The sequence below is a fragment of the Argentina anserina genome, chromosome 2, assembly GCF_933775445.1.
Source record: "Argentina anserina chromosome 2, drPotAnse1.1, whole genome shotgun sequence".
NCBI classification, from domain to species: domain Eukaryota; kingdom Viridiplantae; phylum Streptophyta; class Magnoliopsida; order Rosales; family Rosaceae; genus Argentina; species Argentina anserina.
Window position 1 is genome coordinate 21,121,772 of NC_065873.1, and position 137,721 is coordinate 21,259,492.

A 137,721-nucleotide genomic window follows, 5' to 3' on the forward strand; every position below is an offset into this window, starting at 1 on the left:
TAAGTTGGCATGGGTAATATTCTTTTCTTAGAAAAAAAGAAAAAGTAGTTGACGGTAGAAGAGCGCTAATATGTTGACCTAAGAAAAACACTGAGAGTAAAAAATAAAAAAATTTAGAGACACACAACCTAATACAAATTTCTAGTTACAAGCGATGAAACAGAAGTAATTTTACCTCAAGATTAAAAGGCAGAAGCAGGAGTAGGAGCCTCTGAGATCAGCTCTAAGCCCTAGCAACATATAAACGACGATCTTGATGCATTGCTTTATATAGTGGTATGTCCAAGCGGACTTCTAGAGTTCTAGGTGCAATAGAATTCAAAATCAAGTAGGGTTTGAAACTTTAAAGTCCCAAAAGGAAAATCTTTCAGATATTAAACTCTGTTATCTTATTAAATTTTTATTTGATTTGGTTTCCATATCAAATAGGTTTCTTATACTATTTGATGGTAAGTGCGAAAATTTCTGATGCGTGCTTGAAATTTGCGAATTGATGTAAACCCGAAATTTAATCATCACACCCCTCAATCTTAGCAAGAGAATAAGTTTTGAAAAGGGCCGTTGGGTTAAAAATCCATTATTGTTACATTAGCATAACACAATGAGGAGAGACACTGAAAGATCATATATGAACAGGATCTATATGTGAGAGAGAGAGAGAGAGAGAGAGAGAGAGACTGAGAGACTGAGAGTAGTTTATTAAACAAAAAAAAATGCTCAATTTGGCAGCGATGTTCGGTAGAAAAAGGCGCCGAAGTCCCAAACCGCCGGAGACCAGTGAAGATAAGAATAAGCGAAGCAGCAAGGTCGGAGGTAGACCTGAACGAGATAGCAAGGGCAGAGGATCAAAGGATTCACATGGTGCTGCAAGTCTTGTTCAATTCTTCAAAGTTATCTGGGGTGATCCTAAAAAACGTGAGTACGAACCGGCTAACGTGGAAATAGAATCAACGGACAACACAGTTGATGAGCCTAGTTTATGTTCCAGTGATCTCGAGGTGGATAATGGTGGATCATCAGCTTATCAGGACCTGTGTGAAGTCTTGTGCGAAGTGTATCCCTTCGATCGTAGACCACCAGAAGAGAAGGCGTACCGTTCAAGCCCTAAGTGGATTCCGCTTGATGATAGATTTGAATTAACATCGAGCAATCCTCGTCGTATCCCCAACAGCATCTGCTAGACCCTTTTGCTAGGATTTCTCCGGCCTGGTTGTGTCCTTTAGTTATCATTGGCCTGACGGGAACTAGTGTTGGATTTTGATTTTGATTTTTTTGAAAACTGGATTTTGATTTTGTTGGGTGGATATATGACATGTGAACTTTTGCTTTAATGTAATAGAATTCCATTGTCTTGAGTCATGTTTAAGTTGTTAAAAAAATATCTCATAAAAAAATCTACCTTTTAAGAAATAAATTTTAAGAGGAGAATAGGAGCTCTCGTTCCCATCCCGCTAGGGTTTAGCCCTCCGTTCTTTGCAGCCTACGTCGTTGCCGCACGTAATCGTTGTCCAGCGAGTCTCCCAAGATCGAGAACCCTCCTTGTTCGACCGTACAGTTGTCGCATCCCCTTCTCTTATGTGCTCTCTCGTGTTGGTGAGGAGAGATGGGTCACAACGTTGGGTAAGGAACGATGTCTTGCGTGGCCAGGGGTTGTGAGTTTTGCATGGTGAAATAGCGGCAAGGTGCGGCCTGGGGAGGCGTCACGAGCTTGTCCAGATGACAGATCTGATTGGAGGTCTTGGATCCAAATTTAGGATCCAGGTCTTCGTTCTTTATGGATATGTGGTGTGGATCAGAGTTGGAGGCGGCCTCGGGTTGTACGCCCTGGTTGCTTGCTCCGATTGAGATGGGGTGCGCTGGTGTCCGGGTCCGTCAGTATGCCTGCCGGTGGGGAGCTAGATCTATGCGGCATCAGGAGGTCGTCATCAGTAGGTGCAGGTTGCCTTGCGCGGTTTTTCTTCAACCATTGGCGGCGGTCGTGGCTCTCGGTGGCGGGGAACGCTTTTGGGTGGCGGGGGCGCTATGCTGGGTGCCCAGATCAGTTTGGGCCTGTATTGTGGGTGGTCCAGTTGGGGTTTAGGTGTTGGGGCCCAAACACTGCTGGGCTCGGATCTGGGACCCTCGGGATTTGTTTTGCTTATTGGTTCACCTATCAGAGAGACTCTTCTTGGGAGTGGCTCCTCAAGATGCTTCGAAGGCGTTCACAATTCTTTGATTCTCTTTTGGATTCCAAGTTCAGGGTTTACAGCATTGAGATTGCTAGACTTTGTTTAGTTATTTCTTATGGTTCCATTAATTTGACGAAGTCCTAGTATGGGTGGACCATGTTTATGTTGTACTCCTACATTTCCTTTATCAATGACAATTCGTCGCTTATTTTTAAAAAAATGTTAACAAAAAAAATGAATATGTGCAGCCTAATGCGCAACGATTTTGAAAAGCAACTCGTAATCCTTTAGATGCATTTTATGACCATGCTAAAGCCTTGACCGGAACAAATCTAAGAGCTTTATAATTTTGGATATTTGACCCTAATGAGAGGGATTTGGGGAAAATCGGATAAAAGATATGAAAATCCCTGATAAAATGTCTTCAATTCCAAATCAGGTATATAGTGGGGACGATATTTTGAAATTTTGATCCCCATTTAACAAGAAATTAATTTTTTTAATGTATATGTAGCACACATTTTTTCTAAAATAGTGTGCGGGAATGTTATTGCAAACCTCCAATGAACTGGGACTTATTAAGTGATACTTGTTTAGCAAACAAACTCGGGCCTCTATTGTCAAAGCAAGCTACAAGCAATGAACGTGAACCTCCATTTATTTATAGGGCTTCTTATAAAAAAAAAAGTCTATTTTGACACATGAAATAAAAAAATAGTCACCTAAGTTTTGAAAATAAGAAAAAAATCAGTTTAAAAAATTTGTTATACCGTTGCCCTTAAAAATTTAAGAAATTACAATGTGTCATTACTCTCTCTCTCTCTCTCTCTCTCTCTCTCTCTCTCTCTCTCTCTCTCTCTCTCTCTCTCTCTGTCTCATGCGTCAACCTCGTCACATAATCGACGAGTCCGGCTCTCTCTCTCTCTCTCTCTTCAACCCAGATCTCCACATGCGTCACCAACTCTGACGACGTCTTCATCCAATTACCGCCGAGCTCTTCCACAGTAACAAGCTCTCCGCCCTCTATGAGATCGGCCCCAAGCCCGACCTCTGCCTTGTCACCATATCTCATCAACTTCATCTGTAGGTGCGGCGGTCTCGGCGAGGACGCATTATCGACCTCCACCGCCTCAAAGCAAGCTTCTTGCTTTAAAAGACGATCAAAGACCCATTAAAAATTGGTGATGCCGCGAGGATGACGTTATTGAGGGAGATGACATCGTCGAACATGCGAGTAGTAATGGTGAGACCGACCGGCGAGCAATCGCGATCTTAGTGTTGTTAAGGAGGGACTTGAGTGATCGGAGGTGGAAACCAGTGGGGAGGAGGTGGTCGTGTAGGCAAATCTAGTTGAGTTGACTGGAGAAGAGGAAGTCGTCGACGGTACTCCATCTCTGAGGGCGATGTTGAGAATTGTGAAAATGCTTGGGGTGCTCAGAGCACAACTCTGGGTGCCCAGAGTAGAATTCTATCTCCAAATCCAAATTAATTAGCCACCAGTCTTAAATCCCTCCCCGCCACCGAAGCTTTTCGAGACTGTTTACAATTTCTATCTTTTTTCGTTAAAAATTACACCACCTGTCACACTAACCGTCACAAAACAATGTTGGTGTGACTGTTAGTGTGACAGATAGTGTGGCTGGTAGTGTGACAATTAGTTTAACCGTCACACTAACTTTGTGTTGTGACAAATAGTGTGATAGGTAGTGTGACAAATACTGTGATATGCCGAGATAAATGATAAAATATGTGAAATTCAAGATCACATAACAGTAGACAAGGTTCGTTATTTCTAGTCATTCTTCTTCTTCTTCTTCTTCTTCTTCTTCTTGTCACAACATAGTCACATAAAACAGTGTGATAGTGGGTGTGACAGCGGGTGTGACATGTAGTGTGACAGCGGGTGTGACAGCGGGTGTGACATGTAGTGTAACAGCGGGTGTGACAGATCGTGTGATAGGTAGTGTAACATAGGGTGTGATAGGTAGTGTGACAACATGTGTAATAGGTAGTGTCACAGCGGGTGTAATAGGTAATGTGACAGCAGGTATGACATGTAGTGTGACCGTATGTGTGACAGATAGTGTGATAGGTAGTGTGATAAGTAGTGTGACGGGGGGTGTGACATGTAGTGTGATAGGTTGCGTGACAGCAGGTGTGAGGTGTGACAGCGGGTGTGATAGGTAGTGTGACAGCATATGTGACATGTCGAGAGGAAATGTCTAAATATGTGAAATTATATTCAAAATCAAAGGAGATTGGTATAAGGAACATTGAGCTCGGATTTCACCGAAATTGCTTAGAGCACCGTCATTGACCGTGGTAACCCCTTGCGAGGGTTGCTACGCCTTGTACGGTGGTCGATTCAGAGTGGGTATGGTATCAAATGAAAAAGGGGAGAGAGATCTTTCTAATTGTACCAACCATTTTCAAATCCATCGCCAGACGGAAAAGTTATGGCCGAAACTAGAAGAAGGAAAAAAAAAGATGAAGAAGAAAGGACAAAACAGTCTGAAAAATATTTTAAAATGACTATTTCTAATTTTGTTATAAACTTGTTGACTATTTTCTAATTCCTAGTTGATTGAGATGACTTTTTTTATAAATGGAAAATAAGTAGTGACTTTTTTATAATTTAAAGTGGAAAATGGTACTTCAGCTGATTAAGACAATTAAACGCTAACCAATTCAGATACTAATTCATAATTAGGAATGCTAACTATTACACCCTCGCTAATGCTATAGGCAGGGGGCGCAGGGCATGGTTTCCCCTTGCACCTTGTCCATGCGTGAGAAGCTTAAAGCAGGGAGTAGGAGCATAGGAACAAGACGGAGAACAAGTGCAGACCCGTGCGGAGCTATTAGCCTCGCTAGCAGTGAGGCTAGCCTCAGTGGCAGACATGCAGATTAGCCTCGCTAGCAGGCAGGCATATTAGCCTCACCAGCAACAACGCAGGCAGACTGAGACCCGAAGGCAACACCGACCCATGCAAGGATGACCCGAAGACAACGCAGATTCGTGCAGGGATATTAGCCTCGCCAACAGCAGCAGTGGCGGAGGGCAGTGCAGGCAGATTAGCCTCACCAGACAGTTGCAGACCGTGCAGGCAGTTAGCCTTGTCAGTAGGCGGTTGCAGGGATATTAGCCTCGTCAGCAAGGGCAGTTGCAGAGCAAGGATAATGACAATTACCTAGGCAGTTACAAGGGCTTTATGGGAGGTTACTTGGCTGCTTAGTGGGCGGTTATTCAGGGGCAGTTGGCGCATGTTAAGAGGGGGTTATGCAAGGGCAGTTGGTGCACGAATTCAGGGACAGTTAATTGGGCAGGCAAAACATGCAAGCATGCCATCTCGTTTTAGCAGTTAATAAACCTAGTAGTTGGGGCTGTCCACTACACCTATAGTTAAGACATGTATGACATGTGTCCTAGGGAAGTTAGGGATGTCAACTTCCTTGCTGGTTAGTAGGTTTAAATAACTTGTAGGTGAAAACATGAGACTTTGGGGGAAGAAACACTTGTAAAGATCCATGCTAGATTTGTAGGTTGTACTTTGAATTCCATAAATGAGAAAAGGAGCAATAGTTCCACAATTCTTAGTGTGTATGTTTACATGATCCTAACCCCCACACAATTGGGAAACACTTGTGTGTAGAGGGACTTGTGAGTTGGGAGTTAATCGCTCATAAGGGTAAACAAAACGTAGAGATTCCGCTGCGTAGAAGGAAGGCTGAGATTGATCACCCTAGCGCCATCATAAGTAGAAGGCAGGCGAGAAAAATTAGCTTGCTCACAGTTAGCATATATTGCACGTGATACATGTGACACTAACCATGGCCACTTGGCCTGGCATCTTCATTAGATAGAAGTTTAAAGGTACAAATGCTGGAAAGAGGACGTCCCTCCCAAAAAACTAAATCAGTTTAAACAACCAGGGAACGAACTCTGCATCCTATGAGATCATCAACACATTTTGATCATCATGAGGATTGTTCAATTTCTAAAGGGGATCAAACGACTAAAACAAGGGCATTCAACTCAACCTTAGAGGAGGCAATTTGAAAGTCTTGCTTGAATCCCATAACACTCTCATCAAGCCAATCTTTGTTTCAGCCTCCTCAAACGAACCACCTGTGGCCATAGAAGGGTATGGAAGCTTCATTGCTCTTCTGACTTTAAGCTCTTTGATATCTACAACGTATGCCCTCAACTCCTCCAAGTTCCTCCCAAACCATTGGCCACTAGCCTGAAACACTTTTCCAAGGCCAACCTCCTCTCCATTATTATATTTGAGCAGAACATGGTCACCTTGCTTGCACGGAACAAAGTCTGAAGGGCCACGGGGAATAGCTTCTGCTGCTTTAGTCCCCGAGATCTGGGCTACACTACTATTTGACTTCATTTGAGGATCACTCCTCACATTTACTTGCGCAGAAGCAATTCCAATAGAACTCTCGGCTGAATTGTTGGACCTCAGTCCTTGCACACCTTGCTTATCTGGTGGTGTAGCAAACTCTGGTGCTGCACGGACGTCCTTTGTACGGGCCAGCCTAGCTTTTCGATTGTTTAGCCTGTTGTCACACATTAACTGTCATTAAGAACACCCAAAGATAAAAATGCAGAATTTGTTTAATATGTCACTAGAAAGAATTTTACATGTAAGATGAGTAATGTGGTGCGACTGTATGCAAGAATAATTTAAACGATGATTTAGTTCATACGAACATGTGAGCACTAAGCAATAATTAATTTCAAAGAGCACATGTTTACTCATCTTGAAATTGAATTGCCCAAATGTAAAATGGCGAGTGCATGAAAGGATATGGATTCTGACCAATTTTTTAGCTGTGAAGATGTAACACTGGAACCCTGGAAAACACAGCAAAAGACTTCTCAGGAAGAAAAAAAATACTGCAACTTTTAGCATACAAACAACAAAAAGAGTTGGAAGATTCAACATACATGAAAACTCAATTTATCAGCCCATGATTGTAGTGACCCTGCATTGCGCTGCATATCTGGTTCATCTAATAGGGCTCTCTCCACAAGCGCCACCTGTTCATCGTTCATTATTGTACGTTTCCGTTTTCTTCTCTGTGTTTCTTCATATTGAAGAGGTTCACTCTTTTCATCCTCTTGAGTTCCTCCATACCCACTTTCTTCTATGGGTTCACTTGACTTGTTTCCCATTCGATCAACAACATTTTTTCCTCTCGTTTCACTTGTGTCAGAACCACTTGTTTCAACATTATGATCTCTGTCGATTGCTGTAAATCGTCCAGATGCACTTCTACCAGTACCTTTCTCTTCCTTCACTGCATCATCCATCTTATCCATACGCTCACTGTTCACATCTACTTGGTCCACATCTTGAAAAGCAGAATTCTCAGACATGATTTCCTCCAGGTTACCACTTCTGCTACCAAGACTAGGAGGTAGATGTCTTACTGAAGGTCTTGGGGAGCATCCTCCAGTACTCTGAGCTTCCTACAAGGAATTCCTCAGTTTGCCTTTAAAAAAAACTCACTTGGCTATATCACTATCAAACAACTCCAAAAAAAAAAACAAAAACAAAAACTTTAAACAACTCAATTTCAGTCAAATAAATTTGAAAACAGATAAATGCCATAATTCCTTATAATGCATTTCTTAATATTGATGGTTCTTTAGTCATCCATGCCTAAATGCTTAGAGTAAAATTTACAGCAGATAAGCCTTATAGCATGGCCTTTTTTGTCTTTTTTTTTTTGGAGAATTATCTAGTAGCGTGTCTAAACTGTGTAATGTGACACAAAATCACCAACCATCAGCATTTCAGGCCACACTGAAGATGGGTAAAAGTAGTGTAATTTACCTGATGATGTTCGCTGATGTTGAGTTTAGAGAATTTATCCCAATATTTTAACTCCTCGCAATTCTTTTCCTGCCAGAAACCATACAAATCCTTTCAGAAAAGGAAAACATACAAACATATGTAATGAGTGCGGTAAAAGGGACATTCTTCTTCAAAGCAGAAATTATTACATGTTTAGCTACTTGTACTTTTACCTCCAATGGAGTGAATAGTGATTCAAATTGCTTAGAGAAAACCCTGTAATGTAAAACATGATTAGAACAATAAGCAATACTATATGGTTTGTGTAATTACTTATGTAAATAAATATATAAATAAATCATATACCAACGTCCGACCATATGGACACAGTGACATAAAAGTTCACGAATGAGCATTGTTTTCTAGTTACTCTTGTAATCTTTGAAGCAACAGTGAAGTGTAGTTTCTACATTAAATGCAAAGACGAAACATGGATGAAGGTAAATCACCTCAGGAGCTGTACATCCTCCTCATTCAAAAAATTTGGAATTAGTGATTCTGCATGACTTAGCAATGAACCTGAAAAGACATTTACATGTAAGGACCGGACTAAATTCTGCAATTACATTACTAAAGTTCTTTGGAGAGTGATAATTACAAAGATTTCTGCTGATAGTTGTAGCTTTACGAGTATCAGAAGAAAAAGAAACTCCAGGCATTAAGTTGGACGGATCCATTTGCAAGCACTCCATAAACTTGTTAGCAAAAAGGTTCCTCTCCTGTTCTGTGAATTAAAACAAAGAATTGTATTCCCATGACAATAATAACAAGTACCAAAGGAAGCAGTTTTTCTAAAATTAAAAAATTAAAAACAAACCTTCACAGATAGTGGGAACAAAACAATGGAGGTTTGCAATTATTTTCACAAACAATGATGTTCTCTGATGTACATAAGAAGCTTGGGTCATACTATTGCGAGTTACACAAAATTCCAAACTTTGTGGGATATGCAGGTCGGTAGATGAAACTACATCCAGAACCCATCCAACCATTGCAAATGAATCATACTCAATAGTACCATCTTCTTCCTTTATAGGGAGTACAGAAGAACACCAACTGGATAAAAAATCTCCATGAGGGAGCGAAAATATTGCAGTCAGCACTTTAGTCTGGAGGAACATAGAAAAGACATAATCACAAACTTTTTCACATATTTTAGCTATGCATGTTAACATGACATGTGGATAATGCACTAGCTTCACAATTAAAGAAGCAACACAAGGGTGACAAAAGAATGAAAAGAAACAATGAAAAGATGACAATGCTAAATGAGGGCAACAAAATCAACCGGGATTGAGTAACGACTGTAGCTTACAAAGTGTATTGTAATGTAAGACCGAAAGTTTGAATCATCAGATAAGATATCAGCTAGGCGCATGGCATTGAGTTGGGCAAGCCCCATAGGGTAACTTCCATCAGAATGAGCAGCAAAAATTTTGGGATCTTTACCAAGAGAACACTTCAACAACTCAATAATCTGCATAACAAGAAGCAGCTTGACAGTTGGAGCGGGCTTTGTAGAAAGAAGGGAAAACAAAAACGAAAATGAGTCTTATCACAGCCCCAGCATTCATGAACTATGGAGAGAACACTAACCTCCAATGCTACAGACTTTGCCAAATCCAGGCTGCCTGGGGAGCTGGCAACTTCATCCAGGTAAGATATGCTTTCAGCTTCACAGAGATTCAACAGCTGCAACAAGTGGAGCATTGAGTTTTTGCACTGCAGTATATATAATCTACGAGAATAACCAAATTCTCTAGCAGCTTAAGGCCCCAAGTAACTTTTTAACATTTAGAAAGTATACTTTCATCTGTAGGACTCACAATTGAGAGTATTTTTGCTTTAAGCCTAGACACAGCAGCAACAAGTCTAGCAGATGCTACAAAATGAGGCGCAGTGTGTAGCTTCAAGATACCTTGGGCCAGAACCAGAACACCACCTTTGCCACATAGTTCCTGTACAGACCACAACAAGAAGATAACATTAGTATCACAACTGTGATATCCTGAATAGATGCTGGTCAAAAAGATAAAATAAATAGAATCCCTGTAATATTTCATTGATCTTAATACTGTTTCACAATTTCACTGACCCAGATCAAATTATCTCTCACATTTCAAACTTTAAACATCATCCCTAACACGTGTGCATATGAATGCAACTAAAGTTCAGTTTTCAGTTTGACTACTCTCGTTTCTTCACTTTACTTTCACCACAAACTACAATCTTACAGTCAATAAGAACAAGAAACCTCTAAAATAAGACTTGGCTCAAAAGTTGAAAATGAGAGATCCTATGAAACCTTATTCCTGAGTAGTCGTTCCCGATACAATTTTTGCTGGCATAGCAATAGGAGAAACTGTAAAGAGGCCTCACATTGCTGGCAGAGAGAGTGCACTATTTGCTCACTAGTCAAATTCGATTTTGTGTCGAAGTCGTTATATTGAGAGGAAAGCTTGAGGTTGAGAAACTTAATGGAAGTGTAAACTGCCCCAAAAGCTGCCTCCATAAATATGTCAACCTGACATGGAAAAGTTGCACATTCAGCATGTGCACAGACATGTCAGCGAGAAAATAAGTGGAAAATGTCGGAACAATTCCATGACGGGGAAACAGATAAACAATTACTAGTCTAATTCCAATTAAACACTGATTATAAATAGAGCTTGGAATGATTCTGAACATACCTTAGGATGTGCAAGCAATACTTGAACGATATCTTGCCACTGTGAAGATATGCATCCAGTAAGTAGATGTAAAGTGCAGGCCACTAGTGCAGAATGCATCAGCGGTGCCATACCAATATTATTATATTTTTGTTTCTGCATTATGAAAGGAAGTCTCAGTGAAAGGAGGGAGTGAGAAAGGACAATAATTAAGAGAGAACGATTAACCCAAGCCAAACCAGTTCATAACCACCAAAAACAATGAGGATATAGAACACTAGGTCAAGCAGCTGTTCTGACACTTTTACATCATCGAGCAAAATCTGTAACATAAATAAAAAAAGAAAAATTTAGTTCAGGAGAGAACAATGTCTCATTGTAATGTCCTAGTATTGACATAATAAGTTATGAACTGATAAAATTAATGGCATGATGGACTTCATTAAGAGTTTTATAAAAAGAGAACTGACCACTATCATAGATTAAAGATTAGGAAACTAGCCACATGAACTAGGGACATCGTTTTTATGTGCTTACATTAACGACTGCCATAAGAAGTGTTAAAAAAACAAAAACAAATTAACATGTAATTTATGATTAAAGCAACCAAAATCAGTTAAAACTCCATATTTTTGCACAGCTTTATTAATATTAAAGAAAGACCCTAGTACTTAAAATGTACAGAACAGAGGAGATAGAAAGACCATCTGTTTTTTTGCTTTTAACCAGACAGACCAAAGACCCTAGACAAGAAGTTAAAAAGAGTAAAGACATCTTATAGCATGTCTACCTAATGTAACAGGTCACATGCTAAGTCACTAAACGTGTACAAGAAAAAGAAAGAGAATATAGAGTGTTAAACAGAAAACAGCAGAAAATCTAAATTATAGATGGAACATACAACACCATACCTGTTCAAGTTTGGGATTTTTAGGAGCTAAATCACACAAGGACTGCAAGAGCCTAATGCCACATAACAAGTATCTGAATAGGGCTTCATCTTTGTCAGATGAAATAAGCACCGCAATAAGGTGCAGAGCTAGAGAACTGGCAAGCTTTTCAACGTCAATCTGGAACACAAGACAACTTAAGAAATGCCACGTCCATGACTGGGAGAGACTCAAAGGCAGAACAAGACAACAATAACAATATGATGGTGACCGACCTTTAAAAGTGATTCCTTTGCAGTAACATAGTGTATAGTAAAATTTTCCGAGTCCTTCAATAATTTACCCAATTCCTGAGAGTTTAGCCCATGCAACTCCTTCACTGCTGAAACCAAGTCAATGACCTGGTAGTGGGCAATAATATTTGCATTAATGCATGGTAACAAACTCAAGGCAAAACAAGAGTCTAATTGCCCATCTGATCAACAATTGACCGAAACAAGGAAAACATGAAACTATACATAGAGATAGCATATAGTTGTTGTGATTCTTACTTGTAAAGCATTGCATGATGACGGCTCTTCCTTACCAGCTTTCATTCTACCAAACCAAAATCACCAACTTACACTGACACAACAAGGATAGAGATAAGAACATTCTTTAAAGCATTCCTACATGCAAGCTCAAAGATACTGTTAAATTGTTAGAAACATAGTGTCCATATGTAAAAGGGTCCAAGAAAAAAAAAATACCAAGATGATGTTAAACAATAAGACTCAATTAGACGCAAAATCATGTCAACTAATACTCTTCGTAGCAACAACAGAAATAATATATAGTAACAGTTAACAACAACAGCAGCAATACAGTACTTGCTGATACGAAAATTATGAAACGAACAGTAAAATACCAATCTTTGACTTCGAAAACTGAAGCTCCAAGTAAAGCAACAGTAAAATTACGCGAGTAAAATCATGGAATTTAAGCATCCAAGTAAAATGATCCTATAATACTAATTTACAGCAGAAAAATCAAATCTTTCTCAACAACCCACATCAGACAACCCTAAGTTTTCATCGATCAAACTAAATTCGAAGCTTAAAAGCGAAAACGAAAACAGACGCACGAATTCAAAGAGCATGGAAGTGTAATTAGCCGGAGCTCTCAAATATAACTAACCAGAGCTGATCGCTGATCTTTAAGTACATATAAACCCAGAAAACTCACCGGAGAACTGTACCGGCCGACGAGATTGGACTGCGAATCTTCCAAGTTTGAAACATGAAAGATGAACGGGAGCAAAGAGGGGAGAAATTCGCGGGTCTTTTTTATATGTTTTGGGTGGGAGGCAAGGATTTGAGAATTGAAAGATATGATTTGAGAGGAATGGGAGTGAAGAGTCTACTCTTACTAGCAATGGCTTTGGTTTTTGGTTTTGATGTTTCTATCTGCCTTAATATATAACCTCTAATTTATTAGGAAGCTAGTGTGAGTTGGTGTGACCACTGTGACTCCAAATTTGGATAAAAATACGGCATGCAATCAAAAACAAAAATGGGCAGAGAAAACTCTTGAACGAGTGCAAGAGTCTAGTTCACCTTTTCAGACTGATGTTTATAGATCACTTGGATCAGTTGGATGAGAGATACAATGATAAAAGGCACTGAAATATATGTCATCAGGATATGCGAAAATCGATAAGGGAGCTTACCGGATGGAGCTGGCATGAAGAATCACCGGCATGCTTGAGTTGGTTCTTCTCGTTTTATTTTTAGGACCTGAATGAAGACTCTAAATAAAACTATTGATATTCTATCATATTGTCTACTATTTATATTGATATTGTTCATTTGTTCTTATCTACTCACTTTGATATGACGAGAGTGTGAAATCATATCTGAAACGGATTTTACTCTATTTTAAGAATGCAATCATATATTGTATCGAAGAATGTGGTCATGGAGCCTCCTTTGGTTTTTGGGTAAGAAAAACCATTGAGATTCAATGTTTTTGCTTGATATACATTGAGATTTTTCAATATCTTAAATTTCTATAGTTACGAGAATTGATAATCTGTTCAGAGTAACGTGTTTTTGAAATGAACCACACACTTCAACACATTCATCGAAATCTTTTTAGGTAACACTAATATAATCTTGGCCGAGGCAGAGCCGGGGGTTACAATATGCATAATTAACTCCAATTTGAGTTACGAAGTACCAAAGAATTATAAGCACCTCACATCGGGTACCATGGCATCCTTCTGCTCTTGGGCAGCTCCATCCCCGGTTTTTTACTATCATTTTGATATATCTCAACATGTAATCTTATTACTTTATCAAAAAAAAAAACATGTAATCTTACTACAATTATTTTTTGATGAAAAATGAATATAAGATTAGATAGTGGTGCCTCTAGGAGACTAACAATTTACATCATTGGATAAAAGGGCAATATAAGCCTCATATAGAACTCTATCTAATCATACGCATATTATGACTTAAATCGGTAATTGCGACCGCAAGATAATTTGCTTCTTTAAATACATTGTGCAAAGACACACAATCAAAGAAAAGAAACTTACAATCTAATGACTTCAATAAACTTCCTCAATCTCCAAGGGAGAGTAACTATTCCATTTACTGCATCAATCACAGGCACGTTACCACAAAGGCCCAAAAAGACTTTATTATAAGTTTATAACAAAATGTATATCGCAAATCACTACTACACATGAAAATTCAGAAAATGTCTTTGTTACATTTTCCAACAATATTAGGCCGTGCTTTTCCGACAAGAATCACTAAATTGAGGATTTTATGATTATTTGTGAATCACAAGTAGCATCTCAATCATCGAAAATCCAAGTCTGGAACTCACGCTGCCGAGTGTGGACTCATGTTCTTCCTATGGCAGTGTCTTCGACTTTTCCAGTTTAATAATAGTTCAGGGTTTAGCTGTGTTCCAGGTTTTCAGTTGTAATTGTTTTCATGCCGGATGTATCAATTTACCAATTTTCTTTTCAAAAGCTACCTATTTAAGATCTCATAGTTTCCTCACCAAACACACAAGCACTTCCATGTTCTTATGAATTCCCGCCTGCACTCTTTGTTCTATGCCCACACTTACAGACCTGAACTCCTCCACTCACTCTCACCATCCTCAGCCAATAAACCCATATGGAACTCCAAGACCAACGTCATCATCACCCACCCAACTCTACTTATCCTCGAGTCTTGCACCACCATGCTCCACTTGAAGCAAATCCAAGCCCACATGACCTCCACCGGCCTCATCACCCACACCTTCCCCGTCAGCAGACTCCTCGCCTTCTGTGCTCTCGCCGACGCCGGCGACATTCGCCACGCTGATCTCCTTTTCACTCGCATTGCCAAGCCCAACACTTATATGTGGAACACTATGATCAGAGGTTACTCTAAAGCCCAATCTCACGCAGCTGCATTCTCATTCTTCGGTCGAATGGTCCGCGAGCGCGTCGAAATGGACCGCCTGAGCTTTGTGTTTGCGCTCAAGGCTTGTGGGTTGAAGGGAGAGTCGGTGCATTGTGTGATTCGGAAGATGGGTTTTGGTTCTGACTTGGTGGTGCGTAATGGGTTGGTGCATTATTATGCTGAAAGTGGGTTTGCGAGTGTTGCTCGGAAGGTGTTCGATGAATGTACTGTGAGGGATGTTGTGACTTGGACGACTATGATTGATGGGTACGCGGCGCGGGGCTATTCGAGGGAGGCTATGGGGCTGTTTGATGAGATGTTGTTGAGTGGTGTTGAGCCGAATGAAGTTACTATGATCGCGGTGCTTTCGGCATGTTCGAATAAGGGGGATATTGGTATGGGGAAGAGGGTCCACGAGTATATGCGGAAGAAGACTTTGGACTGTGGGTTAAGTTTGCTTAATGCATTGTTGGATATGTATGTAAAATGTGGTTGCTTGACTGCGGCGAAAGAGGTTTTTGATGGGATGAAAGTGAGGGATGTATTTACATGGACTTGCATGGTTAATGGATATGCTAAATGCGGTGAGTTAGATGCTGCAAGACGTTTTTTTGATGACATGCCTGATAGAAATGTAGTATCCTGGAGTGCGATGATTGCTGGTTATGCTCAGAACTATCAACCTGATGAAGCAGTGAAGTTGTTTCGTGACATGAGGGAGTTGGGTCTGGCTCCAATTGAGAACAGTTTAGTATGTGTGCTCTCTGCTTGTGGTCAGTTAGGTTGCCTGGATTTGGGTCAGTGGATTCACCAGTTTTTTGCCAACGGAAATCGTATCCAACTTAGTGTGATTTTGGGGAATGCACTGATAGATATGTATGCCAAGTGTGGGGATTTATCTTCTGCAACTGAACTTTTCAATGAAATGCCAGAGAAAAATTTGGTTTCTTGGAATACTATGATTGCTGGATACGCTGCTCATGGACATGCTAAGCAAGCTCTTACTCTATTCGACCAAATGAAATGTAGGGATATGAAGCCTGACCATATAACATTTGTGGCAGTCTTGTCTGCTTGCAGACATGGCGGATTAGTTTCTGAAGGCAGAGAGCATTTCAAAAGCATGATTAGGGATTATGTAATAGAGCCCAAAGAGGAACATTATGCTTGCATGATAGATTTACTTGGAAGAAGTGGATTGCTGGAAGAAGCTTATGAATTGATAAACAAAATGCCAATGAAATCAAGCGTGTCTGCATGGGGCGCCCTTCTAAATTCTTGTAAAATGCATGGGAATGTTGAGCTAGCTAAGCTTTCTGCTGAAAAGCTAATAGACTTGCATCCAGAAGATAGTGGAAATTATGTGTTGCTGGCAAACTTATGCGGTATCAAGCGAAGATGGGGGGATGTAAGAAGTGTAAGAAACCTGATGAAAGAGAGGGGAGTGCAGAAAAATCCTGGGCATAGCTTGATAGAGGTACAAGGTCAGCTTCATGAATTCTTTGCTGCTGATAAATCACACCCTCAAATAGAAGAGGTTTATAGAGTTTTGAATGAAATGTATATGTTCTTTAAATCAGAATTTTCTCTGCGAAAACAATTTGATGAACTTTTATGCATATGATGATGTAAAAGTTTCAATAATATGAAACAGAAGAGTTCAAAGAGAAGTTGTGAGCTCGTGACATTTTGTTATAGTTACGAACCCTGATACCTTTAAGACCTTGCAACATTGCTTGGTATACACAATAGTTCACTTGCAAGAAAATGAGTTTGAGAACCAAAGTCAAAATAGATTTGAATGTACTACTTCAGACGTTGGCAATTTTTCTGTAATGCAAGAAGTGAATGCAACGCAGAGACGATACTTAAAAACGATTGAACTTTTCAAGGTGATAAACAATCGGCAAATGTTTGTTTAGTCCATATACTTATGGTTGGTCATCGATTCAGTCCTTAAACGGAAAGAGCTTTTCACAATTTCAATCGAGCTTCCTTTCTCTTGTTTTACGATTTCGGACATAAATTTTTAAGAACGGGAAAAAGGAAGTTCAAGATATCTGAAAAAAAAAGAAAAAAAAAAGACTGCAATCTCTTCAAGTATCAGTTATTAAGCCCATGTTCATAGTGCAGCCGCTGACAGCGCCACATACTACTATAAAGTATAAACTAATGATGAATACGCCATAGAGATGCAGCAATTATAAACTGAACAAGAATATAGCATTGATGATTCTTGATCCAGTTGTTTACATTTGGACAACCATAAAACCATTTAGAGTCATCCAGGGAAATAACTAGAATGCGTCCAACTGCTACACATCAAATATGTTCATTGTTCAACATAGCTGATGAAACATGAAAAATCAGAAACTAGTTGGTTTTCCAAATCCAGATCAAACAGTGATTATTAAAAGTAGTCACTTCTTTCTAGCAATCACAAGGGTAGAATAGCACTGAAAGATTTACAAACCTGGTAACACCTCCGGATTCAACACTATAACCCTAGAACTGTTAAAATGTTACCAAGATCACACATCCTGGATATCCACTTTTCCCCGGTACACATGTAGCAATTGAGGTACTTGGCTGAGATATCTGTTCACAAACCTATCCAAGAAGTACTTTCCTGATTTCGATAAAATACTCAACTTGATCAGTCCTTTCAAAAGTAAAACTCTAACCACTAAATACCTCGGAATGATTCTCTCCTCCAAGCTGTAACGAAAAACATGAGGATATTTTGCAATTGTTTCTGATTGCCACCCCATCTTGTTCACTAAGAAATCCATTACTCCCATCAATTTCTTCTCCGACACAATCATACACTGTGGATCCTGCCTCAAGGCAGACATAATATGATTCTCAGACCAACCCCACCTCCTATAATCTGCTTGGCATCGTTTCCATGTCGTCTCTTTCAAAGATAACGCGGCAAGAGCATATACAAAGCTCCATTTTTCAGGGCCAAATCCCATTTCTGTGGCTTGGTACACAAGTTGACCGAACCATTCAGGCTTTTTAACTACAAAATTAGCATAAATCTGTAGCAACCGGGCAATACACGGTTGAGGCATGCCTAATTTCCTCAAGAGGTCAACATTGGGTATCACACTCTTGGATAGATTTACTTCGAAAACAAATCTCTTTTTCTTCAGAATATAGACGACTCCGTCATCAGAGACCCCGAAGCTCCTGAGGTAGCTATAAGTGGGTACAATGTGGTTTTCCAAGCTTGAACATAACAGCCGTGGTGGTTGGCAGCACAGTGTTTTTGCAAGGTCGAGCCTTGAAATTCCTATGGAGCTCAAAAACTCAAGCTTTGGCAGAAGGGTCTTGTGTGCATCGGCGGCTAGAATGCGCGGGTGTTTTCGCACAACAATTGAGATCTGGGCATCTGAGAATTCATAGTGTTTCAAAAGAGCTAAAACCGAGTCTGGTCTCTCTGAAGATTGAAGCTTTACCTTTCGGGATACTAGAGTTGCCTATTTTGGGGACAATCCACACGAGTTAACCAAGTAGGAGACTGCGCGCAATCGTCTTGCCCGGCTGGGATTCCCGAGCTGCTGATGAGTCTTGTACCAAATGGGTGCCCATATCTGGAAAACAGGAGTAAATCTGAGGCTCTTACGGAACATGGAGTGTGTTGCCATTACTGATTTCAGAGCGAAGATAGATTTTCCCAAACCCTTCTTATAATTGAAAATTTGGGCCAAAAACATGCGGGCTTTTTCTATCCAACGACATAATGAGAACAAATGAAACCTGGTTTTCGCTTGTTCTCTTCCCTCTTCTTGTTTATGTTTGTGTAATGCAGAAGTGAGTAAAAGGCAGATAATCTCATAATCCCTTCTTAGTTCCTAGAAAATGTTCACACAATTGAGCTTTACAAACAATACAAAGAGGTGAACTACTGACCACAGAACCAACCAACTTTTCACACTTTCCCTCTTTTACAAATTCTTTCAGAACTAAAACTTCCAAGAACCTAGCACCTTGGTATGATTCTCTTCTGCAATTGTTTCTGAAAGATGGAAAAACTTGTTATTAAGTTGTCAAACACATCTTCATAGTACAGCAGCCCACCATAGAGTGATCTAGGGAAGTAATGCATGATCAAATAAATAGTTGATGGTACAAGTAAAATCAGAAAAGAGTTTGTTTTCCAGATGCAGACCTAGAGAGTGATTATTAGTACTCTTTTTTTTTTCTTCTAATAATCACAAGGGTAAAATTAGCAGTCTGACACCATCACCCTAGAACTGTTAACATGTTAGCAAGATTATCCTGGAAATCCAGTTTTCCTTGGTACATACGTTGAATTTTTGAGGTACTTGGTTCAGAACTTCAGATATCTGCTCAGAAACTAAGTCAAGAACTCAAGATGTACTTCTTTAAGTTGATAAAACAGTAGCCAAACTCAACTTCTCCTCACCTAGTAGTCCTTTGAAAAACAAAATTTCAGCACCCAAACACCTTGGGATGATACTCTTCTCCGAGCGGATATAAAAAAGTATTGGGATGATTTGCATTTGATTCTGACTGCCACCCCCATCTTGCTCACAAGAATTGTAGAAAATCCATGTATCTGCTCACAGTCTGAGAACACAGTTAGAAGTAACCATCTTTTTTAGTAATGAACTATTGATTGAACTTTTGCCATCTTTGACAGAACATAAAACCATTCAGTCATCTACATGCCAACTTTGTAAGAGATTTCCCCTATCCCACTGCCCCAGAAACTCATAAATTGCTCGTCATGTAACACGTCATGAAAACAAACTTTAAATTTTCCTCTTTCATCAACCCTTTCAAAAGCAAATTTATAACAACAAGGGATGATTCTATCGTCCAAGCTGAAACTAGAAACATGGTAATACTTTGCACTTGTTTCTGTCCAAGCTGAAACTAAAAACTCGGTAATACTTTGCACTTGTTTCTGAAAAAAAAAGATTTGCAATATATGTTTCAGATTTAATGAACATGTTCATAGTAAAGGACCAGCAGTGTCGGCATTATATTTCAAGCTAATAATTAACAAGCCAAATGCAGCAGCTATAATCTATAATGATTCTTGATCCAGCTAGCTTTTACATTTCTCATAAACATAGCCATAAAGTGATAAATCCAATAAGAGTGATTAAGGGAAACAACGCAGAATATAATCAATTGCTACGGATCAAATATGTTCATTGCGCATAATAGTTGATGTAAAATGGCATCAGCAACTCGTTGTTCATTAAAGAAAAGATCCAGACTGAGACAGTGTTTATAAGAAGCAAATATAAAAAGAGTTGATAGCAGTATGAATGCAATTGACAGACCTAGGAGCACCTCCGGGTTCAACACTATCACCCTGTTAAAAATGTCGCAAAGATTGCACATCCTGAATCTTCACTTTCCCACGGTACACATCCAACAATTGAGGTACTCGTCTGATATATTTGTTCACAAACCGATCCAAGAAGTACTCCTCCGAGTTCGATAAAACACCACTCAAACTCAACTCCTCCTGTTTGATCAGTCCTCTCAAATGCAAAACTCTAACGACTGAAAACCTCGGGATCATTTTCTCATCCAAGCTGTAACGAAAAATTGGAGGATATTTCGCAATTGTTAGTGACTGCCACCCCATCTTGTTCACTAAGAAATCCATTATTCCCATTAACTTCTCCTCGGACATAATCATACACTGTGGATCCTTCTTGAAGGCAGACAGAATATGATCGTCAGACCAACCCCATTTCCTATAAGCCTTCTCACATCGTTTCCACGTCGTCTCTTTGAAATCCAATGCGCAAATAGCAGTCACAAACCTCTGCCTTTGAGGGTCAAAACCCATTTCTTTGACCTTACCCACAAGTTCTCTGAACCCTTCAGGCTTTCTCCTCAATATACGAGGACACCCTGTTAACAAAATAGCAAAAACCAAGTGAGACATGCCCAATTCTCTCCCAAACCCAATATTTGGTAACACATTCTTGGAAAGGTCATCCACGAAGAACCAGGAGCTGCGCTTCCAAACATCGACGGCCATGGAATCAGAGAGCATTACGCTTTTGAGGAAGGTATAAGTGGGTACAATGTGGTTTTCCAAGCTCCGATTCAAGAGACGTGGTTTGGAGGTCACTGTTGTTGCAACGTGGAACCTCGACATGCCTACCGAGCTCAAAAACTCGAGCTTTGGCAAAAGGGTTTTCTTCGCATCGGCTAAAGCAAGCCGTGGGATTGCTGCGCGGATAGTTGAGATCTGGGTGTCTGTGAATTCATACTCTCTAAAAAGGGCTAAAACGGAGTCTGAGGTCACTAGAGATGTAGGCTTTACCTTGCGGGATGATTTAATGGCGGCTTCTGTGTGATCATCAGAGGTGCTGGTCGGTCTGTTTGAACAGAACAACTGATTTTGAAGACCAAAATGCTTGATTCCCAGGATAATCTTGCCAACATGTACTTGACTAAGGCTAGAAGAAAAGATTGGGTGTGTGGATCTAAGGCTCTTGCTAAGAATGTAGCAAACTGCCATACTCTTGACTCCTGACAGAGAATGGAGATGGTCGGGTCAATTTTTGTTTCCCCAATTCCCCCAACCCACAATTCTTCGATTTTTACGGCAGTATATATATATATTTTTTTATTTTCTTTCTAATCACCATATTTGCTCTCTATAGTTCAAAGTTTTATTTAGAATGATTCTTGCTACATCACTATAATTGTTATCTAAACTTCAAATATTATTTTTTTTCTTGAATTTTCATATTTATTTTTTTAATTTCTATTCACAAATCCTTTATATTCATTCTCATATTCTTATGTTTCAATCGAAAAATGTATTGATTCAATTTTTTTCTATTCTAATCCGAGATTTAATTACTCTAAATTAAAACCAATGATAACATATAGGTCAATTAATACATATTAGTTTTATAAAATTAATTAACAATAAGATTTTTAACACAATAGATAAATTAGAAATAAAATTTTTCAACCTGATACTCTACAATTCTACTATAGCAAAACTTAAATTGAATTTTGTTCAACTTCCAAAATATAATATGCTTCTATGGAAAATGAAAATTTGTTACAGATTAAAGAGGTGAAATCGTAAATTTGAGTTTTTAAAAAAAATTAAGCTAAGAGTTTATAGAAAGAGTAAAATATAATTTAAATAATTAGTGAAGTATAAATAGCAAATATGAAAGTGTATCAGAATCATCCTTTTATTTATAATTGCGCTTTTAATTTGCATATGGTTCGTTCTCATTATAGATGAGCTGGTGAATTGGAACAATGACACTCGAGTGACAATCTTGCAAAATATCCCCATGTTTGGTAATTCTGGAATACGCTTATCATGTTTGATATCCCAGGCTATGGGATTATTTAGCATATACTGTAACTTATGATCATCAACTCTCCAATTGCACATGAAGTCATGAAGTGCATTTATCTTTAGCCCTGTAATGATTTTATGCTTCACAACTATGCATTCAATAACCTTCTCACTCATGTTCATTGTCGTAAGTCAAAACTGATTGCAATGACAGAATAGAATGTTGCACAGAGACTGCACTTTCAGAAATTTTATAGCTAGGCGCATACCAAAGACATGCCAAAGAGATACAATGCTCTTTCAATCATATGCAGAGTATACTCTGAGTTCTTCATATGCTCGCCATCAGTACTTTCCACCATTATTTCTGACTATTCTCCTACCTTAACTACTTTCCTCTCAAGAAAATGCTTTTACCCTTGATCCCAGATGCAGAATTCCTCCTCTCCAAGTCACCTGGTTGAGTTAAGAATAGTAAAGAAACAAGTCTCCATTGTCTCTACTAACTATCAATACCTAACAAGAAAGCGAACCTTGTCACTGCTAAAACGCCAAAGAACATAAGACTCCCAATAGACGGTATAAAATCAAGTCACCTGTAGATCCAGCAGCTATAAGTTGATCTTTTGTTCGAACTTTTGCCATCTTTGACAGAACATAAAACCAATCAGTAACCTACATGCCAACTTTGTAAGAGGTTTCCTCTATCCCAATGCCCCCGAGACATTGTGAACAATGATAATGACACAGAACTTGTAAATCAATGAAGGACAATGATAAGCTACATCCCTCATAATGTAACAGGACATGAAAGCAATTCAAAACTCAAGTTCTCCTCTTTCATCAACCCTTTCAAAAGCAAATCAATGCAGAATATAATCAATTAATACGGATCAAATGTGTTTGTTGTGCATGATAGTTGATGTAAAATGACATCAGCCAGTCGTTGTTTATTAAAGAAAAGATCCAGACTGAGACGCTGTTTAATATAAGCAAAAATAAAAGGAGTTAATAGCAGTGTGAGAGCAAATGACAAACCTAGGAGCACCTGCGGGTTCAACACTATCACCCTGTTTAAAATGTTGCAAAGATTACACATCCTGAATCTTCACTTTCCCGCGGTACACATTCAACACTTGAGGTACTTGGCTGATATATCTGTTCACAAACCGATCCAAGAAGGACTCCTCCGAGTTCGATAAAATAATCAACTTCTCCTCTTTGATCAGTCCTTTCAAAAGTAAAACTCTAGTAACTGAAAACCTAGGGATGATTCTCTCTCCAAGCTGTAACGAAAAACATGAGGATATTCTGCAATTGCTTGTGATTGCTGATAACATGGCTGCCATGATCTCTGCAACTAAACAAGCTTGGAGAAGAAGACAATTCTAGAGAGAATTTGAAGAAAATAGATGTAGTTTAATTTGAGTTGATGAGTGTTAAAAACCAAATATTACAGCATACCCCTATTTCTACATAGTAACAAAGGTAAATAGACTATTACAGCTTGAGGTAAAACTTTGAAATTGGAAGCTACATCAGCAGGTAGTCACTGACTTTCATATTCCTTTAACACCTCCCCTCAATCTCAGTGAGGGTTAACAAACTGAGATTGGTGCAGAACTCCTTTAGCATCAGTTCATCTTTAGAGGGTTCCAGTACCAGTTTCCCTGTGTAAGCAGCTTTCTTTGCATTATTAAGTTCTTCTTTCTCCTTAATAGCAAACAAAACAAGCAATCCCATTATTACATCACCAAGATGAACAATTGCACTCTTCAGCTTTTCAAACCACAACTTCAAAAGTTGAACATGTAGATAATCCCTTGTTATCCTTCTGACAACATCACTATTATGGTCAGTCACCTTTAGTTGAACATAAATAGCATCCAAAACAACTTCCATCATAGCACTACCATCATCTCTCTTTTCCTTCACTTGTATGAAATTAGAACTTTTTCTGGCAACCTCTGTACCTTGAATACCCGAAGCAATACCAACGTTGACTTCAAAAACTTCTTCTCTCTGCTTATTAGAAAGCACAGGAAAGACAAAGCTAATACAAGAAACTGGATCAACATATTGAATTTCAGTAAAACTGCCACGGTTATCATCAACATAGACATCTTCACCAACAAAATAAACAGGGTTATCACCAACAAAACAACCTATGTGATCAGTATATATATTTAGTGACCCTGTAAAAATTACATCCAATTCGGACCTCTGTTTGACCGTCGAAATTTCCGGTAAACCGAAAACACCACTAATATCTCCTAAGGGAGGACCCATTACAAAGATGCGAATACCGAAAACCGTTTACATATATGAAAATCACCTAATTTTTGTTACCTATCGTGCATGGTCACACAGAGGAACCTATTTAACAAAGCCCCGGTCAAAGGGGTTTCAATATGCAAAACGCCTCTTTTTTTATTGACCGTAGGTACAAACGGTCAAACCATGTCCAAAACGGACGAAATTTTTATGAGGTCCTTACATATATATACCGATCACATTTGCTGGTGTCGATCGATCATATTTTGAACTAGAGTTGGCGATCGCCTAAGTGTCAACTAATGTATCATAACTTTTATATGAGGTTTAGAATAAAATTATCGCATTATGAAGCGATTATATGAAGAAAACTTCTCGGGATCGATCGACACCAGCCGATGTGATCGGCATATATATTTAGTGACCCTATAAAAGTTTCATCTAATTCGGACTTCGTTTGACCATCATAATTTTTGGTAAATCGAAAAACCACTAATATGCCATAAGGGATGACCTATTACAAATATGCGAACGCCGAAAGCCGTTGCCATATATGAAATTATCTAATTTTTGTTACCTATCATGCGTGGTCGCACTAAATAAATCTATTTGGTGATATAGCGTTAATTAAAACGTCTATAATAAACCCTGTAAAATATCATCGTTAGTATAGAATAAGCAGGAATCGTTCTTTCTGGGGAATTGAATGGAACTCTAAACTTTTAGTGTTAACAAATCATGGGGGATTTGAGATTGATTATTAACTACTTTAATAAAACCTAAATTACTATTTACATGATCGACTTCTCTTTAACAAACTTAAATCAAATTTACCATTACACCACATAATTACAAGTTCAAACCTATCATGCATTCTAATTTGACCAATTACATACTTTTTAGACACCACTACAATTAGAGCCTTAGGGGATCATTTAATCATGCAAGATTTCAATTAACATTTAGATTGACTTAGGGCCTAATCTAAATTTGCATGCAATCGAATTCAATAACACTTAGAGTAGAAATCAAATAAGATTACATTTAAGTACCAAATCTTTGTTGGAGACATGTTTCATATATGGCGTCACCCATCATGGTTTCACATGCAAATTTCCAGAATTTTTAACACTTTTAATCAACACAAACCGAACCTACTTAGGACATGATTCGATTTGTGTCAATATGGTTGATGAATCTAGCACTCAAACACAATCTTAGGGACTGCATCCAAGCACTAAACTCATATGCACATATCTGAAAATTATCTAAAAGCATGAGAAAGATGATTAGAACGCAACAATAGAAATACAAACTCATTAATTATAGGAAACCATCAATTCGGCAAAGATCCAAAAAATCCAATAAAACAATCTGAAAATTTTGATTCTTGATACAAAACAATAATCCCACACAAACATCATACTACAATCTTTATAGACAAAGTATTGTAAAAAATCAAAAACGAACAAACCCATGGAGATGAGTTGCGAGAATCACACGTTGTAGGAACCTTGGAGGTGTGTCTTCAATGGTGATTTTCGGTGGAGATGAAATTTGTATATGAGGGAGAATGGCTTGCTGTTTTGATGAATGATGTTTGATGTAGTATTTTGGTAGAGATTTGGCTCTTGAATGCAAAGGAGAAGTGATCTCTTTCTTTGTGAATGATGTACTATTTATAGAAGAGTTTTGGCTTTTTGAATATTATAGCTTGGACTTTTTCTCCTCAATTTCTTTCACTTATTTTTGTCATTGGTGAGTGCAATCTCCATTGATAAATTCCTTATTTTTCTTCTTTTTTGGTGTCTCCTCATTTCTCTTTTGCATTAACTATTTTTATTCTCTTTCTTTTTCTTTCTCCTCAAATTCTTTCACTTATTTTTGTCATTGATGGGTGCAATCTCCTTTGATAAATTCTTTTTTTTCTACTTTGTAGGTGTCTCATTCTTTCTCTTTTGCATTATCTTTTTTTATTCTCTTCCTTTTTCTTTTTCTCTTTTTCTTTCACTTATTTTTGTCATTGGTGGGTGCAATCTCCATTGATAAATTCCTATTTTTTCTCCTTTCTAGGTGTCTCATTTTTTTTTCCTCATTTGCTTGACTTTTTCTCTATTTTTTTCCCTTATTGTACAATTTGAAAATAATAAAAGAAAAGATGATTCATATAAAAAGATCAAGTTACTACAATAGGAGAGTAAGATTAGGAAAGTTACGGAATACAAGTTTAAGTTCAAGTAAGATTTTCTCAAATTGTACGTTTTCTAGTCTAAAAATGATTCCTAATGCAAGAAAGACTCTCAAGATATCGCCAATGCGACCAAAATGTAGAAAGATGAAGACTCATAATCCAACTAGGTTTCCTAGTCCTACAAGGATTGATACTCAAACTAGGACTCTAGACCAATTCTGCGTTTTTAACTCTTATAAACACAAAAATGTATCTAATACCGCCCAAGACTCTTAATACGACTCAATAACTCAATAGTACAACAATAAGGGCTAAACAAAGTACAAATAGAGGTAAAAACATGTTAAGAACGTCGCACAAAGTGCTTTTATTATTTGGCAAAGCCCCAGTCAATGGGGTTTCAATATATTAAAACACCTCTTTTTTAGTTAACCGTTGGTACCAACGAACGAAATTTTTACGGGTTCCCTAAATATATATACCGATCACATCTACTGGTGTCGATTGTCCATATTTCAAACTGGAGTTGTCGATCGCCGAAGTGTCCACTAATATATTATAACTTTTATATTAGGTTTATAATAAAACTATCACATTATGAAGTGACTATATGAAGGAAACTTATCGGAATCGATCGACACCATTCGATGTGATCAGTATATATATTTAGTGATCATTTTAAAATTTCATCCAATTCGGACCTCGTTTGACCGTCGGAATTTCCAGTAAACCAAAAACAACACTAATATGTCATAAGGGGGGACCCATTACCAAGATCCGAATGCGGAAAGCTGTTTAAATATTTGAAATTACCTAATTTTTGTCATTGATCGTGTGTGGTCGCAACAAGAAAACCCATTTGGCAAAGTCAATGAGGTTTTATTATGTAAAAACGCTTCTTTTTTTGTTGACTGTAGGTAGAGACGGTCAAACCATGTTCAACACGGATGAAATTTTTACAGGGTCCCTAAATATATATATCGATCACATATTGGTATCGATCGACAATATTTCGCAACTATAATTTTTTGTGACTTTTTTTAGAATGTTTTCTAATAATTATTTTATTATTTCAAACCCTAAAATTAGAGTATTATATTTTTTCTAATACAAGCCCACAAGGCCCGGCCCATAAAAGCCCGCAAGGCCCAGCTCGCAAAAGCTCGCAAAACCCGCTTTAGGTGGGCGGCTTGGATCTTCGTATTTGTGAAAATACCTATCCCGGCCCGACCCGACCTGCCACTTATTTAAATTTACCAAGGCCCGGCCCAGTCCCGCCACTCATAGGCCGGGCCGGGCCCGTTAACGAGCCGTACACACATATAGCGTAGTATGTGAAAAAGGAAGGATCTCCATACAAATTTTACTCATTTCTCTAAACTGTGGGACTCTAGTCTTTAGAGAGGGCAAGTAGAGAAGATTTTTAAGAAGGATTATGCGGCTGAAGGAAGTGAAGTTGGGGGAAGCACAAAAAGCCGCTGAAGTAGTTTAGGCATGAAGACGTTGTACTCTGGTGTATCTGTAACTTCTCAGTTCGGGAGGACCCATGATCTAAATATCGCTTATTGAGAGTTAAGGGGTATAATGATATATCGAGAATATATCGGATTTGTTATTTTAATTAAATTTATTAAATTTATGAATGTTATTACAACTAAGTACTAAATAAAAATACACAAATAGTTCCAAATAATAAAAAGAAATGTCTAGATATGAATTTATTGAATTTGAGACAGATAGGCAATGACTTGGCTTCACATATTAAGTTGAAGGTTTCACCTGATGATGTTTTCGGCTTCTCTGATTAAGAGATTGGCGTTCAAAATCACTTTTAATATAAATTTGAAGTTTTTGCGTTTGAAAAATATGAAAATTTTTACTAATTTGGGACGCATCACATCTCAATTTTGAATTTAGTCATTTTTTCTTCATAAAAGTAAAATGATGACATTTTTATTTGAAATAAAATTTAAAAAAATATGATATATCGGGTTAAAATCAAGTTGACCCGATTTATCAGATTCTGATTATGAAATTAGCGTTAACCGATATCTTAAAAAAATATAAAATATCTTATCATTTTTTTAATATCTAGTATATATCGGAATATTTAGAGCGGAGGGGAGGACTTTATAATTAGAGGAATCGGTGCCGAGAAAAAAGTTGATGAAATATGTTTCAAGTAAGGACTTTTTTTTTTTTTTGAAAAGTTTCAAGTAAGGACTTGGATGAGCCTGTTACTATTGTTTTTGCAGAAGCACTGGGGTAGACGGTGCCAATGTATCAGCGAACGTCGCAATAGAATCAAGGTGTTCTTTCCCCGCTGTTTTGTTTGGGTGTCCAATTACGTTGATCTGCATTTCTTCTCCAGTCTAAAACGAACCGATTTCTCTAGTGGCCACACATAACAGTGAAAACATGTCAGATTGTTTCACCACTGACATGCTGAGAGAGGAGATTTGGGTGACAGGTTAAGAGGTAGTCAATTTTGATTAACCAATGTTTTGAGGAAAGTACCCAAAAGATTGCTACATTTTACACAACATGCCGGGAGATCAGTGTCTTCCATCCACACAACTTCGTCATGGATAAAATAAATAAAGGAGAGCAACCTAATCAATTATGAGGAGTCAAAGAGCTCAAGGTACTAACAGAAATCTAGAGAATGAATTACATGATTCTATCAGACTTAAGAATATGTTGCGAGGAAACTATGTACCTTGGATATACAGTATGCAGGTCGCAATTCTAGATTTGGGATCCTGCAACAATACCAAAAAGGAAAATATGAATCAGCTTTGACCAACCACCAGATAAATGTTACAAACGGTGAATACCGAATGCAGGGTGTATTCAGGTTCAGTCAAAGCTCACAATAACACAGTAGCACAAAACCTTCCAATCAAATATTTGCTCGATGAATTGTAATGATTCGCATTATGTTCATTTTATATGCAAGCCAGAATAACAAAAAATAGGCTATCTACTGCTTAATCTGAAGTCATGCAAATGCACATCTGGTATCAACAAATCAAAATGTCTCTTCTTTAGAAATTCCAAGGATAAAAAGAAATTCATCTCTACACCCAAATGAAATGAGTTTAGTATTTCATACCTGACATCCTAGAAGCCGCATATATATCAGATCTTAAGCATATCACATCTGCGTCTGGCCTTTGTTTCCCTCTCGTGAACCTCTCAGTGATCTTAACTTGGATGATGGCCTAATTTGATTTATCAAAGGAACATCTTCATCATCCTCATCTTGTTCTTCTTCATCTTGAGCATTTTCATGGTCAGATCCACTAATTGAGTCCTCTTCTTCACTTGAGTCATGATCATCAAAGAGCCTCTTTCCCTGTATATTACACCTTTTCCGTGGACGACCCCTGCGCCTTATAGAGGTCCCATCTTTTTCTTCTGCAATTATGCAACATCTGTCTTTATACATATAAACTATATGAGAGTTTATTACGAGTACCGTAATGGAATAAAAATATACAGTAAAGGGTACCCAATTCCATTTTAGCTGTACCTTGGACGCCTTCAATCTTTGCAAATTTTTCCCGCAAGGTTTGAACGAATGTGTGATAAGGACGCCAGCCACTAGGATCTTCATCCATATTTACATTCTCCGGTCGATTTTGAATATTGACATTACTACTTGCAGAAGTAAATATAACAATTTAGACAAGTAAATAGTGATATAATCAAAATGGAGATGACAGCTTATGTATATAAAAGAATGTCTTACATCTCAAGAATATCAGGTGTAGACAATTTGGACACAAAATGGAACACAGCACCTTCCAGAAAGGACAACTGCTTGGGGGCATCTATAAAAGCATATTCAACTCCCTGGTTCACGATTTTCAAAATGTCTGATTTGTGCTTGTTTTTGGAAGCACCTACAAATGTCCCAGAAAGCTGAGCAGCTAGTGCTTGGAACTCTTGAAAATGCTTGCTTGCTAAAGATTCATCATCACCTCTAGATAGTTCAATCATATACCGATTGTAGGCCTAGTCAATACAGGAAGATAATAAATTAACTATATATGTGAATAAGATGAATAAACTCTACGAGGACCATTTATTCACGATTCACGGGTCATACCATTTTCAGTGCTTCCAAGAAAGTTTTTGCAAGATCATCATCATTCTTCTTCAGGAAAGTTATCAGGTGCTTAACTATCTCAGCTACACTTGTACCGTGCATCACAAATCGAGATATAATCTCTGGACCTAGGCACTCCTGCATTAAGCATTTATCCAACCGTAATTATAATACATTTTGGGACTCCTACAAGCGCACAGGCCATCAATCTACCACATGATTGCCATTTAATAAAACGAAATATTATTTCACAAAAAAAAAAAATATATATATATATATATATGATTTCTTTAAATTGCCATAGATATTTAATATTTTCTTCTTCTTTTTTAAGGATTTCTCATAACAAAATCAAATTTGAGTGACTTAATTATAAAAAAGTCATCACCAATTTAGAAATTATAAAAAAGTCAGATAGTTAAAACTTTTAAATTGTTGCCCATAATATTGATAATATTTACGATTGTGCCATTTGACCTCAAATTGAAAAACAATTCAAATTAGCGTAGACAAGCAGAGTAGCGATCAATGCGATCGGCGACGAAGGCATAAGCTAGCAACGAGGATTTCAGGCTCCGATTGAGATCGATTAGGGCTTTATGTGAGTTGTTACACTGGGCATGCAGCTCCGAGACGAGAGTCAGATCGAATATGTTGATGAAGAAGAGGATTGGTGAGAGAGTTTCGATGCCGGAGGCAGCGGAGACTTGACCACCTACTCTATTGGTGTCATGCCATTCTAGTTTGGCGATGCAATTTACAATTTCCAAGGCATCAGTTGTTTTTCTTCGACGTCCGATTTGGATCTAATCACCGGCAATAACGGTGTGATAATATGGAGGTAGTGACAGTCTGGAGGTAGCGAAGGCGGTGACTGTGCAACTGTTGATGCAAGGGTGTGCTAGAAAGAGAGGATAGTGGTGGATGTGTTGTTGTTGATGTAAGGCTAGCCGGAAACGCCGAGATTGGAAGACAATGGTGCCCATAGCAATTTTCTAGGTGCCTATAACAATTTTTTGTTTTCTTTAAAGGAGGTTGATGATCAATACTATTACACGTCACACTACTAGCCACCCTACCAATCACACTAACTTTGTATTGTGACAAGTAGTGTGATAAATAGTGTGACTGGTGGTGTTCTGTACGACAACATTAATGTTAATATTTGGATCGTATTAGTTGATTTGAAAAGTTCAAGATTAGATAATACTAGACAAAGGTTTGTTATTTCTAGCTATTTTTCTTCTTCTTGTCACAACATAGTCACATAAAACAGTGTGACAAGGAGTGTGATAGGTAATGTGACTAAGGGTGTAACATATACTGTGACATATGGTGTAACATGTAGTGTAATTGGGGTGTAATAGGTAATGTGACAAAGAGGGTGACATGTAATGTGACAAGTAGTTTGACGTTAAACCCTAAACGCTAAATAGTGTTTTACGTCAGGTTGTGTGATATGTAGTGTGATAGTTAGTGTGACAACTAATGTGACAGTTATTGTGATAAGTAATGTGATCAAATAGTGATAGGTAGTGTGACAATTAATGTGACATGCCGAGAGAAATGTCTAAATAAGCGAAATTATGTTAAAATTCAAATGATATAGGTGTATGCTCATAATGAAGAGAATAATTAGAATTAAGGATCCTTGAGCTATGGTTACGCCACAATAGCTTGGAGCACCACTATGGATGGTGGCACCAGCTTGCGAGGGTTGTTGCGCTTTGTACATTGATCGATTTGGAATGGGTATGATATCAAATGAAAGAAGGCAAAACAGTTTCGGAAAATAAAAGAAGTTATGGTCAGAAATAGAAGAAGAATAAAAATAATGTAAGAAATGACAAAACAGTCCAGAAAATATAAAAGAAGTAACTATTTTCTAATTTTGTTTAAAACTTGTTGACTATTTTATAATTTCAATTAAAATGAGATGACATTTTTCTAATTTATGATGTGAGATTTGACTATTTTCTAATTTGCCCTTTTTTAAATACAACAAAGTCGTCAAATATATTAAAAAGTAGGAAGTCAACATGAACATGAAAGATTCATCTAAACACACGAAAAAATATAACCATGCGAAACAAAAAAAAAGCTTAGCGGACCAAACTCTAATTGTTTCAATGCCGACAACTATGTCATGAATCCATAGTAACCAAGTAACCAAATACCATGAATGCAAGACTACACTCACTTATTATCAAAAGAACCCGATTAAAATTGCAACACCAGCCACCCATGGTCCTAAATTCGAGCCCAAGAATGACTAGACCTAAAGATCAAAGCCCAAAATAACCTTGACGAATTTAGAGCAGCCCAAGCCCAAAAAAATTGAGCCAAAACCCAGATCTGACAAAGATGCACCCTCCAACATCGCACCACCAAACTCTGCCGCAAGTGACCCAAGCTCGTCACCACCTCCAGGTCGCCCAGGATTTCTTGCCACAGTGACTCGTCGTCACCTCTTGCCCACAAGCTTGGCACTAATCTGCCATGTAGTCAATGACTGCTGACACCTATAGAAGTAGCAAAGATCTAGGCAACAAAACGAGCTGATGTCCTTACAAGGCTGAGCCACCAGATCTCGTTGTTGCTAATCCGTCATTGTGGTGCTGAACTGGAATCCCATGGATCATCCAAAGTACCGATCCACTGTCTGTATGGATTTTTTTTACGGTTAACTAACGAAATTGACAAAACTGTTAAAAATAAGAGTTGAATGATATACTAATTAAATTTGAGAGTAGAAGGACAAAACTGTTTTTACACCTAAAGTATAAGGTATCACAAGTATTTAATCTTTAATATTTTCTTATTTGCACCTAAATTTAGCATTTACTAAATATCTTTATAGTTTTTTTAGAATGACGAAAAATTATATTAAACTAAAAAAGAAACACATGGAGCAATGAAGCAGCAACGAATCAAGATAAATAAAAATAATGAAATGCACAAGCGCATTTGTAAAAGCAATAAAGGATGACAAGACGTATACGAACGTCTGAAAGTAAATGTAACCAGAAGACTAGATGTCGCACGACATCACTACACTGCATAAATCAAAACAGTGAAAGTATTGTGACGTAACCAGAACCGTAATCGGAGCATGACCACTCTATGTGATCTGAAAGGATAATAAGATGCGACTTGAGAGACACGAAGGCAACCAAAGAGGTACTCTCCTCGAGATACGTGCATGTCTCTGAATAACTTGAGAGGTTCCCTCGTGACGTTAGCAATCAAACTCTCAGTAACTAGAACCAAGGATATGGTCATTCAAATGATAAAGCCCAGAATTACCATCCTCTTGGATCCCAAATCTGAACCTAACAGTGATTGGGCGTCAAAACTCAAGTTCCAATTAGGACCAAGCAAGTGGGTCTCCAACTAGAGAATGCCAAGCAGAAAAAAAAAACCCAAATGGAGAAGACCCGGTGTGAAATACACTAGCCACCCAATCACCTCCCTCCTTTGCCCGGCTAACAGCCATTGGCGAAAAGCTGCCTACCACTAGCCGTCGGAATCCTCCAAGAGAAGGCACAAGTGGAACAAGAACCCATTTTCATCAGCCAGCAAAAACATCCCTCACCTCTTGTGGCTATAAACTCACATCGTCTCGGATCCCAAATCTAGCTTCGAGGACCCCAATCCGGGTAACTAACGATCCGAAGCTGCATAACAGCCACATCACCCAATCGCTACGCCGACCTCCTACTTGGTCCCAGCCATACCACAAGCCGAAAGAGAGGCATCCTTGACACCTTGGCTGTTGGTTCCCTAATCAACACAGTTGCACAATCCTGCTAGTTAGAATGTCGAGAACATGGCTAGATCCGCCCCATGAGCCTAAGGAGGATCCTCCCCGACAATGTGCCGCTGCCATCCACTAGCTTCGAGCTAGAGAGACATCCTTGGTGTTCCCCTCTAAAGGGGGGGGGGTTTGCTGGAGTGGAGAAACCAACTACGGCTGCCACCCTCTAACCTTAGTAAAGCTGTCAATTTTTATTTTTTATTTTTAAAACCCACAACTTATGCTTGCCATCTTAAATATCTTTATAGTTAAAAATTTGATACCAAGCAAAGTTGATCTAATGGAAATATGTCTGGCTACAACCTCGGAACCTCGGAGTGGTAACTTTCAGGGCTCTCGGCCACTTTTTTCTGAAAAACAAAAAAGAAACATTAGCAACAAGTGTGTATTTGTAGTTTAGGGTAGGTTAATTCCACCGCCTTCTAGAAACTGGGGAAACTCTTTAGGCCATGTTTAGTTCATGTGGGAAAGGAAAATTATTACATTCTTGTGTTTGAAAACCCAAGAAATTGAGAGGGAAAGAAAAGTCTTTTCCAATTGAAAGGAAAATCCAGTGGAAATTACTTTCATCCACCATACTACTTATGATTTATGAATTTATTTTCCCTTCTAGATTTCTTAAATTTTATGACAAAATTATCTTTGTTTGAATTATTATTTTTCAATTTTATAATTTTTTTGAAGTATGTGCCAAACTTAATTTTTTTAAAACATCTACCCTTACTCTCGTGATTTTTTTTTTCTTTTCCAAACTAGAAATGAATGCACTTGGGAATTGCATTTTCGCATGGGCAAGGAAAATCTAAGGAATTTTGTTTCCTTTCCTTTCCTTGAACGAAACATGGCCTTAATGAGAAGGGAGTGGCGACGGAGAGAATCAGTATGACAACCCGCTTCATTGTCAGCAAGAGCCTCAGATTTTCTCAGCTAGTATGCAGACATGGGAAATGGATGCCTTCACAACTTGGTGCAAGACTTATCAGCAGCTCTGGAATCCCAGCCGGCCAAGATGATTGTGCAGTCTCCTACCTTGTTAACTCGTGTGGATTGTCCCGAGAATCCGCTACTCTAGTAACCCAAAAGGTAAAGCTTCAATCTCTAGAGAAACCGGACTCGGTTTTAGCTCTTTTGAAACACTACGAATTCTCATATGCCCAGATCTCAACTCTTGTGCGGAGACTCCCGCATATTCTAGTCGCCGATGCCCAGAAAACCATTCGTCCAAAGCTTGTTTTTTAGCTCCGTAGGAATCTCAAGGCTTGAGCTTGCAACAGTAGTGACATACAACCCAAATCTTTTGGGCCAAAGCTTGGAAAACAGCCTCATACCCTGTTATACCTTGCTCAAAAGCATAGTGCTCTCTGATTCCAAGGTCATCTAAATTTGGAAGCGCTGCTCTTGGATTTTCATGAAGAACCTTTCGAAGAATGTATTACCCAATATTGGGTTCCTGAGAGAATTGAGCATGCCCCAGTCCTATATTGCCCATTTGGTAACAAATTCTACTCCTTTAGTGATGAGAAAGCCTGAATTGTACAGTCGAGTCGTTGGTGAGGTCAAAGAAATGGGTTTTAACCCTGAAAGGTTCAAGTTGTGCAGGCCATGATTGTATTTGATAGAAAAGCCACATGGAAACGATGTCAAGCAGCTTATAGGAGGTAGGGTTGGTCTGATAATCTTATTATGTCTGCCTTCAGGATAGATCCACTGTGTATGATTCTGTCAGAGAAGAAATTTATGGCAACAATGGATTTCTTAGTGAACAAGATGGGGTTGGAGTCACAAGCAGTTGCCGAGTTTCCCCATATTTTGTCTTACATCTTGGAGAAGAGAATCATGCCCAGGTTTTCAGTTGTTAGAATTTTGCTTTCGAAAGGATTGATAGAAGAGGAGAACTTTAGTTTGCGCTATGTTATTATAATGCCAAAGAAGTACTTCTTTAATGCGTGAAGAAGTACCCCAGTTGTGGAATGTATACCAAGGAAAAGTGGATTTATGCACCCTTGTAGTTGGTCACATTGGTTCGTAACACACTTCTAGGCTACATAGTGTTGAATCAGCCTTCTCAGAACTTACTATAATGACATTCCTCAAGTATCGTCAGTGTCTTGCATTCACTTAGCTCATTACTGAAAAAGATGATTACTTCTAAGTTGTGTACAGACCACATGGTATCAAGCATATACATGAATTTCTCAATGAAAAATTGCAAATCATCCCAATTTTTTTGTTTTATTTCAGCTTGAGAAGAGGACCATCCCATTATCCCAAGGTGGTCGGTTGATAAATGAGGAGAAGCCGAGTTTGTCTACTGTTTTAATCGTATTCAGAGTAGTCTCAACTTCTGAACCAAATACCTCAACTGTTCAGTGTGTACCAAGGGAAACTTGACTCTTCGGAATTCGGATGTGTGACCTTGCCGTTAACAGCTGTAGGGTAATTGTGTTAGATCCGGAGGTACTACTAGGTTTGTCAATAATTTCATACTGGTATTTGCTCCTTTGATTTCTAGGAAAGCGATCGTCACTGACTTTGGTCTGGAATTGGAAAAATAAGTTTATGTCATAATACATCAACTATCGTCAACAAAGTAAGATATTTGATATTCAGCAATTGACTATATCATGCATTACTTCTCTAGATCACTCTTACTGGTTACTTTATGGTTGTCACAAATGTAAAAGCTGGATCAAGAATCAATACTTCATAGATTATTGTTGGTGCATCTCTATGGGTTATTAAGTTTTTAATCATTAGCTTATAGATTTGTGTGGACTCGATCTGTTGGCTGCTGTACTATGAAGATGACCTCGAAAACTGAAAGAAGATTGCAAAGCATATTTTCAGAAACAATTGCATTAGTTGGAGAAGTTTCGGCTCTTAAAAGTTTATTTCCATAAGGATTTGTAGGACAGGAAAATGGAAGCTTGATCGATACTGTTACTGTGAAAAGCTTTTTGGTTTGTCTTCAGCAGTTCACCATTGTGAAAAGCTCGATCAGTCGATCATATGAGTATCGACTAAAGGGGTTTCCCAAATATTGTCTCTGCATTCTTGGTAGACCTTTCCTCTTAAATATTGATGAGATTATTATGTTATTGATAGATGAGCACTGAATGATTTAAAGAACCCAGAACACTGCAGGCTGTATTATTCATTTACACATGCATCTATGTCTCCGAAAATAAATCCCGCTTGGATTAATCGGCCTTGACAACCCCCAAACTTCTTCATGAAGTTCTCACCACCGTTCCTGTAACGACCTCAAAAAGGCCCCATCCTCTTCATCGATTTAGTCCCTGAAGATTTTATTGTCAATGTCTTGCCGTTTCGGCAGTTGATCCGAAGAATTCAACTTATATTTTTTAGTTCTACAATTTAGATGTGATAAGAGCTGGAATCCAACTTATTGAAATGATTAAGAGGATGGAGCATAATGCTTGAACCCCCTCGCAACGTTCAAGTAACTATGGGAAGTTGGGAACTACAAAGCCACCAAAGTGTATCGCGTTGCCGTGACCTCAATCAGAACAGAATGACTAGGAGTACAAGAATGGAGGAAAAAGGCATAAATATCCAGGCCATTTGATGCAATATAGCACATGAATGTTAAGGGTACATAACTTACGAAAGCTCTCCTGTGCAAAGACTTAAACCTACATAGGGGCAAAGCCACCTTTTGAGTGATACATGGCCCCAGAAAGCAACATGGATTGCTGCATCGCAGCTAATTACTGAAAAGGATCATTGGTAGGCCAGAATCGCTTAGACCATAGAATGTATGGATTCCCTTAAGGGGTGCCCAAAGCAGCATCAAGCAGCATTGGCCATCGAATCGATTAATACCTGGTAGCCTTCAGGTATGGCTGACTGTGTAAGGACGCACTGGGCCAAAGCAGGAAGATCAGCGTTAGCATCTAAAAACCCTCGAAGTAAAAGCATCAAGTGAAAATCTGCAATACGCTTCACATATGGAAGATTCTTAGCACGATCCAGATGGGTTTTCAGATCTCTCGCTGTCACAGCAGTGATACGATTCTCAATGGGAAAGGTGGATGAAAGAGGACCCTGCATTGCAATACAAGTAAACATGAGTCATTTATCATTGCAATTCAAATAAAATAAGAAATACAAATGTAAATTAGGGAAGACAAATTACAACAAGTTCATACATCAATCATCCCCAAGTGCATAAAGTCTAAATTAGTCAATGATAACAAGTAAGCTAACCATGCATCCCTCTCACCCCATTACATTCTTAACCTCAATCCTACTCAATCTAGCTATCCATGCATCCCTCTCACCCCATTACATTCTTAACCTTAATCCTACTCAATCTAGCTATCCATGCATCTCTCTCACCCCAATACAGTCATAACCTTTATCCTAGTCAATCTAAGCATATTTAACATCTATATGTACTGTTTCCTAAACAGGTAAGCTGAAGAAACTTTGCATAACAAACACAGTTTGCAGTTGAAGCCTTGAAAAAATTGAGAGTTTGCAAAAGCAGTTTGCAGTTTGCATCCATTTTGACAAAAAGAATATTCGGCGAAAAAAGGCCAAATTAGGGGGAGATGAAACAATCTTGTCTCTTAAACTGCCCAAATTACAACATGTTCAACATCTCTCCCTCCAACCATTACAACAAATCTCAGAATAGCTAATAAAGCACCAAAACCACCCATTTACTAAAAGTGGATCCAAAACCAAAATGATGTCATCAAAGTTACTAAATGATGTGTATCTGACTACTCACTATAAGCAAACAAAGCTTTAAAAAGCACAGGTGTAATGTCTGGCAATGAATAGTTCATAACCAAAAGCTATATCAAACCCTCAGCTATCAAAATCAATTATAAACCATCCTAGATGCACCAATGATTTTGTACACCAAACAGATAGACACCAACTATGAGACACAATAAGGGAGAGGTTAGTCACATAAAACGAGACTCACAACACTCACTTGCAAAAGGAACAGAATTTTCTCTACATCCAAGCTCAAGAAAAGAATGAACTTAGTTAAGATTCTATACCGTTCTTATAAGCGACGACTTAATAAGCCAACAAAACGTCTTTCTTAATGCATGTTTATATTGTGGACAGTTTAGCCTAACTCTAAACTCTTCCTTTTCATTTTAGCACTTCCTAGATACCTAGATTAAGATGAGGCTGGTCATGCCCCAATCTGCAAACTCCAAGAACAAAGTTTCTTCCTTTTACTCACGCCAAAATGCTACGGGGTGATTGACTCTACAAGTTCATAACAGCAGCAGTGTGCACATATATTTCTTTGGACTAAACACCACAACAACACACGACGCTATGTGAGGCCCTATCCTATATCAACTATCAGCAACACAAAACAACACTCTAAATAAGTATATATAGAGTGCAACACAGGTAAGGAAAAAAGACCAAACAAGTTTAGAGAACTGTGGTTACCTGGTGATCGGAGATCCCCACGACGACCAAGAAAAAATCATTGTCCACCTCTCTAGTATCCTTCACTCCAACAACAACATCCTTCTTCATCTTCGACAGCTTGGGATCTTGATCCTCCCCAATCTCCGTCTCGAACCACCCCTCCTTAAACAACCTAACACACATATCACTCATCTGAAAAGCTTCGAAATGCACAGCCGCCTCACCATCCTCATTCACTTCCAGCTTCACCATTGCAGTCACCCACTCTTTCAGCCCACTCTCGGCATGAAGCTCCGCCGCCTGCAGCACCTCCCTGTTCGACAACGTATAGTCCTTCTTGTCCTGCCCCACCGACTGTGTGAATATAAACCCGACCCGCCTCATCCCCAGGCCCAGCGCAATCGCCTCCACCGCCTTCTCCTCCTCCGGGTCCCGGAAAATCGTCAGCACCTCCTCCGTCCCGTTCTGCGGCGGCTCGTAGATGAAGTCCACCTCCACCTTCCCCTCCTCCGACACCGTGCCGTACATGAGCCCGCCGCGCTTCACCGCGAAGGCGAGCGTGTCGTTCACGTAGCGCTGGAACGCGTTGGCGCAGTCGCGGTCGAAGGAGACGAGCTCGCAGTGGGGAGTCTCCTGGCGCGTGACCTTCATCTGCTTGGCGATGAGGTCGTCCATGGTCATCTTCCGGCCGAACGACCCGGCCGGGTGAAAATTGGGCCCGGCGACGGTGCGCTCGCCGTCGTAGGCGAGGAAGACGATCGAGCCGTGGCCGAGATTGAGCGCGGAGAGAGGAGTGGTGGGATTGGACATGTCGGCGAAGCGAGTGAGGTCGTCGGCGGTCTTGGCGAGGAGGAGGTTTTGGTTGGTGGAGAGGGTTTGGTTCTCTATGGGGATTCGGAGGTTGGTTTGGATCAGCGATTTGAGCTGGGCGACTGTGGCGTGTTGTGGGTTGTCGACTGTGAGGCGTTCGAGGCCGTCGCGGCTGCGAATTCTGAGCAACATGGTCGCCGGAATCGGTGGCTTTGCGAAAGTTGAGGTTTTGATGAGAATATATGTAAATGGGTTGGGTGAAGTTCGGTGGAAGAAAAGGTTTACTTGTGGGAGGGGAAAAGGAGAAGGAATCAGTTCGGAAACTGGAATGGAGTGACGGTGAGATTTCCGAGAGCGATGAGGACTTGAAGAGGTGATTGAGTAGTTGGGCCAGCTGTGTTTGGTGGGCTTTATACAGACTTGGGCCATATGATCGTCCAAAGTTTGATTTCTTTTTTGTGAATTTTTTATTTTTTATTTTTTTGACATTTGTGTTGTGTGACCACTTACTGACTACTGCGTATGAAATGCAATTGAGATGAAATTTTGGTATTCAATTTTATCTCATACCGGTCTATATATGTGTTTAGATTTTTGTTTTGTATGTGTTACTAATTATTCATACTTTCATAGTCGCAAGGTGTTTTTTTTTGCTTCATGTTATGAGACATTGGAAGTAATTAAAAATAGCACCAAACTATATGTTTTATTGTGATAAATAAAAATGTATCAGTACGACTATTTAATCATCCAGAAAATCATATTCATTTTCATATGACGGGGTATGAATCTCAATAGAAATTTAGAGGTTGGGGTTATCAAATTGAGTGTTGGCCTATAGTTACGATGACTGTAATTTTGTGAGAGTACAGTTGAAATTTGAAGTATGCACGTGAATATAAATAAATTGGAGGAAAATATTGGTGTTATACAAGAGATATTTTCCCAATGAAGACTATCTTGTTGATGACTTTCTAAGTAATTGTTATTTAAACCTATTTTTCGGTCATATTTTTTCATCTCAACCGTTTAGATAGTAGGGACATAAATGTATATTAGATATACAAATTTTCAGCAAATTTAGTTATCATTAAAGTATCAAAATATATCAAATAAGTGAACGAACCAAAATTGTTAAATATAAACCGTTCAAGGTCATAATGAGTAAATCACATTTAAAAATGTCTTAACGATTATCAATTTTGATGAAATTTTGCATGGATAATCTACTCATATATATCTAAAAACTAAACGATCGAGATATAAATATAAAATTAAAAAATGGATGAATCTTATTGAAAAAGGCCCGTTATACAGAACTTGTGATATCTTCAAATGTAACTAGAATTGAATGAGAACTTACGATAGTTTATTTCCTATATGCAATGCTTAATGTACACTATTATCTTTGGTAATATGTTGGATCATATATTGTTTTTATTTGTGTTATACAGATCTTGTCATATCTTTAAATGAGAACGAATGTAGCTAGCATTAAATATGATTTTACGAGAGTTTATTTTCTACATGCAGTGCTTAATGTAGTTTATTATCTTTAGTATTATGGGGATCAATGGACATATTATAAAATAGTATTATTTTTCATCATAAATTATAAAATTGTCACAATTTATTTTTTAATTATAAAATTTTCATCTTATTGATTAGAAAAAATTAAAAAAATAATTAACAAGATTTAATTAAAATTAGAAAATAATCATTTTTAAATATTTTTCCGAACTAGTTTACCTTTTTACACTATTCTTCTTCATCATATTCTTCTTTTTCATTATTCTTATAATTCAAGGCATAACTTTGTTGTCCGACGATGAATTTGAGTATGATTAGTACTGTTGAAAAAGATATATCTTCCCTCTTTCATTTGATACCATATCCACTCCAAACCGACCACCATACAAGGCGCAACAACCTTCGCAAGGGGTTACCGGCATTCATGGTGGTGCTCAAAGCTATTTCAACATCGGAACTCAAGACTCCTTAATTCTAGTTATTCTTTTCATTATTAGAATACTCATACCAATCTCTTTTGAATCTTAACATAACTTCACATATTCAGACATTTCTCTCGACCTATCACACTAACTATCACACAATTTGTCACACTCACTATCACACTACTTCTCACACTACTTATCACATTGATTTATGTAACTATGTTGTGACAAGAAGAAAAGCGAAGAAGAAAAAGGAGAAAACAATGACTATAAATAACGAACAGTTGTTTATTGTTATGTGATCTTGAACTTCTCAAATCAACTATTTATAAAATAATACAATTTTCTCATCATAAATTAGAAAAATATCACCACTTATTTCCCTATTATAAAAGTAAACTCATTTTACCTGAAATTATAAAATAGTCAACAAAGTTTAAACAAATTTATAATACAGTCAATTTTTTAAATATTTTCAGACTGTTTTACCCTTTCTTAGCTTTTTTTTTCCTTATTCCAATTTCGGCCATAATTTTACCGTCTGGCGATGGATTTGAGCATGGTAAGTACCGTTGGAAAATATATATCTCTCCTCTTTCATTTAATACATACCCATTCCGAACCAATCACCGTACAAAACGCAGCAACCCTCGTAAGGGGCTGACGTTGTCCATGGTGGTTCTCCAAACTATTATGGCGAAACCGGAGCTCAAGACTTCATAATTATAGTTATTTCCTTCATTCTGAGTATAGTCATACTATTATCCTTTAAATTTTAACATAATTTCGCTTATTTAGACATTTCTTTCGGCATGTTACACTACTATCGCACTAACTGTCATATTATTTGTCACATACACTACCTGTTACACTAACTATCACACTAACTGTCATAATCTCTGTTACACTAACTGTCACACTACCTGTCACACTATTTGTCACAATACCTTTAACACAACCAGCTACAACTACTATCACACTAGCTATCACAATGAAGCGTCGCAGAACAATGTTTAGCATTTACGCTAAACCTTAGAAACCGTAAACCCTAGAGGGTTTAGTATTTTTTAGTTTTGCATTTAGGGCTTAGCGTGCGTAACACTATATGTTACACTATCTGTTACACTAATTGTCACACTACCTGTCACATTACCTATCACATTACCAATCACACTCTTTTATGTGACTATGTTGTGAGAAGAAGAATAGGAAGAAGAAGTATAAGAATAAGACTAAAAATAACTAACATTTGTTTATTGTTATGTGATTGTGAACTTCTTCAATCCAAATATCGACACTAATGTTTTCGTACATAACACCACACCACCAGTCACACAAAATTCATCAGCTACACTATGAGTCATGCCACCAGTCACATAAATATTGTTATGTGATATGTAGTGTGATGTGTAAACTGATAGTCACACTAACTTTGTTATGTGATGAGTAGTGTGACACGTAATGTGACGAGTAGTGTGACAGGTAAATTGATAATCATACTACCAATCACACACTGTGAGTTATAGTGTGAATGATGTTGTGACTTTCATTATGTCCCAACGATGAAATAACCTTGGAGTTGAGTCCAGCGAGTACTAAAACGAGCTGCTTGTAGGTTGAATATATACATATTTCCAATGGGCACCCAAAATATTGTTATGGCACCCATTAGTGTATCTTCTCTAAACTTAGTATTTTTTCCACCGAGATTTGTGTTAGTAGTAGCAGCAGCCAGTGTTCTAAATATCGGGATATATCGAGGATATATCGGTGATATATTGGTGACATTTAGAAACCGATAGAATAAATATCATATCGCCACAATATATCAGTCAACTCAAAATATTGGGTCAACATGCGATATATTGGGTCAAACTCAGTTTGACCTGATATTTCGGTGGATTTTTTTTTTCGGTGACTTTTTCGTTGACTTTTTTTTTCAGTGATTTTTTTTAAGGAGACGATGTCCTTTTGAGACATTTCAGTGCAAATAGGCAGAAGGCTTTGCTGCTTCACTCTTTGTAGCTTCAGATCTTTCAACGCAACCACAAGCTCATCCGAGTGTGAGAGAAATTGGAGCACATTTCAAGGGATACACACAAAGAAGAGGAATACGCTAGATACCGCAAGGATGAGCAAGTTGGTATATGTTCACTTCAATGTCAAAATCATCAACAAAAACCGAAGGAAGGATAAGGGAAATGAGGTACTATTTGCCAAAGAAGCTAGGAAAGCACAAGAATGTCTTGTTGAAGGTAATGTCATTGAAGATTTGACAATAGATGAACAAGTGTCCGAAGTGAGTAGTGTGGTACCACCCTTGAGGGAAGTCCGAGAGGTAAGAAAGTTTTATGAAGATGATTTTATCTCAGAAGATGAGGATGAAGATAATGGAGAAAATGAGTTTGACTTTGATTTCGGTGATGAGAGAGTTTATAATACATGAATCCATAATCAATATCTCAATCTATCTTTTGTGCATCTATTTTTGTTCAATTGGTACTTAGTAATTAATATTATTTGGTATATTTTGAATATTTTGAAGTATATGTTTATAAATATATTAAATTTAAATTAAAAATTAACAAAAACGATAAATCCGATATATCCCCGTTCTATCCTTATTTTACAAAACCGATACGATGCCGATAACCGCTATTTAGACCATTGGCAGCAGCACAGTCAAGGTCGTCCTCTCCTCAGTGTCATCGCCTCCAGATAACTAGAACCTCGCTGCTCCAACAAAACTTCTTGGTTTAAGAAACCCATGTACCCGCCCAACCCAGTAAAACTGTTGTCGATCAACATTACCGATATCGTCGTCACCACCGAGTTCATCTCCATCTTTGCCTTGATCTTGAAGAATTATTGAGTCAGCAACATCGAGGTCGCCATGAGGTATGGATTCGGTAGAGACGCAACAAAAATGAGGAGGAAGAGGATTGGTGTCACCGGTGCCGGCACGGTCGAGCGACAAGTATACGAGAGCTTACGGTAGGGATCGGTGAAGAATATCTAGGAGCAATCATAGTCGTACTAGGCTCGCTCCTTAAGTCGGAGATGTGTGGCCGAGCTTTTGGAATTGTATGTTGGCGTCGATGAACTCGGTTGAGTCTTTTGATCAGTGACGCTGATTAGTTGCTCATCAGAGTTTGTGATTGTGGTGGGTGTTGATCCGACGACGACGAAGCTTGGATGGCAAGGGGCTGGCATAGATGGAGTTTGGTTTTAGAGGAGGCGGAGTCGTCGAGGGCGAAAGAGAGAGACATGGAAAATCTGAGTGGTACGAGACGTAAATTTTAAGAAAAATAGGGGTAACCGTTTAAGAAATCCAATTAGGTGACCATTTTATAATTTTCAAAACTTAAATGATTAATTTCTTCATTATGAATCTTTTTATAAGAAGCCCAAATTCGAACATGTGAAAAACATTTTTTTGAGTAGAGTCATATATCTTCTATTAATATAAATGAGAGTTGACATATTAACTTATTAAATTTTTAAACTACCTAAATTACCCAGAGTTTATTAAATTCTAAAATCTATACTATGATTTTTCACTATATTTATAAACAACTTTGTCGAAATGTTAGCTGACTTAGCTCACTCTGCCGACATTAAAAAAAAAGTAACGAGTTTGTAAATAGGGTATGTAAATCCCACTGCCTTTCAGAAATTGGGGACTACTGTATCTCGCTGGTCTCTCTTAAATCAGAAGGGAGTGGCGACGGAGAGAATCAGTATGACAACCCGCTTCATTGTCAGCAAGAGCCTCAGATTTTCTCAGCTGTTATGCAGACATGGGAATGGATGCCTTCACAATTTGGTGCAAGACTTATCAGCAGCTCTGGAATCCCAGCCGGCCAATATGATTGCGCAGTCTCCTACCTTGTTAACTCGTGTGGATTGTCCCGAGAATCCGCTACTCTAGTATCCCAAAAGGTAAAGCTTCAATCTCTAGAGAAACCGGACTCGGTTTTAACTCTTTTGAAACACTACGAATTCTCAGATGCCCAGATCTCAACTCTTGTGCGAAGACACCCACATATTCTAGTCGCCGATGCCCAGAAAACCCTTCTGCCAAAGCTTGAGTTTTTGAGCTCCATAGGAATCTCAAGGCTCGACCTTGCAACAGTACTGACATACAACCCATTTCTTTTCGGCTGAAGCTTGGAAAACGGCCTCATACCCTGTTATACCTTCCTCAAAAGCATGGTGCTCTCTGATGTCAAGGTCATCTACATTTGGAAGCGCTGCTCTTGGATTTTCATGAAGAACCTCTCAAAGAATGTATCACCCAATATTGGGTTCCTGAGGGAATTGAGCATGCCACAGTCCTATATTGCCTATTTGGTAACAAATTCTACTCCTTTAGTGATGAAAAACCCTGAATTGTTCAGTCGAGTTGTTGGTGAGGCCAAAGAAATGGGATTTGACCCTGAAAGGTTCCACTTTGTGCAGGCCATGCATGTATTGGATAGAAAAGCCACATGGAAACGATGTCAAGAAGCTTATAAAAGGTGGGGTTGGTCTGATAATCATATTGTGTCTGCCTTCAGGAGGGATCCACGGTGTATGATTCTGTCGGAGAAGAAATTAATGGCAACAATGGATTTCTTAGTGAACAAGATGGGGTTGGAGTCACAAGCAGTTGCCGAGTTGCCCGATATTTTGTCCTACAGCTTGGAGAAGAGAATCATCCCGAGGTTTTCAGTTGTTAGAGTTTTGCTTTCGAAAGGATTGATAGAAGAGGAGAACTTGAGTTTCAGTTATGTTGCTAAGACGGCAGAGAAGTACTTCTTGAGTGCTTATCTCACGAAATATCTCGACGAAGTACCCCAATTGTCGAATGTATACCAAGGAAAAGTGGATTTATGCACCTTGTAGTTGGTGAGTTTAGTTTATAACAGTCCAAGGCTAGAAAGTTTGAATTAGCCTTCTCAGTCTAGACTAGATAGGATTGAGGGGAAGCCGGCAAACGTTTGGCCAATTTATTTATCGTGTCGGGTTCGGATTAGTCTATTTATTTAAATATTAAGTCCGGCTGGCCCGGTTCACGACTCAAGCTCATTTCGGACCAGGTTTGTGCCGGGTCAAAAAGCGGGCAAGCCTGAACCATTAGCATTATATGACAATTAAAATAAAAAATATTATGTACTTAAAATATTATTTTATATAACTATTTACAATAGTAAAATAAATAAAATAATACAACATATTTTATAATTTTATTTTTAAAACGTTACGTATGTCAAAAAAATGATGTTTTTTTCAGTAACTTGATAATATATGTGAAATATTGTAGATAAAATAATGAAATAATTAAGAGATTTTAATTTAAAAAGTATAATATTCAAGTTTAATAATGATAATTGTTTAAATATTTATATAAATAATATAAAATTATGTATTTAATGGGTCGGCCCATGAATTTATCGTGTCCAGTCCGTACCGGGCTAAAAACGGGCTCGAGACGTGCTGGGTCATGGGCCAAAATATCTCGGCCCAGCCCAATCCATTACAATAAGGAGATTTTAATGGGCTGGCTCAGGCTTTTGGGCTCATTGGCCACCTCTAGTCTACTGTTTTAATCGTATTCAGAGTACTCCTTGACTTGATTGTGAGTAGAAATCTCAACTTCTGAACCAAGTACCTCAACTGTTCAGTGTGTACCAAGGGAAACTTAATTCTTCGGATGTGTGATCTTGCCAACATGTTAACAGTTCTAGGGTGATTGTGTTAGATCTGGAGGTACTACTATGTTTGTCACTTATTTCATACTGCTATATACTCTTTTGATTGCTAGGAAAATTGATCGCTTTTAATAGTCACGACTTTACTATGGAGTTGGAAAAATAAGTTTCTGATGTCATAATACATCAACTTTCATCAACAAAGTAAGATCATCATTAGCAGTTTAATATATCATGCATTACACAAAGTATCTTTGCCGTGCATCTTCACATATTTGGTGCATCTCTATGGCTTATTTAGTTATTAATCATTAGCTTTAGTAGTGTATGGACTCGATCTGTTGGCTGCTGTACTATGAATATGTGCTCGAAAACTGAAAGATGTAAAATGATTGCAACTCATATTTTCAGAAACAATTGCAAACAGTTGGAGAAGTTTCAGATCTTAAACTTTATTTATCTAAGGATTTGAAGAACAGGAAAATTGAAGCTTGATCGATACTGTTACTGTGAAAAACGTATTGGTTTTGTGTTCAGTAGTTCAGCATTGTGAAAAGCTCGATCATTTGAGTATTGACTAGTAAAAAGGGGTTTCCCAACTATTGTCTCTGCATTCTTGGTAGACCTTTCCTCTAAATTTGGATGAGATTACTGTGTCATTGATAGATGAGCACTGAAACCAGGACACTGCAGGCTGTATGATTCACCAACACATGCATCTATATCTCCGAAAATAAATTCTGCTTGGTCAGCTTGGATGAATCGGCATTGACAACCCCCACACTTCATGATCTCACCAAACCATTCCTGTAACGACCTCAAAGGCCCCCATCCTCTTCATCGATTTAGCAAACTCCCTCAAGAACTTATTGTCATCCAACTCGTGGACGATTTTGTTCGGATCCTTGTTTGTTAAGAGGGCTGCATGTCTGATTGCACCTGTGTTGCTTGAGGATAGAATAGTAGTCATGATCAAATTTTTAAGAGCTCCCTGGAACCATTTCCACTGTTGCTGTGTCATTAGAAGAGCACAGGTCTGTGCATTTGGCTTCAAAAATTGTGCATAGGTTGCATTCAGAGAAGGATCTTGATCACCTTTTCCGGTGAAGTTGTAGAGCCTGTTGTCAAAGGCTCTACAGCGGCCTACTCCAATTGTGTGAACCTTCACTGTCATAAAAAAAAAAGTTTAGGATCAGTTGCAAACTTGCAATGCCATTAAACTTAATTTGATTGTTCTTGTGATTCTTCCATCTCTTCTACCATGAACAGTCATAACTTGTTTGACACCAATTACATCGATGTCGTTGTTCACTATACATTAAAATTTTCGATACATTTTGTTTTTTTTTGGAAATATTATATAGATCCAGTTTATATTTATTGAAGCAACTACAAGTATACGAATGAAGCAACAAATTGTGGTTGGGTTAGGTCAGTGGGGTGAGATCTAGGTAAAGCAGAGCATGAATCCAAAAAGAGTAGAACCAATAATCCTACTCTCAAATCAAAACCAGGATCTTCATGACCAGACTAGATGACAAACATTATATTTGGAAATGAAAGAATAGAATACTGCAAATTCCAATCAATATGAATTGGTTAAATAAAGAAACAAAAGAATGGAACCCCGTTATGTCTTTATCCTGTGGGGCAGTCACACTCATCATTCGCTAAGGTCATACGGTCCGATCCCACTCCAAATTTGAATTTTTCACCTTCCCTTTCTTCTTCCATAGCAAATGCAAGAGAAAATTTTGTCTTATATTTTAAATTCCAATGAGGGACCAAGGATGCCTTGGAAAATGACCTTACGGAGTTATGAATGCAAGGTCATCTGACTCATCTCATGATTCATAATAGTTACAAATCTCTCATTAAGAAAGGTAAGCTTCTGAACTTAGTTAAAATGTCAACTAATAGTTAACTTTTTAATGCGGATGCCAAACCAAATTATGAAGAAGATATAAAACTTATTTATGAAAGATCCGAAACGTACGGGTTACACATTACATTGTTCAATTCAGTGTGTAACTAAAATGAACATCTATAATAAAAATTAGTAACCGAATCAGATCACATATTACATTGTTCAATTCAGTGTAAAACTTAAATAAACATCTATAATAGGACTTAGTAACTGAATCAGATCAGTTTTACGTATATAAAGTAGAAAAACACAGTCACTGTGTATGCTATATGATTTTTACCAGAGATATCGATAAGGTCAAATGCGAAAAATTGGTCGGAAATTACGGTGGAGTTGAACAAAGGGTGAAAGTGGCAGGTTTGTAATTAGCAGACAAGGAGGAGGTGAAGTTCCCCAAAACCACCGGAGATAAAGAAGAAATTTGAAACGAGTGGCCGTTTGAAATGGAGGAAAAGAAACCAAGTTGGAACTTGAAAAACCCCAAAACACATAAATGCAAACCCTCCTCTTCTTCTAATAACCCAATCACATATTCAAACCCACTCTACTCTTCACTCCCAGCTGAAGAAACCCCCACTGGGTTTCATAACTCATCATACCCAGAAGAATTACAGATGACGGGGCTCGTGATGGTCACGAGGGGCGGCGGCTGCTGTAAAGAGGGGAAGAAGAGCTCGGAGGAGGAGGAGGAGGAGGAGCAGAGCCAGCTGTCGCTGGTGGATGTGTTGCTGGCGGCGGTGAGGAAATCGATGGTGGCGTGCCTCGTGGAGAGGGGTGAGGAGGTGATCTCGGCCGTTAATAATATGGAGATCGGGTGGCCGACAAATGTGCGGCATGTCACGCATGTCACTTTCGACAGGTTTAACGGGTTTCTGGGTCTTCCGGTCGAGTTTGAGGTTGAGGTTCCTGGTCGGGTTCCGAGTGCTAGGTGAGAGGAAAGATCTTGTCTTTGGTTTATAGGTTGTGTTCGGTTTGTGAGATTGGAATTGGGTTTTGCTTAATGGTTGAGTTTGTGTTGTGTTGGGTTTTGTGAATTTTAAATTGGGTTTTGCTTGAATTATTGTTGTTTAGGGTGTTTTAGAAGTTTTGAGTCTTGAATTGAGCTGCTTGGTTGGTTTGGTTTAGGGGAGTGAGCTAAATTGCTGCTCGTCTAGCTGTTGAAGCTTGTGATTTAGTGTTTCCAGATTGCGGTAGCTTTGAATAAAGTATTTTGGCGAATCCTTGTAACTATTATATGCTTAGTTCTTGAAAAATTGCCGATCTTCTGTTAGATTCAGTGTTCTAGTAAAGTAAAGTTAAATTGAAGATTTTGATCAATATACAAGCTCCGTCTTTGAATTCTGGTTCTTGCTGTAGTGCCATAGTGAGAGATCTAACACTTTAAAGTGCTGAAAGTTCTGATGTATCTTATATAGTTAGTAGTAGAAAAGTAATCTTGCAGTTGACAGTTAAATTTTTACTTGCATTCACTGAGTTTCATGTCTAACTTCTGAACTATCCACTTTATACAGTGCAAATGTGTTTGGCGTCTCAGCAGAGTCAATGCAGCTATCTTTTGATTCAAAAGGAAATAGTGTTCCTACTATTCTCTTGCTGATGCAGGAGAGATTATACTCACAAGAAGGATTGAAGGTACAACATTTTTCAGATATCAATAATCTTTTGTGTGTGTCTGTGAGTATCTTTTGTTTCATATTAGTGTTCTTATACTCCTATGAAACTTTTGCAGGCAGAAGGAATATTTCGTATAAACCCGGAGAACAGCAAAGAGGAGTTTGTGAGAAACCAGTTGAACAGAGGCATTGTGCCTGATGACATAGATGTTCATTGCTTAGCGGGCCTAATCAAAGCCTGGTTTCGAGAACTTCCTTCGGGAGTGCTTGATGGACTGTCACCTGAAGAAGTTCTTCAGTGCAGCACAGAAGAGGAATCCTATGAGCTTGTGAAGCAGTTAAAGCCAACTGAGGCTGTATTACTCAACTGGGCTGTCGGTCTGATGGCTGATGTTGTTGAGGAAGAAGAATTCAACAAAATGAATGCAAGAAATATTGCTATGGTATTTGCTCCAAACATGACTCAGGTACTTTATAAAACAAGAATGGATATTTCTTTCCCTAGTGCTACAAATTACGTGCAATTCACTAACCAATTTCTTTTTTCAACTCTTTGCCTGAACAGATGTCTGATCCACTAACAGCTTTGATGCATGCGGTTCAAGTTATGAATTTGCTTAAGACCCTGATTATGAAAACACTAAGGGAACGCAAAGAGACTGATGAAACTGGAGGTTATTCACCCATGTCATCTTGTTTATCTGATCATCAATCAGAAGAAGACTTGTATAGTCATCCAGACTTGTATAGTCAGCCAGACTTGTATAGTCAGCCAGACATGGATAGCCATCCAGACTTGTATAGTCAGCCGGACATGGATAGTCATCCAGACATGGATACCAACTCTGAATTGAGAGGACTTGCATCAGATTATGATGAAAATACCCACTACAGCAACAGCAGTGGAGATGAAGATGAAGATGAAGTCCGGTCACTCAGTGACATAGAAGAATGCTTCATAAGACGATTGAATGAGAAGAGAACAGCCCCAAATAGCATGGCAATGGTAAGTAAGGTGACAAGTAAGTCACATGGTGAGTATGGGAGTCCTCAAAGTTGCTCGAGCTTCAACATGGAATCTGGCACATCTTCTGTTGATAGCAAAAATGGGAATTCTGGCTTCCGTGCAAGTAGTGGGGACAACTCTGGAAAATGCGCTGATATGGAGAGCCCTTCGATATCATGCTCAACCTTGAAGGAGATGGATATGGAGGACAGAGTAGTAGGAGTCTGTTTCAACTAAGCCCTTGTTTGCATCTACTTTCTGACATGTCATTTCATTTCCACGGTGGTCAGATTATACTTATGCTGCAGATTTCGGTTTGTTGTCCAAAGTCATGTTTGCTTTTGTAAATTACTGGATGCTTTCACTGGAGTGTTTGGTTGTGGTTGATCCTGGATGTGACCTGCGAAAGGGTTCAGCTACGGGCTGAACTTATGCTCGATTTGTGGTAGTGTAGGGAAGTTGACCATCACATTCATCATATTGATGGTATTCTGTGCGGAAGTCTCAGGTTTACTTGTGTTAGGTTTATCTAAAGGAAATTGTGCTTGTAGTAGTATCATGACATGATTATCTCTTTATGAAGAAATTAATAGAAGCGCATGATTTCAGTTATGAATCATTGTTCCTAGGATTTCAGTTATGAATCATTGTTCCTAGGATTTCATTTATGAATCATTGTTCCCAGCATTTGAGTCCTAGTTTCTTATTCTTTATCTTTGTTTATAATTAATTAGTCCATTAGAGAATTGTCAGGTGTTGGTGGATGCGGTTTAGAATGGTTCTCTTGATCATTCTGAATTGGGCTTTATATTGATGATTTGCGTTGGAGTATGTTTTTGGCCTCACGGGCTAGATTGTTTTTGTTCGTCGCTCTGCAAACACTGTAGCTAATAATTTAGCTAGATTAGCTATGCAGGTGATGAACTGATGATAGCCTCTGAGTGTAATGATCCTTAATCAATGAAGTTATTCATTCCAAAAGAGTCCATTAGAGAAATCATAGTCTCTATATGATAATATGGTCCTGTCTATCACTAAGAAAATTTAACTCATTATGTTGGTGCATTCTAAGCACTTTGCTGTACAGAGAACTGTTACAATCATCAAAGACTTCATTTTTCTTTCTATCATGGTTCATTATAGGTTGGACAAACAAACTGCTATGCCTACTAGTGAACTTCTGACATAAATTTAAAAGTTCACTTTTTTGGCAACTCTCTCATACATTATCAGTGATGCAATTTCCTGGTACAAAACGAAGAACTATAGCAACTCATGGTCTAATTACCAGAGGAATCTGTAGCAGTCTAGCTTCTAATTTCTGGGCATATTCCAGAAACTGTGATTTCCATTTCGTAAGAGAATTATACAGACAACAGGTAGAGAGAGAGAGAGAGAGAGAGAGAGAGAGAGAGAGAGAGAGAGAGTAAACAGTGAACATATATATCTGAATCTGTTATGTACAATTGCTGTCACTAAGAAATAAAGAAATGTGTAACACAAACACTTTTGATTTTCCTAGTCTGCTTGATTTATCTAAGCTTTCCCCAGACTAAATTCCAAAAGCAAAGTAAGAAATAGAGATAGAGATCCTCTCAGGAAAAAGATATATAGAGCCAACCAGTATCATGATGCCAAGCAAGTCTCCCAAAACAGCTTGCTCTTTTCCACCTCATTCAACATCTCAAACTCCTTTGTTGAATCTACAGAAACAGTTGATTTCAGCTGGTGCCCCCATCTCTGATAAACTGAAGACATTTCCACTTCCTCTTCCTCCTCATGATCATCCACGTAACTTCGATATTCTCGAACACCACGATCATCTTCGTCATCATCATCGATTATGACGAGCTCATCAGCACTGGAAATATCAGCTGAGTCCCAGCTGCATGACTCAGCATCATCCTCAGCCATGGGAACATCAGAAACAACCTCATCAGCAGCTTCAGAATCCCCACTATCCTCAAAGAGCAAGAAAGGAGTGACATCCACATTAGCTTGATCACTCTGCTTCTTCCACCCAAACTCCATGTTTCTCTCCATTATGCCAAAACATGAATTAGGGAAATCGATCCATTTCCAGCATTAAATTCTTTTAAGGTTGCACAGGAGAATAGGGTAGGGACTAAAAAAAGCGAAATAGCATTCTTTTACGGCTGTCTTGGTTTGACACTTCAGAAAAAGTCGTGGAGGGCTCAAAACAAATATACTGCTATATATTTTTTCTCAATCAAATCAGAGATCATCTATGATAAAGAAATGGAAAGGAAGGACTTGGTGATATGAGCAATTGGTATATACTGAAACCAGGTGGCTGGCTGGCTTCTAGAAGCTTTCGAAGGGAAAGACAACTAAGCTGGTATAATGCTATATATGGCTCCAAACCTAATCTTCTTCTAGATGGTTGGGAGAAGAGTAGGGTTTGCAGTTTACACTCATTTCACACGATATGTATTCGTCTTATTCAAGCCCACCAAGAAATTGCTTCTCCACGTGTCGGCCACTCTATTCCCATGTTTTTCAGGTTTTTACTATTACTGTGGGCTAGTGAAGTTTCCTTTTACCTTTCTGGCCGGTAGGATTGTAACAGGGTTTTAGTTGACTAAGCTTTCTAGTAAACTTATGGATGAAGCTGTTTATATATACGTCAAGTTTCTAGCTTTTCCATGACGTTAGTACTAGCCAGAAGAGTCTGTAACAATAGTTTTGTTTATGGTAGAAGACTTCGTCTTCAATCATCGAGTCAAATTGTACGTTGTTTAATAGAATCTATACGTACTACTGGTGTTGTTTACCAATTTTATACACCCAAACTGCTAGATCAACTTTAAATTAAACTCACCTCTTAAAATTACACCAAACTTATTTAATAGGTTGAATTTTTTCTTTAAAAAAATAATTTAGACTTAAATAAGAGAACCTTATACTTGTGGTATTTACTAGATGTGCAACTCACCAAATACAAAAATCATAAAACTCATAAATGACATGTTTCACATGATTGAAGCATTTACCATTTTTTTCCAAACCCAACTATGAATAAATAAACTGAATTCAATATCTACTCCTTGATTGCAGCGCCTGATATTGATTTCATTCTCATATATGAATAATATGATCAGAGCAACAAAAATTAATATAGGGGGGGATCTTGAGGTTAATCTCCTCATATGAACCTAAGTAGAGGGTGTTTTCAATCAATATCTCCACCTTTATTCATGATATATGTGATATAAATAAATCGCTCAATTGGTGAGTAGCGTTGCTTTGTCGACAACTTCTCCATCTGCTTATTCCAGTTTTATTTTTCTTTAATCTGCTTGGTAGGTATTAATTTTTCAATTGTATAAGTTGTATGTGTTTGTTGTTATGGGGTTCAAGTGTTATAGGGTATGACTCAAATATGAGTTCTATTAAATAGGTATATGTGATTTATTGTTGAGTTGAATCTATTTTGAAGTGTATTCTACCTAGGAAATTAGTTGTTGTACTGTGTGTTAGACGACAGTGTGTGATGGTTGAACATGGAAGGGAGGTGATTTTTCAAGGTAAGGTACGTACTGTCGTACTTAATGGTTTTTTTCTTATGTAATATGTATGTAACTTCTATTCAGTAGATTAATTTTGTGGGATATGTAGATTGTTCCTTGCATATAGGTTAATTATCATTTTTGCGGAGGCAAATCTTCTGTTGTATAGGATTCTACCTCTAAGGTAGGAAGTGTGGGTTCTATAGGTAGAGAGTGTGGGTACCTCTAATTTACGTACCTATGGTAGAATCCTATGGAATATGTACATATCTTCTTTTAAGTAGGTTAATTTTGTGGAATGTGTAGATTCTTCTTTGCATATAGGTAAATTATCTTTTCTACATAGGTAAATCTTCTGTTGTACAATATCTTTCCCCTTAAGTTAGGAAGTGTGAGTTCTATAGGTAGAGAGTGTGAGTTCTAACATACCTTGAAAAAAGGGAAATTAGATAACCATAAGAAAAAAAAACACAATTGAATAGGAAAGAATGTAAGACCATATTGAAAAATATGATCTGATAGCCTTGCAATGAAAAAAAAACAAAGGGACAAATTGACAGTTTTTTAAGGCATTCATGACTTGCTTTGATATATTAAGACAGAAATAACATAAATTTATTTATTTCGTTTGACTATTCTTTAAGATAAAGCGGATTTACTAAATTAAACATTTAATTTATACAAACATTAATGTTTATAAATGTTGCATGTTTTTACTAAAAACTTGTAATAACTATATTTATGGAGATATTTTCAATTTACATCAAGAATGGCAAAAACGTGAACTCAAATAAATAATTTAAATATATTAATTATAGAAAAAACCCTATAAGGAAGGTTGATATATGTTTTGGGTGTAGATTAAAAAAAAAAGGGTGTAGGTTTATATGAAAAATGGACTTGAAGGATGGGTTTATCACTAATTTGTTTTTATACAAAACTGAAGTCGGATTTGCATTTCTTTTACTATATTTTTCAGCGAGACATATTTATCGCACCTCACGTTATATATGAGACAATAGTAATGTAAATCAAAATTAGAATCGACCATATGTCAGCATCATGAAGGACAATAATCATAACGAAATTTGCATACATCTCCGACCAGTGATCCTAGAACAATAAGAACACTTGAGCAAACACTGCTAGATATCTATGAAGACCTTGACTTGTGGAAAACGAGTTCCTTATATATTCATTCATAGACAAAAACAAAGTTGGTGATTAATAGAAAGAAAGAAAATTAGATTGACCTAGCCCCTTACGAAACCATGTCAATTTTCCATCAAATTCTTGATAATGACGAAGCATTGAAGCTCAGAAACCTCTGAAGGAAACCCTTCAAATTAAACTTGTCCACGAAAAGTATACAAAACACTTGTCAAAATTCCATCAAAATCTACCAGCGTACGTAATTCATTCTCTAATGATCCATCATCTATGTCTCCAAATTCCAAATTGCCGACCTAAAGGCTTGCGAATTTGACTGATAATCAAATTGCCGTACGTACAGATGCAAGCTTTTAAAAGAACTTAACAACTACAACCAAAACAAAATCAAAATCATACTAAAAGATTTAGACGTACTGATATAATCATTGGCCTGAACAGAACCTCATAGAAATTACACGTTTAATAGGGTTGAATTGGCTCTTCTTATAGATCATCCATATACCTGGTCTTCTCTGCTGTTCCAATCGATCGTTAATTTCAATTTAGAATTCTGCTTTGTTTTCTAGTGTTCTGGTTGTTGTATTTGGCCAAAGTTATAGATGGAAAATATAATTGTAGGACACGAAAATCATTATATTCATTCATCTAGGCTCTAGCTGCAGTAGGTTGAAAGGTTCCACCGTTCCCGAATGAGACCTGTAATATTACACCCTTGAAACGTGAATTTTACGGTGCAGCATAAATTCTCAGAGCTTGATTTCAAAGAGAGAAGGAGACAGTGCATGTGCATGATCAAAATCAGAAAATGTTTAGTGGGTGGGTGGTAGGAAATAGTGAAACCTTTGCTTAATTGCCCTAATTTTATTGCCTGATTAATTTTGGTCTTAAACTTGGTAATAGAAGCTTGACCTTTTCTGTGGTAGGTCTGCTGGATCTGAATCTGGCATGACACCTATATGTTATTGTGAATAACATGTGAAAGTTGTATGATTGTATCAGACAAAATGTACAAGTTGAAATTATTTTGAGTCCTTTCATTTAAATTAGGTGTATTGATACATCTAAATCTTATATTATAGAGAACGTCTTGGCAAACAACGGTCAGATGTTATGTTCATTATATATTCCATCAAAGTTAAATCTAACGTCACAATGGTGGTATAAAAACAAGTAGTCTATAATGAACCTTAAACATGTGGATGTGATCGATGCGAGTTGTCAATGTGATTACCATAAGTTTTTTTTAACAATCATTACCATAAGTTTGTTATGAACAATTAGTAATTATTTCGTAAAATAGTAAGTGGCTCACATATATTAGATTTATGTTTCCCTTTTTCGATCATTTCGATTAAATATCAATAGTCTATCTTTATGTCGTTCTGATTCTATTTTATACACATAATACACCTTTATTTTGCTTCAAAATTGACTCTCAATATAGTTGGAGTATGTAATTAACAAAATAGTACGTGCCACCTTTCATATAGTACTGAGAATTTGTTAGAATGCCCAAAATTTATTTCATTTTCATATCATTCATACGAACGTAATGAAGGGCGAAACAAAATATATATATATATATATATATATTATATAAAGTTTAAAAAGTCAAAGACAAAAACATTTTGCAAAGTAGACAAAACCAAAAAAATCAACGCGTTCGCTGAGTTGCGAATAAATTAGGAAAAGTTTAGACATGGAGTTTTACTCAATCCACCCTTTACTTCATAGTCTTTCTCGGGTAAACATCCCCCTCTACTAAAAGTCTAAAACTATGTAAGTTGATAACCTTCAAAGCTTGCCCCTCTACATCAGAATAGACTATCTCCAGTCTCATTTAAGCAAAAATCATTGAATGAAGTAGGGTCACAAGTCTCATTCTTCCCTTGACCCAAATAACACAAAAGGCAAAGCGAAAAAAATTAACAAAAAAAACAAAAAACAAAAAAAAAACTCTCCATGAACAATTAGGAAACTTAAGCTGGGCTCAATTGGGCTAAAAGCTCTAATCTAGCAGATTGAAATATACTAGGCTCCATTCCCAAAACCCAAGCTGGATTGTATTCTTTGACCACTCTATCTAGCTCAACATGAAGAACATTTCATCAAAATAAACTTCATTAAATTATGAGAAAAGATGATAAGGATTGCATGCTGGACCTGTGAGAAATTCTTTCGCGCGTCAATCATACCACCTAACTCATACGACCGACGAATGAAAAAGCGACATGTGGCAATAATTTTTTACTTGACTTTTCTTTGATTCTGGATGAACGAGCCGGAGTTTTGCTTCTCCGATAAGATCACACCCGACCCTGACTCCCTGAGAAATAATCCAATCCCATATTCATGAGCAAACACACCAAGCATCAAAGCCAAACCCAGGTGCTCTCCATCTCCCTCTCCTCTCTTTTTCCCATCCTCCACCTCAATCTCCCTCAGATTCAACAACCCCTCCTTGCGTGACTGCATCTTCATCACCACCCAATCACTTCCCCGATGCTCCCACTCCATGTTAATTATCCTAGAAACCAAAACTTGAAACCGTACACATCCCACCACTTATGTCAAATTTCTGGGTTCTTTAAAAAGGACAATGGAGGAAGAGAAGTTAATTGGATCGAAGATGGTGTTTTCCGCCGGTCTATTTCTAATGCTAAATCGACGTGGATTAATGGCACACGTGTCAATAGAGGATTTGTCAGTCGCATAGACATGTGATGCGTTTGGTGTACACAAGAATTTCTCATGAATTTCTTCTGATTAAATTCGAGAAATAAGAAATAACGCTCTAATCCTGAAGGCATTTGAATATCTAAATTTTGGAATCATACCCAGTAGATTCAGATTCATATTATAGAGGTGTGTGGGACCAAAATTAGTATCGACATTGTCTAATGCTTGCACTACTTTACTAGACCAAAGTACCCAACACGTACATATCCAACCAAGATTCAACTATTTTATGAATGCATTATGCATGCTCCTCCCTCCTTACTTCACTAAATTGCCAATAAATTACACCAAGGTAGTATTGCTCTGGTGAAGATGATGATATGCTCCATATGTTATGACTCTTGCTACAACTATTTTATCCCACCCAATGATACTAGGAGAACTTAACTGGTCTCAAAATTACAGTCATCATTCATTATTTCGACTTATTTCATGTGTCTATGTACAAGGGATCATTTCACGCTTTTTTACAATTCTAAACTTTTCTGACGGATTCAACAACATTGCATCTGGTAATGATGTTGGAAAGTTACCGTGACTAATGAATGACGTACAAACTTGTAAGACAGTGGTGGATCTAAAGCATGCAAAATCCTAAACCATCCATGGAGCTCTCTCATAAGGATCCTCTCATGAATGCAAAGAGAAACTCCTGGTCCCTAATGTTTTAGGACAAAGTGACAAATATTTTGAAGAACAAGAGGAAAACTCTATATGCGATAACACCACTGAAAAATAGAAAACAAGAAACAAGAATTCAGTCCAATTTTCTTTCTTATATGAGCTAATGACATATAGGATTCCCTCCGAAATATCAAACCAGAAATCTACGATGATCCCAAACGATGTCATTTTCCATCACATTATGAGTTGCACGTGAAAGTTGGCTGCTACCCAGCAATGGCAATCTCTGTCATTACCTTCAACACTGAGGTTAAGTTCCCAAGCTCTGTAGATAAAGCAAGAATTTGAAACGAGTGGCCGTTTGATAACTTTATAGAAGTTGGGAAGAGCTTCAAAAACACCAACGGCTTCAATACCCAACACTTTCACTCTCAAAGACTTAAGCTTTGAACTTCTCCAACTCTCTCTTTCTTCACCACCAACATTCGTTCTTTGGTTCCAGAGAACAGGGAGAGATGACAGGGCTTGTGATGGTGACGAGGGGAGGAGGATGTGGTGGTAATTTCAAGGGTGTCAAAGGAGGGTCAACAAAGGAGGAGGAGCAGAACCAGCTCTCACTGGTGGACTTTCTGTTATCTGCTATAAGGAAATCCATGGTGGCTTGCCGGGTGGAGCAAGGTGAGGAGATGATCTCGGCCGTCCAGAACTTGGACATCAGCTGGCCTACGAATGTCAGGCACATCACGCATGTCACATTCGACAGATTCAATGGGTTTCTGGGACTTCCGGTTGAGTTTGAGGTTGAGATTCCTGGTCGTGTTCCGAGTGCTAGGTAAGCCAAGATCTTGTCTTTGGTTTTTTGGGTGGTGTTAAGTTTCTGAAGTTTGAATTAAGCAAACGTAGTTAGTTAGTTCATGGTTCTTTTTGTCTGTTGTAGAAGTTAGATCTTTGAGATAGTTGAAGTAACTCAAGTAAGTAGCAGTTTAATGATGAGATTGACTTGCATTTCAATCAGTTTAGCTAATCTTCAGTACATGTTTGGCTACTGGGAAAAGCTTCTAGAGCCAGTGTCTTAGTTTAGTTGATTTAGGAAACTAGGTGCTCTAACTGAGATGGAAGAGTTAGGAGCAAGTATAGAAATTAGATGTTTAAATAGAGCAAACAAATTAGGGTAGGAGTAAGTTTGTAATTGTTTTGTGTGTATCATGCGTAATCTGACTTGCAAATGATCTATTATTACAGTGCAAGTGTGTTTGGAGTTTCAGTGGATTCGATGCAGCTGTCTTTCGATTCGAAAGGGAATAGTGTGCCTACCATTCTGCTTCTAATGCAGGAGAGATTATATGCACAAGGAGGATTGAAGGTACAAGATTTTGTGGTTTCTGTGTATCAACGCGTGTTGTGCACTTGGTGTGAATGTCTCATATTTGGTTTTTGCAGGCTGAAGGAATATTTCGAATAAACCCAGAGAATGGCCAAGAGGAGATTGTGAGAAGCCAACTGAACAGAGGCATTGTGCCCGATGATGTTGATGTTCATTGTCTGTCTGGTTTGATTAAGGCTTGGTTTCGCGAGCTTCCTTCAGGAGTGCTAGATGGACTATCCCCTGAACAAGTTCTTCAGTGTGAGACAGAAGAGCACTGCGTTGAGCTTGTGAAGCAGTTGAAGCCAACTGAGGCTGCATTGCTCAATTGGGCCATTGATCTGATGGCTGATGTTGTTGAGGAAGAAGAATTCAACAAGATGAATGCAAGAAACATAGCTATGGTTTTTGCTCCAAACATGACTCAGGTAATCTAAAGACCTAAACCCTACAGGAAAGATTTTCCTTTTGGTTAGTACTGCTAACAATAAAGATAGATCATTAATTGGTTTGCAATTCTTTTCCATACCAGATGTCTGATCCATTGACGGCATTGATGCATGCGGTTCAAGTAATGAATTTGCTTAAAACCCTGATTACAAAAACACTTAACGAGCGTGAAGAGACTGTAAGCGGATCATATTCACAGTCACCCATGTCATCTTGTTCATCTGAGGGTCAAACAGATGAAGAGTTTGATAGCCAGCAAGAGGTTGAAAGCAGCTCCGAGTTCATGAAGACTTCTTCACCATCTGATTATGATGCAAATGGCAGCAGCAGCAGCAGCAACGGTGAAGATGAATCTGAAGTGAAGTTACTGAATGAAATAGAAGAATGCTTACGACAATTGGATGAGAATAAACTTTCATCGAATAGCTTGGGAATGTTGGGCGAACTAACATGCGAGTTCCAGGGTGAGTGTCTCTGTCCTCAGAGTTGCTCCGGCTTCAATGTGGAGCCTGCCACATCCTTTACTGATAGCAAAACTAGGAATTCTGGCTCTAGTACAAGTGATGGGGAAGAAGACTCTGCGACGATACCTGCGGCAGAGGACTGTGATATTGAAAACCAGACAAGCATAAATGAAATGGAGATGGTGAACAGACCAGTGGAGTCTGTTTTGCCTATGCCATTGGCTGCATCTACTGAATCTGTTTGACTGGCATTTCAAGTTTCCAGTGTTCCAAAATTACTACCCTCTTCTTCTACGATTGTTTGTGACTTGTCGTCAGCTGCTTGAGTTCAGCTTTGGGCTGAACTTGTGCTTGATTTGTAATAGAATAGGACCTCTAACAGTAACATTTACTTAAAATGTTTGATAGTTAGGAGTCTAATCCCGTTACCATATATATGGTAATCTGTGTGGAAGTTTTCCAGTTAATTTTTAGGGAGCCTGTCAATGTCTGGTGAAGTTAATGCTTGTATTTAATGAAATTAAACTTGTGTTTCAATCTGATTATTTCATCATGCTTTTAGCTCTTTTCATAACCAAATTTCCTTGCCAAACAAGCTTATAGGATGTTGTTGGCTTGAAATTTTGCATTATTCTTAATTTCTTATCCTGGAGATATGAACATATGAATAGAAGTAGCATCAGCAGTGCTCCTACGAACAAGATTTATCACAAGTCGATCAACACCATGCTCTCTCTCCTCACATAATCACCCAATTCATATTGATTGTTCAAATTCAATACATACAATACTTATCAGAAATGAGATGTATCAATACCAGAGACTGAGGTCTTGTGTTACAAATTACAAGAATAGGAAGAGTGGGAAAACTCATTGCATACGCGAAAGAAAGAGGGGGGTTTCTAAGGTTCTGGATCTTACCTTCATCAGCAGCAATCCAGAGTGCAGGAAAGGCCCTTTATATAAGTCTAACATGAGGCACAATCTCAACAGGTCAGTTTTCATCTGGTCTTATCATCATCTCAAAGATAGTTCAAAGATAACACTCAGCACAATTTGAAACAGACCAAGAGCATATCAGCATGGTAGATGTTAACTATCCCACAAAAAAACTCCAACAATATACATAAACAAGTATATATAGTAACCTAAATTTCACAGGAAGAATCTCTACTATCAAAGTATCAATCACATGAACAATATTAACATATAGAGCTGTTGCACAAGATCAAGTGATTTTTAACAAGCACTTCATATCACATCTATTTTGGCATGCCAAACTAAAACTACATACAAATACAGAAGATGAGGTAATTAATGCCTGCCTAACTATAACTCGGAAGTAACTGATTGCAACCAGAACACACCCAGAAACTTACTGTATATCTTACGTGATACCAGGCAACAACAGAAAGTTAAGAAATAATAGATAATATGAAATTAAGTCTTTGGACTGCGGAAACAAAAGAATCAGGGATCAATATTTATGAATATTTATACAATGAGACGTTCGGGAGGGAAGAATGAATAAATTGATAGTTACTGTCTAAAAGAACTTTGATGATTCACAAATTACAGTGTATTGGTACAGACGTATAGTATGCACCATGAATTACAAGTTTTCAGGCCTTTCATACTTTGAGGAAACTACAAGCAGGATGGAATAAACGATATCATTGCAAATCATCTAATTCCATCCCGCAATGTTGTTGCAGCGACTCCATACATCCAATTTGCATGCGACCACTTGCAATAATGAACTTGCGTCCTTCCATCACTGACCGTGAAATTAATAGGATTTGTTCTGCTTGTTATCTCTCTTAAGCTGAACCTTTAATTTCTTACCACTTAATTGGTATCCATTCATAACAGATATAGCAGATTGAGCAGCCTCTTGTGAATCGTAACTTACAAATCCTGCAAATATACACTGCTTAGACAACAAAATTTACACAACTCACATGAAATTTTGCTAGAGAAATTATCTCACCAAAGCATTTGCTGACACCGGTTGCTTTATCAACAAAAACCTTGGCACTCAAAACTCTACCAAATCCTTGAAAGGCATTAGCAAGCTCCTCGTCTCCAAATTCTTGAGGTATGTGATATATAAATAAATTAGCACCAGGAGGACCTACGTAACAGAAAACAGAATGATTGACGAATACCACCACCAATAACTTTCTTGTTAATCTGAAAAATCAACACATGTATAGATAACAACCTTCAACCTGACACCTGGAACTTCTACTAGCGCCTAAAGATGTGGCTGCGTTACTGTTCACAACTAGAGGTGACAAAGAACCTGGTGAGGCGCTCAATGGCCGGGGACTCATCATTCCTCCCGGATATACCATTGGATGCTGAAGACCTGGAGCCGCAGGATAACCAGAACCCAGGTAACTTGGACGCATAGCAAAATTTCTAGGGGCAATATTAGGAGGAAGGTCAGGTGTAATTCGGTGCAACGCGGTTCCTTGATTTACAGGGGATACCATATTATGGAAACCTGGTTGATTTTGCAGTGCTGGCAAGCGGTACTGCATAAGGCCATAAGTTCCAGGAGCCTACAGTGGAATGAACAATGATCAATTCATATGCTGCTAACCATGTTAGTCATTATACTGATAAACCAGAATTCAAAAAGGAAAAAAATAAAAAAAATAAAAAGACCATCGAACATTAAGAGCATATAAGGCCTGATCCTTGAGATTTTGAAGAACAGTTACAAAGATGCTCAAGAGTTCCTATTGCTACTGGGTAAAAAAACAGAATAAGTAAATTATGGCATAAAGGAATTGCATTCACCTGAATACTATAACCATTATATGAGGGAACATAACCCATAGGTAAGGCTCCAAATAAAGATGGAGGTTGTGAATCCGATATTGGCACATTAGCACCCTGAGAATGAGCTTTCTGAGCTCTCCGCGCTAGTCTTTCCTTTTCTGTGTCAGCCCATTTGACAACCAATGGAACACTTGAACCCTGATAATGCAAGACATACCAATCATGAATTCAACTGAACCAAACATATCACTACACAGAACCGCTTAGAAGACTGCTATTCGATTTGATACACTGATCGCTGACTTATCAGCTGACCAAATTTCTGACTCATCAATCATCAGCATAATTCATTCAATCAGAACAGAGACGTTTCTACTAATATGTGGGTCTTTATAAATACTAAAGGCATTTTCTCCCACTGCAACATCAATGTATTAGACACAGACCTCCATTTTGTGTTTTCCATTAATCTCTTCCAGGGCAGCAAGTGCTTGTTCTTTCGTCTCATACTTTAAAAATGCACAGCCTGACAAGTAGAGAGAAAATCAGTTATGAACTACCCAAGAAATAAACCTAACATATAGGAACGCTAATTTACCTTTGCTCGTTTGCTGAGAACCCCTTAATAACTGTAGGTCCTTTACTGTTCCGTATTTAGAGAAAAGATCGGATACTTCAACTTCAGAAACATTCTTAGGAAGCATACCAACAAAGAGCTTATGTTCTGAATTGCAGGGATAGATGGAGAATAATTAAGGTCCATTCCGTTATAGAACATTAAACTATATGAAACAATTGAAATGCGAAAAGGTATTGATTCAAACAAACTTTGTAAAAGTAGTCTCAAGGAAAATTGGGTAACCGAATTATCAGATATCACACCTAGTCTTTCCAACTCGCCATCAGCATACTTCACTTGCAACGGACTCGATGCCTGAATTGGACAAAAGAACAGAGCAGCTATCAACAAAAATGAGACAAAACGATTGAACGTGTTCTGAAAAGTTTCCACTGGCATAGGGAATTCAATTAGACAACAAAATCCGTTTTAGTTAACATTATATCTTCAATCAAATTACTCTGTTGAACAACATTCATTAGATGGCATGGGAACGAGCCCAGTTCTTTCCTGGGAAACTACTTGAAGGTCCAGCAAGGCCTACAAAGATCCCCCAGTTGCTATAAAACCTATGCCTGGAAGATGCCATGATGCTTGCCTAATTATAGTTCAGTGATCTATACTTTCTTATATGGTCTGACCAAGGTCACTGTGTTTCATCAGCTATACTCATCAACCACCATTAATGTTAGTAAACTAACTTGCCTCATTTTCAATCCACTTCTCAATGCAATGTTTCTAAATATCTCCCTAAGGCTTAAACCCAGAATAATCAGATCTTAGCTTCAACTAGTTCACATGAACCAATTCTACTTTGACTTCGTGGTAAATGTATGGCAATGCTCTGATATTCCACTGCAAGTTGTCAGCGGCCTAATACGCATCACCATGTACAAATCGTTTTCAGTTTGATTGTAATTGCAGCATTTTATGAGTTATGACTTAAAATTCACAGCATTGTTACACTAAATGATTAATGTCAAGAGTTCAATACACATTGCTATCCCTCTTCGCCAAATTGTGATTAGTAACTCAGCATCAGATTCTTAGCACGATAAAGGTCAACTTAAAAACAGTAACACTAATTAAGCACACAGATTCGAATCACATCGAACTTAACGAAGCTATGAACTTAACGAAGCTATGAACTTAGAACTTAGAAACAAGAAATGCATTAACAGAGATCCGAAACTAACCCCAGGCAATGTCTTCTTATTATGACATGCATTGACCGCCTTATCCGCTTCCTCCCTCGACGGACATATCACAAAGCAGCACCCTGCACACCACCAAATCAAAACCACTCAATTAGTCCTCCAACCACGCCACTCAAATCGCCGCGAATCTCGCCGCGAATTACTCACATTCTCCTCCGTAACCAAAATATAAAAAAACCAGCACACATTTGAAGCGAAATTTGGGGTGCGGGACGAACCTCTAGACGCGCGCGTGGTCTTGTCCTTGATGACGTTGACCTCGTCGACAAGAGAGAACTCTTGGAACATTGTAAGGAGTTGAGCTTCGTTCATGTGCTTCGGGACTTGCCCGACGAACAGCTTCACGCTCTCTTCGCTGTTCGGTCGCCCCTCCTTCCTCCCCTCCGCCATTACTTGCCCCCTTCTTCCTTCTTCTTCTTCTTCACTCAAGCTCTCTCTCTCTCTCTCTCTTAACTTCCTCCCTCTTCGGTTGTTTTGTGTTCGGTTTCTCTCTCTAGATTCTCTCTCTCCCCTGTAAAAAGGGATTTTCGATTTTGAGTTTTTTTGTTTCTCTCTTCGCGGAGTCGTCTCAGGCAAAATTGGGGATCTCTTCGTTTTTTTTTTTTAGATTTATTATGCTCACCTGGCCCTTGGATTTGCTACTTATTTACGGCGATGCCTTGCGGAGCAGTTCCAGTTCAATTATCAACGTCTTGGGGTCGATGTACACTGCGCAGTTCGAGTGGTGGGTGATGTTACTTCTTTGCCCTTGCATTTGTCTTTACCGGAGGACATTACGAAGTGTACCCCTCTTTGCATATTTATTGTGGATAAATAGTTTTTCTCTTTTCGCCTATTATTTAATAAAGAGAAGAACATGATCCATGCTCTCGAGTAAAGACTGAAACACATTTTGTTTGGTAGCATCGGTCATCTCTTTATATGTGATAGCTCATGAGTTCGACTTACAATAAATTAATTATTGTATTTCAATTGTGTATGTTTATGTGTTTGTTAAAAAATATATGTAAATTGTAACTTTAAATGATAAGATGTCAAAATATTATAAAATACACATAAGATCATTTAACTGTTATTATGATACCGCGGTCATTATATTACACATGTATAGCCGTATGGGGTTTCTAAACTTAGTTATCCCACACATGACAACCATTCATCAATCAAATCTCACTTACTAATAAATGTGTTGGTACTTGGTAGAGACAAGATAATGTAGCAAAATTTTAGAAAATAAATGAAGGGTAGCAAGACAAACTTTTGGTCACTTTATATTTTATATTTGTGTATAAAGATTTAATCATTGTCAATCCTTCCCTCCCACTTGGTTTGCACTTTTAATTTAAAAACAGCGACATGTCATTAGGTAGCTCAATTTGGGCAAATACAATATGACCCCAACAAGAAGCACCACCCATGCCATGCTCATCTATGCTTGCCCCTGGTTTTTACTTCATTCTCAACATTCCCAAATATGCAAAAACAACAGCAACAAACACACCAATGATTAGTGAAAAAACAAACAGACAGAGGAATTACCCGTGGGTAATATGGTGATTTTGGGTGGTTGACTACAGAACAACATAAAGAATGAGGTCATTTCAGATGAAAAGGGGAGGAAAAGGTTCTGGGCGGAAGGGAGGGGCAGAAGGGTAAATAAAGGGGAGGAGTGGTAGGGAGGGTAGTTAAGCGTGAAAACGGGTGGCAAAAGGATAAGAACGCCAGACTGTCCCGCCAAAGAGGCTGCTGTAGGAAGCAGCACCTCCTTCTCCAAGGTAGTGCCACTTCAACACAATAAACGTTACAACTTGCACTAGCTTCTGCACAGTAGTCAAAACCAGACAAATTGTGACTCTGAGTTTCATACCTCCAATTTGAGCCTAATTTTTTTTGTAATGTGAGATCTTACTTGCCAATTTTGTTTTTAATAATTTCGTTCCCCCCTCCCCCCCCCCCCCCAATTTTCGGTTATACATATATCAAATTTATTAGAGTTTGACGTGACATGTTATGTTTGCACTCACCATACATAATATGTAGACTGAAAAGGATCATTGTCAAGAAATATAGTTTTGTCGTTTTGTCAGCATCATAAGTGTTTCATATATCAAATTTATCAAAACACAATACATTTTTTAAATTAAGGCTAGAGTGATTTACTACTCTGAAACTTGGGAACAATTTCTGAAGTATGGTTTGTCAAATTGTTGTGTCGCATATGGAAAATGCAATTTAATCCAATGTGGATTAATGTAGATTTATTGGCCGCCACCAAGATCCAGCTCACATCGTAAATGGGGTCCAAATTCCACCCTGCCATGCTGGACTATATCTTGGGTCAAAACACAAAGTGGGCCGAAGGTGACAAGAGCCTTTCCATTCAAATTGCAATGATTTGATGAGCTATACAACTTGACGTCTTCACCACTCAAGGATTTAATAGAACCATCAGCAGTTTTCCCACTAAGCTAGTATGGATTGTTAGGATTTATTTAACTCTGATTGTTCCTAAGCTAGTATATATTAAATATTAAATTATTAATATGCTGTCCTCGTCAACGCTCATGCTCAATTTCATATGCATGTTTTTCTATATACAAGAAACAAATATATAAACGAAAAAAATCACAATGACAACCTTTGCAAAACTGATCTAAATGGAATACTAGGAGAACAATAGTGGGAAAACAATCAAACCAAGAGTCTCCTAATGCAAACAAAATGGGTAGAGCGATCCTGACTAAGATTTACCAATCAATAAGCTAAAAAGTTTGTCTCACAAAAAAAATGTGTTGAAATTGAATGAAGTGAACTCGTGCAAGAGAAGTTTGGTATCTTCAACTAACTCATTTTAATGTTTTTAAGCTGCATTGAGTTTCTTAATACAATTAAAATCAAGTTTTATACTTATCAAGAGGGGGAGAGCTCCGTCAAAACCGGTGGTGCTCTAGGGTTTATAATTTTTTTTTGTTTTCCCTATGACGACACGTCCTTCGATGCTTCCGTTGGACGGGAGTTGTGGCGGGTCCATGGGGGATTAGCTTGGGGGGATGATGATGGTGAGTCTCTGGAGAGCGGCAACTCTAGTGTAGCCGGAAATCTGTTATGGTTTCAATGGCAGCGGCTAATCTTCAATGACGATGTTATGGCACTGATGGTGAAGCGATGAGTAGAGTTTTGTCAGAAGGTGGAGCGGGGCATGTGCAGAGATTAGAGAAGGAGAGGTGACTATGGCAATAACTACCTTGGGTTTTGTCCAGGTTGGATTTTGGTGTCTCGCCGCTGGGCTAGATTTGGACGAGTAGGGTGTCGCTACTATGCCGCAAACATGGTCAGAGCTTCTCTGGTGATGGCTTGCATCGAAGAACAACGGTTTCGTGATCGAAAGATTTATCCATGGCTTGTTGCTTCTTTGTAGATTCAAGGGAGGTGGGCATGTGTCATTGACCTTGGGTTGGGTCAATTATGTTTGTTTAGGTGGGCTTGGGTCTTTTGACCCATGTTTGTTTACTTTTTTTGTTTTTAGTTTTTAAGTGGTTTTTCTCGTCCATGCTCCTTAAGAGTGGGTTTAGGGTGTTGTTAGGTGAGGTTTGGTTATATTGTTGAGCGCACATGTGTTATGGTGCATGCCATTTTCAAGGATTATTTAAAATTCAGTCTTTTCTGGGTGTCAATGTAATGAGGATGTTGTCTTTGCAAATATGTTTGAGGGTTTGGTATTTGATGATATAAGAGCGGTTTTCTTCTTGAAATTGGTGACAAGTAGGTTATCGACTACTTTTAGAATTCGATTTGATTGGTTTGACATTAGGTCTTATTGACTCATGTCTATTATTTTTTGCAATAGTCATGTGACTAGTAGTGTTGGTCGAATGGAGTGTGGAGAATCTAGTTTCACCACCAAGTGTTCCTTATTGTAATCATATTTTGGAGATATATATATATATATATATATATTATTTTCTCATAAAAAAAGAAGCGTTTCTTTATACAATAGGTTTGTAATGGTTACTAGACCTTGTTGAAAATACGTGTATGTTCACACCGTGATAGTTCACACTTCGGTCAACATTCTAGCTAGTTAGTCAAATATGATCAATGCATTAACAGTTGTAGTACATTTGTGAGCTAGCACACTTGATAATCGCATTAAGTAGTCAAAATTGTAGCTGGTACGAAACTCTTAAAAGAATCTCAAATAGTATTACTAATTTGGCATTTTCTAACAATTTAGTAAAAATTAAGGTAGATTTGAAGTTCGGCAGAATTGTTAAAATGTTACTAAATTTGATATTTGTTGAACAAAATTGCTAAAGTTGTCAATTGACTCAAGCATAACTTAAAAACTAGCTAAATATTCATTCAGGTAGTGTTACTCTACAATGTGAGAATATTTAGCAATCATTGCTGGAACAACATTGTTAAATTGATTGCTAAAACCCACAAATTTTGCTAAATATAGCAACAACAACAGGTTTTATAAAAAATGTGGAATTATCGGTTTGCAATTTTTTTTATAGGAAAAACACCATTATTTGCTCCAACACCATTTTTGTCGTACCAGAAAAAAAATTCTTATATATTAAATTTCTAAAATAAAAAATTGAAAAGAAATGTTTCTTTTCATTTTAAAAGAAGAAGAAGAAATGTTTCTTTCCTTTTCTATTTAGGACGAGGAATGAATCAATCCTATTTAATTGAGGAATGAACCAAAAGTCCAAACCCTATTTATATCCCTAATAACACTGTTGCCGCACAACTCACCTATAGTCTTATGGTTTCTAAGATCGATCGAAAATCACCATAATGAACATAGCTCAAGGCCTCGTAAGAGGCAGCCTGCATTCGCTAGAAGCGGTTTGCAAGGCAGTTTGCCACTTTGTGTGGAAGCCGGCCGCCGTCGCCACCGCCGCTACTCTTGAAACGAAGATTACCTGTCACCCACAAAATCTTCTCCCCGAAAAACGAACTAGATTCGAGAGTCTTTTCTCCCTCCTGGATTGGATCACCGGAGGAAGCCGCCGCGGCTGTGATGCGGATGAAGTGATAGCCAAGGAGAAAACAGTAGTGGAAGCGAAGCCTCCTCCTCCTCATCCGGACGACTTTCATGTGTGCGGTCCTCGCAATGTGGCTCGCCCCAATTGGAGAGATCTCATCAGATCAAGTTGGAAGGACGACAAGTACAAGAGAAGCGTAATTGCATGCTTCACACACGCAATGTACTTGCTTGAGATGGACAGACAGGAGAAGAGAGAAGCAGCCTTAGCTGTTGCTCCGAAATGGTGGGAGCCCTTCAAGTATAAGCTCACCAAGACCCTTGTAGACGAAAGGGATGGATCCATTTTCGGCGCCATTCTGGAATGGGATCAATCTGCAGCACTTGGTGATTTTGTTGTCATGAAACCAAGTGGCGCATCGAGGGCGGTTTTAGCCCTGAGAGGCACATTGCTCAAGTTTCCGACGATTAGGAGCGACATTGAAGATGACATTCGTTACGTTACGTGGGAGAGCTTGAAGGGTTCTGTTAGGTTTGGAGTGACTTTGGAGGCTTTGAAATCAGTGGCAGAAAAGTATGGAAGTGAAAATGTGTGCATTGCAGGTCATTCATTAGGAGCTGGTTTTGCTCTACAAGTTGGAAAAGCATTAGCTAAACAAGGGATGTATGTAGAAACTCATCTGTTCAATCCGCCTTCGATTTCACTAGCACCAACCTTGAGGTATATTAGAAAGAAAGCAGGATTTGTTTGGGACAGGTTTATGTCAGTGCTTCATTTGAAGATTGATCAGAGTCATGTTAAACACAGTGAGGTAATAGTTGGGGATGATAAGAAGACTATTGATTTTTTTGGGTTCAAGAATTGGATACCAAACTTTTCGGGTTTAATGAATCGCAGCACGGGTTTGGTAAAATGGTTGCCTCATCTGTATGTGAATAAAAGTGACTACATCTGTTGCTTCTATGCTGACCTTGACGAGGTAACAGAAGGAAATGATGCTGGTGAGAAGAAGAATGTGTGTCGGAGAACAAATGGGCAAGTTGCAGCGAAGCTGTTTGTGATGTCAAAGCAAAATCAAAGGTTTCTAGAAGCACATAGCTTACAGCAATGGTGGTCTGCAGATTTGGAGCTTCAGATGGCTCTCCACAACAGTAAGCTTGTCAGAAGGCAGCTGAGATCCTTGTATAGCCTTGCAGGTCCTCAACATATACTTGCTAGATAACATGGGCGCCTTGTTTCCATTGTTTGATGAACAAATTGTTTCTTGCATGTGTATGTTACTTTTCAGTAATTTGGTATTTCATATTGTCTACTGCGTTTGCTTAGAATAAAACAAAAAAAAACTAGTCGAAATTTTAGATTTGCATTTGAAGTTTTTTGGTATCTCAAATTGTTCTCTTGTCAACTGTTTGGACTTAGGTGTGAAGTAGTCTGATAAGCTCCAATAGAGAAAGCAGAGCAGGAAGTTCTGGAATTCAAGGCTTGTTTTGAAAACAAACACTAGCTAGATGTTTTGATACATCAGCTTTCTTTTGCTCACAGCCTCAGAAGCAATGTGGTAACAAAGAAAGCCTCCCTAACTATCTACCAAATGCTTGTTGATGACTACCTGGAAGTTCCAAATTATCACCACTGAGCAAAGGTAAGATCATGAAAGTGTGTTTTCAAAACAAGCCGCCCTTGCTATCTAGCAAGTAGCAAGTGTTTGTTTTCATTGCTGTATGAATAAATAGTTATTGAAAACTAATCAATACATCAAGTATCACCTAGTGGTTTTTATATTCGATCAGACAAAGTCGTGAAAATGTTGCTCATATAAAAAAAGAACTATGAACTGAACTGATGAAAATATATCATGACAAAATGCATCTGCTTTATTATTATTGCAACATAAAATGAAGATACAAGTGTTGCAGTTCTCGAAGATACTGTTCTGTTCAATAGGATACATCCAGCCGATTTAAAATTGTTGGATGCATGATGATGATACACAATATAAAGTTATACGGATCAAATAATTGGACCCTCGCCAATTGAGGGGTATAATGATATGCAGGGATACCATTCTCAAACAGATTTCCTTCATAACTGTACTTCAAAAATCAGCTAAAAAGTTGAACAAAGCTTCTAGTAAAACAAACCAACCGAAAATGGGGAGAGGAGAGAATTTTCTTTATATATAGCAGTGGATATGCAATTGCAGACTAAATCCCGTGGCTTGATTAGATTGCTTTCAATCCAACAAGCTCACGCAGCTGCTCACAGACTACAAAGGTAATTGTCGTTTGTGGACCCAATCTCGCAAACATTGCAAGGCTCCTGAAAAATAAAGTGGTTTTAGATTGCATGGAATCAATATACAAGGCTGTATCCAGAGCCTGAAAAGAAACTCACCCCTTGTAAAGACCTCTAGGGCCTTCTGTACGCAAGACCTGAAATAAGGACATGGTCAAATTGTTAGTTTAGGGACTGAGGTTCAAGATGATCCACAAAGTCTAAGAAATTTGGTTTTGGAAAAGCTGTCAGATGCTCCTATATTTTGTGAAACTCTGCTATAGGAAACAATGAATGGAACTTAATAATAAAGCAAAAACTGTGCAGTAAGAAAGAATAGTTTCGACTTCATACCTGATATGCACACTGAAATCCATTCCTATAGCTTCCAACTCCTTTCGATTCCTGTTGAAGCATGAGACGGGTTTTTATCATGTCTACAGGTGCTGTCAGGAGGGTACTCACCAAGCCTGCTACTGTGCTCGAACTTCATAAAGTGCAGAATATATATTGTTAGTTTTGTAAAACAAATTTCATAAAATGATGTTAAAAACTTGTTGCTATCAGAACATGAACAGCACATATTCTAAACACAAACAAAGACAGTATCTGACACAGAAAAACTCAATACAAACACAAGTTTCCAAATCAACTAGCCCCAAATTGAATATATTATCCAATTTCATCTTATTTTACTGAGTGTTTCCATGTATTTTAATGACCCTGACTTCAAATGGTAACGGCATACAATGTCAATCTCTTCCCTTGAAGAACTGGAAAAATTTCATACAATAAAATGTAAATTTTATATGCATACGGTGTCATACGTGAGATGTAGATGGAATCCTTCTTCAAGTGGCGTCCGCCTAACCAACATCTGCAATAATAGGAAGTTGATGGAATCAAAAGGGAAGCTAAAACACAGTTACTGTTCATACCAGCAATCAAACATTAATGATTAGTAACTGGAAATTACTTCGTTGATATTCAAAGTGAAAAAGAGCATGCTTAGAACTTGACCCGCTTGGTTTCATCATAGGTTGCAAGTTGTGTTGCAGTCAATGTAGCAGCTCTAGCCATAGCAGGGCCAACCCCCTTCCAAAGAGCTTTCACTCCCTCTTCAGAAATGATTGCACGCAGTTCCCCAGCTGCACCTTTTCTCAAGTTTGGATTCATCTGTAGTCGCACCTAATGGTAGGAGGCAAATGACTTCTTAACTCAAGTTTGAAAAATGAAAAAAGAAAAAAAAGGAGAGAATAAGTTCAAAAGGTCTTGCATGATGCTACTACCTTCAAAACCTCAACAGGATTCGTCAATGCAGTAGCGATTGCACCAGCAAATCCTGCGGATCCAATCTTAACAAAAACATTGTTGGACCCAAAAGCCCAATAGCAGGCATACTTTGAAGGTTCATACAATCCTAAACGGAGACCTCCATACAGCACAGACCTTGTCAATGCAGGTGTCAGTCCCAGATACAAAAATCTCGGTCCTTCATTCTTAAAAACTTGAACAAACAATGGTCCCTGTACAACACCCTCATGAAGTCATTATCAATCTACCCCAATCCATGCAAGCAAGAATAAAGTACCAAGACAAGCTAGGGAAATGTACCATTCCAGTAAGAGGACCTTTCTGCCCGACAAGCTGCATTTGCAGCCTAACTTTGAGCACATCTGTATCATCAAAACAAACGTTAATCTCCTTGCTTCTATATACCAACGTAAACCTCATCAACAACTTGTTCATATAATTGATGCATGTCTGAAGCTGTTCTATTACCAAACAAGACTTTCAACAAAATATAAGCTATGAAACTATTAATGCAAGTTACGCAACATAACAAACATCACGCTAAACAGACAACCAACACAATGGAAAGCTCAAAAAGTGAAACAGTAATTTCAAATAATTTACCTAAAGGGTGAGTGACTGTAGTAGCCACAGCAACGGAGAGTCCACTTGTACCGAAATGATAGGCCACACCGGACGGTGAAACCAACCCCCAACTCGGCTTCCCATCCGCTTTCATTCTCCCTGAACAAAAATTACCACACACAGTTAAACACTGAATTCCAACTCTCTGTTGGAAATCTCGAACACCTGCGATCGCAGAGAAAGTTGAAGCCTTTGAATAAAGAAAAAAAAAGAGCTTAAGTTCATTTACCAAACCAACACAGTTTTGATATCAACAATAGAAATGTAAAACTCCGGCGGTAAAAAGAATCAGACAACCTGAAGAAAGCCCAGATTTTCCGGACGCAGATTTCGCTTTTGGCTTCCGAGTTTCTCTCCGGTCAAGTTTAGACACCTCCGACTTTTTCGGCTGCGCTGTTCGAAATAAGAAAATTTGGCTAGCACAACGACGCACCGGTTTTTATATCCGTCTTCCGCTAAAATGATAAACGACACGTCGTTTTTGTTTTTTGGGCTTTAAATTAACCCGAGTTTTCTTCGTTTAAATATAAAAGCCAGAGAAGCCCAGAAAGCGTCGTCTCACTTTTCTCCTCTAGGGTTTTGGCGCTACTCCAGTTCTCTGGTTTCCAACGATTCAGAGCAATGCCTCGGTAAGACCCTCTTTATAATTCAATTAAGTATCTAGCTTCGCGAATTCTTATTCTGAGTGTTTGATTTTGGCATCTAATCGTTTTTGTTCTGCTCAATTTTCAGGTATTACTGTGATTACTGCGACACTTACTTGACCCACGATTCGGTACACACTTTTCTGTTTCATTCTTTTTTTTGGATTTGAATTTTGATTAGGGTTCTATTTTATAGGAGCTAATAGTCAAAAGACTGTCAGATTGATCTGGAAATAAGATTTGTGGTTGAAAATTTAGGTTTAGTAAAAGTCAAATAGGAGAGTCGCTGCTAGTTGCTTAAAGCTTAGGAATTTTTGGGTTTGTGTAATTTGAGTCGTGGTGTTTTCGAGTGTTGTGCATTGCCTGTTGATGAAGGTTTTGTTGTTTCTTGCTGTTTTTTGCAGCCTTCGGTTCGAAAGCAGCACAATGCGGGTTACAAACACAAGGTACACTATTTTCGTTTGTTTTCGTGTCAGTATTGTGATGCAGGCTTTGTTTTGGTGTTTCTTTTGCTAATTTTGGTGCATTAATGCACAGGCGAATGTGCGGCAGTACTATCAGCAATTTGAGGAGCAACAGACTCAGAGTTTGATTGACCAGAGGATCAAGGAACATCTTGGACAAACGGCAGCTTATGGGCAAGTTGGCGCGGCTTACAATCAACATCTAATGGCTCGGCCTCGCCTGCCTATTCTACCAACGCCTATGATGGGACAAATGCCTGGAGGTCCACCAATGGCCCCAGGAGGGATTAGGCTTCCTGTTTTACCAAGACCAATGGGTGCTCCAGGTAATTTGGATTGCTTTACCCCCATATTTTTTTGTTATCATATCTGTGTGAGCATTATAGTACTTTATGGTTTAGCTTCTGTCCTTAAATCATCATCATTTTCGTAAAGGTTTAGACTATGCTTGATTGAGTTGATTCCAACTGTTGGCAGCAGAATGTGATTATATGTAATGTGCCCATAATGTCTAGTGTTGGCTCATTTTCCCAATGTTGACAGGAGGATACCAGCCCATGATGCAAATGATGGCTCCACCTGGAGCACCTGGGATGCCTGGTCAGGTAAATATTCCCATGAGGCCTCCCACTTTGAGTGCTCCACCGTCAGTTCCTGGCAGCGCACCACCCAATGTTTCTAATGGTGCTCCTTCTGTGGCTGCACCCCCGGTGTATCAACCAAATCCGGCAGCACCAACAAGTGGAGGCTATGACAGTTTCAATATAAATGCACAGCCTCCGGAATCTAGTCAGTAATGTAGTTCAACTGGTATGTTGTATTTCTACACTTGTGAAACTGAATTATCGTGGAACTATGTACTGAATCTTGATTGTTATGAGAGTAGATTGGAAATTAATGAAGTATGCTACAGACTAAAGATCACCATGTGTTAACAAATATAAGTACACAGTTATGTAGTGTATGTACGCTGTTGAGGATTCAGTTTAATGGAGTTTTCTTGTATAGTTCTTTTGCATGCTCAGTTATAAAAGAAACTTTGGGAGGGGTGGGGGATTTGGGGGCTTACATGCCTCATTACACATGGAAGTTTCCCCTTCGTAGATGTTATTTCATGTTTATAGTGCATCAGTCACCAAGTCACCCTATTTTGCATGTTCAATATGGTGTTATTGCGACTTCCATGGTGTGATGAGAAACCAGGACCACTTCCCTGCAGCACTTCTGTTAGAGAAGTCCTCTAGCATTACTCTTTTCCGTGGTTTTCAGCATATGTTTGATGTGAATGAGAAGCTTGCTAATTGTAATCCAGTGTTTAGAATTGTGGGATTAACTCTTTTATACACATTAACATGTGGGACAACGTTGCTGAAAGGGAGATTTTGTGGCTATCATATCTGAATAGCTACTATTTGTCAATGGTTTCGACCAAGGACTAAAATATCCATAATTTCCTCAAAATTTCCGTGAAAGTTTCCATTTTTCGACATATGGATATATCTGTTACATACCAATCATTTTTCGATGGAAATTTTTGAAATTTCTCGAAATTTCCCGATATATCCGGAAACTTTCGAAATTTCTCGATATTTTCATAATATCGCCACATGTCAAGTCAGTTTCAAATAAAAATAAAATTAACTGGTTAGTTGAATCAAACCTCTGATCCATCTTTTTGCAAGTACAAAATTATAGTCAACTCTACTATACCAACTTATTGTTATATATGACTCTTTTTATTATATATTGTATTACATGTCTCAACATTCATCTAAAATTAAAATAAAACCGAACTAGTTGTTGAAGGGAATCGAACCCCTTTGGTCTAGGAGGAAGCAATGATGGACTTTACCCTTATGGGGGAAATTCAACATGCCTTATTCACCATATTTATTCTCTAATAAGATGTAATCAAGTGAAAACATATGGACACAATCTGATGCACAATCTTCACAAATCTATAGTTATGGTCAAAGTCGAGAAATGCTTGATCCAAACGGGAACTACCAGTAGCACAACCCACAGTTAATCACTCATGACTCATATGGTTGGCATATAAGTCAATATATGCAAAATTAGAAAGGGGAGGTATCATTTAATGACTATTCTTCACAATATACTAAGGATTTTATTCAAAAACATGATGAAAATAGTGAAAATTCGGTATCTCATAGATTATTTATGTGCTTCTAAATCACTCATGTAATTTCATGTTTAATGTATCATATGTAAATAAGGCGTGATGAGCTAGTCTCCCTTTAGGTAAATATATATATATATATATATATATATATATATTAAGTAAATTTTTAATAATGTTCGACGATTATTTCACCTCAAATTACTATAACTCACTATAAATTAATAGTTATGTAATAATTCCTTATGACATATAGTAGATAATTGATCAAATAAACATTTCTCAAAGTTTCATTAAAAAATTCCATGTTTTTATATAAATTTCCATTAATTTACTTAATTATTTTTTAAAAACGAAATTTCCCCAAAATTTCCATCGAAATTTATGTTCTCGCCGATATTTCATTCCTTGGTTTCGACTTTGTGCACCTAAGTTTCTTAAACCTCTTTTTGTTGTGTCTTATTGTTTCTTCACTTTCGGAAGACCAAAGGGTCATTCAGCCTTGAACATCAAGTGATGAATTTGGGCACTACGATTCACTCTAGTTGCACCCCTTTTCCTATGGTTTTGCTGTTCAAACATAAATTTCATGTGGAAAGGAAATACCCAAATAATACACCACGAACTTGACAAGCTGATTCTTGATGTAGATATTAACATATATATCCAGGCCTAACCGCAAAAGCAGTCTACAAACTGACATCACCATGCCAAACAGTATACCAGGTTTAAAAAAATAACCCTGCCAAAGTGCCAAGTTGGCATTTGTCAATGGAAGAGCATTTCGAAGATGACAAGAGCAAATTAGCTGCACGATTCTGCACAGTTCTCTACATTGTGGTAGGCCAAAATTACCAGAGGCCTAAGGCCGGACTTTCTTGACGACATCGGTGAAGAGCTGATGTCTGCAAAGCAAGGACTTGTTAGATTCATTTCTTCACAACAAATGCATCTTACTAACGTATGAGGAAAATTCTATTGATTGATTACTTGCTAAAACCCAAAATGCGCACACACCACACTGACCTCTTGTATTCCAGTCTCTGGATAACAATACCATTTAGCAAGAGTTCAGAATTGTAAACTGCTACACCTGTAGATATTCCTCATCTACCAAGTGACGAATTTCCAGAAAAGAATTTATAAAGAAAAAGAAACAAAAACAGAAAGCAAAGATGCATGGCTTATTGAATACCTTTTTCAAGGAAAGGTAGACAGATTGCTTCATCCTCTTCGCAAGAGAGAATCAATAATTTGTCGAGATTTTTTTTACCTTTTGCTGTACGTATCTGGGCTTGCTCCACTGGCTGAAACACAAGTTTTTGTTCAGAATTTATAAAACGAAAAAGGGTGAATGGTAATGCAGGATGATTATGGAAATCACTAATGAATTACTGACAACTGAATCACATATGTGACCGGCAGATATAGATACCTCCCCCTGAGCTGTCTTCACCAAGCTAGTAATCATTTCTTTTCCAGGTTTAATATTCGGAGTAATGAAGACTTTTCGACCCTGCTAGGAAGAAGAAAATACATTAAAGGCACCAGAAAGGGAAATAGGTGATGCTATTATGTCTCAAGCCAGACATTGTTGAATAGAACACCGGAACTACACAGCATCGTGCAAAAGCATAAGAAAGAAAGAGCTCAGATTAATTGAGCTTAAACATAACCTTTAGAAGTGGACACCGGTTTGCACAGTCCAGTGAAACAAGCATGCTAAATCCAATTTTCTTTTCCTTTTTGGCATCCCTCAGAATATAGCTCTTCTCACTAATCAAACAGTTTGCTTCCCCACAACTCTCAAGCCACAAATGTGTAACCACTGGTTTACCAAGAGCGATGAATTCCAACATATTCCTTGTACGTGCAAATTGATCTGTTATAAAGTGTGTTGCATCCATAGAACATGAAGCAACAGATAGGCCCAGACGAGCAATGATCTATAAACAACAAATACATAACATTAGATGTGGACCATTTAGCTGTTCAAAAATCAGACAAATTTAAAATGTACCTTTTTCTGCTGCTTGATAATATCATCACCCAAATGCTGGCTAAACAGAACCTGAACATAGGCCATACTTTTTCGTCTTCTCAAATCTTTTGAAGCAAAATCTGGCATTGACCCAGAGACACCTAGTCCAATAAGCTCTTTCATGAGATATGATTTGGGTGAGTTTTTGTTGCATGGCTTTTTGCGATGAGACACATCTTTGGATGATCCCATGCTTATGCCAGACATGGAGTTAGACGGAGCAGTATATTCTTTACCAGAGAATGTAGGATCTGTGCCAACTAGCTTGCCAGATTGCGTTTCCAACAAGGTTCCGTCAAACTTGTTTTTTAAGGAAATGGAGTAGAAGGAACAGGAGCTCTGCAGATTTCGCTTCGAGCATTGCGACGTGTTCTTTTCCCTTTGGGATGACCCCATAGACCTAAATTTAAGCTACATGATTTTCTGCTACTTTTTCCCTCAAATGAAACATACGCGGTATGACTTCCTTTTCCACTGATTCTCTTCTTTCTCCTGTAAGTGACAATCTTGTCTTTCTTAACTTTGTTTTTCTTGTCTACAAGCCCATTTGAAACAGCCTCAGCACTACTGATCATTTCGGGTGATTGAGCATTTAAACTCCTTTTCTTTCTTCTGTAAGTAACAATACCATTGTTTGATGCATCTTCCATTTTTCTTGGCATAACCCCTGATATTGACTCGATAATCTGGTGTTTTACAGTAGAACCCTTGGAATAATCAGCTGCACTCTGCAGCTTCCTTGTTTTGACAGACTTGGGAGATTCTGTACATAAATTATTGTTGGCCTCGGCAGAATTACTACAAGACTCACCAAAGAATCTGGTTCTTTTCAAATTGGTAACTGCTGCCAAAGCAGGACCTAACTCTTGCTTCTTAGATTCTTTCTGAAATAAAACACCTGCTCTCTTTGGTGTTCTAGTGGAACGATTTCTTCTATTTACATTCTTGCTAACGCCTTCCACATTAGAAAAATCACTCTTTTGAAGAGACTGATCAATATGAGCCTTATTCTTTGCAGCGCCTCCTGAATCAACATCCACAGTGTTGTGGCCAGGATGAGCCCCATATGCTAAGGCCTCCATAGCTTCGGCAGCAATTTGGGTGTCAAAACCAACTTCAAACATGCCAACTACATTTTCTTCTTCATCACTAGGTTTCAGCTGCAGTTCTGTTGGTTTTCCATCTAAATGATCTTCTGATGCATTGAGAGACTCGTTTTCAATCTTGCCTTCAGATTCTGTGATTTCCTTATGGAGGTTTTGAATTATACTCTTCTCTTTGCTCCCATCACCTGAACGAGTACATTTTGTGTCATAAGCATGCCTGACTTTCTCCTTCCTTGCAATACCAGATCTTTCCCTGCCCTCAGAATTAACCAAAGATGATTCCATCTTCTTGTCTGAAAAATAAAAGGCCCCATCCTCCTCAGAATCAACCCATTCAAAGGCTTTGGCTTTTTCATTTTGAGACCCGAGCTCAACCATCTTCGCCAAACTTTGAGTCCCCTTAATACTTGTAACAGGAAGGGATTTCACCTTAGTGGTTTTCTTTATATCAATTCCTGGAAGGTCAAAACTCAGATCATCGTTCAACGACACAAACTGATCTACAAAACCAAGTGCATTGGCTTGTGATTCCTCCCCAGGTTCCTGAGAGTCAACGTAGCTTAACCCTGCAAAGCAGCACACATCTTTCATCCTTCAGCCCTCAAATTTATCAAAATTAGTTCAAGTATCAGACTTGTTATTCAAAGTATTCAAAACAAAGATTTTTCGCAAGATCACTTCTTATTCAAGCATTCACTAAACACAGATAACTTCATATCATCAAACACATTCAATACTAATGCTACAAACAAAAATAGTAACACCAAAGAAGTCGAAGAGCCCCAAATAAAAAACCTCAATCCAAAATGCAAATATACTAACCTGCAGCGCATATTTGATCCGACGACATATTCACAAGAGTCACTATTCTGCTTCCATTAACTTCCTCATCCTCACTATCAAGCACCACTTCCTCCTCAAACCCAGTCACACCAGTCCTCATCTTCTCATCGCAATCTGAATAATCCAGCACCTGGGTGTCCTCCATGAATAGGCCATCAGGCACCAAAGCCTCATCAATGGGATCAGTGTCTTGGAATTGGGGGTGGTTATGATCATTTTCATAATTTACTTTATCAAACCCTAATTATAAACCAAACAGATACTCAAATCAATCAAAACCCACTTCAAAATACAAACAGTATAGCAAGATATGGAATCAAAAACATGATTTAGGTTAAGAATCGCAGTAACAAGATGAAATTACCAGATGGGTGAGAGTGAGAATCGGAGGTCTGGGTCTGGGCGTGAGAAACCGCCATGGCCCAGAAGGGTTTTGCGCTCTGAAAGACTTTGGTGGATTTTAGTAGTGGGAATTAGAAGAGACCCCAATACGGAAATTGGGAAGGTTATTTAATTTTTTTGATTTCGAGGTTTTTAGGGTTTTTGTGTTTGGGGGGAAAATCAAAAGGTGAAGACACTTGTTGCTAGCGGCCGTCGCCACGTAGATAGAAAATGTTAGCTGCCAATAGCATGCGGGCATTTGGTCTAGTGGTATGATTCTCGCTTAGGGTGCGAGAGGTCCCGAGTTCAATTCTCGGAATGCCCCTTAATCTGTTGTCCTTATTTTATTTAACTTTTAATTTTTTTTTAAATCTGTACATTATGTGGTCTGTTCAAACAATCAAAGAGCTCAAGAACAGAAGAAGTATTATTCTGTGGAACTCGATCTGTATGATCATAATCCATATGTATCGGTGTGTGTTCTAAAATCGAAGTGCTCAAGAACGGAATAAGTAATATTAGGTGGAACTCGATTTGTTTGATCATAATCCATATGTGTCGGTGTGTGTTTTGTTTTACAATACATTAACAAATTCAATGCAAAATTAATCGAAGAAGTAGTATTAGTATTGGTCTATCATGGATACTATGTGTCTATGTCATCCTCTTATGTACATATTCAGCTGTTCCGTATCAAAACAAAACAAAAAGTGGTACGGACGCATGTCAATATCCAGCCTCTCTATCTTTCCCGCCGCTTCATGCAGATGTAGAGCAAAACCCCTGCAATAACAACGAAGAAAGCCACCACCCCTGAAATAATAAGCCACATCGCTTTAGCCGAGGGTTTCTTTTCCTTAATATTGGCAGCGGGAGCGGCGGAGGATGTTCTTCCAAAACCAGGGCCATAAGGACGAGGCAGAGGATAGGGATATACATATACCATTGGTTCTGGCGGAGGCGAATCATCTGATGCTACTATTGGGGAAGGAGGAAGATATAGAGGAGGCGTGGTCTCTTGCGGAGGTGGAGGAGGTGATTCCCACCACCAGTCCGGCAGTGAAGGTGGTTCAAACTCCGGCGGTGAAAGAGGAGGTTCAGGATCTGGCGGTGAAGCAGACGGTTCGGACGGCAGCGGTGAAAAAGGAGATGGCAGTGAAGGAGGAGGCAGTTCGGATGACGGCGGTGATAGAGGAGGCAGTTCCGATGCCGGAGGTGAAAGAGGAAGTGGTTCCGTTGCCGGGGGTGAAAGAGGAAGTGGTTCCGTTGCCGGAGGTGAAAGAGGAGGCAGTTCGGATGCTGGAGGTGAAAGAGGAGGCAGTTCCAATGCCGGAGGTGAAAGAGGAGCCGGTTCGGATGCCGGAGGTGAAAGAGTGGGCGGTTCCAATGCCGTCGGTGGGGGTGGTGATTGCTGTATTGGTGCCGGAAGAGGAGGTGGTGAAGTTGACGGCGGCGATGGATTCTCTACTGGGATCGAACCTAGGTTTGCACAAGCAAGAGCCTTGGTCACACCGGTAATTTTCGGCTTCACATAATTACACTCGGACGTGATTTCGTCTTTTTGGTCTCCACTATACATGAGATCAATATCGGACAGCTCTACATCCAAACATGGCTTTGCTTTACTACAGTCGAGCTTTACGGCAACTGAAGATGAAGAAGAGCCCCTGATATTCTTGAACCTCACGTCACTGATTTGGACTTTGGATGGATTATCTAGCCTACACGTCTTGCCTTTGTCGCAGTAGTTTTGGTTGATGAGGATAGGGTTCTTCACATCCTCCATGATGATGTCTTCATAAAGTATATCCCTAGCAACACTTGCTGATGGAGAATCCGGCCATGTCTTGATTCTAGCACCGTTTGTTGTGGCAGTTAGTGTGCAGTTCCTAACTGTGACGCCGACCACCGGTTGTTCGTCAGGATATTTCCCTAGGCTGCCTATGCTTATCCCATGACCTGGTCCGCAAGTAATGTTGGACACTAAGATTTGGTTGGAGCCATCACCAATTGAAACACAATCATCACCGGTTGCAATGTAAGAGTCGGAGACCGTGATCCTGCTCGAACTGGCGATGTGGATTCCGTCGGTGTTATGACTGTCTTCGGGTGCTGTGATGGTGACTTGCTGAAATGTAATGTTATCGGAGTCATGGACACTAATATGGAACTTTGCACTGTTTATAAAAGATATGCCGCTAATTATGGAATTGTTGACCGTTTTGAATCTAATATCGACAGGGGTAGAGCCATGGCCGTGCTTCCAAAAAAGCTCTCCTTGTCCGTCAAAAGTTCCACCCCCGGACAAAGTGAGCTTGTCGATGGCCTTAAAATGAACCCAGGAGTCATCGAGATGGCTTCGATCTTCTGGAGCTTGCACAGTTCCTTGAAGCTGAAATTGAATAGGAGCGTTGCAAGGACCTTCAAACGTTGCTTGTTGTGATAACTTGAATGTTCCCATCGGAACAAGGACATTGCTCATCGAAGGTGATGCACAAGCATCTTTCCATGCCATTGTCAATGCCTCTGAAATATCCGAGTCTGTCTTCCCTCCATATTTCGAGCTTGTCACATCAAAAACATTGGACTGCGCAGCTGCACCTGTGGATGCTAACAAGAAGAGCAAAAATAATGCCAAGATGTTCATACTTGATAGCTGTTTCTTGATATTTTTTTCGGCCGTTTGTGCTCTACTAGTAGGATGGTGTTGTATTTATATGAACGAACATCAGTAAATTTCTAAGCCTCCTAGAAATCCCGGCACTCAGATTTGGAAAGTTGAAAGACAACAATATGCAAGTAGTTGTTTTTCCTAGTGGGAATTGGTTACATTACCTTCCTATATAGTCCTAGTTCTTACAGATACCACTAAGAATTTTGGAAAGTTAAATAGGAAAGTAGTTGATTTTCCTAGTCGGATGCGGTAAGGATTTTTTCAGGACCTGCATGGTTCGCTTTTGAGATTTGATCCTCAGTGAAACTGTTATAGTACAGCGAGTTGATACTCAACACGTACGGATTATGGTGAAACACTGAAACTGTTTCAATACCCAACACGTATGGGTTATGGTTAGAATTCTGTACGTTGAAGCTAATCCCTCTGCCAACTGGTGTAGACTGCTCAAACATCGACTGTGCTTCCGAGACAGCACCAATGGCTTCCCAGAGTTTGCATTCAACTACACTGTACTGTTCAGAAGCAATGGTGAAGCTTAAAGCTTTATCAGCTGGCCTTTATTAGCAACTAGAGAATTGGACCGAAAGTACTTGCTGTCTGGAAATGCGGAGCATATTCTGTAATAACCCTAGATTTTTGAAACGATATTTGAAATTTAATTGAATTCTATAAAGTTATGAAATTCAATTAAAAGGAAATTGATTGTTTGCTAACGTTACGAAACGGAAACGGAAACGTTCCGAGAACGTTTAATAAGAAAACGTTACGTTTCCGAACGAATTTATCAACTTTTATTTAGTCGATCGGTCGCGAAAACTTCCTTCACGAAAGTTGTAGAGCTCGTCGATACGAGTTCGCGAGTATGTGACACGTTCGAATCGGACGTCGGAGGTAAAAGTTATTACCGTCGGAAGTTAGTTTCCGATTTTGAAACTTGTATAAATAGAACATTTATGAGATTAGGGTTTCCATAATTGGAAACCCTTTCTCTCTCATCCGCCGCTCTCACCCTCTCTCCCTCGGTTCTCTCTCTCTCTCTCCCCGAAACCTCCTCTCCCTCTCGACCCCGAGCTCTCTCTCCCATCTCCCATCTCCCTCTCCCTCTCGAACCGAACTCTCAATCTCTCTTTCTCTCTCGCCTCTTCCCCGATCCCACGCGGCAGATCGAAGCTCGGGGACCTCATCGCCGTGCTTCCCCATCGTCGACGAGCTCGGGCAAGCTCGCCACCACCCCTCCTCACCCTGGAGCCCCCGCGCTAAAGAGTTGAGCCTCGAGTCGCCGTCTACCTCCACTGCTGCTCGACCTCCTCCACCGGCACCTCAAATCATCGTCGATTCAAGGTTCAAGGTAAGGATTGATGATTTTGATGTTGTGCGTGTGCTTGTTTGATGATTTGAGGGTGATTGGGAGATTAGGGATTCGATTTGGAGAGATTGGGGAAGAAATCGAGTGAAGGAGGGTGGGAGATACCGCCGCCTAGAGGCGGCGCGTGAGGAGGCTAGGGATAGCCTAGGGGTAGTCGGAGGCCGTAGAAAGATAGAGGAGGAGGAGGGGGAGAGTTTAGGCACGGCGGTGGCATCACACGCGCCTTGGTTGGCGTCGGCGCGTGGGCCCCACGTGCGGCCGGCCGGAGGTGGCGGTGTGAGCAGTTTTGACAGAAGGGTATTTTGGTAATTTACTGTGTACGGTAAATGTAAATGTAAATTGTATTTATGTACGGTAAATGTAATTAAATTTTACCTACGGTAAATGTAAATATAAATTACTTTCAGTAATTGTAAAAAGTAATTTGTAAAAGGGTAATTTAGTAAATTTTAATTACTGAGTTTGTATTTACATTTAAACAGTACGTATACGTACAGAAATACGTATATAGTATTTATACGTACAGAAATACGTATATAGTACTTATACGTACAGAAATACGTATTAATTGTGTATTTGTACAGTAACCGTGAACAGTAACAATGAACAGTAACTTCGAAAAACCGAAAATTGTTGAACAGTAACCAATTATTACTGTTTCGGCATTTAAAGGTTTTCGAAACGATGCTAAATTCTTTTCTTATCTTTTCAAGGTGATCGTTAAATCAACGAAAGGAATTATCTTCGGAAATTGTGGAATTACGCTCAAGTCATTAAGGTGAGTAAAATCTCACGTATTTACAAATCTACCCTCGCGGTGATTCAATATTTTGCAAGGGTATTTAATAATGAATTACGAACATGTATACAATATAGTGGACTACATATATACTGTATAAATGGTAATAAGTATATATATATATATAGTTCATTATGTTATGTATTGTTATTAATTCATTTGAAACGGTCATTTCAATGACGAGAAATTGTGTATTGAGCATGTGTTTGTGAAATATGACATGTATAGGATGTAGTAAACTATATATATATTGTATAAATGGTAAATAAGTACGAATATATATAGTTTTCTATATAATATACTGTTATGAGTTTTATTTCGATTATATCGAGCATAATTTTGAAACGTACAATATGATGTGTGATTATTGTACGTGAGTTTAACATTGAGTTTGTTAAAAAGTTAATTTGTCTTTGGACGTGATTTAGTACAATATGATGTGAGATTATTGTACATGTTTGGCAAGTCGGAACCTAGCCTTGGCCGGGCGAAAGTTACGATACAGTTAGAGCTCTAGTCTGTCAGCCATAGTACTTCATGTGAGGTAACGGGTGGTTATCCACTCATGAGTACTCAGATTGTTTGGATGTTGGGTAGCGGGTGGTTACCCAATATCAGCGTAGTACTGCATGTGAGGTAACGGGTGGTTATCTACTCATGGGTACTCAGATTGTTTTGGATGTTGGGTAGCGGGTGGTTATCCAATATCAACGGTGTATTACGAGAGGGGTAACAGATGTGTACCAGCGTTCTTGGTACCCGTATTATAAATGCATTTAGGTAACCAGAAGGGTTACTTAATTTCTCATGAGCGTTTTATTTCATATTTCTTTGGGACAACCAGATGGGCCGTCCATTGACTCATGAGGGCATTTATATTGTTAATTGTGATTTTTCGTATATATTGATATGCGAACTGTAATGTCATTTTACTCATACGAGCTATAAGCTTACCGGGTTTGTGTTTACAATCCCGGTGCACCAATTCAATGGTGTAGGGGATAATTCCGCAGGTACTGATTAGCGGAGATTGAGTGACGACTCCGGAGATTCGAAGTCGTTCGTATCCTGTTCGTGGTGAGATTTCTGGCGTGGATTTGTGTGAGAATTTGAGTGAATTTACTTGTAAGCTTTGTGAGAGTTTGTGAGGATTATTACATTTTCCATCATATTGTAATGTCGAATCATAAATTTGGTTTGTAATAATCGGTTTGACTGAGTTGTATTTGGAACTCAGAGATGATCCGCTGTGCACGTTAAATGATTTCAATTTCTTTGAGATTGTTTTTGGTGTTCTAACGACTTTGAAATTTTGAGTTTTAGGCTTGAAATTTTAGGGTCGTTACATATTCTGTTCTTGAAGGAAAGGGAAAATATTGTGGCTGCAATTGTTGATGTTCGTTGTGTGTTTTTCTCAAATTGTCCTAAACTCCTAATTTCCTTGTTAACTGATAGGTAAAGTAATGATGTACGTTACATTGAACTCTCTTAATGAGTTCGATCAGAGTTAGCTGAGACTATCGGAAAGTTTTCTACTTCAAATATTATTGGCATTATATTGCCTGGCTATTTGTCTCTGAATTCTCTATTGAAATATTGGTTTCCTGTTTAAATTGGTGTTATGTAGACAAACGTTTGTTCACACTTCACAGTGGATATATGTAGTGCAAAAAATAGCTGAACTATGTCTTTTGATTTGGTCGCCTGTGGATTTCTGATTTGATTTACAGGAACAATTTGTATGTAACTGAATGACTTTGCATCAGGTGAAAAAGTATGTGTAGGAACTAGGAATGGCCTTTTCTGTCTCCATGAATATCGTTTATAGGATGTAAGTTCAATATCAAGGTACGTATATATAGTTATATAATTGAAGGTGCGTACACCACTTTAGGATGGATAGAACGTAACGTAGATAACAATTTGAGCCCTTATACTCCATTAGAGCATCTCCAATCAATTAGTTATTTTGCATTCTCAAATTCAAAACTTGACTTATGACATGACAACTATAACATATTCATACTTTGACTAATTCTTATTCCAATGGAAATGTCTAATTTGAATGGGTTTTTAATATATAATTATCTGGGTAGAGAGGAAGATGAGGGAGCAAGGTTGTGAGAGATGAGATAGAATAAACGAAATATGAATAAAATACTTTTGACTAATTCATGCTCTTGAGTCAAATTTGACTACAGATGAGTTTAGCCAAATTTCACTTGGGAATGCATATTTGGTTGGAACTAATACTTTAAATCAAATATTACCGTTGTGACTGATGTGTTAACAATAGGATTGCTCTTAAAGCAGCCTTAGATAGGATGTACACAATTCACATTAGTCGGGAATAGTCTTAGGAAATAGAGTTTTTTTGACCAACAATCCCTCAATTTTGGTGTACCTACCAATGTGATACCTCAACTCTTAATCGTACCAATGTGATACCCAGACTCTAGTATTGCTATCATTGAAGTACTTCCGTCAGTTTTTTTTCAACTTCTCCGTCATCTTGGTGACGTGGCAAGTACGTGAGGCCCACAAAAAGGGTTAAAAGACAAAATTAACCCCATCTGAGAGAAACAATGTTTTTCCGGCCCTTTACCTTGAGAAAGACACCCAACAATTTCAATTTTGGCGCCAATTTTTCCTCCATACTCCTTAATTTGTGTCTTTTATCTAAACTAAAAAATTACCGCCAATCAGTCGACCACAATCTGATAAAATCTAGATCAATCTCATTTTCTATTTTTACCCTAGCACTTGTTAAACTAACAGAATAAATATAGAATTTTATATGAAACATCTCATTTCCACAATCTCATAAGAATATAGAAACACATAACTTAACGAAATTCAACTACATGTTTAAGTATCATTAGTTCTTACAAGCAAAAATCATTGCAGATCAACATAAAAGGTGGCAACTAATGGTATTAACACATGTATTTGAATTTCGTTAAGTTATGTGTTTCTATATTCTCATGAGATTGTGGAAATGAGATGTTCCATATAAATTTCTATATTTATTCTGTTAGTTTAACAAGTGCTAGGGTAAAAATAGAAAATGAGATTGATCTAGGTTTTATCAGATTGTGGTCGACTGGTTGGCGGTAGTTGTTTAGTTTAGATAAGAGACACAAATTAAGGAGTAAGGAGGGAAAATTGGCGCCAAAATTGGAATTGTTTGGTGTCTTTCTCAAGGTAAAGGGCCGGAAAAACATTGTTTCTCTCAGATGGGGTTAATTTTGTCTTTTAACCCTTTTTGTGGGCCTCACGTACTTGCCACGTCACCAAGATGACGGAGAAGTTGAAAAAAAACTGACGGAAGTACTTCAATGATAGCAATACTAGAGTCTGGGTATCACATTGGTACGATTAAGAGTTGAGGTATCACATTGGTAGGTACACCAGAGTTGAGGGACTGTTGGTGAAAAAAACTCTAGGAAATAAGGAGTTGCAATGCTGTCTTTGCGTGCCAAACTTGCAAATAGTATATAAGTCGATGATTGCAAAGAAAGCAAAATGGTAGTATCAAAAAAAAAAAAACAAGAAGAAGAAAGAAGTAGGATCCTTAAGAGACTAGGTTTTTCTTCTTTATTTCTTCGTTTAATGGATTGAATGAATCGTTGTCCTTGTCAATTTCTTCTTCCGTTACCCAACATATTTGACAAGAATTTCATGTAACTACAGATTGTAAATTATCATCCCTTCCTCCTCATAGTCAAATTCTAATTGGCCCTTTCCGGCTTCTTTACTTTCTGTGTAAACCAACCGCTGTTGCAGGATCAGGCTGTCATATGTGTTTTGAGAACTCAACAGGTATCAGTATTTATTTTCATCGTTTGCTGCAACAGTTGTTATTCATTCGATCTTGTAAAGTGTTTGTTCTGTTTTCATTCTCTCTACTATTGCCATGATCAATTGATCATTGATATCTGAAATTTCTTTCATCACTTTAATCTATTTTAACTTTGAATATGATATGATCGTGGCAAAACTTCGAATCCACTCTAAAAAAAAGTTGTAGTACTATTTTATGCCCTTGTTGAGATAGTCTAGGTAGTAATTGCTGCATATTATATGAAATTACCATATTCAATGGGCTAGTGTTATTTATTCCAACAACACAGACATATAGTGTAAAAATAATAGTGCTAAGGTTTTTACAGGATCTGCATGTTATTTGTTCATCAAAAATTATTGGTGATTGTCTTCTATGTCCCTAATTTTGACATACAATAATTTCAAGAGCAGCAGATATCGCTACAAGCCTACAATAATGTCAGAAGTGAATCAAAGGCAATGGTCCGATCTTCCTTCTGAACTTATCTCAGAGATAGCAGAGCGTCTAGGACCAGTGGAGGTTGTGAGATTCCGCAGCGTTTGTCAGGCATGGAATTCTGCTTCTTCGGTAGCTTCAGCTAAAATTGAATCTGTAGAAACCTATGAACCATGGTTTATTCATTACGGGTTCGATGATGATTCTGATCAATGCCAGCTGGTAACTACTGAAAATGGCATCATTACCATGAGTCTTCCACAACTGGATGCAACCACAACTTGCATTGCATCATACCAAGGATGGCTTCTTGTATTCAAACAAGGCGGATCAATGTTCTTCTTTCATCCCTTCTCAAAAACAAAGATAGACATTCCCAAGTTCCCATACTCCGAACTTTCGGACCATGTTGCAGCATTTTCATCTCCCCCCACTTCTGCTGATTGCGCTGTTTGCCTCATCAGGCGTAGCACTAGTAATGATGATCAGTTGGATCTGAATCTACTTCGCCGCGGAGGAGGTAATGAATGGAAGCATTACAAGATTGACTGTCCCCAATGGTACATTGATATAATCAAATATGCGGGTTATGGTAAAATAGGAGAATTCTACTTTTTCGACGACAAAGATCAACATATCTCCTTCAAGGTTCCTAGAGAAAACAAAAAAGTTAGCTGGCACGCTTGGACAACTAGAGTGACTTCTGCTCTGACAGAGATTCCAGCGGGAGCATACTACCGTTCCAAGACTTATTTCACGGAAGCTGAAATGTTAAACAAGCTTGGCTTGCCTGCTGATGAGGATGTTCTATTTTCGATTTGCGGGACACAAACGGAGCTAAATGATTTCGACAAGTTTATCTTTGATGAAAATTATGAATTCATTAAAACTAGTGATCATCCTGAAGAATCCAAGAGACAACGAAAGTTCAAAGGCGTATGGATCTACCCAAGATTCTATCAAACCTCTCTAAAAGAGCAGAGATGGTAATCTAATTGTGTGCTTTGCTTTCATCTCTGCCACCATTTACATTGTAGTAAACTTAACGAGATGCATGGCTATCTTGTTTTTTTTCTTTTCCCAATCTGATATGATATTTAGCAACGGAATTTAAATTTTTCATTCTTTTTTTTTCCTAGTCATGAAATGAGATCACACCCTTTTTCTTCGATTCAGTATGAAATTCAGATTCAGATATTCAGTACAATACAGTATTTGTAAAGATAAATGTCCACACAAGAACGAAAATAGAACAATACTTGCAGCGGCAGCCCTAACCCCAATTAGGACACTAAGATGAATAAGATCACAACAGCGAACGTACGTCTACTTATCTTACACTAAGATGAATAAGATCAAACTAAGAATCTGGTACGTTTTGAAAGTAAGATTTTTAATGTGTTGGAAATCAAACGTCATCTTTTGAAATTGTTCAGAGAGTCTACCGTGCACTTTTTTCATCATTACAAGAAGCATCACGATATGTCTATTTTCTCTATTCTTGGTATCTCACAACTGTCTGCTAATGCTAACAGCTTCATCTCGTCCTTTAATTAAGGGTTTATTAGCTGAGGATTTGCTATTTACTAGAGGTTTTTATATTTATGATTTTGCATGTGTGAGTGTCAACATGTCGGATTGAACTTTTGTTTATCCTCTTTGTTAGAGTTTATCAAACATAGGATGTCAGGTTCTTTTGTCCCATCTTTTGTTAACTAAATAAATATTTTTTTTAAAAAAAAATCTTACAAAACGATGTTTAATTATTATTATTTTTCCTTTCAAAGGGGTTATATATATCCTGCTTTATTATTGAAAAGAAAAAGTTTCTTGGAAAATTATGTATTTAAAATAATGGATTTTGTTTAAAGATTGTACACTACTACTGAAATTAGAACTCTGATGAGGAGTATTTACACGAAAACACATACAATATAAGCATTGCGCTTACAGTTTACACGAGACTACTTCTATAGACTTTGTTCTTCAGGAGAGCCGTGGCTTCAACTAAATCAAAAGTTAAGAGTATGTATAGCTATTCTATCTTTCAATTGTCAAACATACACAAAATCCTCTACAATTTCACACGAAATTTGCTGATTTTTCGACGAATTTTATGTTCCTCTATCTCATCTACAATGTCAATCGTGATTCCTAAATATCATGCATGTGGTCACAAAATATATGTAATTATTATTAGGTGTTGAATTAGTCATGAATCTGCGAAGGGATAACAATATGGGAGTACAACCCGGCCGGTAATGAACTAATGATGTCTTCTCCGGATAAGAATACAGTTTTTGTTCTTATATATGATCTACTTTATAGTTTTGTTATGTTTTGTAATGTTGTCCAACTTTCTTTACAATTGTGCCTTCACTCTTGATCCCTATTAATAGAACTATCTGCAATTCAAGTTTGTTTAACCAGCATGATTCAATTGTTTAACTCAGGGTCGGAGGTCCTTGTTAGTTCATAACCCTAATTTACGACCTAATGCAGATGCATACATACGTTCTTTTAGTTGGATGTAGGGGTGGGCACGGGATGAGACTAATCCTGAGTCACGTCCCACTCATTAAATTCGGGACGGAATTGAGACGAGATTTGTGTTTTTAAAAGTTTGTCTCATTCGGGATCGGGATGGGACCGGCCATATCCCATATTCCTGGACTTTAAATAATAAGTACTAAATTTATTATAAATAAAATTTTAGTATGAATTATTGTAATAGAAGAAACATATAGATGAGTTAAATTATTATAAAATTAAATCATTCGAATTATAGCGTTATAGATATTGTACATAAAAATTCTACTTCGATACTATAAGTTTAATTATTATAAAATTAAATCATTCGAATTATAACGTTATAAATGTTGTACATAAAAATTCTAGTGTTATCATATAAGAGAAACATGTATTATTATAAATTGTATATAAGATTATATAGATTTTGATTGCTAAGTTCATAGAAATTTACAATATACAAATCGTCTTTATTTATATTATATAACACGAACCATATATTAATGAGAAAATTAACCAGGACTTGTTTATCTTTAGGAAATGAACCAAGGTCCAAGATTCATTCTTTAAACTTAGTCATTTTCTTATCAAATGCATCTAAGGTGTTCTCATAAATTATAAATGTATGATGATGATAAAATATTTGATGGTTGAAATTCAAATGAAATTTAAAGTGGGACGAGATGAAGCATGATAGAAATTATTCGTCATACGTCCCACGTCCCATGTCCCGTCCCACTATTATGAAACAGGACGAGATCGAGACAAAACAGACGTTTTTAGACTTTCGTCTCATCCCATCCTTATGAATTTCGGGATTAATGGATCGAGATTCGGCTTTTTATGCCCATCCCTAATTGGATGTGCTTGCTGGAACTGTAATTCTTCCTACTGTAGGTCATAACATATACTAGACATCTAGCTTGAAATAATTCTTCTAATAAAAGAGAATAATGTGATGTGTTTATGTTGTTTTGAAGCAGAACACAGGAGCAAGCCCTAGCGATGACGGACCAGAGAATAATGTGTATGTCGCAATGGTCTGATCTCCCTCTTGATCTTCTATCTTCAATTGCAGAGTATCTAGAACTAATCGATCTTCTGGGTTTTCATGGAGTATGCAAATCTTGGCGCTCTGCTTCTTCCACGGCCTCAGGTCAATTTTCAGCAAAACCATGGTTTCTACTGTATGGGGAAAAAAACTCTGAGTGCCAGTTGCTTAGTGAAAGTGATAAAAACTACACCGTCAGTATTCCAGAGCTGGTCGGAGCAACCTGCATTGCCTCGAACCAAGGATGGTTGCTCGTATTGCAAGAAAGCTCGGGTTCAATGTTCTTCTTTTGCCCCTTCTCTCGTGCGAAAATAGACCTTCCCAACTTCCCTGCTTCACAACTGTCGGACCATGTTGCAGCATTTTCATCTCCACCTACTTCCCAAGATTGCACCCTCTGTGTTATTAGCCGTGGCGACAATGATGAATGGGAGCTCAATTTACTTTGCCATGGAGCCGATGAATGGACCAAACACAACTATGGTTACAAAGGGTATAAGATAAAAGCAATCAAAGGTGCTGCTTATCACAAAAAGGACGAAGAGTTTTACTTTTTTGATCGAGATAAGCCAGAAAACAAGTTAATCACCTTTAGAACTGAGAACCAAAAATGGGACTGTTACAGAATCGTTTCTCGTGGAGCATCAAATGTGCCCTCATCTCTACCATTCAGGTATGACACGGATTACTCTTTGCGAAAGAACTTGAAGGAAAAGCTCGAGTTGGCAGGGAATGTTTCAATTTCTACTTGTGGGACACAAATTCGGACCGGTGGCGAACTTATTTTTAATGAGAGTATTACTCTTAATGTTGCTGAAGATAAAAAATCCGAAGGGCGTCAACTTAAAGGGGTTTGGATCCACCCAAGATTCCATAAAATCTCTTCAAATGAACACAGTTGGTAATTCAGAATGTGCTAGCTGATTAGAACGTCGATATTGTTTTAGTTTTGATTTTTCAACTTAAGGATTCCGTATTCCATGCTCCATTTTTAAGTTTGAACGTTTTAGTTGTTATTGAGCTTTATTGGTAGTTCTATCAAATGATCCTGAACTGAATTTAGTTGTTTTTGATGCTGTTCAACTTATTTTCAATTAAATACGAATATATAACACCAATCTAGGGTGGATAGAAGAAGCCATAGTACATTTTACAATCAGACATCAATTCAGTCGAACAAGAGCTTGTTCTGGTAATGAAATGAACCTTTGGGCCGGACATGGCAGATTTATCTTGATTGATGAGAACATGGCGAGTCCGGCGACCCTCATAGGTTTTACCCTCATAGTTTTTATGCTTATTTAAAAGTTTTGTTATATTTACTGACTTCTATAATCAGCAGCTTTATGGCTTGTGGGGGAATAAATTTTCAGAGCGGAGTGCAGAAAACTTTTTAATTTAAATGGGCCGTTTTGCGATAGGGAATGTTGATTAATCTTCACGGCGAAGAGAAATCTCATCGCGGCCCAGTGGATTCTAATAAGGGTACAAAGCGAGTCAAATCATCCCGCAGTTAAATAGTTGTGGTTGTAACGGGCTGCGGAGAATCTCTTCATGGGCCAACTGAGCTTGGTAAATCTCCTCGCGGCCGAAGTGAGTTCTGATTAAATCTTGCAACAGATAAATTGGGCCACGAATGGATTATGCTGAAAAACTTATGAAGATTGAGCCAAGCTTACTTAGAAAGTAGTGAGGGGGTTGTCTACCCATAGGACTGTAAGTAGTCTCAAGCCGCTTGAGTTTGACTCGTGTTCGCCTGGTTTTTAGTTCATTCGGCTTAAATTTGTAAAGTTAAATGGCCGAGTTTGAGCTCAATATTTAGTCTGATCTTGAAAATGAGCCGAGCAAACAACAAGTATTCGACTCGTTCAACTCGTTTAGCTCGTGAGTTATCTCAGACTTGTTAAAAATTTGGCTCATTTATTAATTAAAATTGACTTATTAACTTTTATAGTATATATAAAGTATAATTTTTATATGAAATATAATATTAGTTCGAAAAAGCTGAAAGATTTATTTATAGAATAATTAGTTAAAGACTTTAAGTGTTATAACAAGTTTAATTTGTTATTTTTAGTTTATTACAAATAAAAGAGATTTCGTGTGATACAATGACGTTAGATTTTGAATTTTCTTTTTAATTTCTAAATTTTAAAATTAAAATTTCATATGATTCAAGCCGGCTCAATTCGAGTTCGATTTTATCTAATAAAATGAGCCAGTCCGAGCCCAGCTCGAGCTTTTTCAAGCCGAGTTGAGCTTGAACATGAGCACAAAAATCAAATTTTAGTCCGGCTCTAGCTCGATCGAATGAAAATGAGTCAAACATGAATAACCTAGTATTCGGCCCGGCTCAGCTCATTTACACTCCTAACTACCCATGATGTTAAGAATGGGGGATTGAGGATCCCCTCGCGCAAGACTCACAGTCGAAGTATACCATGACGCGCGCGTGATGAGGAACGTAACGATGTACCTTTATAAATAGAGCCGGAACTAAATGTTGAAGGACACGAAAAAAAATCAGAAAACAGCCATAGCAACTCACTTCATCAAGCACCATATCCAAAATCCTTTACCCTCAAACATTCAATTAGCTCAAAGTTTTAGTAGTCCTCGTTGTTCTCTAGTAAACTTCATTCCTGTTGAAACTGATAGAAGTTGGCGAAGAGATATCCTCACGAATTTTTCTGCATCAACATGGCTTAATAGTGTAACTCCTGGAATAAACAGCTCCGGCTTTGTGCACGGAATAAACTTGCCAAACTCAGCCTAATCCCTAAAAAAATAACATAGAACATGGAACCCGCAGGTGGTTTAATAGCCTGTGTTCACATTAAATCTCAAGTCATTCATAGTTTTAGGGGGGTGTATTCAACTAGGATTCTATAAGATTTTATTGTATTTGAAGAATCTTTTGAAATCTTGTGGTATTCAATTAAGATTTAAAATAATCCATTGAAATCTCAAGGTATTCAATTAAGATTTCAAAAACTCCTATGAATTCTGGTGGTATTCAAAAATCGATTGATTTTGAATGATTTCATTTATTAGTTGATTTTGTTGGATTTTGAAGTATTTTTACACTATATCATGCTTGTTAGAAATCAAGCATCTAGACATGAGATTTTGATGTATTCTCTTTCTCTCTCAATAAGATCGAAAATTTTATGTTCTTAATTATGTGTTTTATTTTAATTGCTCAAATCAATACATATGAATGTTTGTTATTGCTTGACATGTATGCATAAAGGATGTCGTTCCGATGAATTTTCTCCTGAAATAGAAAATGATGAAGAACTTGATATGGAAGACGAGAATCTTGAACTACTTTCTCAAAGTCAACTACAACAAAGAGCAAAGGCTAATGCTTGGAGACTTAATATTGCTGAAGCTATGTGGGAAGATAGACCACGGAATGGTAATAATGAAAGTCAAGAAGATAACAATGATATTGAAGGCAATGCGAATGAAAATAATGAGGACAATGCGAATGAGAGGGATCATGAAGACTATGATGACAATGAGGTCGGAATGGATGAGTATGCAGCCTGTTAAAAAAACCAACTTATTAATTCTCAATATTCTATATTTTATTATTTAATAATAATATATAAATCATACATGCACTTGTGAAATCCAAGTAAATTAAGACAAATCTGGTAAATACAATACAATGAAATCTGGCTGAATCTATGTGGAGTTGAAATAATCTATGGATTTTCAGAATCCATTGATTATAATAAATCAATCAGAATCATTTGAAATCAGAGTTGAATACACCCCATGTTATGTAGTCGACATAATTGAATACAGAAGCAATGTATTAGACAAAACCAGCTCTGTCAGTTGGTGATAATATCCAACAAGAACAAAGGTTTGCGTGTCATATGCAAAGGACCCACATACTGCCGCCCATTTCTAAGTCTTTTCTGTCATTTTGATGATTTGATTCCTCCTCCTCACCTCATAATGTTAGTCAGCAGAAAAGACAAAAGAATAGTAAGAGCTGAACAACTGCAGAAGAAATTAACCAAAAAAAAAAACAACTGCAGAAGAAAGTGGATTGAAGCTAGAACCAGAAATTAAATCCATCTCTCTTCAACAACTAAAGGAAGTATGTTCAGGGTTGGAATCAGGTTGGCTTCTCTACCGTTTTTGGTTTTCTATATTCAGTCCATAACTAATTACTACAGTTGATAGCTGTACTAGTCTTCCTCTCTGTGGTTGACATTTTGGATAAGTGAATAGTGAATTGCTAGCTATGTACTTCCTAAGATTATACTGATTTGATGAAAACATAACTGAACAGAAAACATGTCACCTTTACAAGAGCTTTGGTTTCTCCAAGCTGCTTCAAGATGGAATATTCATCACAGAGTGGAAGGTAAGCCAATTTGACCGGATATGGTAGGAGTAGTCTCTTTGTCAATTTAATTATCTTACTGAAATGCTTGTCAAAGCAGACTTGAAGGCAAGGTAGCACTGATTACTGGAGCAGCAAGTGGCATAGGAAAGGCAACTGCATCAAAATTCATCAGCAATGGTGCCAAGGTTGTTCTTGCAGATATACAACAGCAGCTTGGCCAAGAGGCAGCAAAGGAGCTTGGTCCTAATGCCAGCTTCATCGCCTGTGATGTCACGAAAGAATCTGACATTTCCAATGCTGTAGATTTCACCATCTCTAAGCACAGCCAGCTTGATATTATGTACAGCAATGCAGGTGTAGCTTGTCAGACTCCTCCAAGCATTGTTGACCTTGACCTGGCAGTGTTTGATCGTGTAATGAACATCAACGTGCGAGGAGTCCTGGCAGGAATTAAGCACGCTTCCCGTGTGATGATCCCACGCAAAACTGGCTCAATTCTCTGCACGGCCAGCATCACAGGAGTAATGGGAGGACTATCACAACACACATATTCTCTGTCCAAATTTGCTGTTGTAGGCATTGTCAAGTCTCTGGCTGCAGAGCTATGCCAGCATGGGATCCGGATCAATGGCATATCCCCATTTGCCATTCCAACACCATTTGTCATAGAAGAAATGAGTCGGATTTATTCAGGAGCTGACATCAAGAAGCTAATTGAAATTATACATAGCTCTGGCGCCTTGGAAGGAGCAAATTGTGAACCCAATGACATCGCCAATGCAGCACTTTACCTAGCTTCAGATGACGCTAAATATGTTAGTGGCCATAATTTGGTTGTAGATGGAGGTTTTACATCTTTCAAGACTTTGAATTTCCCTGCACCAGATCAGGTGCATTAAGCATTCCATGTCAAAATTTGTAATGCAAATAACAAAGTCCCCTATTTAAACAACTTCCTAGTTCTACCATTGTATGAAGATTCACAGAGATTAAAGAAACAAGCTAAATCCGCAAGCAACATTGAATTATCAAAGTTTACTAGTACATACCAAATGGCAAGGATAATTCTAGTGATCGAAAAGCGAAAACCTTGAATGGGTCTTGACAACTAGGCCTGCTCTATCTTTTGAGCAATCAAACTAACAGCTGCATTGGCTGTTGAGAAAGCCCCATGAAAGCTTTCCTGATAAGAAATGGTTTCCAATTCCATTGCCATCTTCAACGAAATCTCACCAATTCAGTCTGTTTCTCAAGCAAAGCCTTATAGTATGATTGAGCAGCAATCTTGCTGATCTCCACATTGGTTGGTTCTGGGCAGTACTCATCATCCAACCACTTATGCAAAGTCACCCTTAGCCACTCTGATTCCTACATCCATTCAAAAATCAAAACAATCAAACCAACACTGAAAAAAAACTTCAACTTTGTAAATTACAAGAGGGGTATTGACCAAATTGAATGTCATATACCTCCAAGGCCGTGGAAGGGACCAAGTAATGTTCTGGGACAGTCAAGTTCTGAACTTGGGCATCTGGGTCTTCTTCTTCATCCATTTGGGTTTCTGGGTTTGAAGCAGACTGAGATCTTAAGAGCTGTTTCTGACTGGAAAAGAACACTCTTTTTGACAATTGGATGCGATGGAACCAAGAAATTGAATACGGGTACAGCAGGATTGGTTCTAGCTGGAATGTTATTGCAAGAGTGACAATTGAACTTTGGAACACCTGTGATTATTCGAGCAGCATACAAGGATTTCATGGTTTTCGATGGCGGGAAATAAACTAAAGAGTGTTTCTTTGCCTTGAATTCACAAAGGTGAGCTTTTTAATGGTTTTGGGGCTGCAACGTTTTGGTTCTTTTGGATGAGACTCTGTGGGGACCACAAACACCCGACCCGACCCGGTTAATGAATTGCTGAAGATGGCTTAAATCAGTTAAATCATATCTATGCCATTACCAGAAAATCATATTCAATCAGTTATACAATGAGAAAAGGTTTCAACTTCTCTCTGGAATTTATTCACTTGCAGAACAAAAGCATCCTCTAGAGAATACAGATTTGTACAATGGGTAGCTGCACATTTAGTTTGTAAAGGTTACACTGACACATTATGCAAACGATAACACTAAAAATAGGCCTTGACGCAGGAGTGTTTATTGAGACGCACTTTCCCTTTGATATGAACAGATGAAGAAAAACTTAAAGGGATGTTGCATTCGGTGATTCTGGATTCAGATTGTCGATTTCTTGATCCTTAGGACAGATGAAAATTTTGCACACCATTGACAGGAATTCGCTGCGTCTGTAAAGTGAATACTGAGTTAGTATAGATCACACCTATGGGAGATAGATGATAGAGTGGAACAGAAATGAAAAACTTGAAGACAAAGTTTGGGTTCAAGTTCTTTACTGCCACAGATAATCTCCTATGGGCATTATATCTCCTTCATCGTCCATGTAAGTTATCTGCCATCCATTGCTTCCGTCAATCAACCTTCCTTCAAAATCAAACATTTGATCGAGCTCAGATATAAGGTCGCCAAACCCATCAAAGCGTGTGAGGTCCACCGATCTTCCATGCTTGAACACCTGAAAGCTGTTGACGTGTTAACTACACTAGCTTCTACATATCAACTCAATCGTATGAGGATACTAATTGCTTTAAACTTAAGTCAGTTGAGTGCATATGCATTCTGGTGCCAATGCAACTTAAAATATGCAAACATCATTCTTCATGTGAACAACTTTTGCACATAACTACGCCAGACACAGATCACTGTGAGTTGGTTGAAATTACTTGAAGACCAATGCAAGTAGCTAGAATCACCTAAAGCTATTGTGAATATTTTAGTAAGCATGTGCAATAGAAGTTATCCAATTGGCAGCAATTTATCTTTAAATAAGTTACCTGCCAAGACAGCCAGAAGGAAGCTTCATATTAGATTTCCCTTTATGCAACTCCTGTTGCTGACAGAACAACATTTCTTGCTTTGTGTATCAGAAAGAACACAAGAAATACTCTTAGATGTTTCTGAAAGCTGGACTGTTTCAGAAACACTAGACTGAGAAATTGGAGGAATAGAACAAGGACTTGAAAGTTCAGTAAAATTGGCAACTTGTGGTGAAGGGAGCTCTGAGTGACTGTTATCTAGATTGACTCCAAAAAGCTTAAGGGTATTTGGTGGAATAAATGGTTCTCGAGTCTCACTCCTCTGTTTGGAGGTTCTTAGAGCATCCGCACCCATAAATTGCATTTGCTCAAGCAAATGGTAGGGCCAGAAGCAAATTTTGCTTCAAGCAAATCGATTTCATATTTTGCTCAAGCAAATCGATTTTTTCACACACCCATTTACAATTTGTTTGAGCAATTCAATTTTGTCTTGTTGTGTAATAATTAATTTTTTTTATCAGATATATTTACAACCAATAATAATGTGCCACGTGTCATTATCGACTCGATATTATTCAAAATTTCCGATAAGAGTATTTCTAAAGGCCATAACACACCTTAAAACGGAGAAAAATCAACTTAGATGCAAAAAATAAAGTTTACTGGGGTTAGTAAAATTTTTACTAAAGTTTACTAGAGGTAGTAAACTTCTACTGGGGGTATTAAACTTGAAAAAGAGTATTTCTAAAGGCCATAACACACCTTAAAACGGAGAAAAATCAACTTAGATGCAAAAAATAAAGTTTACTGGGGTTAGTAAAATTTTTACTAAAGTTTACTAGAGGTAGTAAACTTCTACTGGGGGTATTAAACTTGAAAAAGAGTATTTCTAAAGGCCATAACACACCTTAAAACGGAGAAAAATCAACTTAGATGCAAAAAATAAAGTTTACTGGGGTTAGTAAAATTTTTACTAAAGTTTACTAGAGGTAGTAAACTTCTACTGGGGGTATTAAACTTGAAAAACAGTATTTCTAAAGGCCATAACACACCTTAAAACGGAGAAAAATCAACTTAGATGCAAAAAATAAAATTTACTGGGGTTAGTAAAATTTTTACTAAAGTTTACTAGAGGTAGTAAACTTCTACTGGGGGTATTAAACTTGAAAAAGAGTATTTCTAAAGGCCATAACACACCTTAAAACGGAGAAAAATCAACTTAGATGCAAAAAATAAAGTTTACTGGGGTTAGTAAAATTTTTACTAAAGTTTACTAGAGGTAGTAAACTTCTACTGGGGGTATTAAACTTGAAAAAAAGTATTTCTAAAGGCCATAACACACCTTAAAACGGAGAAAAATCAACTTAGATGCAAAAAATAAAGTTTACTGGGGTTAGTAAAATTTTTACTAAAGTTTACTAGAGGTAGTAAACTTCTACTGGGGGTATTAAACTTGAAAAAGAGTATTTCTAAAGGCCATAACACACCTTAAAACGGAGAAAAATCAACTTAGATGCAAAAAATAAAGTTTACTGGGGTTAGTAAAATTTTTACTAAAGTTTACTAGAGGTAGTAAACTTCTACTGGGGGTATTAAACTTGAAAAACAGTATTTCTAAAGGCCATAACACACCTTAAAACGGAGAAAAATCAACTTAGATGCAAAAAATAAAGTTTACTGGGGTTAGTAAAATTTTTACTAAAGTTTACTAGAGGTAGTAAACTTCTACTGGGGGTATTAAACTTGAAAAAGAGTATTTCTAAAGGCCATAACACACCTTAAAACGGAGAAAAATCAACTTAGATGCAAAAAATAAAGTTTACTGGGGTTAGTAAAATTTTTACTAAAGTTTACTAGAGGTAGTAAACTTCTACTGGGGGTATTAAACTTGAAAAAGAGTATTTCTAAAGGCCATAACACACCTTAAAACGGAGAAAAATCAACTTAGATGCAAAAAATAAAGTTTACTGGGGTTAGTAAAATTTTTACTAAAGTTTACTAGAGGTAGTAAACTTCTACTGGGGGTATTAAACTTGAAAAAAAGTATTTCTAAAGGCCATAACACACCTTAAAACGGAGAAAAATCAACTTAGATGCAAAAAATAAAGTTTACTGGGGTTAGTAAAATTTTTACTAAAGTTTACTAGAGGTAGTAAACTTCTACTGGGGGTATTAAACTTGAAAAACAGTATTTCTAAAGGCCATAACACACCTTAAAACGGAGAAAAATCAACTTAGATGCACCCAATGTGTATTTCAATTTCAACTTAATAAATAAATTGCATTTTATTACAATTTGTCCCTCTTTTGTTTGTTACCGTCATATTCATCAATGCTATGACGGACAAAAGAAATGCACATTTGTAAATCTTCGGAAGGAAGCCAATGGGTGCCCATTGTTTGAGAAAAAAATGCTAAACGAAAAGAGAGAGGAGATACGAAAAGAGAGAGGAGATGGAGGAAGATGTGAAATTTGTTGTGCACAAATTGGTGAGTTCATAACAAATTGAAGTAGTATTTATAGGCAATTTTTTGGGAGAATTTTGAAATTTTGGGGATTTTTTTACAATTTTTTGGGTTTATTTCCGTTATGATCAAATAGTAGCCGTTGCCAATTAATTCTGACCGTTGGATCGAAATTTCAGATTCAAAATGGAAGGCCCAGATCAATTGGACCGTTGGCCAATCTGCTTGACACGTGGCAGCCATTCATTGGCTCGATTTTTTTTTTGGCGCGTGCAACGCACGCGCCTAACATAAAAAAAATTCGCCCGCGCCTGACGTCACCCACGGGCGGTGGGCTCCGCCAGGCGATCGAGCAAACGCCGGAGCAAAATTTGCTCGAGCGATCGGACGAGCACCGCGGCTGGGTTGACTGGGCGAGCAGCTCGCCTCCTCCTGCTCGCCGGTGCGAGCCTCCCCTTCTCCTGCTCGAGCTCCTCCGGCTGGTCCCTCCTCCTGCTCGAGCACGCCGGCAAAATTGCTCGCCGCTGCGGATGCTCTTAGTTCCTGTGACCCAGAGGAGTTGAAAATTGACTCCGACATGCTTCTGCTAAATGGTTCACTGTCAACAACCCCGAAAGAAGAAAATTGCGGTGGCCACTGATTAGTGTTGCCTGGAGTCAACATATTTTCACAGGAAAATGCTTTTGAACTGCGAGGACTTTGGTGTAGTGGGTCATGCATTTGTGAACCCAGATCATTGGAATGTGTTTCGCTTTCTTGACCTTGAAAGACCTTTTGTTTTCGAGTCATTGTTGATGGAAATGGGCCTATAAAGAAGAAGGGAGACGAGCTTGATTAATTTTGACATGAATGAATTGGATATCATATTAGACCTACTGTGGAATGAAGGGAAACTTGTTTCCTGAAAATCTGAAGAAAGTTCCACAAGGAGATATAAAGAGTTACCTACCATTCCTGTCCGACGCAGAAGACATAGGTGATGATAGATCAGGTATGCGTAGTCTCTTTTGAGGTGGGAGAGGGAAAGAAGTCCTCTTCTTATTGGTAGATTCTGCAGGCTTGATGTTCCATCGAGAGAGCCTTTCAGAATGCAAGACTGTATCTGAAGTTGTATCCCATTGCACCTACAAGGTTTGGTCCAAAAACAAAAGAAAACATGAAGATACAAATCAGACAATTATCTCAACAATGAGATCGCAAATTTGGAGACTTGAGGGTCCTGAAAAGAAATTTGGATACCTTCAGACGCTCCCACTCAGAACTGGGCCACCTAATAGAATCCTTATCTTTAATTTCTATTATAGTACCTTCACATCTGTTGTTACAAAGAAAAGCTTATATAAAAGACCAAAGAGATGGAAAATGAACACTGCCAAGTAATGACTTTATTACCTCTTCCTTGCACATTCTTCATTTTCAAACAACATTCTGAATCTCATCCCAACAGAATATTCATTTTGGGTTGATTTCATGTATTGATCATAAGGAATAATGAATGGCGCAGGACTGGTCCTGCATGTGCATAATAGGTTTCATGCTTAGAGCTTAAAGCTATACAAGTATTCCCACTAGTAGTGCTAGATATTCAGCCTAAAATCCCACAGCTCTGAGTATCAAGTAGCTTACCAGGGACGATAATACACAGTAAACATGGTTCCAGTAGAAATGGCATGGAAGGCACAAGCAAGGATGCCATGCTGCATGCTATTACCAGAAATGAGAGAAGCTGTAGCATTGTCTTGTGTTTTGATTGCACGGCGTATGCCAACACGGATCTCACCATTTTCTCCTCTGCAAGACCAGAATTACCATAGTTAGATACCTAAAACTGAACTGAAGACGGATACCTTTTCAAATGAAACACTTGGAGTAAAACTAGCGAATGTCTATACATATTGAGAAGGGAGGAAAAGCAAAAGAAGTACCTGACAAAGATACATACATCACCAGGAACAAGTTTCTTGGCAGTCACAAATGTACTCCAACCACTTGTGAGCAAATGTCTCTTTGGCTGACCTACATTTAGAAAGCTTAGAAGCCAATATAGAAGGTTACATGATGAAAATGCACATGGACTAACTTTCTTCACCAAGCTTAGGAAGATGATTAGAAATAGAAATTTGTAAATGTAATGCACATAGCATTAGTGGCCCTTTATGTGTAGATTTAAAGCAATTGCCCTTCTATCCACATCACGATAGCAGGATCTCTGGGATATCCTAATCTATGTCCTACTTAATGTAATAATCAGATGTATATTATCATTGCATTTTTGTACCAATGAGCAAATTTATGTTTTGAAACATCTAAACTTAAGCATGTGATTTCCGATTCTAAGTCCTAGTGATGATGTTGTATGAAGATAATGAAGTTCACTGATTAGTGTCTGAGTGTAAGGATACCACGATATATATGCCTAAAATGCCATTCAACGCCATGCAAGTCCTTCGTAGTGAGTTCTTGTACTGGCGGTTGCTGGAACATCTCCTGCAAGAACATCTAAAAAATGCGAATGAGTCGGAACTACAGAACTTCAATACACATCATTACTGAATATCTCATAAGCATATGTGATGGCAAATAGGTGAAGAATCAAATAGCAGGTTGCCAGTGACACGCTGAATGAAAAGGACCTGGTCACCAGCACATAGTAATAATCTAGTGACATGATTGATTACTACATTGGCTGGTCTATGAATTTCATTACTTCTACTATCAAAAGATCAAAGCCAAAATTAAGACACTTGAAGCACCTATGTCCAATTTATGACATGGAAATTTAACTTTAATCCATATCAGTTGGTAATATTCTTAAAAGTTTTTCTGTCTTCAAATCTTGCATTGGTTACACAAGTTCGTAAGAGATGCATGACATATATATATATATATATATATATATATTCTAAAATGTCCTTGTTCAATGGCAATGGCGGAGTCTATATTTATGAATAGGAGCTATAAAAAAAATAACACTCTTCTTCTAAATATAAATATGTTTAATTTCATGTAAACATTTTCGAGGTGTAGTTTAAACTTTGAGGTGTATTATTTCAGATAATATATTTTTTTTAAACTAAATTTAAGCAACAAATATTTTTAAGATTTGGAGTTGGGTGTAGAACCCCGGACTCCATAGTAGCTATACGCTTTTGTTCAAAGGAATCTATGAAGATACTAACCAGAGGTGGAAAGCACTCCTCAGCGTGCCGCTTTGGAACAGAGAATCCACCATGGGTGCTTGTATCAGATGGAGTGAGTATCTTGCTAAAGAATGTCCAGGTTCTATGAGGCAAAGATGGAGCATTTTCATCCTCAAAACTTAGCTGATCTTGCTGCAAGGTGCAAAAGCAGTAAAGTTGTGTTGATAAAGTTCATAGACTTGGGGAAGTTCCAATAGCATGACAATAGTTACAGGAAGCAATGTTATTTGAGGCCCCAGAAGACTACCTCAGTCACAGGAAGCAATGTTATTTGAGCAAAGACCTCATCTGTGTGAACTTCAGCCTGCACATCAGTCATCCAGTACATTAAATTAACTCTGACAAATTATAAGCCACAAAACTTTTCAATCAAAACACAATCTGCATTTCCAAATGTGTTTTTTGCACATCTTGGTCGATTAAATACAGAGAAGAAATGATATACCTTTAGTTGAACATTTACGACATGGCAGAGAATCTTGGGAGGCAAATTGTATTTGGGCATGGCCGCATTGCCATCTAGGTCGGTATATGCCTCAACCTATTCTAGATCAACCGGCAAACATGTTACAGTGTCGAAATTAACCCCTGGAAATTCTACCATACATTCTTTAACTTGAAAGTTCATATTTGGGAATGTTGCTTTACAGAAAGATCAAGGCACAGTGGAGCAGCCATGAATGAGAAGTAAATTAAAGTGGGGTTAGAACTTAGAAGAGAACCTGTTCAATGTGGCCCTGAGGGAAGTAGAAAATTGTCTCCAGGTCGAGGCACATAAATATTAGACCCAGCACACGTATGCCATAATTGGGTGAACAGGTCATCTCTTTCACCTAAACACCAAAAGCAGAATCACAAATCTAGCCAAAATCATTTAGGCAAAAACAAGAACAGATAAGAGCATAAAGGAAAAAACACATCAAAATTCACAAACTGAAAAGTGAAAACCCATTTCACGGATGGGAGTTCTTAACACGAACCGCAAAGATTCTGCAGATTATTGACTCATCCTTCATATAAGTCACCACCCCGAAAACTCACAAGTTTTGGCGTAAGAAGTAATAAAGGTTCAGACTTCAACTTCAGTTGTTTATAATTCCACCACCCAGAAGTAAAAATAACTTTTTGAAAAAAAAATGATGGAAAAGAATACAAAAATAGAATTGAGAGGAGAACCAAGCATGCAAATTTCTCTCCAAGCCCAATAAAAATTTGATCTTTTAATCTCGGAATACAGTTAATAAGCCATTTTAGCACAGCCGAGTTTACCAGCTCAATTGCTCAACAGTTGACACAGTGACACAGAAGAAGAATATACTAGTAAGAAAAGTTTGAGCCCAAGTGTAAGAAATTAAATGAATAATATAAGAAAAGAGAATGACTAGTCTACCTTGAAGGTTGTTAACAGGGACAGCTCTCTGTTGCTCACCATTGGCTGAAGCCGCTGAAACACCAGCCATGTCTATTCTCCTTCTTAGATGATCGGAAAATGCACAACAATCCGGAGAACAACAAAAAACCAAGCCCCCGTAAAAACAAAAAGACGATGATCCAGATGAATGGGGCGGTGAGGACCAGGTGCACAACTAAAGCTAAGCTCTTTTAACCCCTAGCCCCTCCTCTCTCTCTCTCTCTCTCTCTCTCTCTCTCTCTCTCTCTCTCTCTCTCCACGCCACAGAGAGAGACCCAGAAACCGAAAGGGCGAGAGGGGCGTGAGCAAACCGTTGTAACGCTAGCTTCAGATGGTTTTGGAGAGCAAAAGAGGGCGAGAGAGAGAAAGGGAGATAGTGTGGTGCGGGGAGTGCGTGATATAGTGGTGCTCGTACGTAGCACTGTAGCAGCAACAGGGTACCTGGTGGCGATGTTTGCTAACTTTTGGCGGCGACAACTACGATGCGCTTCTTTGCCTGCCGGTTTGTCGTGTGGCCATCGGCACCGTTGGTTTGGGTGGGGCCCAACGGGGGTGGAGGAGGAGCTGCGGCGTAGGGGATCATGGTGTGGGGGTTTAGGGTTTGGATTTTTGTGCATGAAGAGTTGGAATTGAAGAGTTTAGAGGGAACAGGGTTGCTTCGATGTGTCGTATGTTGGTTAGTTTCGGCCTGTAACAAATCAATGGACTGAAACACCAAAGTGGAGTAGGCTGGGGGAACATCGATAGTAACTTTGGAAGTCCTGATATGGTCCAAAATTAGAAATAAGTTAGCTGGTTCTGTTTTAGTATTGGGGTATTCTACTCCATACTTGTTGGCTCTTTTGGGTAAGTTGCACTTAAACACAATTTAAAATGAATGCTTTTAATATGAATATATCGACATAGACCAAAATTACTACATGTTTATCCCAATGTTGATGAGAATTGCTTCACCAATCTTACAAATAGAGTGCGAAGCTGTCAGGTTGTCAAACTATGATTAGAGTTATCGGGACCGATATTCTAAATCGGAAATCGCAATGGAGTATGAACTTATTTGATCAAACCTCTGCAAAATGTACATATCCCCGCCACAATTTGCGTGCCACTTGCTAAAATTGTGCCACTTGCTAAAATAAGGAAAAACTTTGTATCATTTTGCAGTTGACGGTTGTTTTCGTAAGAATCCGCTAGGGAAAAGACACAAAAAAAAGATAGAAACGCTAAAGACAGTGAAAGCGACACGTCCAAAACGTCTTCTTGAGCCGAAAATTCTTACATTCATCCCGTGAATATTCACATTCCATTAAAAATAATGATGTGGCATAATATGAGCTACAATTTGAATTAAATATAAAAAAAATGATTAATTCTGTTGTGCAAGTGTGTATGGAAGAGCCACCGTTCCTAAGCATCCCGGGGCATTAATGGAAAGTCGGCTCCTTTGATGCTTCTCTCCCATCACTTTTCCTGCTCCAGTCGGTTCAGATCCACCACGTGTCAACCCGTAAAATCGAAAGCAACCCGAAACCAGCCCACACCCTCCCCCAGCCCAAAAGCCCAATGGACACCCATTTCAAAACCCACAGGCGCCAAAAAAAAATCAGAAAGAAAAACCCCAGATATTTACGGATAAGGGTATAAGCTTTCGTTCTCGCAGAGAGAGAGAGAGTGAGAGACCTCCTCCGTTTTTCAGCTCTCAAATGGCCATTGCGGTCAGTAACTGCTACTTCTCCGTCCTCACCTCCACCGCTAAATTCAACTCCGCCGTCTCCGTAGCCCAGCCCAGCCTCGCCGCGTCTCTGTGGTCGAGCAGTAGCTGCCACACTCTAAGACCGGTTTGCCGCAGTAATAGAGCTTCGAATTCACGGCGACGCGCATCGTCGTCGGAAAAGTCACTCTCGGAGGTGAAATTTATTAAACCCTAGCTTCTGTGTTAGTGTGAATTTTCTTCAGAGTTGGTTGATTTAAGTTGGTATTGTGTTTCGGAAATGTAGAATGAAGGCGTTGCTAAGAAGCTTAATGGTGATGTACTGAGTAGTAGTGGTGGTGGAGGGAAGACCCGGCGGCCGCAACCGGCGGCGTATAAGCCGTTTGGAACGCAGAGAAAGGAGAAGAAGGAGTCTGTAGCTGATCAGAAGCAGGTATGGTGTTTTCTATGCTGGATTCTTTTCAGGATTCGATGTTGGAAGTAGTTTGTGTTATTTGCTAGTTCGAAACTATTTTCGGACAAGGTTGAGGAAATGTTGAACTGTTTGAACTTAGTTTTTCGCGTTATTTATATTGATGAGGTGGTTGGAATTGATTCAGGCTGAAGTGAGAAGTCTTCAGGATGCTGATATTCTCAATGCAGTTGTTAAGGTACATGTTGCTCGGTCTGTTCCAGTTTTTTATTCAGCTTGGTGTGGTTTATGTTCATGTCCGAGCTTGCTGGTGCATGTCTGTTCACTTAGGTGCTGAATTTGTAAAATCAATGTTAATCCTGTCACGCAAATCTCAAATTCATAGAATGTTTTGTGTACCTGGCTGGTGGGTGATAGTGTGTTTCAATATATGTTTAGGTGTACTGCACCCATACAGCTCCTGACTATTCCCTTCCTTGGCAAAAGCAAAGACAGTTTACAAGTACAGGCAGGCAAGTTCCAAACTCTTCTCCTGTCTTTCATATCACAATCATGTGTGTTTTCGAGAACTTATTATCTGAATGTTTTTATGCAGTGCTTTTATGATTGGTGATGGCAAACTCTTGACAAATGCCCATTGTGTTGAACATTATACTCAGGTACTTTGTTGCTGTAAATGTGTGTAATTAGTAAAATAGGTTCAAGGTGTCATTGGATTACCACTTAGAAATGTGAGCTGGTCAAGTTTGTACTGGTTACTAAGATCATAATCACCTAGTTACATGCATATCAGCTTTGCCTGTAGATGGCATACACTTGCTGAACTTTGCATCTTATGAAATATTCATTAAGGTTTTCGGTTCTCATGATATTATCAATTTTTTAGAGCTCCAATCGTATCATCTTTATAGTGTAGAAAATATGACCTGCAGTGAAAGTGATGGTTAAAGATAGACAAAAGGATACAACAATTATTTTATAGCGGCACCAAGACTGACAAGAGTACAAAAAGCTATCAGTTATCATTGTTTTCAACAAAAGTTTATTTCTTTTCTTGATTAATGCAGGTTAAAGTGAAGAGAAGAGGAGATGATACCAAATATGTGGCAAAGGTATTCTATCCTCGTAGAGTTAACATTGTGTTTCTCAGTATCTTGGAAATATTGAGATGCTGCTGCCTAGTATCTGTGGAGAGGGATTGTGATGTAGCTTTACTGTTAGTGACTTAACTTGCAGGTTTTAGCCAAAGGTGTTGATTGTGATATAGCCTTGCTCACGGTAGAAAGTGAGGAATTTTGGAAAGGAGCAGAGCCACTCCATTTTGGAAGCTTGCCACATCTTCAGGTTTAGACCCCTTTCACTCTGCAATGCTCTTGTGTGGTATAATTCAGTGCTTGTGACAATTTGGTTGGTTCATTTTGTAATATCCCATGAGCTAACTAATATGAATAGATGAAGTTTCCAAGTTTTTGTTCTTGTAACCTTATTCCCGGTTGACTATAATGTATTCTCAAGTGCCTTCAACAAGATAAAATGGACTTATTATGGGGGTTGTGACTGCTAAGTTGTCAAATGAACCAACATTGCCATTAAAATTGACCATTTTAGAATGCATGTTAACCATTTTATCTCCATCTTTTTATATTAGCTTATGCCAACCATCCACCTGACTTAAATCACAGATTTAGTATTATATGATCTAATTGATTGTTGTCCATTTTAATACCACTTGTACTAAGCTAGTCTACCTTTACTATTTAGAAAACAGCAGAAGTTGAGTATTTTGCATGAAGGTTTACTTTTAAGTGTCATATGTTTTACATTCTTGCTATACTGTCAAGTGGATGAAACTCTAAAGCGCTACACCATCACTTGCTATTCTTGCTTTACATTTATCAGGAAGCAGTGACTGTTGTGGGGTATCCCCTTGGAGGAGATACCATTTCAGTAACGAAGGGAGTTGTATCGCGTATAGAGGTTTGGTTCTCCCTACCTTAGTGGACTTGTATGATATTTTGCTTGCTGATAGTACTTTATCCCTGACAATCACTGTATGTTAATTATGTCATCTTTCAAAGCTGTGTTACAGAAATAGAAGGTACTAAGTTTCTTGCAATTTATATCTTCAGGTTACCTCATATGCTCATGGGTCATCTGATTTGTTGGGCATTCAGATTGATGCAGCAATTAATCCTGGTCAGTGTATATAACTCAAATTTACAATTAATACTTCGTTCTTTGGGAAACTCACTTGGCAATCGGAAGAATTAGATCCTTAACACATTATTTATATCATTCTCATAGACTTCTGTGTCAATTTGCTGGATTGTAGGTAATAGTGGTGGTCCTGCATTCAATGACCAAGGTGAGTGCATTGGGGTGGCATTTCAGGTAAATTTGCGGGCTTGCTCTCAAAATTTTGTTTATCCATCTATACTTGGTCTTACTTTTTGGCTATATAAGGAAATTCTGTGGCATGAAAAATTCTCTCTTCTTTTTAACACACCTATTTTAGGTCTACAGATCTGAAGAGGCGGAGAATATTGGATATGTGATTCCTACTACAGTTGTCTCTCACTTTTTGAATGATTATGAGAGGAATGGGAAGTACACAGGTGAGGACAGTTCCCAACTATCGTCTGTGTGAACTGAAATTATTTAGTGCATGGATTTTGTATTGGTCTTGACAACATATTCCTCTGCTCGTCTATGTTTGGTGCATTACGCTTAAGAAACCAGAACTATTGTTTGGCCAGACTTTAATGGGTTCTCTTTATTCTTAACTTATGTAGTTTGCTTAAAACTAAAAATATGTTACAAGCTGCAAACGTGAAAGGTGTAATATATATGCAAGTAGTGATGATTGATTACAGATGCATTTTCACTATGTCAAGAATGTTTGTACTTCCTGCTTTGTTAGTGGCATAGTGTTACTGCTATATCTTATTTAATTAGTTTGCACCGCAATGTGTATGCTGTGATTAGAACCTAATACTTATCTAGATCTCGCCAACTTGTGCGGACTTAACCCAATCATCTGTTACGATCTAATGTCCAGGTTTCCCTTGCCTTGGTGTTATGTTGCAAAAGTTGGAAAATCCTGCATTGCGAGCATGCTTAAAAGTAGAGACTATTGAGGTACGTCTCTTTGTCCAATTACTGTCTTTGGATCAGCTATTGCAATAATTAACATTTGCACACAAATTAAATTGTCATGTAGTTCAGTAGTTGAATGTTTCACTTTTGCCTCAAATGACCAGATTACCTGCAGCTGAGAATGAAGTGGCATTGAAAATGGGTTTAAATAAGCTTGTGAACTACATATAGTAAAAGGCTTTGATTAAAGGTTTATGAGGACCATGTATAGCAAGTAGTAAAACACTAAATAAGAATTTGATTGCTCGTGCCATGTTTAGGTTTCACTAGAAAGATACTTCTATCTGCTATTGTTAATTTTTATGTGCATTTAATCCATCACACCTGACATGTGCAGGGGGTCCTTGTCCGAAGAGTAGAACCCACTTGTGATGCTCATAATGTACTTAAAGAGGTATTCTGTTTGAATTTTAAGCAGTTTAATTACTTGAGTTGCTTACTTGTCAAACAGTTATGAAAGACAACTCATAAGCAATTTTTCAATGCTTCTCAGTCTATCAGCTTATGAGACCATTTGTTATTAGTATATTAGATTATTAGGTGATGATGAAAATGGGAAAGCAAAAATGTCAAGTGGGAATTAATAGAATTGGAAATAGATAAAAGCATTAGCATGTGTTGTGACTTGTAACTTGCAATAGCTACTTTCAGAGATTTATTAAGAACTCTAATGGAACATGTGCTTTTCCAGGGAGACGTGATTGTAAGCTTCGATGATGTGCATGTAGGGTGTGAAGGAACAGTACCGTTTCGATCAAATGAGCGCATTGCATTCCGTTACCTTATAAGCCAGAAGTAAGGGCCTCGTTCTTTAAAAATTAAAAATGTTAAAAACTGCATTTTGTTGTCATATGCTTTCTGTTTGTTTTGGTAATGATATATGGTCTATTGTTTAGCTCCCAACTTCTACAGTTATGCTGGGCCAACAAAATGCTCTGGCAATGTACTGCCTTCAGTGGAGTGTGGCTCTACCTTGTCCTTAGATTATTACTATAAAGGCCTAAGGCGGACCCCTGTATGCAGGCTGTATATATTAAAGAATATAAATATAAAGTAAAAATGAGGTCCAACAATGTAGAAAAGAAGCAAGAAGGTCTAATTAGACCACTCAGAAAGCCAAATCCCAACATGTGATGGCAATAGAATGCTTCGAACCCCCCTGTTTCCTTTGACCCATACAAAGCAAAAGGTGTCCCGCCTTTTTAAAATGATCTTCGACTTTGTCACTACTTGCATCCCACTTACTAAGAATCATTAGCATGTGATGTTCTGATTAGAGTACTTGTTGCAACCTTTTACATTTATCCGAGGTCAAGTTCTTCCACATTTGCCTTTCGCCATCGCTGATGTCACGTTGTTCATGTTTCCTCACTGTATGGTATGCATCCATGGTCTAGTTTGTATGCATAATCATAAGCTTTATCCTATACAGATTCGCAGGTGATGTTGCAGATCTTGGTATTATTAGAGCCGGACAATTCATGAAAGTCAAAGCAGAGTTGAACCCACGAGTGCATTTGGTAAGTTGATAGAAATTTGAGTCCCTTATCGGCTTATCCCATTAAGTGTATAATGTCAGTCCTACGTTGTCCTTTAATTATCATGCTAATTATTTTGATTTCTTTCTCACAACAAGGTTCCTTATCATATCGATGGTGGGCAGCCCTCTTACTTAATAATCGCTGGTTTGGTGTTTACCCCACTCTCTGAACCATTAATAGAGTATGTCATGTGCATCTTTGAAACTCAGAAACATGCTTTTTTCATAATTTTTCATTCTTTTGAAAAGTTTTATTGATGATTTAAAAGTAACAAATTACTTATGTTTTATTGGTAGTGAGGAGTGTGATGATTCTATAGGGGTAAGTTGTGACTTGTGCAGAACAATCTTCGCGAAAAATCCTTGTTTGACAAATTTTTCTCTCTGACCAGAATGCATGTTTGTGATTTGAAAATTGAATTAATTTTTTGTTTCTTTCAGTTGAAACTTTTGGCGAAAGCACGCTACTCTTTGGCTAGATTCAAAGGGGAACAGATTGTCATCCTATCACAGGTCAGCTGCATAGAATTACTGAACTAATCAAGGGTTTCGGTTCAGAGTTGATCAGAGCTAATGTCTGTCCTTATTATTGTCCCATCCCAACCTTACCATGTCTAGGAGAATTATCTTTCTATTTTAATTTGCATGTTGATAAGACTTAGGAGTATTTGTGTTCACGTGTCTCTAAGTATACATTTTTCTCTCTCATGCAATAATCTTAACTTGAGTTTATCTACTCTCATCCTTTGAATCTTTCTCATTGATAGGTCTTAGCAAATGAAGTAAATATAGGGTATGAAGATATGAGCAATCAACAGGCAAGTTATCTGTTACCATATACAAATCAGCAGACTATATAGACGTTCACTCTAACAAAAACCTAATTTCAGGTTTTGAAGTTAAATGGAACTCCAATAAAGAACATTCGTCATTTAGCGCACCTTGTTGATTGTAAGTAGTATCAGCCATTTATAAATATCAACTGTTTAGTTTATCCCAACTTTCAACTTATTTTATTAAGTGGGGCTCTGCTCTTATTCAGCCTGCAAGCACAAGTACTTGGTCTTTGAATTTGAAGACAACTACATTACAGTTCTTGAAAGAGAAGCAGCACTAGCCTCTTCAACTAGCATTCTCAAAGATTATGGGATTCCAGCTGAAAGATCTTCCGATCTGTTGGAGCCCTATATAGATTCAGCTGTGGACGGCCAAGCTGACCAGGAGGATTTGGGCGACAGTCCGGTCTCAAATCTGGAAATTGGCTTTGATGGACTTATTTGGGCTTAATTATCACCCAGGTAAACCAGATTTTCCCCAATACAAGCCAAGGCCTCAATAGGAACATAGTGAATAAATGTAAGGCATAGAATAGTCTCTAAATTATTGCTATTTGAGTTTAGAGTTTCTTAAGAGAGCAGTGTAACAATTTTCCCATCTGTTGTTGAGGTAGCATAAATTGTAAGTTTGTATCCATACTCCAGTGAGTCCAGTCACGCAGGAGATCATTGTTGTAATTGGTACTGTAACAAAATAGTAATAAGCTATTGATTCTTTAACTTTATAGAAATTACATTCATGGTTCACCACTTCACCTTATTTCTTTTACATAGCCCCACAGTATATTAGAAAGAGAGGAGAAAACTATTGAAGGTAGGTATGACTTTGACCTTGACTTTGTTTTTTTTTGGTGATGGACCTTGACTCTGTCTTTTTGGTTGTGAAAATTACAGAGATGACTTGATGTCATTGGCTACGTTTTGAGCATCCTCATTAGATCCGTATAATCCTCTTCTTGATAGTCCCACACAATACAAACCATTCTTGCCCTTCCAGTGGTTTGGAAAACTTGGTCTTGGGAGCCCATCTTCTTTCAAAAGATAATCATCCCCCTAGTCATAATATAAACATTATCATATAATTGAGGCCTAGAAACAAGGACTACTATATTTTGTTTACTGTAGTTGATTAGTAATAATAATCACCTTGAGCCACAAATTTGTTGATCTCTTGAATCCGGTGCAGAAAATGATCGAGTCAAACTGGTATGATTTTCCATTTTTGAGTTCCACATTGTTTCCTCTAATGCAGCCTATTTCTGCAGGTAAGACCTGGATGGATAACAAAAACCATGGTAACATAAAAAGTGTTCAGATATAGTATCGTTTTAGACTTTTCTTCATTTGTCTTGTTCGTATGAAAATGATGTATGAAGGAGAGGGGTTCTGCTATGTTTACCTGAATCTCGCCGGACTTGATCTTACTACAGGTGCCGACATCAATAGCCGGGTATTTGCCGTACTTGATCTTCATAAAGAAAGGACCCTCTTTTGGCCTGGCTATCCCATACTTGCCAAGGTCACCAAAAACCAACTTGCTAAGCAAAACCATCAAAGCATCCACTTTGCCTAATGAAAGATATCTCAACAAAACTAAGGCCAGATAAACCATCCTCTTAGACAAAAAATGAACCTGTCATCACAACATATCATAAGGTTAAGGTTAATTAAGCTAAATCCTACATTTCACCATATATAGTAAAAATGCAACTATGCAAGTTAGATTTGAGTAGTATTTACCGGGCTCCGAACAATTATTGAAGTACTTGCACCATGGTTTGCCAGATCCAGAGCAATTTCCATACCGGAATTCCCAGAGCCGACCACCAGAACATTCGTGTTCTTGAACTCAACCCCGGATTTGAATCGAGTCGAATGAAGAACCTTCCCATCAAAACTACCCAACCCTTGAATCTCTGGCACATATGGATCTGTTGCTTCACCAGTAGCCACCACCAGAAACCTTCCTAGAAACTCCTCCATCTCACCACCACGGCCCTCATTATTGTTCATCGTCTTCACCACCCATCTCTCAGAACCCTGATCATAACTTGCAAACTCGACATTTCTCTGGTACATGGGACTGATCTTGAAATGTGCAACGTAGTCATCCAAGTACTGAATGAACTGTTTTTTGGGTACATACGTGGGACAAGAAGACGGAAATGACATGTGGGGGAGCTCACAGAACTGCTTCTGAAGGTGAAGGTGGAGACGATCGTAGGAGTACTTCTTCCAAAGAGAAGCAAAACAGTCCTCTCTTTCCAGAAGTACGTATGGGATTTCGAGTCGGCTGAGACAGCCAGCAACGGCGAGGCCGGAAGGGCCAGCCCCGACTATGATCACCACTGCTTCCGGCATATTTCGTTGGTGTATGTGCAGGAGTAGTGTATACTTATGGCAAGGTGGGGTTAAGCTTAGTCGCTATATATATTAATTTGTTAACATGACCAGCTAGCAAGATTGAGAGTGGGTTGGCGCTTTTATATATATATTTCTAGCATAGGCACGATTTGGAACTTCTTGCTGCGTTTCGACTCTCGAGGATATTTTTATTTATGGAAAATGAAAATGAGCAACTGATAATCTTAAATAGAAAGAAACGGCTTGTATGCACCAAGGTGTGCAACCACCGTCAAATAGTTTAGTTATATCGAGATAATCTCATCTTTTAATTTGTGGAGAAAATTCTCAGCCATCAGATTTGTTTTGTTTTTAGAAGCCCTTAACGGTCAACAACTGTTGACTGAAAAAAGAGATAAAACTTAAAAGAGGGGTCGGCACTGTTGTGTCGGATGGATTGTGAACCCATTCAGATTATAGGAGGTGTGGTGGTGGCTCTCGGGCACTTCGTGGTGGTTTTGCCGGATCCACCTCCATTTCACAAATCCCATGGTAAGGCCGAGGTAAACTCCAGCCAAGCAAAGAAAGCAAGGAAGAAGTTAGGGAATAAACAAAACCCAGGCTTTAAAATAGGACAATTGTTCTCTGTTCCATGGTTGGATAACAAGATCCAATTTGGTTATTTACTTTAGATCAGATGCAGTCGGGGGGAATGGACTAAAGGAGACGCGGGAATATTAGAGTGATGGTAAGAATGGAAAGATGGAGGCGCAGCCCGATGTGGCGGTCTGCAATTAGAAACGCCAAAATTGGGCGGCGGCGCTAAATTTGAAGTGAAGGGTTCGGGTTCGGGTTCGGGGCAGTTTGGGGTTTTTGAATAAACGGAGACAAACCTCTGTTATTTAAAGAGTCACGTGTTGAGTCACTGAATACACTCTCTAAATAGAATTATCAAACAAGACATTCTAGATTTCTAGTTATGAACGCTTCGTGCATATATTTTCCCTTAAAATATGAACCACTTTCTTAACCTTACCACTTATAAAACATGCATGGAAAAGGTATAGCACATTCCCTTCACGAACTCAAAAAATGTGAAAACGAACAACCCGATTAGTGTGATTAAAAAAAGTAATCAACTTCACCATGCATATTCTCAGGAAACAGATTGAACTCATGGAAGAGTTTACCCGATTGTTATTTACTTATTTTACCATTTGTATGTATGATGCTTTCTGCTTAAAATGAAATGCCTCGAGCAAAAACTGCGGCCAACTTTGAATTAGGAATACATGTACAATATGAAGCCAAGGGATACATATATTTGACCAATCTATAGCTAGTATCAAGTAGTAGCAAGTTTTAACAGTTTATGATTTGGTATAATAGACTAACAGTTGTTTCCGGAAGGAATAATTAGCAACATTATATATCGTATTTTACTTTGCATACACAACTTTACCTAAAGGTACGTAACTCCTACACGATTAGAGGCGCAATAATTCTAGTAATATTTTTTTGCTAAATTTATCTTTGCAAAAGAGATTTAGATTAAAAATTGTTGAATCAATATTCAAGACATCATATGCTCCAACGCATATCTAATTTTTCAAACGGAGAACATAATATGCATTAAACTATGCTAGTAAACTTGTATCAATTTCCGCTTGGACCAAAAAATAGAAACCATTACTTTTCACAATAATGATGCATGGTGATATTTAGGGATCAACACTCATGTCCTTACAATTTCAAATCCTAAATAATTAGTTCGATGTGATTCTTTTAATTTCAAAGTTTACATTGAATTGTATATAGTAAATAAATGTCGCATCATGTTTTTATCGTGCATGTTATAATCACTATATAAATTAGAAATTGTATGTTTCTACTCCAATTTAAACAAAAACTAGAAGATGTGTAGTGTGGGATTCGAAGATGAAACGATATATATTGATGACTTGTCATGAAGTAAAATTTACGGAAATCTTGTTGGGTAGCTTGAATCACACCATACATCTTTATTATTTCATTGAAAACCCTTCCATTTGTTAGCTGCCTGCTATCTCCTTTTCCATTCAAACGTACTCTGATTACTCTGAAGCCCTGCAACTGGCTGCAAGGCTTCATTTATGGTTCATATAGTTGGCTCTCGATCACCCTCATCATTTACTTGTTCATATGCCATATTTGCTCCTATTTAGGGTTTGATATGTGCCACTATGGAAAGAAGCAATTATATCATACCTAAGTCTTTGATTTATTGAGTATCTTCCAAGTCTAAGTTTCACAGAAGTAAAAGAACTTATAATATGGGGCAATGATCGATATTCTGTGCTTTGCAAGAGAATGATTTATGGGAAGCTTTTGCCGACTACTGTCTACATATATAGCATGTTTCGTGTGCAAGTATATGTAGTCCGTGTACTTTATTAGAGCTTAAGTTAGGTAGATTCACCAAATTAATTTCACGATAACGCTTAAGCAAAGCACTATACTCAATTGAGGAAATTATTTCCACGTACGTGAAGATCAAGATATTTCGTCTATCATATAACTTATATAAGCATAATATATACTCATGGCCGAACATGAGATTTTGAGCCCTAAGATGAGTTTCAAAATGGTGCCTTCTAAAACCAACTTCATTTTATATTGAATATAGATAACATATCCCAAACGTTTAATCACAAACTCCAAACCAAGACATAAAGGTTAAAACAAAAATAGTCATGCTTCTAGTAATAAAATCACACTCCCTAGTGATATTGTATTGTCATGGTGCCCTTAAGACCCCTGGTGCTTAAGGCGGTTGCCTTTTAGGTCTCATTTGGTATCCGGAAAGGAAAGTAGTTAATTTGGAATTCTCATAAGAAGGGAACTTGAATAGGAATTGAACTTTCCTTTCTAGTGATATGTGACAAAGAGAAGTTAGAAAAAATGTTTAAAAACTTGTAATTCATGGAATAAAATAATATATTATGAGTAATAAATGTAAAGAATTTAATTTAAAAAGGAAGTTAGTTCCTTTGGTCATCCCCCCCCCCCCCCCCCCAACACACACAACACTTCAAAAATGGCCTTAGGCCTCCCCTCAAGTCCGGACCATATACTAGGGGATGCTATAGTTAATGCCAACCAATTAGCAAGGCATCAAATCTGACCAATCAAATGTTGTTCGGTCATTACCAAATAAAAAAATGCTGTTCGGCCACTCAATCTCATTTGAACAAATTCTGATATGAGGTTATTAGATGATCAAACCCAAGAAGCAAGTGGAACCCAAAACTCTGGTGCTTATTCTATACATGTTATATATGATGACAAAGAAGCCAGCTTCTAGAGTTCTAGGCTTATAGGGTAGCTACTCTTATTATTATTATTTGAAATAAACTACTACTCCTATTTATTTTGTTAGAACTTAGAAGCAACCGTGTTCGTGATCGACAATTATTCATTGAGAAATTTTAAATACACACTTTTAATTACTTAATACACATTCATATTATTTTACAATTCAAATCAGATTTTATATTTATACTAAATGACTACAATGACATGTGTAATAGAAAATTTAAATATTAGAAATGGAAACTAATAAAGTATGAAACTAAAGTTTTTACAAAGTTTCTAATGGCTTTACTTTTACTTCTATGGAAATTTAAATGAATTTTTTCGATAAACAATGCATTTATTTTTGTCCATCAAGAGAATCATAATTTCCAAGTTTAGAACTCCAAATTTGGTAATTTATGTTAAGAAATTAAAATTCTCCTTCTACTAGATTTCAAATTATTTTTTCATGCATATATACACCCCGTTTTTGCTTCATATGTAGCAACAATTTGAGCTATGTCTTCTTCATCTTGTTTATTGTTTTCATGTTTTAAGATCTGAAGCAATAAGGAGAACAATATATGTAATCAAATATGGACATCTATAAATGTCAATATTTATAATTATATACTAATCATATCTAATAATTTAGACTGTGTAGTTAAATAAAAAGATATTTCATGGTTTTTGGGACAAATGACATTTTAGGTATTATGGGTTGTGTATTTAATAAAATAGTAGATTGAAAATTTTAATATGTGGTGTATTGAGTAAGAAGTGTGTATCAAGAAATTATTTGAGTGTAATTAAAACTTCTCTTATTCATTGTATTCTAATAATAGCGTCTCACATATTATATAGGCATAAATGCCGATTTACACCCTAAATTTGGTTATAATTGTCAATTTGCACCATAAACTTGTATTTGAGTCAATTTACCTCCTAAACTTGGTAAAAATTGCCGATTTTGCACCATATCCGTTAAATTTAATATTTTCCATCCAATTTTAAGTCACATGCCATGCATTTGAGAGGCAGTATTATCATTATATATTTATTCATATTTAATAATGAAATAAATTAATAAAATTACTTAAGAGGAACACTTGTTACAATATTTTTTTTTTCAAAACATGTTATTGATTTATATATTTATTATTTTACGTGATATGGTATGTTAAAAGATATTAAACTAATATAAATAAATACATTGAAAATTAAAAATAAATGTTTGTTCCGGGAGAATTACTATTCAACCATTGTGTGTGTCTTAGCCTAAGTAGGTTTCCTGTTAGAAATAGATTCGCATCTCTGTAATAGATTAGAACTCCGAATCCTACGAGATTGTGGTTATGTAATGTCTTTATATAAGTCATATTATCAATCAATAAACAGTTACGTTATGTTCAATTACATCGTTATTATTCTCATTTCGTTCCTCCTCCAACAATGTGTACATATAAAAATATATATATATACACAATACACTATATTTGAATGGGTGGGTATGTTGAATATATAATTCAAAGTATGGTTAAGTATGTAGAAAAAAGATGTAAATAAATAATTTGATTAAAAAATAATCCTCCTTTAAAGAATATTTTTATTTGTTTTTAAGAAAAATATAAATAGAAAATGACAACAATACCCCTCATGTGCATGACATGTGACACAAAATTGGATAGAAATAGTTAAATTTAATAGATGGGGTGCAAATCATTAATTTTTACCAATTTTATGAGGTAAATTGACTCAAATACAAATTCGGGGTGCAAATTGACAATTTCAACCAAATTTAAGGTGTATTTTGACAATTTTACCTATTATATATAATACAGTCACACACTCACACCCGGCAATTGTATATATTAATTAACAATAATTGGTTTCAGTTTATGTATGACAGATCGATGTACTCTTTCTGCATAAATAAGACATGTTCTTTACCTACGTACCCATGCTATTCTTCGTGGAGAAAAAAGAGTACACGTCAATATGTTCAACTAATTCAAAGAAAAAATTATTGTGCTCGGGAGCATATTATACGTCCGAAAATTCCGAGGCCGGCATTATATTATATATATATATATATATTAATTCAACTATCAATTGTCTAAAGAAAAATGAAAAACGACCGTGACACCAGCGATAATAAATGAGCCAGTGGCTATTATTGTACGTGGTAACACCAAGTAAGCACATCAAAATTTTCTTAATTTGTACAGTACATGCGCGATACTCTGCTAACAAATCTAATTTCCTTAAATAATAGAGTTGGCTATTTTTTAATATATGTTGGAGAGGAGAGATCCCACATCTAAGAAGTGATAAAGAAAATAAAATTTATAAGTGGGTGGATAATAACGAATTGTACTAAGGCATTTTGTGATTAAAACTCAACACTTGTGATGTGGCTAAGTTGGAACAATATCGGTACAGTTGGTCCATGAGCCACACTTGTCGCTGTTTAACATGGTATCAGAGCGAGTCTCTCTCCAGTCGCGCCTCTAATTTGTCGTGGGCCCGAGTTGAGTGTCATTTTGTCATGGGCCCAAGATAGGTGTCATTATCATACCATCGGAGAGTTTCCGATTGGATGGTTCACCAAGTGTCGTTGGTTACTGGACCTTGGTTTATTTCGTCCCAGTATGTGGGATGTTAATCTGTCACATGCATACCTAAAAATTAGGTTGCACGTGAGGGGGTGTGTTGGAGAGGAGATATCTCACATCTAAGAAGTGACAGAGAAAATAAAGCTTATAAGTGGGTGGATCATAACCAATTGTACTGATGCCTTTTGTGATTAAAACTCAACACCTGTGAGGTGGTTAAATTAAGACAATATCGGTACAGTTGGTCCATGAACCACACTCGTCACTGTTTAAAAATATATATTTTTTCTCTCGATCGATGACAAGTTTGCTAAAAACTTGTGATTTGCATGTTAATATAAATCTTCATCCATGTTAAGCTATTCTTTGACCCTCGATCAATGGAAAGTATTGAGGCGTCTTGATAAATTATAGATATAAGATATGTATAGTTAGTTCAAATTCATTTGGAAGGTGTACGTGTTGATTTGGAATTCCTGTTATTGATTATCAGCATCATGCTTTGATTCCTTTAAAATCTCAATGTGTTCTGTGTATACATACATATATTTCAATTATTTATAAACTGTATGTGACTATGTGCATGATCGAGTGAATCCGCCGGCGCCAAAGTCAACGGTGGCATGTCTCCATATATTGTCTTCACTCTTCACTACTTCAACACGACATTTCAACGGGGTAAACTGGAATAGGTTTCCATTATCCTCACCGCAGTAGTTTACTAGTTTGCTCACTTGTAATCTTGTATCAGTTGTAGCTAGATAGCTCGTTAGTCACTTTCGGTCCCTTAAATTCCAGCTACTCATTCTGAGACTCGATCAATTGACTTCATATTTCCCTTACCAAAATAACTTCTCGTTAATTAAGAATGATAGTTCTAATTTATTCAAAAAGAATGATAAGTCTAATTAATAAGGATCGATTGCTCATTGGGACTTCCCTTCTAAATTTTAGGCTAAAGATATTATAATAATATAATATATATTACACTAGCACATGTTGTTGACGTGCTCTAAGTCTTTACCAAGAGTACCGTGCATACCTGAGAAGAAGAAAAATAAAAAGTACTACATCCATAGAAAATTCGATGCTGCAGCGCTGTATGCGTGGAGCGGCCCTAATTTATCGTACATACACTTCACATATCATACGTGTATTTCAAGACACCCTCTATCCACCGTTTGATTCAGTATGTAAGATATGCAGCGCTGCACAGTACCCAAACCCCCACATGCATGATTGACTGTAAAATATGCGAGTTCTTCTACGTAGTGCATCACTGTGCATGTAGCCATGTAGGGCTTATCTTATATATATGTAATATGTTTATGAACACTAATTTTCTCAATATCTAGTGTGGCCTAATTGATTTTTATGTGGACGTACACTTCAAGGAGCGGCAAATGCTCCGGTGAATATCAATGATGAATTAACTACTCAAACCAGATGTATATCACTATATCGAAGCTTGCATTCGCAGACTTAACGAAAGCAAAGTTGGTGCTCACATGGATGGCAACGTCGACTGTTGTTGCAAGAATCCATGTCATGATTATAAGCATCGCACTCATCCTCTACCTACCTCTAAAGGAAGAGATCGATCAGATACAATTCGATCTGATATATATATATACTAATTTATGTGTGTATGGAATAAATTGATCATCAGGGGAGCCATATCAGAATATCAGATCGAATTGTGTTTGATCGCTACGTCGTTATTCAGACACCTCTCTGAAAGCCTGTAAACCAATTAGTATATCTATCTTATAATCGTGTTCTTTATTTGTTTTACTTACTCTTACTCGATCTAAAGTATAATTGCGACCAAGTAATGTAGTAATTTTGAGTATCTTCAAAGTCTGATGAATACATGAAATTATGGACCACGATTGTATTAATAGATCAAGCATACAGTACGTTACGCTAAATATATGCATAAATCATGGACCACGACTATAATTATCTAATTAAATATGCATCTAAACCCTCTGGTTGATCTTTGAATCATCCTCAACAGAGTTAATATACATGTACAACTGGGGAGAGGTTTTCTATGGTTCTACGAAGTTTCTCCATGGTGTGTTTGAAAAGCTTATACATATATTACTGTTGACTTTAAAACTAAGCTTAATTATGCAGATCATTGTCATATATAAAATCATCATGGATGTTGAAGATTTCTATGTATTTCGTGTCTGATTAGTAAAAAGAAATGCCATGTTGAAGATTGAAATACAGTTTGTCTGATAAGTAATAAGAAAATATGAAAAAACAAATTGTTGACAGTGGGATTTGAACCCACGCCCTTTCGGACCAGAACCTTAATCTGGCGCCTTAGACCAACTCGGCCATATCAACGTTATTGTGAACCCATGGAGGATTATTAAATTGCTACTAAATATATATTATATTTGTTAAAGTTTGTTGGGGTTGTACAGTGATCCAGGGTTTGTGTGCGACTGATTACATAATTAGTGCTAAGCCTGATAACATACTGAAGTTTGTTAGGGTTTATCGGGTCCTTGAGAAAACTTTGTAGATCTTAGCAAGCAAGCAGTATTGAAGAGGCAATGTCATGTTCTACTGGAAGTTGTTGGCCATGGCTTCCAAGCAACCCTCTGAATTTGATTCTAGATAAAGTGGTACCAAGCACCGATTATATTCGCTTTGGTGCAGTTTGCAAGCACTGGAAATCTGCCGCATATCATGAGAAGCGCTGGAATTCTAGCAGCACCTTCGCAAATTATGTCATAGCAAGATGCAGCTCCCAATGTTGTTGATTTCGTACAAAGAGGCCTTCACCTTGTATAGTGTGGAACATGTCCTGATATGCAAGAGTAGCTTCGAGTTGAAACTGAGGGATCTGGCGAGCTATCCCAAAATGAGGTGCTTTGGTTCTTCCCTGGATGGTTGATTTATGGGCCTCGTGGTTGGATGACTAAACAGGTCGATTTCACAGTACTCCTCTTAAACCCTTTCACCGGAGAAAACATTAACCTGGAACGATATTGGAACAACACATATCACCACTTCTTGAGTTTTCCTTTATTGAGAAGGTTGTATTATCTGCTGACCCTCGTTTGTATCCTAATAATTTTGAAGCTCTGGTTCTATCTAAGTATCGTTTTGCAGGTTCTAATCTGGCCCTTTTTAAGTCAAGGGAGGATTGTTGGAGTCACATACTTTGTGGTGAGAAGTGAGAACATTAGTGATCTAATTTATCTAGAGGTCGATATCTAGGTGTTATTAGAGAAGCTAAGATCTTTTCAATTAATTTTGGTAGCCAAACAACTCGACGCTAGACACAGAATTTGGTTCTCTTACTCCACCCCAATATGCTACAATTACCTTTGGAGAATCATCAGGGGGCGTTCTATTATTGTTTTTCTGTAGAGTTACTGATCGTTTGAGGATCTTTAAGCTGATATTTGAGAGTGAGGATAGACTCAAATGTGTAGAGATTTCAGAAAATATTGGGAATGACGCTTTGTTTTCAGGTCGCAATCAAACTTTGTGCTTGTCTGTCTTAGATTATCCGAAGTGTCATCCAAATTCCATATACATCAACAATCGTGTCCTCAGATTAGAAGACAACGAAGAGGGAGTACGACACTGCAGCTCTGAAATATTGCAAGACGACATGCAAAAACCAATCTGGATTACCCCCACTGTTGTGTGGAAATTGTTTTGTTGTGATTCCTTCTTCCTGTTTCCGTGATTGAGAATACGTTAGGGTTTTGGTTCACTTTGATATCAACTTGAATTGTAATTCTATTTCGGCTCCTCAGGTTGGAATTCACTTTTATATGTGTAGTCTGTGTTCAGAATGTTGATCATGCTTCCAATGTTTATAGAATGTCTAATTAATTCTCACGTACGTTCGTACGTCTGGACTAGGAAAATTTGCATGTTTTGGCATGATGTGTGCGTAACTGTGTATATGCTTGATTTATTAGGACTATATGTAGTTAAAATTTCAAACTAAAGCAGTTTTGAGTTCAGTACTAACAACATCATTCGTACAAATTAAGAACGGTTTTGTTTAAAAAGCTGAACAATACTATGTTAGATGGAGTACGTTATAATACCTTCTCCGGAACTCCGGATTATAGCTAGGCTGCTTGAGTAATTTCCAGGTTTAATTTCCTGCCCCGGGAAATTAAGGCCATCTCCTGCTGTGCGATAAGTCAGCTCCTGTTCTAATATTAATATGTAGTTCGATCTCCTCTTCATCTTTATGTTATGGTATAGTATATAATATATCCATATTATGATGATTGTTCATGTATAGCGCTGATATACCTCATCTTCTTTTTGATTGGAGATGTTAGGTTCATTAGTACTTCATGTAGAGCTAGAAACCTGCGGTTTCTCACATCAGTCACATGCACTGCTCTGTCTGCTCAGTTGATATATATTTGTGCGGCAACATGTAAAACCAGGATTGCTGAAACTTACCATTTCCTTTTCAACTAATTCAATTGAAAGAAAAATTCCTCCGAGTAAGTCGGAGTGAGGTCTCTGAGGGATTTGCGAAACCTTGACCGCCGCGCGCCTAAGGTTTGTCGATCTGGCATCGCCGATCAGTGTCTCAGGTTTCTGGGATTCTTCTTGGCTACCTAATCATGAACGTACTTGTCTGAAATTGTTGCGGCATCGTGAATCGACGAACTCTTCATGCGTTGAAGATGATGATACAGAAGCACCAGGTCTACTTGGTATTCTTGATGGAGACAAAGTGCAATGCACGAAAACCTATGTAGCACGGACACAGACACGGCGCAACACGGCAAATTTAAAAAACTTATATTCCGACACAGCGTCGACATGGCAATTTACATATAATTAAATATATTAATTAATTCATAAAATAAATATATAATATATGAAATAATGTCAAATTAAATAATCAAGTTCATTTCATTTCATAACAATTCAAAATAAATAAATCTAAAGAAAGAAGAAAGGGAAAACGATGGAGTTGAAACAAAACTTTGGTTATTTCTATTTTGTTTCTCTGTTTTTTTATCTAAAATGATGACGTGGCGTGTCGGTCAAAGTGTCGGAAAAGTCAACATTACTGACACACCATGTGGCATGTCGGAGAAGTGTCGGGGAGTGTCATACACTTCGACACTTCGGCCTTAGAAGTGTCAGTGCTACATAAACGACAACACAAATCCCTCCAGCGAGCTCTTAGGATGGCTCATATGAAGAAGTTCGATCGAGTAGAGAGAGAGAGCAGGCGGCCTTGCTTTGCTCTGGAACGACTATGTTCAAGTAAATATCCGAGATACTCAGTACTACTATATTAAATATATAAAAATATCATATCATAATACTATATTTTTAAAAAAATTGAACATTAATACAATATCAAATAGGTTGTTATCACAATCTGATTATCATTCTTTCTATTTCCTAACATAACATATATAAACAATTATAATCAAAGAGTCAGTTACTTAGCCATGTATATGAAGCTCCAAATTATAGGCAAATAGATTCAAAGATGAAATTGACATGGACGAACAAAGATCATATCTTTATGAAGATTTTTTTCTATTTCTTTCTTTCTCTTTCCCTCTTACTGACAAACTTCTTCTTCTTCTTCATCTCTTTTTCTCTGTCTCTTTCTCTCTAATTAACTTTCTTCTTCTTCTTCTTCTTCAGTTCTTTTTATAATGGATCCTATGTTGCCTCAGCAGCACAGTTTATTGGCCTTGAGAGAGAGAGAGAGAGAGAGAGAGAGCACGATCATTTCTTGGCATTTGTTAACAAATATATAACCACAAACACAAAAGCTTAAACCACCGAAAACTTTCCAACACTTTTTGAAAGAAGAAAAAAAGAACAACCTTTCCAAAGCTTTCCAAAACTTTTCATAATTCATCCCACTCAAAATTGCACCAGGCTACCATTCACACCAACTCCTTCAGTCAAAAGCACACTTATATTAGAAAAAATTTGGAGCCCCTTTAATTTGGAGGCCCCAGGCGCAGACCTCCTTCGCCTTGCCCCAGGGCCGGCCCTGAGGACCGGAGAATGAAGTTTGGTGGTTCACGGACTTCTATGGTCACCCAGAGACGGGGCAGCGCCATCAATCTTGGGATATGTTGCGGTCCTTGCGCGGTAGACGTGATGATAGGTGGGTAGTAGCAGGCGATTTCAATGAGCTCCTCAATCTCAATGAGAAAACTAGGGGGAGAGGTTGCGGTATGTGGCTTAAATGACTACTTTCCGTGAGACTTTGACGGATTGTAGTTTGGTGGATATGGGTGCAGTTAGGGGTTGGTTCACCTGGAGCGATAACAACACAAAAGTGAGATTGGATAGAGGTACATGTACTGATCCTTGGTTACGAGAGTTTGCTTTCTCTCGTGTGATTGCTCTCCCTCCCAGCCGCTCAAACCACGTTCCCCTATTAGTGGAGGTTCAGAGAGAGATGCCAGATATGGAACATAACTGGTGCAAGTTTCGGTTTGAAGAGATGTGGGTGACAAATGATTCTTTCAAGGCAACGTTCGAACAAAGTTGGGCTTTGCCGCAACAGGGTAGTCTGATGGTGCTTTGTGTCGGAAAATCAAAGATACGGGTAACCATCTACTCAATTGGGATATGACGTTATTCCATGGTAGGAGACTTGAGATTGAGGTTGTTCGAAAGGAGTTGAATGTGCTACTCTAACGTCATTTTGATGCAGCACATTAATTTGAGAAAGCTCGGTTGTCCGAAAGGTTGAATCCATTTATGTCTATTGATGAAACTTTTTGAGGCAACGATCAAGAGCTATTTGGATGAAGGAAGGTGATAGGAACTCTAAGTTCTTTCATCAACACGTTTCAAATAGGCGGAAGATGAACAAACTGAAAGGTTTATTTGATTCAGAGGGGTAGTGGAATGACTCTCCTAAAGGTATTGAGAATGTTGTTATTCATTACTTTCAGAATTTATTCACCCAGCAGGCATCGAATATTGCAGCTCAAGATCGTGTTCTTGAGACTATTAGTCTGCGTGTTACGGATAGTATGAATCAAGGGTTGGTGGCATTATTGTATACTAAAGAAGAGGTTTGTGAGGCTTTCTTTCAAATGCATTCCTCCAAATCCACTGGCCCGGATGATATGTCCCCTTATTTTTTCCAGAAATATGGGATTTAGTTGGTGATAAAGTAAGCTCTGCTATTATTTCTTTTCTTACTTATAAAGAAATGCCGCATGATCTAAATTTTATAAATGTGCTGCTCATTCCGAAAGTGAAGGAAGTTCAATATATGACTCAGTTGCATCCTATTTCTCTCTGTAATATGGTGTAAAAGATAGCTTTGAAGGTTCTTGCTAATAGACTTAAAGTGTTTCTATCTGATATTGTTTCTCCGGAGCAAAGTGCTTTTGTTCTTGGTAGACTTATTGGTGATAATACTTTAGTTGTTTTTGAACTTGCTCATTATATGCATATTTTACAAAGGGGTCAGGAAGGTTTTTTGGCTCTTAAACTAGATATCAATAAAGCTTATGACAGGTTGGAGTGGGGTTTCCTACAAAAAATTATGTTAAAGCTTGGGTTTGATGCAGCATGGGTGGATTTGATTATGCACTGTTTGTCGACGGTGATATACTTTTTCCTGATCAACGGCAAGGCTAAAGACTTTTTTACTCCTCAACGTGACTTGAGGCAAGGTGACCCTATTTCTCCATATCTTTTCTTGTTATGTGTGAAGGCCTTTCTGGTTTGATTTATAATTCTATGCGGTTTGGTGAGTGGCACGGTTTGAGAATCTATGATTGGACCTACAGTAAGTCATTTATTATTTGCAGATGATAGTATTTGTATGCACGAGCTACACTACAGGATTGTGTCTTGATTAAAGATATTATGAAATTATATGGGGAAGCTTCTGGACAACAGATTAATCTCTAGAGGAGTAATGTGGTTTTCAGTGAGAATGTCTCTCAATGTAACCGTGGACTTTTTGCTGCTTGTTTGGGAGTGCAGGTTGCGGAGAAACATGACAAATACTTGGGTGTTCCTACTCACGTCAGACGGTTCAACAATGATACTTTTACTTATATCAAAGATAAGTTGGCTAAGAAGCTCACTGGTTGGAGATCTAAGTTGTTGAGTGCGGCAGGCCGAGAGGTATTAATTAAGGTAATGGCTCAACTATGTCTTTGTATACGATGAATAACTATCTTCTCTCTCAACATTTGATTCAGGAGCTTCATCAGTTATGTGCCAAATTATGGTGGGGAGGAATATATGAGAAAAGAGGAATGCATTGGAGAGCCTGGGATGCTATCTATAAATCGAAGGATGGAGGTGGTATGGACTTTAGTTTACTTTCAATCTTGCCATACTTGCTAAACAGGGTTGGAGGATCATTCAAAAGCCAGAGGCATTGCCAAGCCGACTTCTTAAGGCTATTTATTTTCCAAATGATAGGTTTTGGGAATCTGAACTTGGTGATGCTCTTTCGTATGCATGGAGGAGTATTATTGCTGGGCGAGATATTTTACATTAGGGTATTCGTAGATAGATCGAAGATGGTCTTTCTACTAGTACCTGGGAGGATCCTTGGTTGGAAGGGGTAGATATGGCACAGTATAGGACCCCTCGGGTTCAGAGGGTTTCTGAGTTATTTTCTCAGCCTAGGGTGTGTAATTCAAAGCTATTGACGGAGTTATTTCCATTACGACTTGTCAACCAGATTCTTGCTCTTCATGTTAGTGTTCGGTCTTATTCAGATCGGTGGATTTAGGGTGCTGATAGGAATGGTCAGCTTAAGTTGAATGTTGATGTTGCGTTTCAACTTTCTAATGGTACTTCTGGTTTGGGAGGTGCTTTATTTGATCATTGTGAACATTGTTTAGGAGTTTTCACGTCTTATAGGGGTCATACCGAGTCTCTTTTACATGTTGAGCTTCTTGCAGTTATGGAGGGTTTAAAGTTTGCTAAACAATATGCCTTTACTTCTCTGATTTTTGAATTTGATTGTCAGGTTCTGGTGGATGTAGTTTAGAAATGTACGTTAGATCACTCAGGGTTTGGTTATCTTATTGAGGATCTTCGTTGGAGTATGCGCTTAGCTAGTGGAGCGTCTTTATCTCATGTTAGACGGTCAACTAATATTGTAGCTCATTCTTTACCTAAATTAGCTTTACTTTCAAAATCCAGTTTGGTTTATTCTAATGTAATTCCTCCAAGTGTGGAGGAGATTATAACCTGTGACTGTAATGATCTCTGATCAATGAAGTCCTCCTAAAAAAAAGATTGCTGAAACTTGCTGGTGTATGGATGGACAACAATGTTTCACCACGATATAGGGCATCATACTTAATTGTATCAAATTGAATTATGTAGGTGTCGCCGGAGAAGAGAGTTCAATTCAGATTTTTGCAAGCAGCTATAAGTTGGGTTTATGGAGGCAATTGAAGGAGAAATTAAAAAACAAAAAACAAAAGGAAAACTGAAATTGTCCAAAATCAATGTTGACAGTGGGATTTGAACCCACGCCCTTTCGGACCAGAACCTTAATCTGGCGCCTTAGACCAACTCGGCCATATCAACATTGTTGCTTGAGTGTCACATTTATTACACTATGAATGGTCTTTGGTATAGTTTTGGACGAAAAAGTTTGCAGTTTGATGCCTTGGCCGATATCAATGTATCATTATGAATTTGCAATAAATTATTATGCGCGGTTCAACTATGAATAACTAACTAAT

The 137,721-nt window shown here is 38.0% G+C and overlaps 22 protein-coding genes, 1 long non-coding RNA gene, 3 other non-coding genes and 1 pseudogene across 31 annotated transcripts; 11 read left to right on the forward strand and 16 right to left on the reverse strand.

The window, feature by feature from the left end:
- Positions 1-5,986: 5,986 nt before the first annotated feature.
- On the reverse strand, positions 5,987-13,378 carry LOC126805518 (nodulin homeobox). Of its 5 annotated transcripts, none has more exons than XM_050532295.1 (18): positions 13,309-13,378; positions 12,152-12,224; positions 11,876-12,001; positions 11,622-11,780; positions 10,950-11,033; positions 10,732-10,866; positions 10,347-10,565; positions 9,868-9,999; positions 9,638-9,733; positions 9,357-9,518; positions 8,859-9,150; positions 8,640-8,765; positions 8,491-8,560; positions 8,191-8,257; positions 8,021-8,089; positions 7,129-7,653; positions 7,001-7,035; positions 5,987-6,737 (listed from the first exon to the last, which is right to left on the reverse strand). In XM_050532295.1, exons 2-18 carry the CDS (start codon positions 12,194-12,196, stop codon positions 6,200-6,202), a joined length of 2,880 nt encoding a protein of 959 aa, XP_050388252.1. In that variant the 5' UTR covers positions 12,197-12,224; positions 13,309-13,378; the 3' UTR covers positions 5,987-6,199. The 5 variants fall into 5 exon arrangements, with proteins under 5 accessions (XP_050388252.1, XP_050388253.1, XP_050388255.1 ...); XM_050532296.1 differs by lacking the exon at positions 13,309-13,378 and adding an exon at positions 12,825-13,080 and having other exon boundaries at positions 7,129-7,644; XM_050532298.1 differs by lacking the exon at positions 13,309-13,378 and adding an exon at positions 12,825-13,079 and having other exon boundaries at positions 7,129-7,644; positions 8,215-8,257.
- A 1,094-nt stretch (positions 13,379-14,472) lies between these two features.
- On the forward strand, positions 14,473-16,693 carry LOC126783645 (pentatricopeptide repeat-containing protein At2g22410, mitochondrial-like). The gene has a single exon (XM_050509151.1). It carries the CDS (start codon positions 14,685-14,687, stop codon positions 16,671-16,673), a length of 1,989 nt encoding a protein of 662 aa, XP_050365108.1. The 5' UTR covers positions 14,473-14,684; the 3' UTR covers positions 16,674-16,693.
- Positions 16,694-17,364: 671 nt separating this feature from the next.
- Positions 17,365-18,855, reverse strand: LOC126784673 (transcription termination factor MTERF15, mitochondrial-like). Its single transcript, XM_050510149.1, has one exon. It carries the CDS (start codon positions 18,124-18,126, stop codon positions 17,581-17,583), a length of 546 nt encoding a protein of 181 aa, XP_050366106.1. The 5' UTR covers positions 18,127-18,855; the 3' UTR covers positions 17,365-17,580.
- Positions 18,856-20,237: 1,382 nt separating this feature from the next.
- On the reverse strand, positions 20,238-21,621 carry LOC126783140 (uncharacterized). The gene has a single exon (XM_050508548.1). The coding sequence runs from the start codon at positions 21,570-21,572 to the stop codon at positions 20,409-20,411; it is 1,164 nt and encodes a 387-aa protein (XP_050364505.1). The 5' UTR covers positions 21,573-21,621; the 3' UTR covers positions 20,238-20,408.
- A 7,689-nt stretch (positions 21,622-29,310) lies between these two features.
- Positions 29,311-31,092, reverse strand: LOC126784552 (sister-chromatid cohesion protein 3). The gene is made up of 5 exons (XM_050510016.1): positions 30,959-31,092; positions 30,599-30,864; positions 30,380-30,504; positions 29,960-30,264; positions 29,311-29,606 (listed from the first exon to the last, which is right to left on the reverse strand). Exons 1-4 carry the CDS (start codon positions 31,058-31,060, stop codon positions 30,002-30,004), a joined length of 756 nt encoding a protein of 251 aa, XP_050365973.1. The 5' UTR covers positions 31,061-31,092; the 3' UTR covers positions 29,311-29,606; positions 29,960-30,001.
- Positions 31,093-38,329: 7,237 nt separating this feature from the next.
- On the reverse strand, positions 38,330-41,378 carry LOC126782948 (NPL4-like protein 2). Its single transcript, XM_050508306.1, has 2 exons — positions 40,224-41,378; positions 38,330-38,843 (listed from the first exon to the last, which is right to left on the reverse strand). The coding sequence occupies exons 1-2, from the start codon at positions 41,205-41,207 to the stop codon at positions 38,589-38,591; spliced, it is 1,239 nt and encodes a 412-aa protein (XP_050364263.1). The 5' UTR covers positions 41,208-41,378; the 3' UTR covers positions 38,330-38,588.
- A 5,664-nt stretch (positions 41,379-47,042) lies between these two features.
- Positions 47,043-47,938, forward strand: LOC126805541 (uncharacterized). Its single transcript, XM_050532334.1, has 2 exons — positions 47,043-47,323; positions 47,432-47,938. The coding sequence occupies exons 1-2, from the start codon at positions 47,183-47,185 to the stop codon at positions 47,855-47,857; spliced, it is 567 nt and encodes a 188-aa protein (XP_050388291.1). The 5' UTR covers positions 47,043-47,182; the 3' UTR covers positions 47,858-47,938.
- A 1,518-nt stretch (positions 47,939-49,456) lies between these two features.
- On the reverse strand, positions 49,457-49,936 carry LOC126784159 (peroxidase 56-like). The gene is made up of 2 exons (XM_050509644.1): positions 49,924-49,936; positions 49,457-49,830 (listed from the first exon to the last, which is right to left on the reverse strand). Exons 1-2 carry the CDS (start codon positions 49,934-49,936, stop codon positions 49,457-49,459), a joined length of 387 nt encoding a protein of 128 aa, XP_050365601.1.
- A 1,098-nt stretch (positions 49,937-51,034) lies between these two features.
- Positions 51,035-53,819, forward strand: LOC126805540 (rho GTPase-activating protein 2-like). The gene is made up of 4 exons (XM_050532333.1): positions 51,035-51,518; positions 52,102-52,222; positions 52,320-52,670; positions 52,769-53,819. The coding sequence occupies exons 1-4, from the start codon at positions 51,205-51,207 to the stop codon at positions 53,444-53,446; spliced, it is 1,464 nt and encodes a 487-aa protein (XP_050388290.1). The 5' UTR covers positions 51,035-51,204; the 3' UTR covers positions 53,447-53,819.
- A 1,016-nt stretch (positions 53,820-54,835) lies between these two features.
- On the reverse strand, positions 54,836-55,252 carry LOC126784160 (uncharacterized). The gene has a single exon (XM_050509645.1). It carries the CDS (start codon positions 55,250-55,252, stop codon positions 54,836-54,838), a length of 417 nt encoding a protein of 138 aa, XP_050365602.1.
- A 6,429-nt stretch (positions 55,253-61,681) lies between these two features.
- On the forward strand, positions 61,682-64,054 carry LOC126785284 (rho GTPase-activating protein 2-like). Its single transcript, XM_050510921.1, has 4 exons — positions 61,682-62,107; positions 62,518-62,638; positions 62,716-63,066; positions 63,171-64,054. The coding sequence occupies exons 1-4, from the start codon at positions 61,791-61,793 to the stop codon at positions 63,795-63,797; spliced, it is 1,416 nt and encodes a 471-aa protein (XP_050366878.1). The 5' UTR covers positions 61,682-61,790; the 3' UTR covers positions 63,798-64,054.
- Positions 64,055-65,005: 951 nt separating this feature from the next.
- LOC126785285 (RNA-binding protein BRN1) lies at positions 65,006-68,733 on the reverse strand. Its single transcript, XM_050510922.1, has 9 exons — positions 68,397-68,733; positions 68,158-68,240; positions 67,225-67,276; positions 66,941-67,066; positions 66,789-66,868; positions 66,361-66,540; positions 65,777-66,119; positions 65,543-65,686; positions 65,006-65,469 (listed from the first exon to the last, which is right to left on the reverse strand). Exons 1-9 carry the CDS (start codon positions 68,566-68,568, stop codon positions 65,342-65,344), a joined length of 1,308 nt encoding a protein of 435 aa, XP_050366879.1. The 5' UTR covers positions 68,569-68,733; the 3' UTR covers positions 65,006-65,341.
- A 4,251-nt stretch (positions 68,734-72,984) lies between these two features.
- On the forward strand, positions 72,985-74,397 carry LOC126784754 (GDSL esterase/lipase At4g10955-like). The gene has a single exon (XM_050510252.1). It carries the CDS (start codon positions 72,985-72,987, stop codon positions 74,395-74,397), a length of 1,413 nt encoding a protein of 470 aa, XP_050366209.1.
- A 631-nt stretch (positions 74,398-75,028) lies between these two features.
- Positions 75,029-77,775, reverse strand: LOC126783469 (uncharacterized). Its single transcript, XM_050508945.1, has 9 exons — positions 77,685-77,775; positions 77,367-77,486; positions 77,064-77,125; positions 76,739-76,975; positions 76,470-76,637; positions 76,277-76,326; positions 75,804-75,936; positions 75,570-75,607; positions 75,029-75,494 (listed from the first exon to the last, which is right to left on the reverse strand). The coding sequence occupies exons 2-9, from the start codon at positions 77,479-77,481 to the stop codon at positions 75,398-75,400; spliced, it is 900 nt and encodes a 299-aa protein (XP_050364902.1). The 5' UTR covers positions 77,482-77,486; positions 77,685-77,775; the 3' UTR covers positions 75,029-75,397.
- Positions 77,776-77,935: 160 nt separating this feature from the next.
- On the forward strand, positions 77,936-79,505 carry LOC126783656 (U1 small nuclear ribonucleoprotein C). The gene is made up of 5 exons (XM_050509160.1): positions 77,936-78,016; positions 78,120-78,162; positions 78,436-78,477; positions 78,569-78,821; positions 79,039-79,505. Exons 1-5 carry the CDS (start codon positions 78,009-78,011, stop codon positions 79,290-79,292), a joined length of 600 nt encoding a protein of 199 aa, XP_050365117.1. The 5' UTR covers positions 77,936-78,008; the 3' UTR covers positions 79,293-79,505.
- A 1,744-nt stretch (positions 79,506-81,249) lies between these two features.
- Positions 81,250-85,112, reverse strand: LOC126783143 (uncharacterized). The gene is given in 9 exon segments (XM_050508552.1): positions 81,250-81,540; positions 81,662-81,728; positions 81,831-81,942; positions 82,071-82,151; positions 82,312-82,581; positions 82,656-83,036; positions 83,039-84,348; positions 84,605-84,865; positions 84,990-85,112. Coding segments are annotated over 9 exon segments (2,580 nt in total). The 5' UTR covers positions 85,045-85,112; the 3' UTR covers positions 81,250-81,497.
- A 147-nt stretch (positions 85,113-85,259) lies between these two features.
- TRNAP-AGG (transfer RNA proline (anticodon AGG)) lies at positions 85,260-85,331 on the forward strand. Its single transcript has one exon. It is a non-coding gene; the product is annotated as a tRNA-Pro (tRNA).
- A 1,258-nt stretch (positions 85,332-86,589) lies between these two features.
- Positions 86,590-88,883, reverse strand: LOC126784161 (polygalacturonase-like). The gene is made up of 4 exons (XM_050509646.1): positions 88,794-88,883; positions 87,949-88,195; positions 86,689-87,616; positions 86,590-86,605 (listed from the first exon to the last, which is right to left on the reverse strand). Exons 1-4 carry the CDS (start codon positions 88,881-88,883, stop codon positions 86,590-86,592), a joined length of 1,281 nt encoding a protein of 426 aa, XP_050365603.1.
- A 5,247-nt stretch (positions 88,884-94,130) lies between these two features.
- On the forward strand, positions 94,131-95,120 carry LOC126784162 (uncharacterized). The gene has a single exon (XM_050509647.1). It carries the CDS (start codon positions 94,131-94,133, stop codon positions 95,118-95,120), a length of 990 nt encoding a protein of 329 aa, XP_050365604.1.
- Positions 95,121-101,471: 6,351 nt separating this feature from the next.
- Positions 101,472-103,029, forward strand: LOC126785044 (secoisolariciresinol dehydrogenase). The gene is made up of 3 exons (XM_050510622.1): positions 101,472-101,849; positions 102,023-102,097; positions 102,177-103,029. Exons 1-3 carry the CDS (start codon positions 101,830-101,832, stop codon positions 102,976-102,978), a joined length of 897 nt encoding a protein of 298 aa, XP_050366579.1. The 5' UTR covers positions 101,472-101,829; the 3' UTR covers positions 102,979-103,029.
- LOC126785045 (uncharacterized) lies at positions 102,846-103,846 on the reverse strand. Its single transcript, XM_050510623.1, is given in 4 exon segments — positions 102,846-102,955; positions 103,129-103,315; positions 103,318-103,447; positions 103,549-103,846. Coding segments are annotated over 3 exon segments (342 nt in total). The 5' UTR covers positions 103,633-103,846; the 3' UTR covers positions 102,846-102,955; positions 103,129-103,187.
- Positions 103,847-104,019: 173 nt separating this feature from the next.
- On the reverse strand, positions 104,020-111,177 carry LOC126785046 (auxin response factor 2B-like; annotated as a pseudogene).
- Positions 111,178-113,698: 2,521 nt separating this feature from the next.
- LOC126785041 (protease Do-like 2, chloroplastic) lies at positions 113,699-120,464 on the forward strand. The gene is made up of 21 exons (XM_050510620.1): positions 113,699-113,954; positions 114,045-114,191; positions 114,358-114,408; positions 114,609-114,682; positions 114,766-114,829; positions 115,238-115,282; positions 115,407-115,514; positions 116,070-116,147; positions 116,300-116,366; positions 116,503-116,561; positions 116,686-116,785; positions 117,229-117,308; positions 117,664-117,720; positions 118,018-118,121; positions 118,759-118,846; positions 118,963-119,048; positions 119,164-119,188; positions 119,308-119,379; positions 119,634-119,684; positions 119,757-119,817; positions 119,909-120,464. Exons 1-21 carry the CDS (start codon positions 113,751-113,753, stop codon positions 120,151-120,153), a joined length of 1,866 nt encoding a protein of 621 aa, XP_050366577.1. The 5' UTR covers positions 113,699-113,750; the 3' UTR covers positions 120,154-120,464.
- LOC126785043 (probable indole-3-pyruvate monooxygenase YUCCA10) lies at positions 120,398-122,139 on the reverse strand. Its single transcript, XM_050510621.1, has 4 exons — positions 121,443-122,139; positions 121,102-121,335; positions 120,849-120,974; positions 120,398-120,755 (listed from the first exon to the last, which is right to left on the reverse strand). The coding sequence occupies exons 1-4, from the start codon at positions 122,061-122,063 to the stop codon at positions 120,591-120,593; spliced, it is 1,146 nt and encodes a 381-aa protein (XP_050366578.1). The 5' UTR covers positions 122,064-122,139; the 3' UTR covers positions 120,398-120,590.
- An 8,134-nt stretch (positions 122,140-130,273) lies between these two features.
- On the reverse strand, positions 130,274-130,354 carry TRNAL-AAG (transfer RNA leucine (anticodon AAG)). Its single transcript has one exon. It is a non-coding gene; the product is annotated as a tRNA-Leu (tRNA).
- A 3,568-nt stretch (positions 130,355-133,922) lies between these two features.
- LOC126783857 (uncharacterized) lies at positions 133,923-137,079 on the forward strand. Of its 2 annotated transcripts, XR_007670898.1 has the most exons (4): positions 133,923-135,675; positions 135,992-136,135; positions 136,213-136,318; positions 136,439-137,079. It is a non-coding gene; the product is annotated as an uncharacterized LOC126783857 (long non-coding RNA). The 2 variants fall into 2 exon arrangements; XR_007670897.1 differs by having other exon boundaries at positions 135,992-136,318.
- Positions 137,080-137,482: 403 nt separating this feature from the next.
- TRNAL-AAG (transfer RNA leucine (anticodon AAG)) lies at positions 137,483-137,563 on the reverse strand. The gene has a single exon. It is a non-coding gene; the product is annotated as a tRNA-Leu (tRNA).
- Positions 137,564-137,721: the final 158 nt, after the last annotated feature.

What these genes read in the sequence shown, in the direction of transcription:
- LOC126805518 (XM_050532295.1), bottom strand. Translation starts at nt 12,196, where the DNA reads ATGAAAGCTGGTAAGGAAGAGCCGTCATCATGCAATGCTTTACAA. An exon ending in AAAATCCCAAACTTGAACAG is followed by an intron (nt 11,034 to 11,621) that starts GTATGGTGTTGT and finishes TTTATGTTACAG; the next exon opens with ATTTTGCTCGATGATGTAAA. An exon ending in CAAAGTCTGTAGCATTGGAG is followed by an intron (nt 9,519 to 9,637) that starts GTTAGTGTTCTC and finishes CTTGTTATGCAG; the next exon opens with ATTATTGAGTTGTTGAAGTG.
- LOC126783645 (XM_050509151.1), top strand. Translation starts at nt 14,685, where the DNA reads ATGAATTCCCGCCTGCACTCTTTGTTCTATGCCCACACTTACAGACCT.
- LOC126784673 (XM_050510149.1), bottom strand. Translation starts at nt 18,126, where the DNA reads ATGCCTCAACCGTGTATTGCCCGGTTGCTACAGATTTATGCTAATTTT.
- LOC126783140 (XM_050508548.1), bottom strand. Translation starts at nt 21,572, where the DNA reads ATGGCAGTTTGCTACATTCTTAGCAAGAGCCTTAGATCCACACACCCA.
- LOC126784552 (XM_050510016.1), bottom strand. Translation starts at nt 31,060, where the DNA reads ATGCACGGTACAAGTGTAGCTGAGATAGTTAAGCACCTGATAACTTTC. An exon ending in TCTTGGAAGCACTGAAAATG is followed by an intron (nt 30,865 to 30,958) that starts GTATGACCCGTG and finishes TGTATTGACTAG; the next exon opens with GCCTACAATCGGTATATGAT. An exon ending in ACACCTGATATTCTTGAGAT is followed by an intron (nt 30,505 to 30,598) that starts GTAAGACATTCT and finishes TTCTGCAAGTAG; the next exon opens with TAATGTCAATATTCAAAATC.
- LOC126782948 (XM_050508306.1), bottom strand. Translation starts at nt 41,207, where the DNA reads ATGTTGCTCAGAATTCGCAGCCGCGACGGCCTCGAACGCCTCACAGTC. An exon ending in TGGGGATCTCCGATCACCAG is followed by an intron (nt 38,844 to 40,223) that starts GTAACCACAGTT and finishes ATTGCAATGCAG; the next exon opens with GGTCCTCTTTCATCCACCTT.
- LOC126805541 (XM_050532334.1), top strand. Translation starts at nt 47,183, where the DNA reads ATGGTGCTCTCTGATGTCAAGGTCATCTACATTTGGAAGCGCTGCTCT. An exon ending in AGTCCTATATTGCCTATTTG is followed by an intron (nt 47,324 to 47,431) that starts GTAACAAATTCT and finishes CACTTTGTGCAG; the next exon opens with GCCATGCATGTATTGGATAG.
- LOC126805540 (XM_050532333.1), top strand. Translation starts at nt 51,205, where the DNA reads ATGACGGGGCTCGTGATGGTCACGAGGGGCGGCGGCTGCTGTAAAGAG. An exon ending in GGTCGGGTTCCGAGTGCTAG is followed by an intron (nt 51,519 to 52,101) that starts GTGAGAGGAAAG and finishes CACTTTATACAG; the next exon opens with TGCAAATGTGTTTGGCGTCT. An exon ending in TTGCTCCAAACATGACTCAG is followed by an intron (nt 52,671 to 52,768) that starts GTACTTTATAAA and finishes TTGCCTGAACAG; the next exon opens with ATGTCTGATCCACTAACAGC.
- LOC126784160 (XM_050509645.1), bottom strand. Translation starts at nt 55,252, where the DNA reads ATGGAGAGAAACATGGAGTTTGGGTGGAAGAAGCAGAGTGATCAAGCT.
- LOC126785284 (XM_050510921.1), top strand. Translation starts at nt 61,791, where the DNA reads ATGACAGGGCTTGTGATGGTGACGAGGGGAGGAGGATGTGGTGGTAAT. An exon ending in ATGCACAAGGAGGATTGAAG is followed by an intron (nt 62,639 to 62,715) that starts GTACAAGATTTT and finishes TGGTTTTTGCAG; the next exon opens with GCTGAAGGAATATTTCGAAT. An exon ending in TTGCTCCAAACATGACTCAG is followed by an intron (nt 63,067 to 63,170) that starts GTAATCTAAAGA and finishes TTTCCATACCAG; the next exon opens with ATGTCTGATCCATTGACGGC.
- LOC126785285 (XM_050510922.1), bottom strand. Translation starts at nt 68,568, where the DNA reads ATGGCGGAGGGGAGGAAGGAGGGGCGACCGAACAGCGAAGAGAGCGTG. An exon ending in ATAAGAAGACATTGCCTGGG is followed by an intron (nt 67,277 to 68,157) that starts GTTAGTTTCGGA and finishes TGTCCAATTCAG; the next exon opens with GCATCGAGTCCGTTGCAAGT. An exon ending in CGGTGTCAGCAAATGCTTTG is followed by an intron (nt 65,470 to 65,542) that starts GTGAGATAATTT and finishes GTATATTTGCAG; the next exon opens with GATTTGTAAGTTACGATTCA.
- LOC126784754 (XM_050510252.1), top strand. Translation starts at nt 72,985, where the DNA reads ATGAACATAGCTCAAGGCCTCGTAAGAGGCAGCCTGCATTCGCTAGAA.
- LOC126783469 (XM_050508945.1), bottom strand. Translation starts at nt 77,481, where the DNA reads ATGAAAGCGGATGGGAAGCCGAGTTGGGGGTTGGTTTCACCGTCCGGT. An exon ending in AAGGTCCTCTTACTGGAATG is followed by an intron (nt 76,976 to 77,063) that starts GTACATTTCCCT and finishes GGTGTTGTACAG; the next exon opens with GGACCATTGTTTGTTCAAGT. An exon ending in GATTTCAGTGTGCATATCAG is followed by an intron (nt 75,608 to 75,803) that starts GTATGAAGTCGA and finishes TCCTTATTTCAG; the next exon opens with GTCTTGCGTACAGAAGGCCC.
- LOC126783656 (XM_050509160.1), top strand. An exon ending in ATGCGGGTTACAAACACAAG is followed by an intron (nt 78,478 to 78,568) that starts GTACACTATTTT and finishes ATTAATGCACAG; the next exon opens with GCGAATGTGCGGCAGTACTA. An exon ending in AAGACCAATGGGTGCTCCAG is followed by an intron (nt 78,822 to 79,038) that starts GTAATTTGGATT and finishes CAATGTTGACAG; the next exon opens with GAGGATACCAGCCCATGATG.
- LOC126784161 (XM_050509646.1), bottom strand. Translation starts at nt 88,883, where the DNA reads ATGGGGAAGCACGGCGATGAGGTCCCCGAGCTTCGATCTGCCGCGTGG. An exon ending in AAAGAGAGATTGAGAGTTCG is followed by an intron (nt 88,196 to 88,793) that starts GTTCGAGAGGGA and finishes GCTTCTGAACAG; the next exon opens with TACAGTGTAGTTGAATGCAA. An exon ending in CTCAAAAGCGAACCATGCAG is followed by an intron (nt 87,617 to 87,948) that starts GTCCTGAAAAAA and finishes TCTTCTTGTTAG; the next exon opens with CATCCACAGGTGCAGCTGCG.
- LOC126784162 (XM_050509647.1), top strand. Translation starts at nt 94,131, where the DNA reads ATGTCAGAAGTGAATCAAAGGCAATGGTCCGATCTTCCTTCTGAACTT.
- LOC126785044 (XM_050510622.1), top strand. Translation starts at nt 101,830, where the DNA reads ATGTTCAGGGTTGGAATCAG. An exon ending in ATGTTCAGGGTTGGAATCAG is followed by an intron (nt 101,850 to 102,022) that starts GTTGGCTTCTCT and finishes ATAACTGAACAG; the next exon opens with AAAACATGTCACCTTTACAA. An exon ending in TATTCATCACAGAGTGGAAG is followed by an intron (nt 102,098 to 102,176) that starts GTAAGCCAATTT and finishes TTGTCAAAGCAG; the next exon opens with ACTTGAAGGCAAGGTAGCAC.
- LOC126785041 (XM_050510620.1), top strand. Translation starts at nt 113,751, where the DNA reads ATGGCCATTGCGGTCAGTAACTGCTACTTCTCCGTCCTCACCTCCACC. An exon ending in GAGGAATGGGAAGTACACAG is followed by an intron (nt 116,786 to 117,228) that starts GTGAGGACAGTT and finishes TCTAATGTCCAG; the next exon opens with GTTTCCCTTGCCTTGGTGTT. An exon ending in CTCATAATGTACTTAAAGAG is followed by an intron (nt 117,721 to 118,017) that starts GTATTCTGTTTG and finishes GTGCTTTTCCAG; the next exon opens with GGAGACGTGATTGTAAGCTT.
- LOC126785043 (XM_050510621.1), bottom strand. Translation starts at nt 122,063, where the DNA reads ATGCCGGAAGCAGTGGTGATCATAGTCGGGGCTGGCCCTTCCGGCCTC. An exon ending in TCAAGTCCGGCGAGATTCAG is followed by an intron (nt 120,975 to 121,101) that starts GTAAACATAGCA and finishes TTATCCATCCAG; the next exon opens with GTCTTACCTGCAGAAATAGG. An exon ending in CAACAAATTTGTGGCTCAAG is followed by an intron (nt 120,756 to 120,848) that starts GTGATTATTATT and finishes TATTATGACTAG; the next exon opens with GGGGATGATTATCTTTTGAA.